Raw genomic sequence first — 121678 nt, 5'->3', positions numbered from 1 at the left:
CAATTGTATATGGGGGAGTGAATAGTGGGTACTCTTTACCCAGGGTCTTGCAACCCCACCTCCCCTGCTACACTAGCCTCTCTATCCCCAGCACACACTGTACCAGCCTCTCTCTATGGGCGCGATCACACCCTGCCTCCCGCCGGATTATACACCAGGGAACCCTGCGCCGTGCTTGACCGCATGAGAGACATTTTTTTAAAAGGACAAAGTCTGGTCACGCCTCCCCCATTGGCCACACCTGAATTTTACCGATCCCCAGCAGAACTGTCATCACCCTTGACTGCGTACCAATGGTGCCACCCCCTCTGCGTCAGCACTGGTCACACACCTCTAGTTATTGTAACGTGTAGTGAATTTGTGAGATATTACATGCATGCCGGGGGTTATTTAGACCTAACTGCTCTGATAAATTGTAGAGCCATGTGATCAGGTAGCCGCTGCTAGCTGGATGGACGAATAGCTGCACATCCATTGGTCAGCTGTACACTAATCACATGATTGCTCCAGTGTGTGCAGTCTGTGTGTAGCCCAGGACTTACTCTGTGGCTGCGGCTGATCGGGACTGGTCTGACATCACACGCCTTCCCCTAAAATGCCTGGGTACGCCTGCATGACACTCCCAGTAAATGGCTGGTTACCACTCTCAAACGCTGGCTTCATGTCAATCAATTTGCATACGGTCAGCCCAAAAAAAGTCGATCAATTATCGCCCGGTCTGTGAATTTGCAGCAATGCGATCAGATTTGAATTAGGCCCAGTGTTATTCTTGCATGTATGCACATATTAGATGCATGCGCCTCTGTATTTCTCTATGTGCAGATTTTGTTTCATCGTAAGCTGGGTACACATTAGATGATATGCCCTATGAACGATATCATTAACAATTTCCCCTGAACTCCCCAGACCTCCAGCAGTGAAAACTGATAAGCCCCATAAACACTACACAGCAGGGTATCGGCCAGTGGCATCAAGGGGGGGGGGGGGGGTACTTATTACTTGGGCCCGGGTCTGATAGAGGGTTTTGTGCCTCCCTCCCCTGCTGCAGAGAACCGGACAGTGCGGCCTCTCTCCCCAGCTCAGCACACACTGCTCAGTGCCGCGCCCCCTCCCTGAGACCTGTCGGTAACCCTGGTATCGGAATACACACTTGCCAATGTGTTGGCAAGTTGGGGGGAGCAGGGTATGCTCATGGATAGAATGAAAAAATGACATGGATGTGACACTACCCCTAGCACTGGGACACAGCAACCATTCTTTTTGTGTTATCTCATCCACTAGGTAGCAAGATGGTTGACTCACCCGGTAAATTTTATGGTTGGAATATATAACCCATAGAAGTTATTACCCAAAATGTCTGCACCAACCATACTTGCCTACTCTCTCAGATTGGCCAGCAGGCTCACAAAAATCAGGTGGTGCTCTTAGTGTGAGCAGGTCTTTCGTCCAGTTGCCACCTGTCGCAGACCCCCGCATCTGCGCACAACCCTGTTGTGATTTCTCCTGCCCCACAATGCAGAGATTATTGTGAATCCACGATGATGCAAATTTGTTGACACCCCCTGCTCTGGCCCCCTACCCAGCATCACCACCCTCCGCCACACCCCAAATATTGTGCTTTCGAGGTTTAGTAAATTGTTTCTGTGCTTTATCAATTCAATATAATTCTAATGCCTTTGTGCCGAGTTTTTGATGTATGCAAAGTGACTTGGAGTCCTATGGGTGAAAACGCTATATAAATAAAATTATAATTATGATTATTATTATTATTATTATTATTATTATTATTATTCATATTAAACTTCCATTGTATGTAAAAATGTCACTTTTAAAGTCAAATTCCAATAATAATTGATTTTAATAAGGGCATGTTTAATTATCTGTATGAGTCACAGTAGGTTCTCCTGTGAGTTATCACTGTGGACAGCTAAGCCTCCCTTACACTATGTGACTTTTCTGAGGGGAGAAGTCGCATACAGAATTACATATGATATATTGTATACAGGCCATTTGCATATGATATATAGCATATGTGTTCCCATTCCCTGCTGCCGGGAGGCTGTCCTAGTCGGAGGTCAGACACGCAGTAGGTCCGATCTTCAACACCTACTGCAGGTGCACAGGTGCATTCATTACTCAGTGACACATTTTAAAAGATCCACAGGTGGAGCTAATAATTTCACTTGTGATTCTGTGAGGAGACCTGCAAAACATGCACTGTGTGGGGTCCTGAGGACCGAGTTTGAGAGCCTGTGCACTTGTTTATGCCCAGCATTAGACCTTGAGGGGATACGGACACTAGGTCTACAAGCATTAGGTAGAGAAGCATTAGATCGACACCACTAGGGTGACATGACTGAAGGTCGACATGGGGTTAAGTCGACAGAGTCATTAGGTTACACACACATTAGGTTGACATGGGGAAGGTCGGCAGTTAAAAGGTCGACATGGGGTTTTTCACTTTCTTTTTGAGCCGACATGTGATAGGCGATATTTCATGCCCTACCACCTACTAGGGCGTGGCAGGAGAATAAAATAGTGTGCCGAGCTAGGCACCGGGCTCAAAGCATGGCGAGCGCAATGAGCCATGTGAGGGGAGGAGGTGCGCACTTTTAGTATCCATGTCGACTTTCAGGTAAAAAAAGTGAAAAACCCCATGTTGACCTTTTGACTGTCAACCTTCCCGATGTCAATCTAACGCTTGCGTCAACCTAATGACCCTGTCGATCTAACCCCATGTCGACCTTCAGTAATGTCGACCTAGTTGTTTATTATCCACTTTGACGGCCAGATGTACAGTACTAAGCTTTCAAAAGTGATACAATAAAGAGAGATAACTGCCCAACCAATCCGCTGCTAACTGACATTGTTCAAACCCAGCCTGAACCATGGCAGTTAGGGGCTGAATGGCTGGAACTTTATCACTCCCCATTTTATCCCCTTTGAAGGTTTAGCACATCTCAATGTTCCCCAAAGTAATGATTTAAATACTATTAACTCACTGCATTGTCTATCACTGCTCCTCCCATATAATTTACTTTACCCTCCCTAGAATGTTACTCCCCAGCAAACATCATATCGCTCACTCTGGAGAGTGGAAAGACCTGATGCTATAATACTAGCTGCTCCTGACACTGTGGCATCTGTCATGGGATTATGCACTAAGAACGAGCATGTTGGCTGGATATACCCCACAGCCCTCCTCTGCATATATGGATTTTTTACCTACATGAGACCGTCTGAACCATTCTTGACTCCTTATCTAACAGGACCTGTACACAATCTAACACTAGAACAGGTATGACTAGCTAAAGCTATCTAAGCACACACAGCTTGCTGGTAACAGGCTCTTTCAGTCTGGCCGACAGATGTTTGTGACTAACGGACTATCTGTATATAATAGGCTATTTATTCATCAAATGAATTAACACATACAAATCTATTATAGGCAATGGACAATTACACAAAGATTCACAGTTAAGACTATTACAAGGGACACATTTGGACTTCTTATTCTAAGCAGACAATATAACATTACCCACAATTCTTTGTTGTTATTATGTTTTCTTACCAACAGTTGTAGCTGGGTAGAAATAAGCACTTCCTGCTGTTGTTAGATAATTGTTAGTAAGCGTATGTGTGCTATGATCCGTATGCATGTGCACAGTGGCGTAACTTGAAATTTTGCGCCCCCCTGCCAAAAAAGTCTCTGGCGCCACCCCCCCCCCCCCCCCATACACACACATTCCTGACTGGCTGCTGGGCTCACTTGGCAGCGCGAGATTTGAAATAGCCGACTAATAGGAGCAGAAAGGTCCGCGGCTATGTCTCCAGTTCTTGTCTCCCGCTGGAGAATCTCCTCTTACCTAGCCAGCGCTGCGGGTTAGCAGGAGCCGACGAGCAGGAGCAGAAGAAAGGTCTGCGGCTATGTCCGCGGCTATTTCTCCAGTGTCCTGTCTCCCGCTGGACCATCTCCTCTTACCTAGCCAGCGCTGCGGGTAGGAGCAGGACTGTCAGCGCTGTGGATGGGAACAGGATGTCCACGCTGCAGATGGGAGCAGACTGTCAGCGCTGCTGCCAGTGGGAGCCTCCGCCTCCTCTTTAACTGCACTGGTCATTCCTGCATGGCAGCTCGGGTATATTCAGCTGCGCCCCGCAGACCCCTGGCTCCTCCAAGCAATGGCGGGGGCTGCCACACCGTAGTTACGCCACTGCATGTGCAGTCATTCAAAAATTGCCCACTTTGCGAAATTGCAGGAAGGCGATCAGGTCTGAATAACCCCCATCTCCAGGTATTTAGTAAAATGGCAGAGTGTAATCATTTAAAGTGTAAGAAAAGGCTGCAGCATCCTCAGAGTGCAGGGTAGTGGTGTGTCTGTGTGGGCGAGTCTGGGTGGTGCATCTGGGCCCCCGGGCCAACACCACACATCCTGCACCCATTTTTTGCATACTCACCTCTCGGGACTCCCACGTTGGCAGAGGTAACTGTCCTTAATATTAGTGGCAAAATGGTGCTGCCGCTATTTTTGCAGGAGATCTGGCATACACAATATGGTGTTTCCCCTCTAGTGCTCAGACCGGGGCCGCTGACAGGGGGGTGCTGTGGATAACGCTGCTCCGGGCCCCGGCCACTGGAAGGGCCCGGGCAGCTAATTTTGCCCACCACACCCCCGCTTCCCTGACTGCCTCCGCTGCGCTGCCTGCTTCTTCAATGCAGGATGCCGGCAGCCAATCAAAATGTAGCACCGGCTTTTGAGCCAATCAGAGCTTGCGTACCGTTAGCCAATCAGAGCAGCTGCCAGTACACAAGCTTTGATTAGCTCACCAGCCGGAGCTGCATTTTAATTGGCCGCCGGCGTTCTGCATTGAAGAAGCCTGTGCTTTGGGACCTGCAGCTGGAGTCAGACGGTAAGTGAAGGGATGATGGGGGGGGGGGAATGGGGAGGGGGGAGAGATGGGGGGCCCAGACTGGAAATCAGTCCCAGGCACCAAAATTCCTAGTGGCAGCCCTGGCTCAGACTATTGTGATGCCGGCAACAGAGGACGGTGCCCCAACGGTAGAAGCTGCACACAATCCTTCTCTTCTGTAAATACGCTCATGGTGCAGGGATATATATCCCCTGTATAATGTGTCACAGTCACCGTTATACCTGAGCTAAATATACATTTCAAGTTAATTTCCAATGTATAATCATCTAGTTTATTATAGTGATGCTATAGAATAGCTGTTGTCATACAGACCCTATTGGAAATTTGTAACTCTCATTCCTCCACTTGCACTGTAGTCAGTGTACAGTAGTTGTAGGAGGGATGAGGGGATTAAAGGGTTAAACCATCACGATTGCTAAATTCTCCCAACAATTTCCTTAATTACGTAACCCAAATCCGCTGCGCATGCAAATCACACCATTCAGGTCTATCTAGTTTTATATTCTTCACTTGGCCTAATTCACAGATGACACAAATGATTATTCCATTGGGTTTAAAACTTTTATGAATTGCTGCACCTACTCATATATGTATATGTGTGTGTATGTGGTGTGTGTGCATGAGAACAGCCTAGCAGCCCCGGCTTGTAGATTGCTAGGGCAGACCAAGATTATGGGCCTTATTTTGGTTCATTCTTTCTGACAAAATCCTTCTTAGATGGACAAAACCATGTGCACTGCAGGTGGGGCAGATGTAACATGTGCAGAGAGAATTAGATTTGGGTGGGGTTTTACTTCAAAGTGAGATCTATATTGCAGTGTAAAAATAAAGCAGTCAGTATTTTCCCTGCACAGAAACAAAATTACTCACCCAAATCTAATTCTCTCTGCGCATGTTATATCTGCCCCCCCTGCAGTGCACATGGTTTTGTCCATCTAAGAAGGATTTTGTCAGAAAGAATGAACCAAAATAAGGCCCTATATCTGGAATGGCCCGCCTCAGGTGTAGTGTGAAAAGTGGTCTTCAGCAATAACATGGGATTTTTTTGGAGGTGAATCCTCTGGGTGTCAGCAGGGAATTTCTTGGGTTGTATGTCTGTAGTGGTATAACCCACATTATTGTTGCAGGTACCTTCTCTGAACTGTACAGGAGAATTTGCAATAAAAGTGAGGTTTTGCGCATGCAAAGTGGAGCTGGCCTGGAGGAGAAACACAACGCATCCGCACTAGGCTGAGGTGCTATGTGATCTGTCGGGGAAAGCTAGAAGGGAGAGTATTCGCTCCGGCTGACAAGATGAGAACAGTTAACCCATCTCGTAGGTGTACTGTACATTCCTGCTCCACTTCTATAATGATCTGCGCCACAGTCAGTGATTGCAAAATATGCACTATAGGCCATTTACAACTGAGCAGGTCAGCCCCCCCCCCCCAACCAATCACTGTCAGCTGCCTCTCTTCATCCAATTGCAATCTCAGACCTCCCTGGACTGTTGTATCATTATGCCCGACCCAAAGAATGGGAAGTTCTCGCAATTTGTGGGCCAGCCAGTAGGAGGCTTGGTTAAATTATGTGGTTTATGTATATATATATATATACACATCGGGACTGCTACACGCTGTGGCTGCCACATGCGTGCAGCGCTCATGCGGTGACAGGCTGGCCACACACTGGCATACCTTAATCTGCACCATCAGTCACTCTCCCAAAAACCCACACCGCGGCAACGTAAAGGGGTACCCAAATTCCTTATATTGGTCTGAGCTGCGGGACGCCGCACTCAGATAGAGACTTCCTGCATTTGCTATTTCATCTACCAAACTTTTGGGACATTGACTTTGAGGAAGGGGACCACCCTGCACACCCCCATTCAAATACCATCTAGACAGGTTACTGTTGCAGACTAACCTTTTTGTGTAACCACCTTCAATTTTTATATTTTTTATTTCTCAGTAAAGCATTGTTACATTGTACCACTGTGTCACACATAATTTATGCCTTAATCATTTATACACCAGGACCGAGCTCAGCACAAACCCTCTTTTTTCTCTATAAGTATCAATACCAGTATAGTTTGAGTCAGACTGTACTAAGTGCTTTGCAGCTAGCCCGTCCAACAGTCACTCAGTGCGCAGGTACATCCCCAGTATCTATGTGGTTTATGTATTTTTATTGCCTCATTCAGACCTGATCGCACGGCTGTGAATTTGCAGCGATTATCGAGATACTGCTCATGGCCGTTTTGCGATGAAAGCCTGCTACTTTTTTTTTTTTAATTCCTGGCCATTTGCAAGGGGATTGACAGACAGGGCTGGATTAAGGTGGTGGTGGGGGCACAGGGAGCCAGTACCCCTGGGCCCCCTCTATCTAGGAGCCCCCTGTAGTTGGCATGTATATATATATATATATATATATATTTAAAGGTTTTGTGCATGGGAGTGGGGTATTGCTGCAGCTTCACCTATGTGACAATGATTAATAGTGCTGAGCATCGGGAGTCAAGGAACACTGACTGTACAAGTGTGCAGTGCACTACTGGGAATTGACTAAGTCCCATGAGACTTTGCACAAGAGGTTAGAAGCTTAGAGGGTTGTGCTGAGCTCTGCTTAGTGGAGCTCATCACCTGCTTTTCAGGCCCATAGAGGACAGCAGCAGAGGCCTCATAATGGGAGGGTTTTTAATCAGACACAGCACTGACCCTGTAAGGTCTCCTACAGAGTAAGGTACAGAGGGTCAAACACAGACTTTTCATGTGGTTTTATATATATATATATATATATATATATATATTTTTTTTTTTTTTTTTTTATTATTAATCCCTCCCTCTGCAGTTACCCATTGACCAAGTTTATACTGCATTTACTCTGTGTTTTGACAGTGTAATATTCTACCATGCAGTTTGCAGGCAGTAATGACAAGTGGGAGGGGGCCCACCGGAGGCTTAATCCGGCCCTGTTGACAGGAAGCCTCTCTGTTGATGCCTTTTCAATGTTTTTATACTCATTCTACCCGCTTAAGCGGGCAGGATGTGGGAAAGCCACATGGTTCTCCAGGGCTGTGGGAGATAACACTATACATCATGAGTTTCCTGCAGCTTCTGGGACAGTAGGCAAGTTTGCTGTTGATATACTGAATAGATTGGATCCGGTTAATAGACTTACTGGGGTAAATTTACTAAGATGTTGAAGATATGCCCATAGCAACCAGTCAGCTTCTGTAAGATAATTGATAGAATTTGTTTGGTTGCTATGGGCAGGGCAGCCGCGAGGAATGCCGGGCCTCTGTAAAATTTTGGGGGCGTGGCCTAAGTGTGGGGGTGTGGGCACCTGCGGGGCCCCTCCAGCAAGCCTGGGCCTGAGTAATTAGTACCCCCCCCCCCCCCTCTCGGCTGAACTGGCTATGGGCAACATCCCATCTTCAATAGAACATACATTTTAGTAAATGTAACCCCCCAGTGTCTAGATCAGGCATGTCCAAACTATGGCCCTCAAGCTGTTGTGAAAATACAAGTCCCATCATGCCTTGCCACAGTTTTGCTATTAGGGAATGCTAAAACTATGGCAAGGCATGCTGGGATGTGTAGTTTCACCACAACTGGAGGGCCACAGTTTGGAAATGCCTGGTCTAGATAGACAATCAATAAGTCAACATGCAATGTGTCAACAGGGTCAAAAGGTCCACGTGAAAAACACTTGACAAGGTGAAAACATGAGTTTTGATGAGTTTAAAACTAGTTATAATATTGCCTATCTACTAATGAGAATTAATCAGAATTATTAGGAGTGAAAAAGTGTGTGTGAAAGTTCTTGATGTACCATATTTCACTCACACCTTATATTATAGCAAAGATGATTTATCTAGTTTGAGGTGTAACTTTTAATATTTATGTCCCCAACCAGGGTCCCATATCTGGCCACAACTTATTATATTTATTTACAGTTTCTTATATAGCGCAGCATATTCCGTTGCGCTTTACAATTGGAAACAACAGTGATTAAACAAACTGGGTAGATACATGGAGGTAGGAGGGCCCTGCTCGCAAGCTTACAATCTATAGGGATAATAGGAGGGATACATAAGGATAGAATTCACATCTTTAGTAAATTTACCCCATTGTGTGCGTGGAAGGACATTCCATAAGGTGGGTGCTGTCCGACACAAATCCTGCAAGTGTAAGTGGGAGCGAGTAATGAGTGTGGATAAGAGACACAGGTCTTGTGCAGAGCGGAGAGGTCGGGTGGGGATATATTTTGGGATAAGCGAAGAGATAGAGAAGAGAAGTCGATGTAGTCAGAGTGATGGCTTTGTATGTAAGTAGAAGTATTTTATATTGAATGCGGTAACATACAGGCAACCAATGGAGGGACTGACAGAGCGGATCAGCAGATGATGAACGTCTAGCCAGGAAGATCAGCCTCGCAGCTGCATTCAAAATGGGGGGGAAAAGAGGGTTTTTGAGCAACACTGAGAGAATCACAAATACAAAGTTAATTGAACAATTTATTGTGTACACAAATGACATGCCGGTCCAGAACCAAGGTGATGAGATGGCTCACTCATACCAACATCAAAAAGCTGGGTAATATTCCAGAACTATTTTTCTCTTCCCACTTCAAGTTTTGTGATGAACCATAATGTACCAATAAGTGATTGGAGATCTTAAAGGCCTCATTGGAGACCAGACTCCTTGCGGAGTAAATCTCCCCCCCTCCACAAATATGCAGGATTAATATGTTGCAACATTGACGTATTTTATTGATTATATTCAATTTTTTTTATCTTGTTTGTCATTTGTGTACACAATAAATTGTTCAATTAACTTTGTATTTGTGATTCTCTCAGTGAAACCCAGCGCTGCTCAAAACCCCTCTTTTTTCCCCCCACTTTTGTTGATTCCAGAGGGCTCCCACAATCCCCTCTAGAGCAGCAACATAAAGACAGCGCCTATAGATACATATTGTACCCCTTTTTTTTTTAGAATGCATTCAAAATGGATTGTAGTGGTGAGAGTCTTTTCTTAGGAAGACCGGTAAGGAGGCTATTGCAATAGTCAATGTGTGATATAATGAGAGCATGGATTAGAGTTTTTGCATCGTCTCATGTAAGGTACGGACAAATTTTGGATGTGTTTTTAGATGTATGTAACATGATTTAGAGACAGATTGAATGTAAAGAATGAAGGACAGTTCAGAGTCGAGGATGACCCCTAGGCAGTGAGCTTGTGGAGTAGGATTAATTGTTGTGTTCTCAACAGTGATAGAGATATCAGGTTGGTAACCAGTGTTCCCTCTAAGCTGTGCGCGCGCACACACCTTGACGAGCATGCGCACAGACATTACAACTGAGCGCACAAAGCAGCAGTGGTCCCTTTTTGCAATTGTGGACTCAATTAATGTGTGTTTCACCCATTAACTACATTGTGTACTGTATTTTGAATGTTTAAATGTTTAATATCATTTTGAAGTAAAGTTAACACAAATGCTGAACGTCATTTTCCAGTTATATATAAGTGACGCATTAAAATGTAAATTTCATTCCAAAGTTGCACAGCCAAAATCTTTAGCCGCACACAGCCTTCGTAAAATTAGAGGGAACATTGTTGGTAACTACTCCTGGCTGGTGGGAATATAATTAATTCTGTTTTGGAAATGTGGAGTTTAAGGTGGCGAGATGACATCCAAGATGAAATGGCAGAAAGACATTCAGAGACATGGAGCAATACTGATGGTGACAATTCCGTGGAGGATAGATAGATTTGAGTATCATCAGCGTACAGATGATACTGAAATCCAAAAGAGTTGATCAGATTCCCAAGTGAGGAGGTATAGATTGAGAAAAGCAGAGGACCTAAGACTGAGCCTTGTGGTGCTCCAACGGACAGAGGTAGTGAGGAGGAGGTAGACAAAAAAACAATATGGTATTTTTTGCGCTAATGATCAGATGCAGCAGGTTTATGACATATAGGAAGGTCCACCAACCCTCCAAAACATATGACAACAGTAGATGGGGGGGATATGTCAATAGTCCAGCGCTTCTGGAATTCTGGACTTACACTCAAATGTAAAGGAAGTCCTCAAATAGTGTCTTTCTTATTGAAGGGAAAATTCAGACCAGCCGATGGAACTTCAACAAAATTAGAGACCTCGATATTCACACACACTTCCTGACTCAGTTTCTCAAGTAGTCTAGGAAGAGATAAACAATCGTGCGACACCTTTTTTCAAAGGGGGGAACAATTTATTGGTACACTCACATTTTCCAGATAAAAACAAGCATAAAGTCACCAGCCGGTGACAATTGATGGGGAGGTTACACCCAGAACTGTTCCTCTACCAATGGAAAAAAGGGTTCCGGAAACCTTTCATCGAAGTAGAAAAGCAGCAAAGGTATAGGGATTTACCAGACCTCCAGTTCGCATATACAGGGGTGATTCATCCAGCCACGGGAACACCAGCTTAATGCATTTCAGACCTTAGGGTCCTTCATCAGAAGCATGGTCTTTCCCGTGGCTGGCATGGTTTAAATAGCAAAGAACGGCGCGAAACGGAGCAGTTACGCTCCGCTACGCCTATCCCGGAAGCGGAAGTGACCGGGATTCGTTTAGTAATGGAACGCACGCCTTTTGCGTTCCATTCTATCTCTATGTGACGGATGTCCGGAGCGTCACTTCCGGCATCCGTCTGCGTGACGTCAGGACTGGACACGCAGCTCATGCGTTCCACCTGATCATTGTTTGCGCTTCATTCACCGGAATGACACTTCCTGTTCTGGGATAAATATATTGCACATTGCCCATTCCTACAGACATGTAAAAACAGAAAACTGTGGTACAAAATTCTTCTGTTCTTGACGGATTCCTGGTATCTTTTTGTCAATATCAGCGTCCTTCATTTTGATAGAGTTTTTTTCAAAATGTAAATAGTCCCGTGTTTAACGTCCATATATGAAAAAACACAGAACAAAAAACAGACTGTCAGCAGGGTACATATGTGCAATCATCATAATAAAAAATATAAAAAAGTTATAAAGAGAGTGTAAAATGACATTTAAAAGCAAGTACTAGTTAAAATGACAATTATAAAAACCATTTAAGTTCAAAGTCACTATTCATTTGGCACCAAAGTATTGAGTTTAAAAATCCATTTCATCTCGGACTGTGCAAGGCGGGTTTCAATATTCTTATTTCGCCAAGTGGGAACAATTACTACAAAGGATGTATTACAAAAAATCAACAACATGAGTTGGGAATCTGGTTATTTTTTAGTGAGTGGTGACGTGTCAACCTTGTACACCATCATTAACCCAACAAAAGGAGTAATAGCCGTACGGTTCTTTCTAGATAAAACATCAATGTCTGAAAAATTGAAAAATTTCATCATAGAAAGCATAACTTTTATTTTAGAAAACAATTTCTTCTATTTTAATGGCAGCTTTTATCTTCAGGTGGTTGGTACTGCAATGGGGACCAGATTTACACGGGACTATTTACATTTTGAAAAAAACTCTATCAAAATGAAGGACGCTGATATTGACAAAAAGATACCAGGAATCCGTCAAGAACAGAAGAATTTTGTACCACAGTTTTCTGTTTTTACATGTCTGTAGGAATGGGCAATGTGCAATATATTTATCCCAGAACAGGAAGTGTCATTCCGGTGAATGAAGCGCAAACAATGATCAGGTGGAACGCATGAGCTGCGTGTCCAGTCCTGACGTCGCGCAGACGGATGCCGGAAGTGACGCTCCGGACATCCGTCACATAGAGATAGAATGGAACGCAAAAGGCGTGCGTTCCATTACTAAACGAATCCCGGTCACTTCCGCTTCCGGGATAGGCGTAGCGGAGCGTAACTGCTCCGTTTCGCGCCGTTCTTTGCTATTTAAACCATGCCAGCCACGGGAAAGACCATGCTTCTGATGAAGGACCCTAAGGTCTGAAATGCATTAAGCTGGTGTTCCCGTGGCTGGATGAATCACCCCTGTATATGCGAACTGGAGGTCTGGTAAATCCCTATACCTTTGCTGCTTTTCTACTTCGATGAAAGGTTTCCGGAACCCTTTTTTCCATTGGTAGAGGAACAGTTCTGGGTGTAACCTCCCCATCAATTGTCACCGGCTGGTGACTTTATGCTTGTTTTTATCTGGAAAATGTGAGTGTACCAATAAATTGTTCCCCCCTTTGAAAAAAGGTGTCGCACGATTGTTTATCTCTTCCTAGACTACTTGAGAAACTGAGTCAGGAAGTGTGTGTGAATATCGAGGTCTCTAATTTTGTTGAAGTTCCATCGGCTGGTCTGAATTTTCCCTTCAATAAGAAAGACACTATTTGAGGACTTCCTTTACATTTGAGTGTAAGTCCAGAATTCCAGAAGCGCTGGACTATTGACATATCCCCCCCATCTACTGAGGAGGAGGTAGAGTCAGAACTTTATTAGGTGTGGTAGCAAGTTGGTCAGGGTAGTGGGTAGCATGAGGGTAAGTTGACCACACATCTTGATGAGAAAGGTCTTCTGAGGTTCCGCACTAAATACAAAGTTTTTTCAGTGCTGTATTTTCAGATGAGCTCCTCAGTTCCTCCCATTAATCACATTACATGAAAATATATTCAGACAACAATTGGTGCTACTGTCACATTTATTACTTCACAACACTGTAAGCACCGGCATAATCATGATGAATATATGCGTGATGGCATAAGAGTTACTTTTCCACTGGTTACGTATTTCTAGTTTTCGGAACAGGTCCTCAAAGATTATTACAGTGAATGCTGGCAGCAGATCACATTGCTTACATCTAAGCCGGACAGGTCCTATCGGTGAGTCTATGAATTTTCCTACTGCTGATATATGTCCCATCCATGTATCCTTTCTGCAGGTGACAAACTCTGTCTTCCCGGTATGGACATACAGTTATCTGGTGATTCTCTTCCCAGTATTCATGCTCACAGACTATTTAAGATACAAACCAGTCATAATCCTACAGGGTCTGAGCTATGTCATTGCATGGGTTCTGTTACTTTTTGCCCGTGGCGTGCCTGCCATGCAAGGTGTGGAGTTTGTCTACGGCTTGGTCACTGCCACTGAGATCGCCTATTTTTCCTACATCTATAGCGTGGTTGACACGGAACATTACCAGAAGGTCACAAGCTTCTGCCGGAGCATAACTTTGGTGGGTTTCACTGTTGCCTCTGTGCTTGGCCAACTCCTGGTCTCCTTGGCTGGGATATCTTACTTCTATCTCAATGTGATAACGTTGGCATCTGTCTCAGTTGCTTTTGTGTCATCGTGGTTGTTTCCCATGCCAAACAAGAGCATGTTTTTCCACAAAAAGGTGAAGGGAGACCCTGCTGAAATTTCATCTGAAGACCCCAAATCCCCCAGTAATGACCCAGATGTGCAATGTACAGAACAGCAAAGTGCAGCAACCAGAGACGGGACTGACAAGAAAACGAATTTCTGCCATGTGTTGTGGCTCTTGTGCAAAGACCTGCGGGTTTGTTACTCTTCATCACAGCTCATTTACTGGTCTCTGTGGTGGGCACTTGCTACAGCCGGGTACAACCAGGTTGTAAATTATGTCCAGGTTTTGTGGGAACACATAGAACCTTCACAGAACTACACAATATATAATGGAGGTGTGGAAGCCGTGTCTACGTTTCTGGGTGAGCGGTTTATATTCATTTTATAGTTTAGAGAAATTAACAATTTATTCCTTTACATTTTCCTGCATAAGGGGCTAATTCAGCATGGGTCAATAATGTGAGAATTCGCAGTGGAGCGTGAGGAGAAAGCGTTGCCCAAAACAGAAAGAGAAGATGCCCCTTGCGAAATTGTGAGAGAATTGCGAATAGATCGCTTATCACAATCCAGTCACAAATCTATATGCAATCCCTGAACCATTGATTCTTTTTGCAGTCTGTGAGTAAGTCTGAGGATTCCACGAACCTGTGACTGTGACAGGCTGGCAGTGGTCAGTGCGGACATCACAGACCCTCCTAAAAAAAAAAGGCATGGGCACACCTGTTTTTTCAGAAACACCCAGAAAATGGCAGGTTTCCACCCACAAACACTGACTTCCTATCAGCCAAGCTCCAGTCATATTGCGTTTACAATCTCACGCATGCACAATACAGACGGTACAGTTGTTCAATAAATGCTCGATTTAAGAATTCTGATTAGCAATCTATGCTGAATTACTCCCTTATTTCACAATTTCAGATTTGCAGAGAGCATTCCAGGTCTTGGTACTAGTGCCTGTTCCGATAGGGATACGCCCTTTGGGTCACCACCAAGTAGGTCGACATCACTAGGTCGACATGCAGCTTGGTCAACATGACTTTAGGTCGACATGGGTTAGGTCAACAGGGTCATTAGGTCGACATGGTTTTTTTTTATTGTTTTTTGAGCCGACAAGGTGACAGGCCTTATTTCTTGCCTTGCCATCCACTTGGGCATGGTGGGAGAATAAAATAGAGTGCACCATCTTACCTCTATGCCCATGTTATAAAGGTACCATCTTACGTATTTCACCATGATACAGGTTGAGTATCCCTTATCCAAATAATTATGAAAACCATAGTCTCCAAAATGTACTTTTATTTTTTTGCTAAAAACCTACTGGGGACATCTGTAAGTGACACTACTGGGAAAATAACATGTAACTGGCACTAAATATGTGCAAGGACATGATTGCTTGGCATTCACATTCAGTACATGAGATAGGACACAATTTTTTTTAAAACCTTGTTTCATGCACAAATAAAAGATATGTGTGTGTATTTCATGTGTCTGATGTACTTATAAATCATAAATGCAAGATACCTCAAGATAGCTCTTTCAAACATAAAAATATTCCAAAATACGGAATAATCAGTTATCCAAAATTCTTCTGGTCCCAAACATTTTGGATAAGGGATACGCAACCTGTATAAGGTACACACTTACCTATATCTCCATGTTCTAACATACCAGCTTACTTACTCTATTTCCCCATGATATAAGGTACAACATACCAGCTTACCTATATCCCCATGTTATAATATACCAGTTTACCTATATCCCCATATCATAACATACCAGCGTACCTATTTCCCATGTTATAACATACCAGTTTACCTATTCCCTCATGTTAGAAGATACCAGCTTATCTATAGCTCAATATCATAACATACCATACCAGCTTATCTATTTTCCCATAGAAACAGAATATGGCAGAAATTTGGCCCATCTAGTCTGCTACTTTTTAACTATATAGTTACCTCAAACCCCATTCAACCCTTATTTATTTGTAAGGATATCCTTATGTCTATCCAATGCATGGTTAAACTTTTCTACTGTCTTAGCCTCAACCACCTCTAATGGGAGGCTATTCCACTTGTCCACTACCCTCTGTGAAGCCATTTCTCCTCAGATTTCCCCTGAACCTCCCCCCAGTGTCAGTGCATGTCCTTGTGTTCTAATACTTCCCATAACATCAAAAATGTCTCCCTCCTGGACCACGTTATAATCTTTGATATAATTAAAAGTTTCTATACGGTCTAAACTTTCCCTTCTCTGCTCTAAACTATACAATATACTATACAGCTTTTTAGTCTTTCCTGGTACGTTTTGTGATGTAGGCCATGCACCATTTTAGTTGCCCTTCTTTGTACAGTCTCTAATGTATTTATATCCTTCTGGAGATATGGCCTCCAGAACTGAACACAGTACTCTAGATGAAGTCGTAACAATGACCTATACATTGGCATAAATACTTCTGTCTTTCTGCTGCCAATTCCTCTCCCTATGCAAATAAGAATTTGACTTGCCTTCTTCATTGCTTTGTTACATTGCCTACCTGCCTTTAAATCCCCTGAAATAGTGACACCTAGGTTCTTTTTCTCCTCAGTAGTTTCCCATGTTATAACATATCAGCTTACCTATATCCCTATGTTATAAAGGTACCAGCTTTCCTATATCCCCCATGTTTTAACACACCAGCTCCTGATTTCCACAAGTAAGGTACCAGCTTTTCCCATTTGATAACTTATTTCATTATCTATTAAGTTTTATCAAAATAATTTCGATCATCAGTGTTCTTAGTGCTAGAGTGCACTTACATTTGTGATGTGGGGGAAATTTCCTGTACCGATTAGTGGAGAGGACCATGGAGGGCAGCAAAAGTGGAGAGCTGGGCGCTGCCTGAGCATGGATGGCACTTCTGCAGTTCGGCAACATCCTGCAGTGGTTATCCCTGCTTACCTCATCGCCCTTGATCAAAACCATGGATCCAAGGAATATGTGTCACTTCAGGGGTCCTGAGTGACCATCTCGGTGCATGAGGCACGTTTCCCCCCATCTCGCCCGAGATGCAGCCTTGATGCTAGGGATGTTAGAGACCCATCTGATGGGATCCTCCTTGATGTGTAGGATGGCCATACATTTTTGGGCAAACATGAAATAACCTCACTTACACCCCATGTTCATTGTCGAGTTTATCATCAGTATTGTTATGGGTAAATTTAATAAAGCTTCTATAAATAAAAAGTTGTGATGTCACCCAACCAATCAGATTTGGTAGTTCATTGTAGATAGATAGGGCAATATCTTCACTTTTAGAAGATTAAGTAAATTTACCCCATAAAGTGTGCACCTGCATATTCTTTTCCCTGTATGGTCCTACAAGTTCCCTGAAGGGTAGCACCTCTTATTATATTTAACATTCCCCCACTTCCTATTTCTCCATGTTATAACTCAGTGGTTCCCAAGCCTGGTCCTCAAGTACCCCCAACAGTGCACGTTTTCCAGTTCACCCAGCAGGTGCACTCATTATTCAGACACATTCTAAAAGATCCACAGGTGTAGCTAATTATGTCCCTTGTGATTCTGTTAGGAGACCTGCAAAACATGCACTGTTGGGGGGTACTTGAGGACCAGGGTTGGGAACCACTGTTATAAGGGTAGCAGCTTTACTCTGTCCTCCCCTTATAAGATACCAACTTACTTATATCCTCATGTTATAAGGTGCCAGTTTACCTATATGCTTGTGTAATAAGGTTCCAGCTCACCCATGTTATAGGATACCAGCTTACCTGTCCGCTTGATATTATAACTGTTGGTGGGCTGCTTAGTAACACAGAGCACATTATTATGTTGCTGCAGGCGCTCTCTCCTCTCTATCAGTTGGCTATGTGAAAGTGAATTGGGAGGTATCTGGAGAACTAGCACTCGCCATCTTCTCAGCCGTCAATGCTGGTGCTCTGTTTCTAATGGATTATAGCTTCAACATCTGGATGTGCTATGCTGGGTACCTTATATTTAAAGCCTCCTATATGCTTCTCATCACTATCGCCACGTGAGTATGGCCCTTGTAGACTTGTATGGACCTTGTTAGTGGTGTTTTGCGTAACTGCCTCCGGGCAGTGCAGGCCACACGCTGTTGCTGTGATATAGTGCAGGCCTGGTCAACCTGTGGATCTCCAACTGTTGTAAAACTACACATCCCAGCATTCCCTGCCACAGGTTGGCCATGCATGATGTAGTGAGAGAAGTTGTGCGCAAGTGTATCCTGTCCAGGTAAAGGAAGATAGCGGCCACCCCATGGAATCACATCTACATGTCGCCATACATTGCCAGGTGCTTGTGCAGCTGGGAGACCGCACACTGCGTGTTTAGATGTATGAGGTGGGCACTGCCTTACCCTGTGCAAGAGGTTCTATACACACACCAACGCTATAGTTATTATGCTCACTTCCATTTCATGTGCTGCCCAATCAAACCACCTGCCCCACTTCTAGGGCACGAGGGACCTATCTTATAGTGCATGGTGTTGTCATGTCCTAGATTCTGAAGGTGACATTTGTAGCAGACAAATTAGTTATACCTTAGTATAATCATGCAGAATTACAAGAATCCGGATGACGGTATATCAATACAGTGGCTATCAATGCCAATAATACATAGTAGATCAGGCTGAAAAAAGACTTGCGTCCATCGAGTTCAACCTACGTTTTAATAGCTTATCCCTTGTAAAAGACAGAATATGATTCTTATTGGTACCCTTGGATGTTTTTATCCAATAAATGCTTGTCCAACCTTATTTTGAACATATTTATTGTATCTGCCGACACCACCTCTCCAGGAAGAGAGTTCCAAAGTTCGACTGCTCTGACCGTAAAGAAATTTTGGTACTTATGTACTAACTGGGCTGCCGATTTTGAAATCAGGTCCATCGCATGTGATGCGATTGAATCCTATGGAAAAATCGGGTCCATGTTAAAATGGACTGAGTCTATTTTAACATGGAATTCAATGGGAAAAGGGGTCCTTTTCATACCCCTACTATCCAAGTGGGCATGGAGTTGGATATAAACCTGTGGCTAGCGTAGCGAGCCACCGAGCCCGAAGCATGGCGAGCCCCGCGAGGGGACACAGAATACCGTTCGCTCGCCACGCTTTGGGCTCGGTGGCTCGCTACGCTCGCCACAGGTTTATATCCAACTCCATGCCCACTTGGATAGTAGGGGTATGAAAAGGACCCCTTTTCCCATTGAATTCCATGTTAAAATAGACTCAGTCCATTTTAACATTGAATCCTATGAAAAAAATCGGGTCATCGCATTGCATCGCATATGATTGTATGCCTTAAGTTAAGGCATACAATCAAATAATCAGCAGCCCAGAAAATACATAAGTACGGAATTTTTTTCTTTTGAGGGAACAAAATTTTCTTTCCTCTAATCTAAATTCGTGCCCTCGCGTCCTAGATTCCTTTCTTGCAGTAAAAAGGGTGCTTGAGATTTCCTTATATTGGCCCCTGATATATTTGTACATGTTGAGCATGTCCCCCCTTAAACGTCTCTTCTCTAGTGTAAATAGTCCCAGCTTTCTTAATCTCTCCTCGTAGCTTAAATTCTCCATTCCCCTAATAAGCTTTGTTGCTCTTCTTTGGGTTTTTTCCAATTCTATGATGTCCTTTTTATAGTGTGGGGCCCAGAACTGTACTCCATATTCAAGGTGAGGTCTAACCAATGCCTTGTACAGTGGCATAATCACTTTTGTGTCCCTAGTTTCCATACCCCTTTTAATACATGCTAGAATTCTGTTGGCCTTTTTTGTTGCAATGTGACATTGAACACTGCACCCCATCTTGTTATCTATATGCACTCCTAGATCCTTTTCAAGTGCTGAAGTACCTACTGCCTCCCCACTTAGGTTGTAACTAGCACACTGGTTACGTCTCCCGAGATGCATAACCTTACATTTATCCACATTGAACCTCATCTTCCACTTTTTAGCCCTCTCATCTAGCTTGTTACGATAATATTGAAGTAAGTTCACATCCTCTGTTGATTTAATATCTCTACTCAGTTTTTTTTGTCATCAGCAAAGATGGATACATTGCTGAGAATCCCCATCCCGATATCATTAATATATATGTTAAACAAGATGGGCCCCAGTACCGAACCCTGTGGCACTCCACTTAGTACTGGTATCATAGTTGATACGGCACTGTTCACAACCACTCTTTGTTCTCTATTACACAGCCAGTTCCCTACCCATCTACAGATATTTGCCCCTAATCCCAGGTCCTCCATTTTATTTATCAACCTCATGTGTGGTACTGTATCAAAAGCTTTTGCAAAATCAAGGAAGGCTACATCTACTGCATTTCCATTATCAAGGTTTTTGCTGACATCCTCATAGAAGCCTAGTAAATTTGTCTGGCAGGAACGATTTTTCACAAATCCATGTTGGTTAATACTAAGTAAACTATGAAGGTCTAAATATTCCAGGATACCATCCCTTAAAATATTTTACCCACTTTTGATGTTAAGCTCACAGGCCTGTCATTTGCAGCGTCATCCCTTTTACCTTTTTTGAATATTGGCACTACCTCTGCTATTCTCCAAATTCAATATAGAGGGGTCGCTAGTTCCTCCCTTAATTCCATTAGTACCCTAGGATGTATCCCATCTGGCCCTGGTGTTTTGTTAGTTTTTATTTTGCTGAGCCTCAAGATTATATAATCGGTCGAGAGATCCATATTGAGATCCAGCTTGTTTGTCCCAGTTGTGGTATCTGTGCTTTCCACTATCTGCTCTCCCCTAGTAAACACTGATGAGAAGAACCCATTTAACAGTTCCACTTTTCCTTTATCCTCTGCAAAACTTTTTTTTTAAATTCAATAATTTTTATTGATTTTGCATATAGAATTTAAACAAGACAACACACAAAAAAGAAAAAACAACACATCAGTATACAGGTGGTACACGTCCAAATACAAGCGTAGTACAGTGCAGGCATATACAGAAACGAGAAGCCGTTGTAAGATATAGATAGCAAATCCTGTATAGGTTTTACCAGTAGAAATACCCGAAGGCGCCATTCGGGTATGTGTTTGATATAAAGGAGTATGAATCTTACAATAAATGAAATGTACTACCCCACCTAGTACATATTAAAAACAGGATATCCATTCATCCATTCAGGCTGTGATCAGAATATATTGTTGATACTGATGTGACAACCAAAAACTAAAATAAAAATAAACCCCTTTCAAAAGCAAACCTCCCAATAACCCCCCACCCTGTATGACCTAACCCCAACCCAGGTATACTTGGATCCCTTAACACTACTACCCCCCTTCTACTGAACTAACTATATCCCCCCACCCACCCTTAGTTCTGTAATAGGGAATAAATTAGCGGCTGTTAGCTATCAGCTAACCTATGCCTAACAAAAAACTAATTTACCCCTACCTCCCACCCATCCCACAAAAGGATAGCAATAGGATGGACTATCTTGGGTAGCGGACAAATGATATCAAAGTGTTTTGGACACATTATTTAAGGATAATATCCATCGTATCAGACTGGAGCAGTAGAACAATTACATGAACAACCCCCCCCCTCCCCCCCCCTTACGGGATAATACAAGTAGACAGGAGGAATAGAAATAAAGAGACTGGTCTGGACAAAATGTTGCTCAGGCCGGGCCCTCCGTCTCCGAAATGACATATGGACATCAGTAGCCGGGAAGTCAGTCTAATAATAGAAACATTAAAGAGCATTATTTTTAATCCGGCCAAGTGTCATAGCTTCTCATACGTAGCAGCATAGCAATAGTATGGCCCTTTCTCATATAGTAGAAAACATGAAAACATACATCACATATAATGACCAGCCCATGTGCAATTGGTGGAGTCATCAGAAATAATACAGCAGCATTCAAGGGGAGTGCAACCGTAACAGAGCATTCAGAAGAGTACCAGCATTCAGGAGTAAGTCCAGGATATGCATATAACAATTTTAGAAACCATGGGGCTTCCTTTAGGAGCAAATGAGGAATATTCATGCAGACCAAATCCATGAGTGAGCATATAGCTGAAGGATTTGAAGTATCTCCAGAATCCAGGTCCGTTTGAGAGCACTCGTCCAGGGTATAAGCGGGTATGACATCTGTAGGGGTCAAAGCATTGTGGCCCTGGGGCAAATCTTCCTCATCTCCCACATCACATTTAGCAGGAGAGCAGAAGGCGGAGAGAATATCCCCTTGTACAGCAGTGAGCTTACTAAGAAGCCTATCAGCAGAAGTATGCACAGCTTGTAGGAGTAAGTGAATAGAGGCTTCCATATCCATAAACAATGTAGACAGAGCAGGAACTCTGGATAATACAGGATAGAGAAGGCTGCCGTGAGGGATCTCTAGCTATGGACGGGGGTGGCTAGCACACCCCACTTTTTGCAGAGGTGACTGGCAGCTATAGGATTTGTTGTCCACAATGCCTCTAAGCCTGTATTATATGGTCTCACTCACCCCAGCGAGAAATTGAACGATGATATGGCATAGGAGGAGACACAGGATGGAAGCCACTGACAATAGTGGCAATAGTGTGCAGATCGCAGTGGCCAACACAGTAGATCGCTGCAGAGGCAAACGCAGGTTTAATAGCAGAGTGAATACACAAAACATCAGATATCAGCCGTAGATGCAGTATGACAGCCCTCCATGTAGTCAGAGATCCAGGAACAGAGTCCGCACCTGGATCCTCCCCAGCCGCGAACACGCCGGCAACTCCTGGGCAAGATGGCGGCTGAGCGGGAGACCTGGGGATCCGCAGGGTAGCTGTGATGTGAACGAAGGAGGGGGGTCGCCGTCGATCACCGGCAGCGTCCTTCGGAAGCTTCTGCTGGACGAGTGTCTGGGTGGCCGTCGCACACACTGATGCGGCAGATAGATGCAGGGCGGCCAGTCACGCGGCGCGGTTCTGTCCCGGCCTCAAGCTCCACTCCACCAAGGCTCTAAGTCAGGATCCTGCGGACTTCTCAAAAGTGCTTCAGAATATGCACCCCACCATCCTACAACAGCAGGCAGGTTGTACACGTCCCGGGGGGTAGGTTAGCAGGATATTAAGCAGGATTTCTTGGAGGAGCTCAGCACAGTATGTGCTACTCCATTGCCGTCGTAGCTCCGCCAACCCTCTGCAAAACTTTTACCATTGATATCGGTTAATGGGCCTATGTTCTCTTTAATTATTCACTTACTGTTTATGTACTTGAAAAACTTATGGGGGTTAGTTTTGCTTTCATTGGCTATGCGTTCTTCATTTTCCCTTTTAGCTACTTTGATTACTTCTTTACAAGTTTTGTCTGTTTCTTTATACTTAATGAATGCCTCCTCATTTACGTTATTTTTATAGAATTTAAACGCTTTTGTTTTATTGTTGATCGCTGTCCTTACTTTTTTGTCCAACCATGGTGGCTTTTTTTTTGTTGAATTTACCCTTATTGACTAATGGAGGTACAATGACGCTTAGTGGTGAACCATATAATTAGGAAGACATCACATGATGCAGCAAATCATGCCACCTTGTGGTGAGGAATGAGTCCACAATGATGTGAGTTGCATAATCACACCTTGCCGCTCATCATTTCCCTATTCACCATGTCCCACCAGGATCACCAAACGAGACTCAAAAAGTAAAAGACATGTTTTTGTTGTTGTTGCCAATATCAGTTTAACTTTTTTTTCTTTTTAAAAGATACATCTCACAATATCCCTCCAACTCTAACACTTCTAATGATCTCCAAAATGCAGAGGACTGATTTATTTAAGGAGGTGAAATGCTTAAAGACTACCAAATGCAGGAGGGTCAAATTTCTTCCCAAACCCCCTATAGCAGCGGTTCCCAACCTTTTTTCTCTCCCGTAGCGATCGATTAGGAGTACCCCCTCCTCTCGATTTGAAATATCCACAGCACTTCCAAGTGGATGAGTAGTGTGCGGTCAGGAATTGGTTCCCTCTGTCTGGCCGCTGGCAGTGTACGGTCATCTGGGTTCCCAGTAACACCTGTAGGATTAATGCCCGTGCTTTCTCCACCCATGTCAGTGCAGGGCAGATGAATGCTGATGTCTGAGGACAGAGTGGGTAGCTCCCAGTTGATTGATTGTTGGGCAAAAGCACAAGGAGACGCTGATGATGCTGCAGAACCAGAAGTGAAGCAGCGCGATTCATCTCCATGGTAAAAGGAGACTTCTTCCACCATTACCAATATTACTTTAATAGTACCCCCAACCGGTCTGCAGTGTTGTATCCCAGGTTGGGAACCACTGCTCTAGAGCCATAAGAATCTTGCTTAGAAAAATAAATCATTGGATCCTTCTTTGCAAAAGCTACAGTGGACCTCTTTACATCCCCAACCCTGGAACTAAAAAAGCGTAATATAAAGCAAGGTTCTTGACTTCACTTTTTCTGCAAGGTTAGTGTTTGCCCCTTTATCCCCAAGGCTGGCCAAAGGTTCATCTCAAGGATCAAAGTCTTCAGCTCTACCACAATGAGAGAACCTTGCTATGATTGGACAAAGAATAGCCCATAGAGCAGGGGTGGGGAACCTTTTTTGTGCCAAGGGCCGTTTGTATGGGGAAAAAATCCTTTGTGGGCCATACGTAAAATTTCTTACAAATTGTCCTACTGCACCCATCCCACTCCCCCGGTGGCTGCTGCTGAATAGGACTGACAGTCTCCGGCTGCTGTTGATTAAGAGGAATCTCTCGAACTTCCAACCTCCTGGAATGCCCCTGTACTTGACTCCTGGCAAAGCCGCCAGGCGGGTGGGCAGGGCCTGAGATTTCCCACCCCTGCCATAGAGGGTCACACCCAAAAATCTTAGCAAAGCATGTCCACAACTAAAATAGTGTGGAAAAATGATACAAAGTAATTAGAATGCTTTCAAAAATAGAAGAATTAATAACTATTTTTTTATCAATTCACAAATGCAAATACCAATGCAATTATCAATACCCCATTATTACACCCCTAGGTATCACCCACTCATATCACTTTAACAGATGTCACAATGGCTATAGATAGGAGTCCGCTTTAGATGAGTATTTGCAGCTTTGTGCACTCTCTATGAACCAGCAAAGGTTGCTTGAGTGAAGGACAGGGCAACTACTCTGAGAAAATTATCTGGCTGACAGGCTCATAGGTGCGCAGCCTCACCGGGAATCTTCCCAGTAAGACTTATGGCCTGCCCAAAACCACGATTATGGTAAAACAGCTTGCCACAATCATTAACAAACACAACTTAAGAGAAGAAAGGCAATGGGGAGGGGCAGTAAAACAGATGGCTGTTGGTAGTGAACATTCTTAAAAACCTACTAAACAGGCTTTGACAGTGATAGCCAAAAACAATGCGAGGAAATGGATCTGTAGCCCTCATTCTGGTTCATTCGCAAAGGCAAATCCCTTCTCAAATGGACAAAACCATGTGTACTGCAGGGGGGGGGGGGGGCAGATGTAACTTATGCAGAGAGAATTAGATCTAGGCGAGTTATTTTGCTTCTGTGCAGGGAAAATACTGACTGCTTTATTTTTACACTGCAATATAGATCTCACTTTGAAGTATTATCCCACCCAAATCTAATTATCTCTGAACATTACATCTGCCCCACCTGCAGTGCACATGGTTTTGTCCATTTTGAGAAAGAATATGCCTTTGCGAGTGAACCAGAATAAGGGCCTGTGTACACACTTTCATCCTATTGCTTTGCAATAATCTTAATGTTGCCTTCAGTATTTAGAAGCGTTACAGTATGCAAAAAATACAGTATAGTTCTATAGCAGGGGTCTTCAACCTTTAAGACAGCGTGGGCCACCTAAAAAAATCCAGTGAAGCCCGAGGGCCACTAAACTCTACTGCGGTATTTTGGACAGCCCCATAGAATCACAGCTCTCCTATAACGTCAGCACAGTCCTTCATAGATAGTTGGCACAGCCGCCCATACTCAGCACATAAGCCCCCCACACACACATACCCCAATAGTCATCAGCAGCCAATTAGGGTTCCAGTGCAAACAGTAAAATATGTGCCCCATCCCCATATATAATTTGATATTGAATAAATTGCACGCGCCGTTGGCGCGCTCCCAAAAGGGGTGTGGCCTAATTATAAGGGGCGTGGTCTAATTATAAACAGTGTAATCTTGCAGGAAAACAATTACCTGACACCTCTTTTGCAACCTGCATGACCAGACATTGGTTACCGCAGGAATGGTCATTGTCCTCACACGCTTAAGTTGACTGAAGGCTGCACAGTGACATATAAACATGAAGGCCCACACAGTGAACTAGTATGCCTCACAGATCAAACCCAAACAATGAAAGGCTACTTAAATCAATATACACTGTTACACTGTTTATCCGTAATGCCCATTACACATTGTGCATCACACCATAGTGTCCATTAGACATTTTGCCACACACCGTAATACCTGTTGTACATTGTCATACACCGTAATGCCCATTACACATTATGCCACACACCATGATGTCCATTACACATTAATCCACACAAAATTATGCCCATTGCACATTATGCCCCACACTGATGCCCATTATGCAACAGACCATAATGCCAGCAGTACTCCTGCTTATACATATGATGCTCCAGCAGTGCCCCTCACCCAATGCCCCAGCAGTGCCCCCACACAATACCCCAGAAGTGCCCCTCACACACAATGCCCCAGCAGTGCCCCTCACACACAATATCCTCAGTAATGCCCCACACACAATGCCCCCAGTAATGGCTGCAGCTTTGCCAGGTCCCCTGATCCTGCCAGCTGTACCTCCTCATCCTGCAGCTTTGCCGGGTCACCTGCTTCCACCATCCATGCCTCCTCCTGCAGTTTTGCCGGGTCCCCTCCGCCAGCTGTGCCTCCTCCTCCTGCAGTTCCGGCGCCGGGTCTCCTCCTCCCGCAGCTTCGCCGGGTCCCAACTCCCCAGCTCCCACCAGACGCGCTGCCTCCTCCTCCCTCAGCCGCGCTGGATCCACTCCTCTGCCCTGCCTGCAGCCAATGAAAATCGGGTAGGCGGCACCCGGGGGGACTCCATTACGCTGCCTCCCTCGGCAGCGTTTTCTTTTACTTCAAAAAAAAAATTCCTGTGCATGGCGGGCAGGGGGCCACTGAGATCAGCTCCGCGGGCCACTCGTGGCCCGCGGGCCATGGGTTGAAGACTCCTGTTCTATAGGATCGCATGATCAATATGTTGTACTGTATCCAGTATGGAAGCTTAGGAATAGGTTACTACGTATGTTATAGGTTGTTAAAGCTTTGGGAAATAAAATTATCAAAATTATCATTTTACTGGCTTTTTATTTTCTGTTAATGACAGACTGCTTGGGTTGTGCTCGCTCGCTCTCAACAAGGTTTGATACTGATTTCTATTTAACAAATTTACCATATAGGTTCCAGATTGCTGTGAACCTGAGCATGGAACGCTACGCTCTAATATTTGGCATGAACACCTTTGTTGCACTGGTTCTTCAGACGATCCTAACCATCATCGTAGTGGACAACCGCGGCCTAGGCTTGGACATCGTCACTCAGGTAAGAACTGTACATCTGTATATGTAGGGGCCACTATCAGGTTTCTGGCAGATGGCGACGTGGACATTCTGGCGGACGGCGTAGGGTGGCAGATGGCGATAGTTGCGATGGGAGTCGCTCAGATGAGAGCGGCCCCATCTGTATGTATAGGAGATTTATGTATTGATTTTAAACTTATCAAATGCACAGTAATTGTGTGTTAGAATGTACAGCAATGCCCCAAGTATCTGTACCCTGCTGATGTCGTGCTACTGTGTGCTCTCATAAACGGTCTCGTCTAATCCGTGAAACATTGGCCTATTTATAACAACAACCTACTGCAGACCCGCTCGCAGATTCTACATCCAATCCTCACCACACACTTGTCTAGTCTTCCGTAGACCTCCAACCTACGTCTGCTGAAACATTACCATCGCCTGCAGATGGAGGGGAATTTATTAATGAGATATGTAATTGTGGTGACTAAGAATTAACATAATCTGCAATGGGGACAGGGTTCTAATCTAGTTATTGAACCCCGAATCCCAATTTAATTACATATACTTTTTACATTTTATAGCTAATGTAAAAGTATATGTAGAGTAGAATAATAACTCCTCATGTGATATATCCATTTTTTTCCTCAGTTCTTGGTCTACGGAAGTTACTATGCAGTCATTTCAGGGATTTTCTTTGTGAGGAGCCTGTATATCCTGATATCACTGCGCTGCAGGCGGCATGAGAACCACCCGGACAGAGACATAAAGGAGGAGACTCATCTATAGTGACTATTGACATATACACACACACACACACACACACACACACACACTGCACTGGATGTAGGCAGATTTTTTTTTTACTTTGAGCTATTTATAGATTTATACTAAAATAGCATCCCTGTTGGGCGCACCAGGGGTTCCCAAAACAGTTAACACCATGTGTTAATCACACATTAATTAAAATGGTCTCCATACAAGGTAGTCCTACGAACATTACAGGTCTCCAGAGAATCCATGCATTTTAACAATTCAATTGCAGAACCCGTCCTGCACATGCGGAGAATGGGTCCTGAACATCAGGAAACCGCGCAAAGGATTGCATAGTTCATTCCTGCTGAATTAGGCCCAAAGCCTCCAAGATGGGGACTGCGACATACAGCACTAATCAGCCTTTTACAGGAGATTTCTGTGAAATGATTACTAATATTGTAAAGCATCTCACTGGATCAACAATATATCTTCTCTTGCCCGTTTTATATATAAAACGTTGTTTATATATAGAAAAATGAACTGTATTATTCCCACATGCAGATACGTTTTTTTTGTTTGGGTCCCGCACTGGATTCTCCACTATGATGATTTTAAATACATCAATTTTAGAGTGGAGTTAACAATTAGGATAATTAAGATCGAATCCAGATCCAGTATCAATTCTTTATCCTCCCAAAAAAATCACAATTCAATAGTTTATAGCAGGGGTGGGGAACCTCCGGCCCGCGGGCCGGATAGGGCCCCCGCACCCAGTATGTCCGGCCCGCCCGCCTATATTACAGAGGTATCATCCGCCCGCCTATATTTCATACCAGCCGCCGGGGATGGCTGCTGCTGCCGCCGGGGAGACGTGCATAAGATGCGCACGCCAATCACTGCCGGCGCATCCCCTCCACAGCCACTGTGATTGGCGGGCGCGTCTTCTACACATCTCCCCGGCGGCAGCAGCAGCCTTCCCCGGCGCCTGGTATGTAATATAGGAGGGCGGGCGGCTGATAATACATCAGTAATATAGGCGGGCGGCTGATACATCAGTAATATAGGCGGGCGGACGGGCGGGCAGCTGAATAATCAGTAATATAGCCGGGCGGGTGGCGGGGGAGATATGCAGAAGATGCGCCCGCCAATGCTGCTTCTCTCACCCTCCCTTCCCCAGTGACTGACCCATCCAGGGGTTGTCATTTACCCCTGGATTCACCCCCAAACAGGTTAATGTGATTATGTCTGATTCTCATAATCAGACATAATCACATTAACCTGTTTGGGGGTGACACCCCCCCTTCCTCCACACTGTCACTTTTTATGGTGTCTCTGCCCACATGTATATGCCGCTGCCCGTGTGTATAATGCCCACATGTATATGCTGCTGCCCGTGTGTATAATGCCCACATGTATATGCCGCTGCCCGCGTGTATAATGCCCACATGTATATGCCGCTGCCCGTGTGTATAATGCCCACATGTATATGCCGCTGCCCTGTGTATAATGCCCACATGTATATGCCGCTGCCCTGTGTATAATGCCCACATGTATATGCCGCTGCCCGTGTGTATAATGCCCACATGTATATGCCGCTGCCCGTGTGTATAATGCCCACATGTATATGCCGCTGCCCGTGTGTATAATGCCCACATGTATATGCCGCTGCCCTGTGTATAATGCCCACATGTATATGCCGCTGCCCGTGTGTATAATGCCCACATGTATATGCCGCTGCCCGTGTGTATAATGCCCACATGTATATGCCGCTGCCCGTGTGTATAATGCCCACATGTATATGCCGCTGCCCGTGTGTATAATGCTCACATGTATATGCCGATAATTGATAATTTTTATATGGCCCCCGAAGGGTTTTCCAAATGGCCCTCAGTAGAAAAAAGGTTCCCCACCCCTAGTTTATAGGCTGGAGGTGCTCCCCGGAGTCAGAAATAAATGTATTCAAACATGAAGAAAAAGAAGACTGATTGTGGGTGCACTCCCACATGCAATAAACCCAATGCACGGAGGGAAATCACACGACAAATGAAGCTGCACATCTGCCGTTTTTCTAATATTTTAATATTTTTCACCTGCAAACGGTAGCAAAACATTATTAGATTTATTATGCAGACATAAGTCTTCAGGATGGAGATTGTAGGCCTATGGAAATGGCTAGCTTTATCGGGCAAAATAAGTCTGTGGGTTTCCTCATTTTAATGAATAAAACTTGTACATACTTTCTTATTTAACATTTAAATTTCCAAGCCAGATTGCTAAAATTCTGAAAGTGTTTTTTTTTTTTTGAGCAGGGCGGACACTTTGAGCCCCTTGATTTCTGCTCCCCCACATAGCATAAAGTGTTACGAGTTAGAAATACTGATATGAATAATTACCTAGTCCCTAAGAAAAATATATATATACAGTACTGCAGCGTAAATGAATATGGAATCTGCAATAACTTACCAAATTTTATATACCTTCAGTTACCCTTCGGTTGCCCAAAAAGTTTGCCAACACACTGCACTGCAATATTTTGCTAACAAGCCTCTAGGCAACCAAGGGGGTCGAATGAAAAAAAAAAAAAAAAAAAAAAAAAAAGGCTTCCCAATTGCACATATTACCTTGTTTTTGTTCCTTTTTTTGTTTAAATACAAAAAAAATAGAATTGCAGGCTCCAAAAGAACTCCCTGTGTTTAAAGCTTACGCTGGTTAAACAAACAAGACAAACAGTGCAAGAGGCAGTACATGTACGGTGATGCCTGGTAAGCTCCTGTGTTAGTCTAAGGCTATAAGAAAGGATTCGTTGACGAACTTCCTGCAGGAAACTGCCCAGAAGGTGCCCCGGCCTGCAAGAAGAGAGAAGCAGTGTAACTGTGGTAGCCTTGGAAACGAAAAAGAGGTTTCACATTGCAAAAAAAGAATTTAGAAAATCTAGAATATTTATTAACTGCAGTTTATGGGGCAAATCTACGAATATGGGAGCTATAATGAAGATGGGATGTTGCCCATAGCAACCAGATTCTACTACTTATCTATTTAACATTGGCTAGAACAGGACTGGCCGCAAGGTCAATCACGGAACTCCCATGGGCAAATTGCGATTAAGTGCCATACACATAGCTGCTGAAGCTACTGATAAAACAGAGACTTCAGTGTTCCCAGGGATGCAGTGCATGAGTGACGTCACCCTTGCACCGCAAGCGATGAGCGCCTGTTAGGACCTGTTTGAGCTAGCCGGAAGGCTCAGTCAGCGGCACCCGGAGCGCTCAGTGGCAGCAGGGAGGATCAGCAGCAGTGGGAAGTTAGACCCAAGCGTCGGGGATACAGAAAGATATTTTACAGTAAGCTTGCCAAGTGCAATGCATGTGGGGGGAGGGGTTTCTTTCTCCACAGTTTTTTTTTTTTTTTTTATATATGGTGCTATGCAACTTACATTTGCAAAGAGACCCTCTTTCCTCTCCCACAGCATAAAATAATTTTGTAGTCATTCCATGTGGCATAATGTATAAGGGGCGTATTGCACTGGGAGGGGAATATATTGCACGGGTTGAGATGCCGGTAGATCACTGGTAATGGTATAAAAGTAGATTGCAGATTACAAAAGTCCAGCCACCCATGGTCTAGAAGATAATAGAATCTGATTGGTCGGTACAGACATTCCCATCTTCAATAGAACTCTCACCTTAGTAAATTTACCTCTATATTGTCCATCCTATACCTTTGTTAACATTTACCATGTATAGTAATGTACTTTGGGGCATGTTTTATGTCCTTTCACACTGTAATTAGTGGGCAGAGTATAAGCTGTGCACAGAACCCAGAGCTTAATGGGTCTGAGTGACCGCCATCCCTGCTGTGCCTTTGCCCCCTCCCCAAGGCCGGTGGCTTAATGAGCAGAAGCAGCATGGAGATTCATCTATACACAAAAGGGATCCAAGCAGTGACCATTTTATCGAAGAAAGTATAAGAATAAACATCTGACAAGAGCAGGAATAATCGAAGTAGCAGTGGCTGGCCGGTGAGAGAAAATACTACCGGGATGGCCCACAGTAAATGCACCTAATGTGGCGTCAACAAGTCTCTTTTTGAAAAGGTAATTTATAAAAATGTTGTATTACTGTTCCGCCGAGATAGGAAGGCAATATAGGTTTTACAGCATTTGCTCTCATGCAAACCTGGTGCGGGTCGCTGGTTCTCTATACAAAGCTTATTTCTGAATAGGTGTTCCAAGCTTTGAGCCTTATTCACAGATCAATGTGTTAGGCGTAGGGTGATATATAGACACTAATTATGAGCACATTGACTTGTGATTGCTCTTATTAGTCGCATTAATCTTTGAGCCTTTGTAACTTAAAAGAGCCAACTGGAAAGTTGACATGACGGTCATGCCCGGTGTAAGCGCAGACCACCTCCTACTCGTAGAAGCCTTACACGTTCATTGTATGTGTGGTCATCATACAGTTACTTACCATGAATGGATTGCTAGAGACGGCAGGAGCTGCAACCTGCCCAAATGGAGTAACCACTGACTTCCCTGGTCCAAACACACCAAAACCAGCTCCTTCAAGAGAAAAAGAAATCCATAAATGAGATTACAGTTACTGAATTCCCATTGAAACTATTGTAAAAAAAAAAAAACACACCTATATAAAGTAAATATAAACTAAAATAGACTTTAACTTGTTGAATATACAGTACCTTGTATATTACCATTGGGCTGCTGTGAGTACGCCGTCTGTTGGGGGAAGGCCATCTGAGGGGGGAATGCAGGCTGATGGAAATTGCCACTAAAGCTGGTAGGAAGACTGTACTGTGCCGATGTCCCAAACCCTGCGGGCATGCTTAAGGAGGCTGTGCCAAAAGATGCTGTGCCAGAGGAAACAGAAAAGATACACTAAGAAATAAGGTGGTATGAGAGCAGCAGTGATCCAGACCATATCCGTGTGTCACTACAAGAGGCTATAATGTACTGGTCGCAGGAAAACTTTACACGTTAAAATAATACAAAATGCGGCATATTTAATCAGCAATGAAGAGAATCCACTGCAACTCTCCATGAATGTCATTGGTGTGCATAAAACCCCTTGGGATCATCTGAGGTAAAGGTGGCCTAATTACAACAGTGAGGACACAAGCTGTCAGCTGTTTCAATGATCTAGATGGAAATGTAAGATCACCAGATGCGTTGGCTTAATGAGAACACATTTGATGTGTGATGTATGTAGCAGTGATAAGGAAGAAGTGAGCCAGAGGAGAAGTGGCCCAGGCAACCAATCAGCACTGAAGTAACTCTTATAATTTGCATAATATAACATTATGCAGAGCAGCTGATTGGTTGCCATGGGCCACTTCTCCTCTGGCTCACTTCTCCTCCCTTATCACTGCTTCATACATCTACCCCCTAAATGTGTTATCATGAAGCCAACGCATATGGTAATCTTACAATTCCATCTAGATCATTCAAACTGGGCAGACAGATTGTGTATGGCTCATCTGTAAGAAGTACTGTATCATCTAACTATTGCGATTGCAACCGGTAAGCAATGGGGAAGAAATCTGTATTCAATTAATGATCTCATTTTTACTAGTTTGGACAGATAAAGTGAGGACCCTGATCGCTGGGTACAGACATTTTCTGTTGGGTGACCAGGCTGAATCATATTGTATATCCCAGCCTGTGTATTGTATGAGTCTCACCATGTCTGACAAGCTGCCCAATGCCTGTTTCCCAGGAATACAACTGATCAAAAGATTGTAGACTAAAAAAACATGTGTGTTTGGAGATTCTTGTGGCATCAGCAATTGTATAGAGATGTACATAAGGGATGAATTCAGTTAGCTGCAGCACTCCTGCGGCTTGTAGCCTCAGACTTTAACATTGCAGCTATTCAATTACAGAACAAATAAAGATGGGGGTGACTGCACTAAAAAAAAAAAAAAAAGCTTTGTGACAACATAATTAACCCACAATTTTATGTAAGCTAATATAAATGTAATATTAAATATAAAACAATTATACAGCAAATTATTTGCCGTATTTGACCATATCTTCAGTTTGGCTGGGGTCCGGGTGCTGAAAGATATCTTTAAATGATTTTGTTCAGCGTTTCACCCACGGATCGTTCATTTTGCGGTACATATATGCGTATAGTGTGTACGGGGCATATCTGAACCGCCATCGGACATTGTTACAAGCCTGCAGTAAGTACAGCGGCTAACTGTGTAAAACATGCACAAATGTGGAAGGGATAGAAGCATCCTTAGGAAAACTGTAGATAAAGTCGTTCAACACTACAAAAACAAATCTTTTACAGAAGAGCAGAATGTATTTAGCTATAGTTTTCCTATTGCAGTAACTCACACAGTACAAACAAATAAAACCACTTTGAAAAAAACAGGTCTCTTAATAAGCATCCTTCGGTGGGGATGCAGTTACAATCCCGGCGTTCAGAATCCCGACCGCTGAAATGCCGACATCCCTCCGTGGGTGTCCACGACACCCCTGGAGGGAGAATAAATTAGTGTGCCGAGCGTAGCGAGGCACCGGGCCCGCTGCGTGGCGAGCGCAGCGAGTCCGCAAGGGGGGGCGATCCACGTCCCCCCCTTGTCGGCATTTTGGCTGTCGGGATTCTGAACGCCGGGATCCCGACCACCGGGATTCAATACTGAATCCCTTCGGAGAACTAAGAATATTCTACAAAAGAAGGCAGACACATGCTCAGATGTACAGCAGAGACGGAATACCCACACAGAACCACAAGATAAAAGATGAAACATGAATTCTTTATAAAGCCATGCAGCTATCACCTGCGTTTGCTATCTGGCTTGTGTATGGAAATGTTGGAAGTGTCCTCCGAAAAAATACTGAAACAATGTAGAACAAATTAATATCCCTCCACTAAACACTAGCCTATCCCACAGCACAGAAGCAGCCACACTAGCCTATCCCACAGCACAGAAGCGGCCATACTAGCCTATCCCACAGCACAGCCTCATGTGTCGCGTGCCCAGGGTGCGACTAGCTGCAGCCCCATGTATTTCTATGGCAAGTGCACATTAGAATTTTGGGCACACTAATCGCTCCTGCTTTGCTGCATATCGGGCGCATCGTGTGGCCACAGATGTATAACGTGGTCAAATGCACTCAGGCAACTCAAACCCATATCACCTGCTAATGGTTCTTATGCACAATCATTCACCAGAGAACGGTGTACACAGAGTCAGCAAGTGTGACTGGGCTGTTGGTGATGAAATATTGTCACTACGGGCCTTCTGCAGCAGTGTATGAGTATCTTTGAGTGTATGTAATGTAATGTGAGTGTGTGTGTGTACACATGAGTTTCTAAATGTGTGTGACACCAGGTGTGATTGTAAGCATGCCCTTCCCCAGAACCGGCTGCTGGGAGAACTACATCTACATCCCGTGTCCAGTCAGAAGATAGCGGTTAGACCCAAAGAGAGTTTGTATAATTTGTTTGTTTTTAATGCATTGGATACTGTGGGTATCAGGAGAATGCATACCCGCCAAATTCAGAGTTGGATGCAAGGTAAGCAATATATTTTCAGTTTGCTAATCCTCGCGCTCAATTTAATTCCTTTGTAGAGGCTATAACTGTACAGAACAGTTGGAAAGAGGAAAAGTGCCAGGACCAGCTATTGATCATATTGTGCGATTCCCCACAGCGATATTTTCCCCAGACCAGGTTGGTTAGCGCAATTTTGGTATTAACTGCAGGCTCTGCACTGAAGGAGATGGAGAGCTCTCCAGATGTGTTAATACAGATGACATTGTGTATAGTGCATATAGTTAGTTACTTTTTTAACATGGTTACTTTGTGTGATATGCAAAATAACAGCTATCATTGCACCTTCCCTATTGGGTCTTTCCTGTGATATCTGGGGGCTCACAAGTGGCCGGGATACTATATCATTCTAACAATAAAATCAAACGGGAAGGAAAACCATTGCACTTTAGTAAATAAGTACAGAAACATGTCCTATAACAAGAATATTTTTACACATCAATTAACAGGTTCATACTTCAATCAAATTCAAATAGACAGCAAGTGTCCCTTTAAATACTAGTAGTTGTAGCGGTCTTAATGCCCTCCATTAAGCATGGAGGCCTAATTTAAAATGACTGAAGTACTAATTATGTCATCTGTGCTCAAATGTGGATAACCTCGAAACCTGGATGGATGGGGGTGGGGTGAGCGAGGACAGTGTTTGGGAAACACTGTACTAAGTGATAAAACAAGAACAAACAGGTCAAACATTCTTTAACAGTTACATATTAAAAAAAAAAAAAAATACTGGGGATACTATTAGCAGTCTAGTCAGACAAAGTTAGGGACAAATTACTCACAGACATCCATTGCTCCCGCGGCTGTTGGTAGTCTACCCTGGTGGAATGGGTGAAATGGTGCGCTCTGGTACTCCACATCTGTGGGGTGTCCATCACGGATTCCTGATTGAGAATACAGTCACTAATACATTATAAAGCAGGCATCTCTGAAGCAGAATAACAAAGCCCGAATCTAATTGTGATTATGAAGGTAAGCAAATGTTCACGACTAATTACAAGAGCTGGGAACTCAACTTTTATGTAAGATACCCCCAAAAAACTGGTATAATATGAAGTTGGAAACTGCATTTAATTGACAGTACTGGATGAGCCTCAGAGAACACAGTGGCTTAGCACCGTGGAAGATCCTTAACAATAATAAGGACCTCCACTAGTATAAAGTGATACTTGTTTGAGAACTCTAGAAGCTTCCTATATAAGCGACTTACTACTGTATATTCTATACTCACAATTTAAAATAAATTACAATTTTAACTATTACTTAACTGGCATCTTCTGAGGCCTGCCTATAATTAAGGTGGTGTTGATTCCAACATGAACTTGTAGTAGTATCACAAATGGGAAGGTCAGAGAACACTCCCTTACATGATGCTAAGTAGGGGGATCTTTTGAACTCCACCTGTAATGTAACATTCAGTTTTTGGACAGTGGCAGAAGTCAAAAGTATGCACCCATACCTGGAGGAGCTCGTCCATTTGTCTGGAAAGGGTTAACAGGAGCAGAGACAAACGGGTTTGTGGAAGTAGGACCTGAAAGGTAAATAGGATTGAACATGACAACGTGCCAGCAAGTGAGCAGCCTGGCACATCTCTTACACAATGTGACATTATTCTACACCATAGAGGCATAATATGCACAATAGACATTATGGGTTACGGGCTGAAGATGCCGTAGTGATGGAACAACAGATGTTGGGGACACACAAGATATTGGGTATAGTCACAGTCAATTCCACACAACACGTCAACCAAGACACAGCACCTTACTTACCTCCAAAAGTTCCTGTGACTGAGGCATGTGTCTGATGTGCGTGCGCTGATGGGACAGCAGGCGGCCTTCCAAACACATTGCTGTAAGAGAAGTGTCGCCAGTCAGGTGTGATATACAGTGTAAGAACATGAGGAGACTGTTATATAACTGGGAAAAGCTTGATAGGACATATTCTGTAACTCAGAAGAGGGAATGAATCCATTAACCTTCCATGACCAGTAACACACGAGCAATCTAAACGCAACACAAGGGTTGTATAGAATGAGCTTTCTTGGATTTTAATTTAGTGACAAATGTCACTGCTTCATTAAAGACTAAAATATTTCTTGTTCTAGAACCTTATAAGGACAGAATTACAAACAGTATCTAGAAACATTTTCAATCTTTAACTCCTCATCATGTATATATGAGGGAATTATAATTCTAAGGAGAGGAGACGAGGTATAGCGCAGCACGGACGGTGTAATGGTTAGCATTACTGCCTCCCAGCACTGAGGTCGTGGGTTCGATTCCCACCATGGCTCTAACTGTGCGGAGTTTGTATATTCTTCCCGTGCTTGCGTGGGTTTACTCTGGGTACTCTGGTTTCCTCCCACAAAAATATACTGGTAGGCCAATTGGCTCCCAACAAAATGAACCCTAGAATGCCTGTGTTTACAGAGAGTATTTGAACATTCACATCAGTCCCTGCAAAGCGCTGCGGAATATGTGTACGCTAGGCTTCTGGTGGCACACTTGAAAACGGCTCACGGCACATTAGTGGGCCATGGCACTGTGATAGAAAAACGCTGCGTTACTGTGATGAAAGAATAACTATGTCGCAGAGTAGCTACTCCCTGTACTAATCCTCAACCAGTGGGTGAAGCTACACATTTATCTAAATCACTTACTTATCTGTTGAGGCTGGAACTGGTCCTGACGTACCAGACACTGACGCACTGTTATAGCTGCTGGCCTGACCACTGCCACCTAGGAAAGAAACTGTGTAAGAGAACACTGTATGCACAGGCTTAATACAGTAACACAAAAAGCAATTCATTTCTTACATGGAGCACATTGTGTTAACGCATGTAACAGAAATTCTATATGAAAGTAGTAGTTGTATTATGCAGAAGATGTGGTCTGTCTTCCTAACTAGACAAACAATGCGACAGAGGAAAAAACAAATAACACATATAAAGAACAATACTGCAGGGGTAGTAACATAAATCCAAAGTGCAGCAGGGGTCATATCAAAGTAAATCCAGAGAAATCCGAAATAATCATAACTCTGCAATCTGGTTACATAATAAGGGGATAAACGTACTATGGACATCTTCCTACTCCCTTATCTATCACTAAAGAGCATTTCTAGATTATCTCAAACTTGTACAGAATCTACAACAATGTTTAACAAAAAAGAAAGACTAGGTAACCTGACAGCTAGGGATGCCAATCCTGGGGCATTTTTTCAATCCCGGGATTGAAAAATGCTCAATCCCGGGATTGGCATCCCTACCTGTGCTGTGCTGCATATTTGTGGATACCCACCCCCACACCGGCCGACCCGCTCATTTACTTACATTAGCGGGCGGCCGGCCGGGAGTGGGTTCGGAGGTGCACGGTGCCTCCAGGCTTGTGCACCTCCTTCTTAGCAGGCAGAGCAGGCTGGAACGAAGAGGCAGGGCAGGCCGGAAAGGAGGCGGGCGGGCGCGCGTGCGGAGGAGACGAGAGGGGGCGGGCACAGGAGAAGGCTGCGCAGCGTGACCTCTACTGTCACGCTACGCTGGCCGCACGCAGGTCAGGATTCGGGAGCCGGGCAGCGTCTGAGCGAGTGCTCAGACGCTGCCCGGCATTAGACTGCGCATGCGCAGTCTAATCCCGAAATCCCGGGATTGGATATTCCAATCCCGGGATTGAAATCCCGCACTTTTTGAGGCCAAATCCCGGGATCCCGCCGATCCCGGGATTGGCCACCCTACTGACAGCTGAAACCAAATTCAAGTCATCAATGTTGTTCTTTCTGAGCCCAGAAGAGGGAGCCAGTGCTCCGTAATCTGATCACTATGCCTGGATGATACTTTTAGCCTGATCCCTTCCTTGGTACGGGATCATTGGATAGACAGCAACTAGGTCTACAAGCATTAGATCGACACCACTAGGTCGACACTCAGGGAGGTCGACAGGGTCATTAGGTCACCATTCAAAAAGGTCGACGTGGGGTTTTTCAAGGTTTTTTGTCCCGAACGTCAACACAGACAACATGTACACTGAAACATAGCGCCATGCTTCGGGCATGGTGCCTCGCGACGCTCAGCAACCTATTTTATTCTCCCACCACGACCTAGTGAATGTTAGGGCATGAAATTCCGCCTGTTGGCACATGTTTGTTCCAAAAAAACACATGTCGACCTTTTGACTGTCGACATTTCCCATGTCGACCTAATGCCTGTGTCGACTTAATAACCCTGTCGACTCATGTGGATAGTCCTGCATGTCCACCTAGTGATTGTATCCCCCTCCCTTAATGGTCTGCTGTGCTGCGAAGGTCCATACAGATTGGGCAATGTTGCCCAGCGTGTATGGACAGCAATAATGTACAATTTTCCCCCTTGGCCAGCGATTTTACAGGGGATGGAGGACTTTCCATAGCAGGGCGCTATTATTATTGTTTAATTTTATGGAAAGCAATCCAGCCCGCTGCTCATCTGCTGGTAATACCAGCAGATGAGCAGCAGTGGCCGGTGATGATGCGGGAGTGTGCATCAGTGCTCCATTAACACTGGGCAGATTTGGGGATGAGAGCAACTCAAATGGAAAAACGGAGCTTCTTTTAGCTCAAAATCGCCTAGTGTGTATGGGCCTGAACACTCCCAAAATGAGAGCTGCCCACCATTATCGGATGTTTTTTTCAAGGCCATCGAAGTTGAGATAGTGGTAGCCTATTGTGTGGGCAGCAAGAAAATAACAAGGGGCCACATGCACTAAGCTTCACAACTCAGCTCCTGCATCACATTTTTCAAACACAGTCTGTGACATGTCAGGTAGGAGCTGATTGGCTGTTTGTTTATCACTCGCCATTGTATCACTTCTGACGCTTAGTACATCTGGCCCAAGGTATCTGTGGTGCTGATTTTAGTATAGATAAAATAAACTATGCATAAGCACCTTAAATATGGATAAACACCCAGTTCGCAGGACTTTGCCTATTCAATGAGCAACCTCCTTAGTCAACTCGATTTCACCATCTGTACAGACAGATAATGCTTGCACCTTTTCATATAAAAGGTGCAAGCATATCTTGGACAAAATCTGATAGACAATTACCAATTTAATAGAGAAGACAAATGAAACAAATGTAAGTTGTTAGCGCTGAAAACGTTAGGTTATTAAAAAAAGAAAAAATATTGCCAAATAAAAAAACCTTAAAAAAAAAATATTTGGATTCTTGCAACATTTTTCACAGCTCAACAGCTTCCTTTTAGCCAGCTGAGTTATTAAACCTGTTGCAAGAATGTATTTAATTAGTCTTATCTATTAAATACACTCAAGTCAGAGATCACCTCTTGCTTCTCTCTAGCAGGCGTGGGGAACCTTTGGCCCTCTAGCGGTTAAACTACACATCCCTGCTTGCCCTGCTACAGTTTTGCTGTTTGGTCATGCTATAACTGTAGCAGGGCATGCTGGGATGTGTAGTTCAACAATAGCTGGAGGGCCGAAGGTTCCCTATCCCTGCCCTAGAGGAATCTCAAATAAAGGAAAGCCCTCCTGCACCCTCATGTTCATTTGTTTTTAAATATATATATATTTTTTTTTATAGTTTCATTTATTCTAAGCCACTATTTACAAGAGAACCCATGTCTGTGAAGTCGTTACAGAGCGTATCCTCTTTCTAGCACCTTTTCGGAACACGGGCCAAATACCATGATATGCAATAGGTGATCTGCTAAGAAATCATATGAGGTGTGAGCAAGGATGAAGGTGCAAACAGAGAGAACACACCATGTGCTAAAAGCCAGGGTGGCGGTGTAAAGAACATGCACTCGCATATATAGATATATATATTTGTATTTCTCTCTCTTCTTACATTGTGCACTACTGAAGATATTGTCTAGGTCAGCAAGAGCTGCATATTTATCTGCTGAAGTCTGGCTGGGATTACTAACAGCAGCAGTTTTACTGGCTCCAGTTGAATTGAAGGCTCCAAAGTCGGCGCTGGAGGACTTGGGAAAGTTGTCAAATTGAGCAAAGTTTGCATTAGCGTTTGTACCTAAAAAATAAAAAGGAACTCTTGAAAAAGTCAGGAAAAAAAAAATCAAATACTCCCTCAAATAACATGACGGGTGGTGACGCTTTGCGTTCAATCAATTCAACACTGAAGCATTAAAATGTGATGTGTAATATTCAGACAGGTCTAGAATGTAGTCTACTGTATTAAAGCGCTTTACAGTCAGCATTGTTACAGTCACAGTTTCCCTTATGGGACTAGGTGCTATTAAACCACAAGAATTGACTCATAGTACATGATTAATCAACACTCAAATGCTCTATATAGAAAAGCTTAAAAGGTAAGTGTACTGGTGCAAATCCTGCCCATTAGTGATAGTGTAAAACCTTTTCACTGACAAAGGCCACTAAGAAATTTGAGAGGTCAGCGGAACATTTATGAAAACTGATGCACAAGATGAACATGTGCTGTAACCGACAGCAACCAGATCCTAACGGTCTTTTCTAGACGTTTATTAAAAAAGGCAAAAAACGGTTTGGTAGAAATGGTTATATAGAGCTAAAAATAGGTTTCATAAATGCTCCTGTAGGTGCTGGGGACAACCTGTAAACCATCCACAAACATGGGGTACATCTAGTCTACAGACTACAGTCGAAAGCTACACACACCAAGTACAAATGAAACATCAGCAGATGTCCCCCTCTCAGGAACAGGAGAACTTACGGTAGGTTGCCTGCGGACAGAAAGCAGACGTAAAGTCGCCAACACTACAGCTGGTTGAGAGCGTTCTGAACGCTGAGTGGCCGTGAAAAGGGTGAGAGGGTGAGGTGGAAAAGAAAAACAAAAGGTTGCAGAGAAAAAATAATCAAGACACAAGGTTTAAAGAAATGGAAAAAAAACAGCAAAACTTAGACAAAACTGGAAAGAAAAGTGCATGCAGTAGACCAGTAGAAAGTTGCAGACCACTAACTTGCTGCGTGCTCCAATGGAGTATGATACATAAAGGGACTTCCTAAGGCTGAATAGTAGCAAATATGTAATATTGAAGACCGTTTCCTAGCAGGGGTAAAAGGACCACAACAATAATACTTCTTTCAGGACCAATCACGACCAAGATCTCCTAAAGAAGAACATGTTGGTAGTGGTCTAGTCTTGCAGTGCTTTGTGCACTTCTCCATTAGAGTCTGCTATTGTACAAAGGCTGTAGGAAGAAGTGAGATCCCTGCTGGATGACGGGTCATAAGAATGTTTAAAATCTACCATTACCCAAGAGGCAAACAGGTATTGGAACCGTAATATAGCTTAACCCTTTGAGTGCCAAGTGACGTTGTCTAACTTGGTGTGAAAATTGGCAAGCCAACATTTTTATTCATCATAATGATCTGACATAGGAAACAATCTTTTTTTTTACATGTTTTACTTGAATTGATATAACAAATGTGAGCGATGCTGGCATCTTTAGTGTGCATCTTGCTCATCTCTCACAGAGATGTTGGCATTTTTAGCAGATATTTTGCGCATCTTACAGACGTTGGCACTGAAAGGGTTAAAGAAAAAAAATTGCTATCCCACTAAATATAGAAAGATGTCCTATCTTACTGAGACAGGCTAAGATAATATTCTATTGGCAGCACATACATCATTCTGAGCTCAGCTACAGCACAAACACCAATATTCACAGGCAACATACATATACAAATATACATAGATTACTAACATTTCATCCCTTTACCTAGATGCTTGTCATTTTCACAGGGCATTTGTTGTCTGATCAGAATACTGCAATTTCATGCTGAAAATGGCAACGTCTGCAGCAAATACAGATGTGTCCCACTACAGTTTTGCTGCGTATATCAGCGTTCTGTAGCGGTACCAATGGATAGTTTGCACTTCCATAAGAATCAGTGGGTTGGCGGAAGCCTGCGCATGCTGGCCCTATTGAAGTGAATAAAAAGCATATGCCCCGCTAGGCAACAACCAAAAATTACATCTCTGGCAACAACCTAAAAGGGCACATCTGTATCAATGTGTGTGTAAGCATAATACTACCTACAATAAGCTCTAGAAGCAGAGATTATTGTGCTTCTGCCTCCAAAGTATATCATATTTAGGAAGGTACATTGTGTAAAAGGTGAAATCAGTTATTATAATGTATGGAGCGAATGACGGCCATTCTGGCCTAAATGATCAAACATGCTCATACTAAGTTAGCCAATGTCAAGCGTTGGTGCTCCCCGAGGTTAAAAACCAACTGACCAAACCAAGAGCTGGATTATGGTTAAAGAAAAAGTAGCAGACATCGTTTTGGCAAAGACAGGGCCTTGAAAACAGTACATCTCACTCCTCTCTATAATATATTAATATAAGGAATAATCTGGGTCAGTCTGTGATCTAGATACAGTATTTCAGACTACATTTTCCTTCAAGCTTTAAATATTGTATTTCCCCATGACACACAATACTACACTGCTAGAAAATAACATTAAAGAACAGTGCAATGTAATGAAGCAAACCGTGCAATATGCGATTTTCATTTTCGTACGCTACAGCCTTTTAATTGTGTGTTCTAGGGGCAAGGTAGGTTCCCTGTAGGCCTGGCCCAGTATATTAAAAATACATCATAATGTTTAGTAAATACTCAGATTTACATGGGACTTATCATGGTATCACTGAAAAAACAACGGTTTAACTTAATGATGTTTTCTTATATTTTAATGACATTCGGAGATAAATTGGATGCATAAACATACAGATCCCTACTCTGAAGGCCAGACAATAATATTTACACAAAAAATAAATCATAAAATATAAAAAGTTTATGTAATGCATGCTTGTAACGCCAACTTTTGTTTACTAACTTATGCTTAAATTAAAAACAAATATGTGCACAAAGGGGTGTGGATCGTATTGTCGACCCGACTTAGGTCGACAGTCATTAGGTCAACAGGCAACTAGGTCGACAGGTCGCCATGGGGTTTTCACTGTTTTTTTTGGCCTGAATGTCGACACAGACGACATGGACACAGTTGGAAGTGAACCTTGCCCTAGTGGATGGTAGGGCATTAAATGCTGCTTGTCGGCTCAAAAAAACAGTGAAAAAAACCCATGTCGACCTCGCAACCTGTCGACCTAACGCATTTGTCAACCTAAAAAAATGTCAACCTTGTCCCATGTCAACCTTGTTGCCTGTCGAACCAATGGTGTCGACCTAAGTCGGGTCGACAATACGACCGTATCTCGCACAAAGGTATAAAAAGTTTGGGCTATAAGAGATTATATGCACATAATAATATAACCTAAAACATTAAAAATAGTGTAATATATCGCATTATTCATGTACATAGCAAAACAGACGAAAAGTCATCTAAAACAGGAAGTATACAAAAGCGAAGAGGCACAGAAATGGATATGAGCAGCGTGCTTTCAGCGGTGCTTCTCCTATGTAAGCTGCAGTACAGAGGCAAAACTACCTGTATTTAAGGGCTGGGTGGGTGCCTGGCTTGATTGGGGGAACGCTCCGAAACTACCCGAGCTATTAGACTGTCCGAATGCGTCAAAGTTTGCAAAATCTGCATGGGTAGAATTGTGAGCTGTAAAATGTATCAGAAAAGGAGAAAACAAAAAGAAAAAAAAGTAACATAATGATGTTAATGAAGATGGGCAACGTAATACTAAAAGTCACACACACACATACACAAATGTCAAATAAAACAATGAATGAATGGCTTGATTAGGTTGCTAAATCCTTTTGGGTAAAAGGTCCATGATGATGCGGGAGCGCGCAGCAGCGCTCACCACCGGGGCATACACACTGGGCGGCTTTCAGCTGAATGCCGCTCAAACAGGCCGTTTTGAGCGGCTTTCGGGTCAAAGTCGCTCAGTGTGTATGGGCCTTAACTGTACTTTTCTATAAATAATTATGGTTTTAAAAAGTATAAGAGATGTCAACCCAAGTTATTTACTAGCAAACATGGGACCAGTGACACTTGGCAGATAGTCTTATAATAGCCAATTAACCTCAGAGAATTATGCAATTCTGATCTTTGAACACATACATATAAAGAGGAGTTTAACGACCAGCTTCCAATTTTACCCACCATTAAAGACAGGAGAATCACACAGAATGCAGTCACTTATCAAGTGTTCCAAATAGTGAAATCTGACCAATGCAAACACCCACAAGAGAAGTCATTTCGCCACAATAAAAAAAGAAAGATCCCTAAAAGTAGATAATCATGTAACAGGGTAACCCTGCCTCTACGTAATATTCAGGATTTGAGAAACCAACTGCTGCGGTCAGTGGTACAGAACTGAATAAATGAATGTGTGTATGGAATCAAAAGTGCCTTAAAGAGAAATAAGGATAGGTTAAACATACACAAAATAAAAAAAGAGATGGAAAATTTGAAGATGAAGCCAAGTGTTCTATCCTATTTAGTCTCCTAGATATAGATATTGCTATATAGTCAAAATCGAATAGAAATCAAATAGAAAATCGCACATTGTAAGCCGCATTTTACCCCAATTCGTGCTTCCGTTTAGTCTAAATCGAATAAAAACATAACCTGTGCAGGCAAGACTATATAGTTCAAAGGTAGAATGTTACAAGTCTAAAGTATACAGTGAAAATTGAATGTGCACACTGCCACCAGAGTTGCAAGTTATCCAAAAACAATTATAAAATGGGCAGCTGGACATAGGGTTATGCTCCAAAATATACAATTTTCTATAACTTCAGGACTGAGTGCCAATCTGAAGCAATGCAGCTAAATTTGGGTTCAGGAATGCCAATCAAACCATTACAGAACCTTCCACCTCGGCTAAGCTTTCCTGAGGGTGTGCGAGGACCCTGGTATATGCAGTGACGCATCATTTAAAGTAACTCTTACACCCATCCTCACACATCCCTCTAGCCCCAGAGTGCCCACAGCCATTACAGTGGTATCACTTATCCACTAGTCTCAATTAAGCATCACCTAAACATGTATAAGTCAGGACAGATAGTGGAGAGGAAAAAAAACATCTGTAAGTGCATCTTACTGGGACACATTACATTATTACATCATTACATCATGAGGAACTAGCAGGCCAAGAAAGGAGAAAGTGCAAATGATTATAGATAATGGAATATGCGTAAGGGTGAGTCAGAAATATTATACGTCTATAAGGATCCAAATAGAAGTGTAGAGAAATAAGAGGTGATTAAAGATAACCCACATATAGAATGGCTCTCACATAGCAACTGCTAGGCAACCCGGACAAACTGACACCACCTCCCAATCACGATGAATTATGCAACACTTTCTTACATTATTAAAGCTGTATCTTGACCTAAAAGGAGAATGCAACAATGCATCTATAATATCTATAGAACTTCAAATGTTTGTGATACATTGGGCAGTATTTAACTCTTTTTGCAAACTGTGACTGACTGCTCGCTGTCACAGCTCGCATAGTCCGTATTCAACTGACCGCCTTGCACACGCTGGGTTTTTACAGCGACGGCCCCCAAAACGGTGAGGCTCGCAGCTAAATGCAGCAGGCTCCCTGCATTAGCAACGAACCCCGCCGTTTGAGGGAATCCTCGCTGTCGGATTCACCCGGAACGTTGAATATGGTGAGCAGCCGGCGCGGGGGTTAAACGGCCAGAGTCGCTTGTTTTTGTCGACCCCCCCCCTTTCACGCCCTCGCGACGGCCGCATTGAACACGACCCATTAAGTTTATCTTAGGGTAAACATTAGCAGCTTACATGTGTCCTCATTATTGTGCATCAATATGAAGGCTGCAGCTGACAGTGGTGTTAGTTTCTGTCTATCCTCACTCTATTACAACACAAAGGCACGTATATGGTTTACTTTTGTGCCTTGTTCCTGTTTTCTGACTGGATTGCAAGTAGAAAACTGCAAACATTGTTCTTGCATGGAAAAAGTCAAACAAAACGGCTTGGTCTGCTGTAAGTGCAGCACCTGAAGGTGCCTTAGCTGTACTGTAATAGTATTTCAGGCAGTTCATACCATTCTGATAATCAGCAATATAAAGCAGGCTCCTACCTGTGTGACTGTTAAAATTTGCGAAATTGGCGAAGTTAGCCGTGGTAGCTGGCTGGGGCGCAGGAGTAGCAAAGATGTCTGCTCCAAGGTCACTCAGCAAGTCAAACTGTTTCTTCTCCTGAAGATGATGATGATGATGCTGCTGCTGGGGCACCTGGTTGCGAGCTACGACAGGAGACTGGAAACGAGTACTTTGTTAGCTAGACAAGAAACTCTCTCACGCATTGTACGTGTGGTCGTTGCTTCAGGTACTTTGCAAGGCCTCGCCACTTGCACCACAGTTATATTTTATACAGGAAGCTTCAAGACCCACAAGCATTATGCAGGTGAATTGCTATTTATAAAGATGAAAGCTGGCCAGAAAGAAAGGCTGCAGTCCCCTGATGTTATGAAGCTGCTATGCTATATGCTTTAGTGGTCAGCCACACTGCGCACAAGCATATACAACAATGTTTGTATGGCGTGGTTACAGAGTTCAAGACAAATTTAGGGGACAATCCTATTAGATCGGGCACACTTTACAGCAGATGGAATTCACCTACAGGTGCTCGCACCTCCATAGGGATGCAAGCAATTTTAAGCAAATTCTGCCCAGCAGATAGGGTTAATTCAGGTGCCGTTGCCGGCGTTTAAACAGCACCCAAATGGCACCTTGCACCCTTTTGCAGCCAATAGGATCGACTCCTTACCCTTAATAGACAACTTGACATTGGTGAGACTTAAGCTGGGCACACACACTATACAATGTGCAAACAATATGATATCATCAATTACTTCCCTTGAACTCCCAGTTAATCAATATAGTGTGTACACACTCTGCAATCTTGCAAAAGACCTAAATATGTATGATCAGGAGTATGCGGTCAATGGTTATATTCTCAGATTGAGCCGATTGTATGGAGGAAAGAGGATGTTATTTCCAACCCGCAGGATCGCGCATACAGGGTGTACACACTATACAATGTGAATGATTTATCCATAAAATCACATAGTGTGAACCCAGCTTAACTGCACCACTCTTCACACATCATTATGACAATTCCAGAATAATACATTGTGAGTACTTGTACAGATGTTATATTAAATAGCACATAATAGGTCAAATCGAATCTCTTATTCTTTTCTAAACCATTAGTCAAATATATGGGCACATCTTCTAAAAACATACTTACCTACTTTTCAAGTGTACTCTCCAGGAGAAGTCTGGAGAGGACAAGCTGATGGGGAAAGGCCGGAGCAATTGTGGGCAGGGCCTAAATGACAATTAACATAGAATGGAGTCACTAGGTACATTCCCTCTGAAGATTCTGGTCACTAGTGAAGTGGGGGAGAACACTAAGTGAGCAGAATGCGGGAGAAGTGCCGACTCTTCCTGGGGACTACCCAAATATCCCTGCACAATTTGGGACAGTAGTCAAGTATGGCTTAAAACAACTTAGTTTCCCAAATGCAAGGGTGAAATGGAGTATAAACCATAGACTACAAGGAAACAAAGTACATTAACATGGAGCGGTCATTAATGTTTAGATAAACACCTTCACAAAATTCTATTTTAAAAATTGTGTAAGTATAACATTTGCTTAATCTCAACTAATAAAGGGGTCAACAGAGATTGGGGTGAGTGGGATGACAAGGTCCAGCCTCTTTAAAAACCTAAATCCTGGTACATACTTTGCAGATTGAATAAAGGCTCTGAATGCCAGGGCTATTTGATTTGACCACAATGTGCGTATTCTTCAATAGTTCGGGAGGTCAGTAATCAGCATTCTAAATGTATTTGTACCATCAATAACTAGCTCACTTCTCCTGTCATTTGGGGCACTGCACATTGTAGGTTGTGTCACATCATACTTAATCATTGGTTTATATTGGTTTTTTGTTCTTTTCTTTTTGGTACAATCTAAAATATAAATAAAAAATGTACTCAAATAATAATAAAAAAAAAAAAAACAGCAACATCCAGTAAGTCTTTTCTCCATCATGCATATGTTAAATACACTATCCATACACCGAAGATCGAGCACCAACGTACTGTAAAGCTGGGTACACACTGAGCAATTCCCGTGGAGAATGCTGCGAGAGAATGATATCGGTCAGAGAGGTCACCAGCCCCCGCTCCGTACATGCAGTCTCTGGACGATATTGTCAGATTAGGCTGCATGTACAGACGATAGGGGAGGTTTGTGAACAACTGGACGATATGCACACATTAGAGTCTTTATTGTTGACGAAATATCGACCAGTGTGGGCACAGCTTATGGTCCGCAGAAGACATTTTTACCTTAGATATCAATTACTTCTATTACAATGTACTTCATGTATGTGCAATGTATTGTGAACCAAACTTACAGCGAGGTGGTAAACTATCATTGCTTTAGATGCTGTATGTGCAAACATGTGCAATACAGTGGATGCTAGCGTTGCACAATTGTAGGATTAACCACCCCTGTCATGCTTCCTTATGTGATGCTATAAAACAGTGCGAGCACATATCACTGTTCCGTATCTCTCCGCTTCTTTGTAGGAGGGGAACCATGTAAAAAGGGACACCCGGAACATTATAATGATATATGCCTCCCAACTCTCTAGGAGAGTCAGGGAATTTGCATCTACAGTAGCACCCTGACTACAAAAACATAGTGCATAACACTATGGTTATTGTTAAGCTCTTCTGTCTTGAGGATCCACGTAATGCAGAGCTCATTGCCGCGCATAAATCACCACCTCTAATGTACCAGTTCCCTTGAGGGGACCTGACTTCCAGCAGGCATGTAGAAACAGCAGTAATTAGATGGTTCGCTCATTATGGCTGTACTTGTGGAAGAAATTACGGTCAGCATACATCATCTGGAGACGTGCGACCATGAAAACGGTCACCACTTTTTGAACAAGCCTTTTCCGGTTCTGTGTGGCAACTATGGGGATATGGAGGAAGAGTACTGAGGAGAAAGAAGAGTCGGAGCAAAAGGTCACAAAGTGAAGAATGAGCTGGCAGGAAAAACAAGAGGAAGTATTCATTCACCACCCCCAATTATGTATCAGCAGCGAGTACAGGAAAATAATCTACAGAACAGGGAAATGCATTTGGAAAACAGTAACTGACTCAGCATGTCACAACTGGGAATCAATGCAAATTAAAAAGCTGGAAAAGAATAGGACAGAGACCATCAGCATGTTTTGCTGGAGCCCGATAGCAATTTTTACTATGAATTATACTAGTGCTGGATCTCTATTTCAAAATGGAATACATTATTTTCCCTCAATTCTGCACACAATACCCCAAAATGCTAAAACATGAAAAAAGTTTTTGGGAAATTTTTGCCAATTTATTAAAATATAAAAATCACATGTACATAAAGTATTCACAGCCTTTGCCAGGAAGCTCAAAATTGAGCTCAGGTGCATCAAGTTTCCACTGATCATCCTTGAGAAGACCGACAGCTTAATCGGAATGGTAAATTCAGTTGAATGGACACGATTTGGAAAGACACACACCTGTCTATATAAAGGTCCCACACGAGCACAAACCAAGCATGAAATCAAAGGAATTGTCTGTAGACCTCCGAGGATTGTTTTGAGGCACAAATTTGAGGAAGGGTACAGAAAAATATCTGCTGCTTTGAAGGTCCCAATGTGCACGGTGGCCTCCATCATCCGTAAATAGAAGAATTTCAGAACCACCAGGACTCTTCCTAGAGTTGGCCGGGCCGTCTAACCTGAGCGATCGGGGGAGAAGGGCCCTAGTCAGAGAGGTGAGCAAGAACCCAATGGTCACTCTGTCAGAGCTACAGCATTCCTCTGTGGAGGGAGGAGAACCTTCCAGAAGGACAACTATTTCTGCAGCAATCCACCCATCAGGCCTATATGGTAGAGTGGCCAGACGGAGGCCACTCTTTAGTTAAAAAAAAAAAAAAAAGCACTTGGCAGCCCGCCTGGAGTTTGCCAACATGCACCTGAAGGACTCTCAGATCATGAGAAACTAAATTATCTGGTCTGATGAGACAAAGTTTGAACTCTTTGGTGTGAATACCAGGTGTCACGTTTGGAGGAAACCAGGCACCGCTCATCACCAGGCCAATACCATCCCTACAGTGAAGCATGGTGGTGGCAGCATCAAGCTGCTCCAGATCACTCTTGACCTCATGGTTCATCTTTCAGCAGGACAATAACCCTTAGCACACAGCCAAGATGTCAAAGGAGTGGCTTCAGGACAACACTGTGAATGTCCTTGAGTGGCATCCTATTGAACATCTCTGGAGAGATCTGAAAATGACTGTGCATTGATGCTCTTATCTCACCTGATGGAGCTTGAGAGGTGCTGCAAAGAGGAATGGGCAAAACTGCCTAAAGATAGGTATGACAAGTTTGTGGCCATCATATTCAAGACTTGAGGCTGTGATTGCTGCCAAAGGTGCATCAACAAAGTATTGAGCAAAAAAATTTCTAAGGGAAAATTTATTTTATTCCACTCTGAAATAATGCTGTAACAATGTGGAAAAAGTGAAGCGCTGTTATTTATGTATGCACTGTATGCAGTGATGCTTCCCAATAGAGGACATTGGTAAAGAGGATGTAATTGCAAGGGTGTTCCTCCCATGCTTAGCCCACAACCTATTAGTGCTACCAACAGTGATTAGCCAGAATCTGGTTATCACCAGCAGACAACTCACATGCTTGTGGGTTTCCTGCTATATTGGAATCCAGCACATACGGTCTAGAGCAGCGGTTGGTTTAGGACTTGGAGGGACGGGGATTCCCCTTTTTTGAATTACTTATGCACAATATAAACCACAGTGGAATATAAAATCAAGCATTATTTTCCCAAGGAAACAGAAAGGCTTAATTAGTTGAAAGCGGCTGGTTCTGTAGCTGGACTCTTGCTTGTGCTGCACAGTGCAGCGCAACATTTCCCCCCCTCCCTTTGCTCTGTGAGATACATTTGATTTGCACAGTTCCTGGCCGGGCAGCTATGCTATCCAAGGAAATTTTCTTTGGGAAAATAGGAAGTACACGACCAGCAGTGGAAGTAGATATCCAAGGCAATTCAGATACTTAACGGCATCTTTTTGGCACAGTGCTGGCAGACAGCAAAGCTTTGATTTTTAATTTCTTTAATCCTGATTTAAAGAACGCTAACAGAAAGCCAGACAGCGGTGTGCAAGAGACTGACCCTGCACACTCCTATGCCAAAACATTTTAAGTCACTGGAAGAGCTGCCAGTATGTAAACAGAAAGGAGACCTCTTCCAAAGTACTAATTCACTGGCATTATAACCCCTGACAGGGAACCACGTGGAACGCCACCATAATAGCAAGTTCTGCACCATTCGGAGCACAGGTGTAGAACCAAACCAATATCAAATTGACCAATTTCGCTGAATACCATCACTTTGTTGTTTCTTTGGTTTCACAACACTAGCCATAAACACACAGGGGTAAATCGAAGAGATGGGATTTCTATTGAAGACGGGATGTTGATATAGGCAACCAATCAGTTTCTTTTATCTTCTAGAAGGTGATAAAAATTTTTTGAATCTGATAGGTTGCTAGGGACAACATACCATCTTCAGTATAACTCCCATTTTAGAAAATGTATCCCACAAACTATCTATGGGGGGACAAAAAGAACAAGCATTCTTCCACAGTGCTGCTAAACTAAATCAAATGGAGAAGACTGTATATATTGAAAGCAATGCATGCCTGTTGCATTTACGTGGCAGTGGAGAACCTACATTAGGATCTATTGGGAACCCAAAATATCCACTAGCCAACGTCTACGTTGCAAATACCAAATTGCTCATCATGTGGCAGTGCCTAGAATTATACAGGTTTTATTTATTTTTTGTGTGCAATGTAATAGTTATTTGCATATGAAAAACCAAAGCAAATCATGATTTTAACTGCTTTACAGTGATGAATGTAATTAAAATATTAAGGGAATAGTGTTCACAAAAGAAAAGTGGGTACTTAAGTAATATCTGGACTCCCGTTTTTCTTATGAGACCACATCCCCTCGCCACGCTTCGGGCACGGTGGCTCGCTGCGCTCGCCACACTATATAAAATCAACATGCGTAGTTGGATAGTAGGGGTATGAAAAAATGGGGTGCATTTAACATGGGAGCCCAGATAAAAAGTACTGAAAAGTGTAATAGTGTGCAACCTTAGAGCCACCAATCCAGGGGCACTGCACCCCAAACCCATGTTAACCCCAATCTGGGTCCTATAATTAACTAGTATAGCGCCACATGTAATTAATATTTTAAATTACATTCATTACCTTTGTGTAACTTTTTGTACATAGCTCTGGCTTCTCAACACTTACTAACCCTTTCGTTTTTTTCACTGGTGTGCTGCTCTGAGCTTATTATCTTATGCTGATTTATTGGGGTGCCACACCCCGCACCTACCTACATATAGCAATTGGGACCCCCAATACTCAGATAATCGTTCCACCTATGGCTTGAGGGCTTACCCATGTATTTACACATATATGTAACCAAAATCTCTGAATCCTACTACCATGTGGTTTTTAAATATGTTTACGGATATCAGTCAGTATGCTGGGGAAACCATTTGGTTTTTCTTACCCCTCCCTTTTATGCACCCGAGTGAGATCACTAAACGAATTGAGCGTCTTCCAGTATATATTACCATACAGATCAGTATTCCGAATATCGTTTGTGGTTTCACTTTCAATATGCATGGAGTGCACAAACTACCAATGTCGCAATATGCTAACTATATATGGACAAGAGCATGCAGCTCCTCTTACAAATACAATTTTGGTTTGCCGTCACATGCTCACCTGGCTAGGGGTCCCCTTGTTTAGCTGTAGAGAGGGTGCAGACTCCCCCAGAAGAGTTTTCAATGGTTTGACTTCTGGTGTACTACTAGCGCTACTTGCGGAAGATCCAGATATAGAGGCATGTACAGAGGCCACCACCCTGGCTTGTTCTGGTGGAACATACCTAGTGAAAGGCAGCACAAAGGAGCAGGAAAAAAAACAAGTGTGATTTTAGAGTAAGAGCTGCTGTCCCAAACACACCCATATTTAGCCGCACCGCCTGATTTAGCTTCCAATCTCCTCACATAGGAGACTGACCTATAGACACCTGTAGCCATGCTCGGAACCAGATGTGGGCCTATCAGACAACCACCACTGCACATGCCGATGATGGTGGTCATCTCTCAGACAGATGAACAGGATAAGGTTCCTTTTGATTTTAATACGATTCAACATGCCAATCACTTTGGGAGCGTATAAAATTAAATCTAAAAGTAGCCAACGGTTGCCAAATTATATACATCGATAAACATTTTACATGAATAACGTTACAGATGCACTTTAATAAAAACAAACACTTAGTAGTATTTTCCTTAACTTTGAAATATGCTTTTAAATGGGAAAACCATAACTTTATGCTTTGACATGATGGTGAAATATAATACATAAATGAATTACCATCGCTTCTTCTCATATTTTTCTTGAAGGAATTCTTTCACTTTCTGTGGATCTCTAAAATCTGGGATTGCAGATGACCTATCATCAAATAAACCTAGCCAAATCTGTTTGCAAACCTAAAACAATAAAATAAGAAGTTACTTACATAAATAGTAGCCACATACATTATTCATATTACTAAAGTGATACAAGGTAAAACGTCCTCTGTCCAAGCAGTAGTCTTTCACTACGAAAAAGCTGCACAATTATAATTGCTTTCACATTGCAAACCTGAGTCCAACCCGGATCAGACCCTTTCATTCTTAACTTTTGACCTAGGTTATTCTGGGGTTTGCCCTTTTCACACTGAACTCAGGGTCAGTCATGTAAACAAAATGGATGTTATTAAAAATTGACTTTTTATGGCTCACAAAGATGAACTGTCAAGAGGAAAAATGGAGAGGGTTGGATACCGCAGGATTGAAGGATCTTGGTGATGATTTTGTACATCATAGCATCTTTGATAGTGCTTACAATTTGCCTGCATATCTCAGCTTCCATGCTGATTCTCCACAGCTCCTTCACCTCCTCATCACTCCAACTGGCAAGGTTCACGCTAGGCTGTTTTAGCAGGGCGCCGTGCCCTACCTGGTTTTTAAAGGGCGAAATGCATCCTTGCCATTTTGCGGCGCCCTGCTAAAACAACCCAGCCCACCCGTCCTTGATGCGGGCTTCCGGAGCTCTAGGGAGAAGCCCAGCACCCACGCAGGTGCCAGGCAAGCCCCCAACATAGACTTCAGCGGGCCGGCCTGTCCACATTTGTGACATCATCAGGCCCACCCCATTCAAAGTACCCCTTGTCCTCCAGCACCCTGCCCGCCCTCCTGTGATGCTGGAGGGAACACTAAACTGGTCATGGCAATTAACACTGCTGAACTTCTAAAATGCTACTCTTTTAATGTCTCCAGTGCGCTGCCTGTGTGGCCAGGGCTCTGGCTGCTGACATCATCAAGGGAGACACAGGAACAACCAATCAATATCTTTTGCCCGGGTTAAATAATCTGGATCAGAACCTCATGCTGCCCATCGACCCAAGTCCGACTCATATTTAACCCTGCTTTAATCCCAGATCAAAATGCCGTGCTGCTAGACCCAAGTTATTTCACTTTGGTCATTTTGGCGATGCGAAAGGGGTATTACAGTTACTAGGACTGTAAACAAGCAGATTTACTACAGTCCTATGACTTAACTCTGAGCACACACACACCAACAACTCCAGGATCATGTACAACTATATTTCATGTTTACATAGGTTACACTTGCCTCTGTTCATCTTTAAACTCATAACTGTTTTAGGTCTTCAGGTGCATGCACTGTATTGTGTAGCTGTATTGTGTAGAAGAAATGGCTGTCACACATGCTGGGGTTCAGCCGCACAGTGGTATTGTATATCACTTAACAATAGCCTTCCATATCAAAGCACAGGTTGGCCTATTTAATTAATGAGCCTTGTAGAGCACCTGTGTTCAGCAGTAATCAGACGTCTAGGATATCAGATTCAAGGAGAAAGTCTCCGGTGTGTATACTGACAAACAGAAAACCCGCTAGATCTTATTCTCCTGCTCCTGCTACAGCTGTATATGAGAGCTTCTGCGACCTATCCATCAGCAGGAGGACCCTTCATCTCTGCTGGGGAATACTTTGTACCAAAGAACCGGGAGTCAATAAACTCATCATGGATGGTGTAAATATTGCAAACTAGTGTCAACCATGAATATATGTATGTGTGTGTGTGCGTATGTGTGTGTGCGTATGTATGTGTGCGTATGTATGTGTGTGGGAAAAATTAAGTAAATGTATAGAAATAAACGGATTGACAGTGGAAATCTGTCACTTTACCCATTACAAATTCCTTTGTAGTCGCAAGGGCCTCTCCCAGACAAGAATAATGTAAAAAAAATAAAGTGAAATTAAATAGTTAATTGGGTGCATATTTTTAAAAGCACTGAAAAAGGCATTAAGTGCGAAGGCAGAAAACGTTAAGGTCTATAGGCGGATCACTGACAAAGGACCTGCTGGTCCAATCAGCAAATCCCAGTATTTATTTTCCTGTTATTAGCCTTGAAAAAAATCCTACTGCACTCTCAGCAAAAGCTAAATCGAAGCAACTAACAGAACAGAGGTGCATGTGAACCAATCATTTCCAGCGGCACAGCAGTCACGCTCACTGATACTACTGGGGGTTGTGACACTTCCTTGCACATTTCTATATGGGGAGGGTTTAAAAAAAGTGCTAATGTATAGAAATGGGAAAGCTGGATTGCACGTAGCTACAGAGCAGTGTAACTGGTAGTAGCAGGGTGGATACAGCAGCGTGATTTCCTGTCCTGCTGTCAGCCCTTCCTGCACAAATAACCTAGCCAAAGCAAGGTCAGCTGATCTGAAGCTTTGAAGGTGTCTCATATAAAGGGAAGAGACATTTACTTATAGGCTTCTAGAAACCTACTGGAGATGGACCACTGTATAAATACAATTATTATTATATAGCGCCAACATACTATATAGTTGCGCGTTACAATTGAAACTACATATGGGAACAGGGACACATCACACAAAGATTGTATACAAAAAGATAAAAAAAAAATGCAGATAACGTCACAAAGATTCACTAATACCACTTTCACATCGCAGACCCGTTTTAAAAACCGGTATTTTAAACCGGTAATTAAAACGGGTCAGAGCCTTAATAGTGGCCAGATTACCGTTTTAAATGCAGGTTTCAGTGTCATTCACATTGCAGTTGAAACGTTTCATTCTGAACACGTTTCAAGGCAGAGTGTGACCATTGCCTGTCATTATGTGACCTACGGATACCTGTGCTGGGCAGGGCCGGTGCTAAGCACCGGAGCGCCCTAGGCGGGGGGGGGCTCCCCGGCGCTCACCTGCTCCATGGGCAGTATCTCCACGGGTGGCGGGGGGATGTGCGATGTGGCGGCGGCGGCAGCAGGGGGGGGAGGAGAGTGTACACTCACCTCCTTTTGCTGCCGGTGGCCGTGCTGCTGCTGCCGCTGAGTATCTTCACGGGGGGGCGGGGGGAGGATGTGCGATTCGGCAGCAGCGCGGAGGGGAGGAAGAGTGTCACAGTCTGAGTGCTGTTGCTGCTGCTGTCAGACTATCACTCGTCCCTTCTTATTTACATCAACTTGCTGCCGCCGCCCCCACCGTGCACTGTAATAGCATCACTGCCGCCGCTGCCTGTCAGGCTGGGCGGCTGGGGAAGAGCGACCTAGAGCCGGGCTGCTGCCTGTAATCCCCACCCTGCATGGATGCGCCGCCGCACGGTTAGCCCCTGTACCAATGCACAGCGTCCGTGCGGCCATGTAAGCGGCTCCTGTGCGGTACTCGCCGTGTGACAGTGCCTGACAGTCACGCAGCGGCCGCTGCCATCGTCCCCGCAGCGCTGCCCTTGTGTTCATCCCTGGTACAAAGCCGCATTCCCCGCCGCACGCTTCCCGATGCCGAGGAGATGCAGAGCCGGAAGATGGTAGAGATGAAGCCGGGGGGCACCGTGCTGGGGAGCGGGGAGAGCGCACTGGCCCTGTCCGCCCGGCAGCACTGCGAGCTCATCCAGAACATGATCGACATCTCCATGTCCAACCTGCGGGGGCTCCGCACGCAGTGTGCCGCCTCTAACGACCTCACGCAGCAGGAGATCCGGACCCTGGAGGTGGGTAATAATGGGCAGCAGCTGCCTCCCTGCCGCTCCCTGTCCTGTGACTATAGAGAGAGGGTGCAGCAGTAATGCCCCGCAGCGGGGCTAGTAGTGGGAACTGTACTGGGATGTGCTTGTGTTGTTTGCCTGAAATACCGTTTCAGACAAACTGTACACATTCACATTGCAGAAAAAACGGCAAGGAACCGTGTAGGACTCTGCTTTTTACACGGTTCGAAATGCCAGTTAACTTAAAACGGTAAATTGCCTGTGGTGCATTCACAGTGCACCCTTAAACGTTTTAAAAAGGGAAAAAAACGGCAATATACCGTTTTAAAAGTGCGATGTGAAAGGGGTATAAACTTGGAACACAAAGCAAACAGATGCCAGCTTTTAGCTATATCTAATAACTAATAAGACAATGTATTCACTTCCACCAAAGTGACATCAATTCTTCAATAGACCGTCCCTAGTAAGCATCGTTGAATGGCAGGATTCTTACATAGTTACATAGTGTTAAGGCTGAATAAAGACTTGTGTCCATCAAATTCAACGTAGGTTATTAACCCCTTCCTGACAGAGCCCTTTTTTTCAACTCTGACATGTATCACTTAAGTGGGGATAACTTTTTTTTGCTTTTACTTATCCCAGTGATTTTGAGATTGTTTTCTCGTGACACATTGTACTTCAAGTTAGTGGTAAATTTGGGTCGATACAGTCTGTGTTTTTTTGTGAAAAATACCAAAATGTCGTAAAAAAATGGAAAATTTAGCAATTTTCAAAATGTTAAATTCTGCTTGTGAGACAAATAATCATACCACTCAAAATAGTTAATAACTAACATAGACCATATGTCTACTTTATGTTTCCATCATTATTTCAGCCTCCTTTTAATTTTTTTGGACACTAGGAGGCTTAAAATATGAATAGCAAATTCTCAAATTTTCAAGAAAATTTCAAACACTGATTTTTTTAGGGACCAGTTCAGTTCTGATGTGACTTTGAGGGACTTGTATGTGAGACACCCCCATAAATGATGCCATTTCAAAAACTGCACCCCTCACAGTATTCAAAACCGCATTTTGAAAGTTTGTTAACCCTTTAGGTGTTTCACAGGAATTAAAACAAAGTGTAGGTGAAATTTCAAAATTTCATTTTTTTTGCAGATTTGCAATTTTAATACATTTTTCTAAGGAACACAGTAGATTTTACTAGAGAAATGTGACTAAAAATTGATTCCCCCAATTCTTTTGTTTTCATAAATATCCTATATGTGGCCCTAGTGTGCACGTTGACCAAGCCACAGGCTTCATAATAGAAGGAGCACCTACTTGATTTTGGAGCCTCCTTTTTATGAGATTATTTTTTAGGCACCATGTAGGTTTCTAGGCACCATAAGATGCTAAAAGTTAGGAACCCCCCCACAAGTGACCCCATTTTGCAAACTACACCCCTCAGGGAATTCATCTAGGGGTATAGTGTACATTTCAAACCCCCAGGGGTTTCACCAATTGTGGTACAACTGGGCAGTGAAAATGAAAAATTACATTTTTTTACACAAAAATGCAGTTCTGGCTCCAAATTTTTCATTTTCACAAGGAATGAAGGAGACAAAGCACCCCAAAATCTGTGCCCCAATTTCTCCTGAGTACGACAATGCCTCATGTGTGACCAAAAAATGGCAGGACTCAGAAGGGAAGGAGTGATATTTGGATTTTGCAGCACAGATTCTGGTGGAATGTTGGTGGGTGCTATGTCGCATTAGCAAGACCCCCGAAGCACCAATACAGTGGAACCCCCCCCCACAAGTGACCCCATTTTGCAAACTACACCCCTCAGGGAATTCATCTAGGGGTATAGTGTACATTTCAAACCCCCAGGGGTTTCACCAATTTTGATACAACTGGGCTGTGCAAATGAAAAATTACATTTTTTACACAAAAATGCAGTTCTGGCTCAAAATTTTTCATTTTCACAAGGAATGAAGGAGACAAAGCACCCCAAAATCTGTGCCCCAATTTCTCCCGAGTATGGCAATGCCTCATATGTGACCAAAAAATACCAGTTGGGTGCATGGCAGGACTCAGAAGGGAAGGAGTGATTTTTGGATTTTGCAGCTCAGATTCTGGTGGAATGAATGGTGGGTGCTATGTGGCATTAGCAAGACCCCCGAAGCACGGTGAAATGATGAACCTAATAATCCATAGATGTGTGGTATATTTTAAAACACTCCTTTATACATAGGCCGGGTTTGTCGGGGCAAGTTTCACAGTGGAAAATAGTATCCTTTCTTATTCCCTTTTTATAGCAAACTTTGCACCTTTTTTGTGTCCTGCCCTTTCTTGCAGTGGAGGGGATTTCGTTAGGAAAATGCTGCCCTGGTACAATACGGGGGCCAGTTCCCAAATATTAGGCCCTTTATGACTTCCTCTTGAAAGTGCATAAATGTCCCCCTCTGGCTGGTAGAACGGAATAGCACGTAAGCGTTATACAGTGCCATCTGGATGATATACACGGCCAGCTTCTTGTTCCAGATTTTTGTTTTCCGCAGGGGACTGTACGGCTTCAGTACCTGATCTGAAAGATCCACTCTGCCCATGTACTTATTGTAATCTAGGATACAATTAGGTTTTGAGGTGTGGGTACTGGTACCTCGTACAGGGATGGAGGTGGTACTGTATCCATGAATTGTTGTCAGTATAAGGACATCCCTCTTGTCCTTATATTTGACCAACAACATATTTTCGGTGGATTGTGCCCTGCTTTCACCCCTTCTCAGTACTTGGGCAATGTGCGTTTTTGGGAGGCCTCTTTGGTTCTTGCGCACAGTACCGCAAGCTGCTGTACCTCTTGAACCAAGGGCCTTAAACAGGGGGATGCTAGTGTAAAAGTTATCCACATAGAGGTGATAACCTTTATCCAGGAAGGGGTGCACTAAATCCCAGACAATTTTTCCACTAACACCTACGAGGGAGGGGGGGCATTCTGGCGGTTCAATTCTTGAATCCTTCCCTTCATATACCCTAAACCTGTGGGTGTACCCTGAGGTGCTTTCACAGAGTTTATACATTTTTATGCCATACCTTGCCCTCTTACTGGGAAGATACTGGCGGAATTTAACCCTTCCTTTAAAATGTATAAGGGACTCGTCGATACAAATAAATATTTCAGGGATGTACATCTCTGCAAATTTGGCACTGAAATGATCAATGACCGGCCTGACTTTGAATAGCCGGTCAAAGGTGGGATCATCTCTGGGTGGGCACTGTGCATTATCGGTGTAATGTAAAAATTTATGGATTGTCTCAAAACGAGTCCGAGTCATGGCCATACGGTAAAATGGGGTGCTGTACAGAACATCTGTACTCCAATATTGCCTAATTTCTGGCTTTTTTACTATGCCCATATGTAACACCAGACCCCAAAACGTCATCATCTCTACTGCATCTACAGGGGTCCACCTAGCAAATGATGACGTGGGGTTTTGAGCAATAAACTGCTGGGCATATAAATTACTTTGGTCCACCATTAAATTTATAAAATCATCAGAGAAAAATAATTTGAAAAAGTCAATTTCTCCGAGACCTGTTGAATCAAATTGGATTCCTGGGATGGCCCAAAACTCAGGAACCTTGGGCTCAAAATTGTCTGGTGGTGGGGTCCATACGGGATCAATCATTTGGGGGGGGGGGGGGGGTCTCAGCTGCTCTACGGGGGCGTCTTTGAGGGGGTCCCTCATCACTAGAGGAGGAAGAGGAGCTTAAGACGAATCCTTCAAATTCCCCGCTTGCATCACTGGCTGTGTCAGAGGCAAGCATGGCATATGCCTCCTCCGCTGAATACATTCTTCTGGATGATTGGGATGACATTTGGGATGACATTTGGGATGACATTTTTATTTTTGTGTTTCTGTAAGTGTAATGTTTCAACACGTGTATAGTGTAGTGTACAAACTTTATTTCAACACGGGGGGTATGTAGTGTGTATGTAGTGCAGAAAAAAAAATACTTAATACAGGAATTTGATCCCAATAAAAAAAAAAAAAAATTGAAGGGGTTAAAAAAAAAAAAAAGTCCTGCGCCAAAAATTGAGCACAGATGTTGGTCAGTAACGTCCGTCACTGAACAGCGCTCAAAGGCAACAGGACACCCACAAAAGCAACGTAGGTGTAAAAACAATAAAAAAAAAAAAAAAAACCACAGCACTCTCCAAAAAAAAAAAAAAAATTAAAAAAAACTGCAGAAAAAAAATTATATCAACCCTGTGCCAAAAATGCTGTTCAGTGATGTACTTCACTGATCAGCGGCCACAGGACACCCACAAAAGCAACGTGGGTGTAATAAACCACAGCACTCTCCAAAAAAAAAAAACAATTTAAAAAAACTGCAGAAAAAAAATGATATCAACCCTGTGCCAAAAATGCTGTTCAGTGATGTACTTCACTGATCAGCGGCCACAGGACACCCACAAAAGCAACGTGGGTGTAAAAACAAAACCCCACTGCACTCTCCAAAAAAAAAAAAAAAAAACTGCAGATCAGTGATGCAGTGATGCAACACTGATTAGCAGTGAGGGGCAGCAGGCACACAACTGTGGGTGCAACCTGACAGGGTATATATACAAAAAAAAAAACCTGGACCCCCAAAAAGTTGCTGATCGGTTAATTAATTTAAACTGATCAGCACAAAAGGGGGGGCAGCAGTCAGTTGCACAGGCAGCACAACCTTTGGTGCAACTGACAGGTATATATATATATATATATATAAAAAAAAGTTGCTGATCAGCACAGATATACTGATCAGAACAAAAGGGGTGCAGCAGACACAAAATATAGCACTCTCTGTCACTCTGTCACTCTCTGTCACTCTATGACACTGCAGCAGCAGCACACAGGAAGTCACAAGATCCAGGAAGCATCCAGCTGCTGGCAGCACGCTACCAGCGGTGATCAGGTAAGTATCAGGCAAGGATCAGATATGTATATCACGACAGATTGGTCGGTGACCGCTCTGCACGCAATTCCAGACCGGAATGGCGTCTGCAGCGCAGTCACCGTTAGTTTAAATGACGCGCCTTGGCTGTGATTGGTCCGTCGGTCCGACGGACCAATCACAGCCTTGGGGGCAGGTGGGGTGAGGTGTGGTCATCAACGGTGACCCCCTCATGCCCCCTCACACCCGACGGTGTTTGACACCTGTGTTACCGAGCGTCTGATTCGCCGGTAACACAGGAAAACGCTGCGACTGGCTGTTCACATTGAACAGCCAATCACAGCGATCGCCGACGGGGGGGGGGGGGGGGCATCGCCGCCCCCCCTGGGCATGCAGGGACATGTCTGCTGTCAGGGACAGAAGACATGTTTAAACTGTCCCCGCGTCTATAGACGCGGGGACAGTTTAAAGTCATGACGTATATATACACGTCATGTGTCGGGAAGTACATCCCGGCCATGACGTATATATACGTCAAATGTCGGGAAGGGGTTAAAGTGCATGATCTATTTGCTTCATCCCTTATATAAACTGAAATCGAATTTCATTATATACAGATTTTGATTGTTATTTGGGGTGTGGTATAACACCCCGACAGTCGGGATTCCGACAGTCATTAGCCCAACGCCGGAATCCTGACTGGCCGGACTCAGACAGCGGGGGGAGCGCAACTAAGCCCCTTGTAGGCAGAGTGACGCACTGCGTTCGCCACCTATTTTATTCTCCCTCTATGGAGGTTGTGGACCCCCAGGAGGGAGAATACCCACTGCCCGTGTGTCAGGCTTTTAGCAGTCGGGATTCCGACGTCGGGTAATGACGGTCGGTGAGTTTTTTCCTTATTGACTTTGGGTATATATTTAGCCCTTAGTGTTTCAAGCGAATGTTTTAAGGCTTCTGCATTTTTCCCCTCAATTATCCCTTTCCCACTCGATTTATTTTATAGATTCCCTGAATAAATCAGAGTTCGCTTTCCTAAACTTCAGTATTTTAGAAGGTTCCATATGTTGATGTTTATGAAAAAAGATTTCCAGTGAGACCATGTTGTAGTCACTGCTTCCCAGGTGTTCTATTACTTTGGTATTTGATATTAGATCTATATTATTTGTTCATACTAAATCCAATAATGCCCCTTTACGAGTCGGGGTTTCAACAGATTGTGTTATAAAATGATCCTTAAGTAGGTTTAGGAATCCCCCACTTTTTGCTGATGTCTGGAAAGTTAAAATCCCCCATAATTAATACCTGCCCCTGATCTGCCGACTTCATGATTTGGTCTAAAAACTTTTTGCTACACTTGACTTGGAGTAGCGGGGATGCCCCATGTAAAATTATTAAATTACCTTTGAATAAAGAGGTGACAGGTCTACCCTAACTAGGAATATACTCTACAGCTTGCTGGGAATACAACCACATGCAGACCTACTGTAAATGTTGCATCAGCTGAATGACAGGGACATATATAGCACAAAAGATCTCTAGGCATTTGATTAAAGTAATAAAGGCCCACATGATACAAGCCAGGGCCAATCGTAGCTCATGATGCAAACAGAAAAGCCGCATGCAGCATTTTTTAAGGCGTTGCAACACACCTCCTCTGCACAGTGCGTTAGCACAGCATATCATGTGTAACACAATCAGGATAGTAATTACAAATTATAAAAGCCCCCTCAGCAAATTATTAAACCACATGTCTCTCTCCCTCCCCCCCCCCCCTGCATGCATATTTTTCTTAGACCTATACAGCTCTAGAACACTCCATAGTGCTTTACATTAGGGAACTACATCTGTAGTAAGTCTTAAAGGAAATAGCGCCTTACAAAAAGTAGAAATATTTACGGGCATTAGGCAATATCCTTATTATCAGAGTTCCACTGGAAAAAGAAGGGGGTGTAAGTGTGGCTGACAGGGTGTGGATGATAGTGTGCAACAGTGTGGATGATAGTGTGTAACAGTGTGGATGACAGGGTGTGGATGATAGGCACACATCTTAATAAGCTATGTCCCGCACTTCAATGCCAAGTGTCATAGAGATCATCCAATCACACCAATTATTGCAGCCCCATTGCAATACAGTGTAGGCTGATGCTATACAGCAGGAGTACTGTGGGGATAGTGGATACACTTACATCATTGCCATGCTTCTGAAGGAATTCTATTTCTTGCTGTGTAAATGTGGTCATGGAAATAGACTTCACTCTATGGGGTGGGTTCAAACCGCGCCTGAAAGAGGTAAAAAGATAAACAGATTATATTTGACATAGTAACACAACAAAGGAGGTTAAAAAAAGAAACATAGCATACTTGTCCTGCAGTCTGGCCTTTTACAGAGGAGAGCGGATAAACCCAACACAGAAATGTGCAGTAGTATATGCCATTAGTACCGTGTGCCTGGTATCTAATATCCATGGCACATGCCGTGACGTACATCGTTTTCTCCGGGAAACGTAATACAAGACCTACAGAACTCCTGGCTTACATGCACACTGGCAGATAGGATTTCCCTGTAGAATTACTGGTACATAGTGTTGGAAGCATGTGGTAAGCTAACTGCTTATGTAGCAGATGTTGTGGAGAGCTGAACGATACCCATGGCAGCTGGCACAGTCTTCACATAGGATGCGTGGTGACACTGTAGGGCTGGCATTACAATTCTGCATTTAACACGTTTAATGGATTTAAAGCACATGTAAATGGATGCCAAAATGACAGTCAGCGTATGAAATGTGACCACACATACTGTCATTTACCCATTCCAGTGGCCCGCATCACCCCAGCTGGGAATCTATAGTCCAACAGCTGAACATGGTATATACAGTGAGTGGCAGACAAGAAGCGGTCACAAATGCATTACCACAACAGTTTGTCTTGGGATCAATTCAAATCGATGCGCAGTGAATAGCGCCGGGAGGGAGCTCCTGCAGCTATTCTAACCAGCACGCCTCTAAAAATAGTGGATTTCTTCTCACGCCCCTCATGAGGTGCGAGCAGAAATTCGACAAAACTAGGGTGGCGACATGGTTTTAAGCCCTAGGGCAGCACAAACAGCATCGCAGCGGGGCACTTAGGAGTAGATTTATTAAGCTCGGTGAAGTGATAAAGTGTCTGGTCCTGATCATCGGCCAATCAGTTCCTACCTGTCATTTTTCAAAACAAGCCTGAAACTTCACAGTTAGGAGCTGATTGGACGATGATAAGGTAGCCACATTATCACTTCACCAAGCTTAATAAATCTGCCCCCCAATTCGGAAAAAACTTGTGACTAAACACAGAGAGTACCACAAGTGCATTGTATCTCACTAGCAAAGAACAATTTACACAGAAAGAGAGAGCGCACTATATGATCTATGCATAATTTTAATAAATTTATGGACACACATTAAAAAATTACATTAATAAAACACAATTCATGAATAATATCAATTAAATAAAAAAATATATACCAATTTTATATCACACCTTTTTATGTTTTTTAGATCCCCAAAGTCATATAATAATGTACCGGTATATAGTATAAGTCTCCAAAGCTCTTGCCCACTTGAGTCCTGTGTATTATTGGAGTTAGTGGGGAGCTGCCGATAATGTTATATCACACTAGATGCTGCCACTATGTAACAGTACCACTATGTTCCATGCAGAAAACATTACCAGCAGCCTTTGGTCTCATCCTATCATGTGTCTATAAACCCACGGTACCCATTCTAACAAAATCAAGTGCACAACAATTACATTCTAAAACAATGGGTAACAATTAGGTTGAAGTCACAGTCACACACACAAGTCCGTAAAATGTGAGAGCAGAGCTGCCAATACCAACAGACTTCCCACCGTCACACCTCAGATGTGCCAGGTACCCCTCCTAGAGTTTTGTGAGGACTGGGTTTGAGAAACACTGACTTACAGGAATTTTCTGTTCTGAAAAATACACTACATTTCATCTGCCATACTAGCAAGTTGATAACTGCACCAGGTACCTATCACTGGATGTGACGGAGGTCAATGAGAGTTTCCCATCTGCTCAGTGCAAGGTACATTACTCGCTTACTATATAAAGCCAGAGGAGTGATAAGAAAGGCATGGTGGCAGACAGCGTAATACAGAGTAACTGAAAGACAAGTCTTTGCAGGGACTTCAAAACTATCCTCTTCTACATTGTGATAAAGAGGCCTATTTAATTATTAACAAATTCATCTATAGTGCAACAAATGATGTATCACTATACAGTAGGATAAAACAAAACTGGGTAATAAACAGAGGCAGGAAGGCCGTGCTCACAAGCTTTCAATCTATAGGCATTGATACACAAGAATAGGTGTATTGCATATTGATTGGTCTACTGCATTATGGTCCATCAGATTACAGGAGCACTGCGTGATATGGACACAGCAATGTTGGTCAGGGGTCAGGAGGATGTGAAAGGAAAAATATGTGAGCTACCTATATTAATATAGCAGAATGGGTATGGTATTTAAGGACATGGCTTACACCAGTCCTCCTTCATTACTGTATTAATGACATTAGACCTACGCAACCTGCCTGGCTAACAGGATTAGAGGTGTAGTCAATCTACCGCTGCTATTCCTGATGGGGAAATAGAGGCAGGGTCCTGTTCAATGCTGTCATTCCCAACAGCATTGGACAGGGATCTCAGCAGAAGGGACCCGACTTTAGAAGTAGTCGAGCACGTTCTTGTGAGAACGGCCGTGGATTGTCGAGCTCCCAACTGCAGCTCGACAATCCACTGCCGTATCTTGCGTCCACGCCCCCTTTTCGGCGTAGGGCAGGCAAGACGTTGAATCCGGCCTGCCGATTCTTCGTCAAGCCAGCCGAGAACGGGACAGGGTCGCGGCTGTCGGGCCAGCCCAACAGTCTTGACCCGGGATTGAATATCCCCCTCTGTCTAACCTACTAGGTACTTAGGCAATGATTTTTTAATTTTTTGCAGTCCTCTAGGGACTGAAGAGTATACATCATTTCGAGCCAGTGGAATTTGTGGAGACCCTCACACCAGTTATAATGAGACTAAAAAAGGAATGTTTTCTTTGTGGGTGAACCATGATGAATTGAGGCAGAAAAGCAATGGGGTCGATCCTATTAATTGTAAAGGGTGCGAGGTGCCGTTGACATGGCATTTAAGAACTGGCAATGGCACCAGATCTTGCACCCTTCACCCCTATAGGGCAGCAAGCACTTTTCTGCAAATTCGATCTGCTGTAAATTGTGGCTGGTGCCGCAATGCTATGCACCCACAAATTCATTGCGGCTCATAGGATCGACTCCAATGACTACATCTGCTGTTACAAATACATTTTGTACACAGATCACAATCAAATGGGATTTTCAATCTGGTATACCTACACTAATAGTAGATCTCATGCATGAAAATGTCCAAAACCAGTGCGTAACAAAAAACTAGGCACCTCCCTGCTGGGAAAGTTCGGTATCCCCCCCACGAAAGGAAAGTCTCACCTCTCCATCTGATGCTACCTGGTCTATAGCCAGGACCTGAAGATCTACCTCTCTCTGATTTTGGCACTATTCCAGCTACCATGAAAAAATTACCGGTAAATCCTTTTCTCGGAGTCCATATGGGATATTGGGGATTCATCTTAACGTATGGGAGAAGAGAGGTATCCGCAGGAGACAGGCACATAGAAGCTCTTTCACTGGGTGTACTGGCTCCTCCCCTCTACTTCCTCCCACAAGACCAGTTTAAGAAAATGTGCCCTCAGAAAATGGTGCTCACTGTGAAGCTCCACAGTTTTCATTCAGTTTCATTTCTTTATTATTTTGGGTTTGCTGTTTGGGCTTATACAGCATTCCTGCATCATGGGAAACCAGGGGAAGGGTTCAATTGCCGACCTCTTTAGGTACCGAATTGACCCTGCTGCAGGACCACTGTCCTTAGAGGGTGTTTGCCACCGCGGTCGCTTAGATGTCAGCGTAGCTCACCGCCAGCATGCCGCACACACCCCTGGTTCAGCCCAAAGACATCAGTGGTGAGTAGAACACGGGGTTCCCTCAGTGGGTACCCCGGTATGCGGTACGGCAAGATGGCGGCGGTGGCGATCGCGGTGTCCCTGCACAGGGACTGCGCAGCCCTGCCACAGACTGGAATTAGGTGCTGCCACTGTACCCCAAATTCAGTTCACCGCATTAGGGCTATTTATGCCTATTTTCCAGTGTAAATATATGTGTACCCCCTTACTCAGAGCGGGACCTGACCTCTGAGGGCGCCAAACTAACAGCTTCATGCTTCTCCCGGAGCTCTGTAATTGCCATTATTCACCTCCTACGGATACCTCTCTTCTCCCATACGTTAAGATAAATCCCCAATATCCCATATGGATGATAGAGAAACATTCCATGCAAAATGGTCATCGCCTCACAGCAGAGAGTCATTAAGGTTGCTAGAGGAGGCCACCACTTCCTCTAGAATCCTCAATAACTGTGTGCTGTGACTGGGCGGTCATTTTGTGAGGGATTTTTTTTTTTAATGTCTGCAGAAGCAGCGCTGGAACCGCAGCCAAGTAGATTTGCAGGACCCCCAGCAGCGGAGCAGCAGTAGCCCCTGCAGATCTAAGGTGCGCACACATACCCAGTGTCTCCAAGCCACCATAGGGTCTGCAGGAAGCTACTGTTATGCCACTGTCAAAAACAGAAAAATACTCAAGGTTTTCAGGTTGGGCAAACTATCAGCAATGTGGTAATCTATAGTATAAAGCGCTACCATGTACACAAAATCGTATGTAGCAGAATATTTATTATTAAAGCAGGAATATTATTCTTTATACTTGTTTTATGCATTATATCATTGGAACATTTCACAATGAAATGAATAAGGTTTGAATGGTGCCAGCAGCTGTATGACAACAACAAGGCGTTAGAGTGTGCTGACAGAGCCAGGTTGTGTCCCAATGGGATAAAATGGTAGGTGTCTCACACAATTATCTGCTGACTGCACAGCAAGCACTGGCAGATACGGACACAGAATTACACAGCAGATAACAGACACTTGGCCAACCCAGCCTGTCCATTTTCACCATCTGTTGTACACGTCAAGCTCCATCTGAATGTGCACTACTCAGAATTATTTTATTTGTTTTTATCAATTCCGCCCACTGCTTTTCTGGTTCTTGCCAGCTGGACATAAGGCCATTTCTCTTTTCAAAGTAGATGAAACTGCTCTACAACAGATTACACATACAACTGAACCTAAATGACCAGATATATTCCGGTTTGTGCTGTTTATTGAAAACTGACAATATCAGCTGAAGGAGAGGGCCATGAATACTCCAAGGTGCCAGTATAAAGGTGACAAAGCAATGTACAGACGGGCAGTCGTTACAGCTTTTATGATGAAATGTAAAGTATATTCACCCCAAAAAGCAACAACATCACAGTCAAGTTTGACTATACATAGTGCGTTTTTTATCTCAATCAAAAAGTGAAATGTTATTTTGAGTGGAACTAGCCAAGAGATGTATATATCTGTGTTCTCTTCATACCCTGCCCATGACTAAGCCACAAAGCCTCTCTTAACACTGGGCAGAAACACTGTAAATACCCCTTGCACCTTCACATGCAAGCTTCCCATTCAGCTCCGGATCGCAATAGTAGTAATAGTCTATTGTTTAGGACAGTGGTTCCCAAACTGTGTGCCGTGGCTCCCTGGGGTGCCTTGGAACACTTGCAGGGGTGCCCTGGGCTGGTGGTCCAGGACCAATTCAAATTAATTATGGTTAATTATTTATGTGAAAAACCAGTGTTGATGGCTGCCAATAATAAAATATGTACACACAGAAGCAAATCCTGTCTTTAACACATAACTAACCCTGGGAATCGCATATAAACCCAATCTAATACATTTTTGTGCGGTCTAGGGGTGCCGTGAAAAAATGTTGATACCCTTAGGGTGCCGTGATTCAAAAAAGATTGGGAACCACTGGTTTAGGATGTCCCTTAATTCCACCCAAAACAAATGTTTCTAGCTTTGGTAGGACCAGTCATTTGATAAATAGGCCTCTTCTGCTCTAGGTATGTAACTAGCATCATACTTAAAAGGTAGTAGATATGTAGAGGTGTATTCCTACAGTCTATGGAACACTTTAGAATATTGGCAATGTTGTGACAAAACATCAGTGTGACAACCGCCCAGGCAGCACAAAGTGTACACGTCGCATTCTGACAGCTTCAGTCACCTTATTCATGTGTAGGTGAGTGCTGTCAGATTAGGAATTTACCCTCAAATTCAAAGGCGCAGTTTGTTTGTAGTCAAGTTATCTTTGTTTTCAAATCAGAGAGCACTTTACATGTGGCTCAGGTGAGACGCTGTTTCCTAAATACTCCTATGAAATCCAAAGCCTATAAACAGAACAAAAAGGACCTTGGATTTTACAGCAGGTGCGGAGAAGAAGCACTAGACTGGTCGTGAGGAATACATCTATCCATCACATATAAAAGTTAAAAGAAAAGCAGCTCATATTTATGTCACAAGATTAAATGACTGTCAATGTTTGGTCCAAAGTTGATGTGTTAAGATCTAGCGAGAACAGGAGATCCCCTCGTACATATTATGCTCCGGTTTCCATATTTCAATTGTAAACTCATAAAAAAATTTTGAATGTTGTACAAAAATTCAGTGAGTTTTCCATAAAACTAAACCCGCAATAGTAATCAAGTGTGGGAAATTTTTCATCATTTAAAATAAAACTTAAGTGGTGTATGGAAATGTTTTCCCAGCATGCTGCCAAAATACATTACCCCTAATAGGTAAGTAAAAAGAGAGGAGTCCGAGAGAGGAGCTGAGCATGGCATACACATTGCACCACAATCGCCTACATTACACAATCATGTTCACACACATGTAGAACTGCTACATGTGGGAATTTGCAAGGTGATTTAAAGGTGTGTCATTACACTAATGGAAACCATCAGCAGGAACTGGAGAGCTCAGTGGTCTGCAACTAGAACAGCAAACAACCAACTTCCCGGTTCCTCTGAGATATGATAGGATCTGCTCTTTTGAGAGTTTACATAACAAATGTGATATTAGTGGTTTGTCTCCTGGAACCTGTGCTGCCTGCAATAATTGCAAGAGTGTGTTTTGTTTTCTTCTCTCAACAAGTTTTATCGCCTGCAATGCTTATTTTCGGCTATAAACTTCAGACAAGTCTCGTGAGACAAACCGCACCCCTGTAAAATTCCTAAGTATGATCTGTCGGAAATGAAGTGAAATCTGACGAAGAACGCTGTGGTGATACACTTGTACACAGAGAAACTAATTTTGGTTAGTGAATATAAGGCTGGTCAATGCAGAGTGATCCCATATAACAATACGGCATCTTCTACACTCAGACCCTAGCAAGAACCATAATTTAAGCCACTTACACGCTAAACAACATTTTTAACTAATTTGCTGACCATCTGTTATGACAAATTCCTAAAAATCATTTAGTGTGTATGCACTGTATCACCGCAACTTTCTGGAGACATCCTGTACATCGGTACATGAAACGCCACAATAAAAAATGATGCTAACAATCCCATGCAGTGTCTCTGTGCTACCAATGAAGAATGAATCCACTATTTAAAATTAGGTATAAATCCAACAATTTCATTGTGTTGAATGACTCCGGTATATTGTTTGGTCATTTGCAAAATTGCTCAGTGTGCGCAGAATTGATAGATCGGGAGTTCCAGGGAAATGTTGAACAACATTGTGTTTGCAGGTCATCTAGCGGAGTCTGAGATCTGGTTGTACTTTGAGGGATGTGCAGTTGGGATAATTACGAGCAGCCTCATTGGCACCAGCCTCAACATTTGAGTTGAGTGGCATGTACCAGTTTATGCTTTGATTTTTTTACTTTAACATTTAGACTATTTTAAACTATAACATTATATGGTATCACCATTGTTTAACCCTTTGAGTGCCAAGATCTCTGTGAGGTTAAAAATATACGTTAAAAGTGCCAGCGTCGCTCCCATTTGTTACATAAATTGAAATAAAAAAATCCCATATATGCCTTGGTTCTGCGTACACTTTTCTCACACAGTGCACATGGCTGCCTCGGCTGCTATGTTTGTGGATTAGATACAAAAAAATGACATGGTTCTGATGGTTATAGTATGGCCCTACATAATTAAGGCTATTGCATGTCTATTGCATAACAACATGAAAAAGCAGTTAATTTGACAAGTTAGATTATTGCTTTTTTTGTAAAAAAAAATAAAAAAAAAAAATTATGCAAGCTCTTAGTTTGGAGTTGAGGGGAATTTCCTTTACAAGATAGAGGACTTGGCTTGTCCCATAACTGGTTATATTGTTTTGGTTATAATACGGCAAAAAAAAAAAAAAACCTGTTCCACCTTAAAAAAAAAAAATAAGCCTAGTTAGGTACTTTGATAGAACATCAATCTTTTAAAAAGAAATAAACTTCCTCTGTTAAAGTTTTAAAAACCTCATGTTAAAGCTTGCATAAATGTCTTGTAAGTGACAGTGGAATGGCCCAGTAGACAGTAGAATGCTGCAACCACTCCATTTTGTTTCATTTCATTCCGCCCAGGGTCATCATACGTAGTGCGCCCTTCACGACTGACGCGCTTAGTACCTTTTGAGGAAGGAATATATAACCAGTAGAATGTACTACCTAAAATGACTGCACCAACCCTGCATTAGGTTTCCTGTGCTCCCTAGGTCTTTGGTTTTATTCCTGTGTGGTTTTCTACAATGTACTATGCTTTTGACATCTGTGAAATGCTGTAAAAAAAAGCGCCATAAAAAAAAATATTATTATGTTTTCAGTAACAACGGCCATTTTTGGTTTAGTCCTTGTTGTATACAAATCAGTCATGCAAGATGAAGCACACAGTGATCAGGCCAATCACGGTCGCTTTACCACTGTGCACCAATCAGCATAGTGTACCCATTTTCAACACTATGATCAGACCTGATCACAGGGCAAATTTGTTCTCAAAATGGGCAAAACCATGTGCATTGCAGATGGAGCAGATGTAACATGTGTAGAGACAGTTAGATTTGGGTAGGGTGTGTTCAAACTGAAATCTAAACTGCAGTGTAAGAATAAAGCAGCCAGTATTTACCCTGTACAGAAACAAAATTACTCATCCAAATCTAAATCTCTCTGCACATCTTACATCTGCCCCACCTGCATGGTTTTGCCCATTTTGAGAACAAATTTGTCCTGCGATCAGGTCTGAATTAGGCACTATTGCAAAGGCCATTTTTCACTTCGTAAAACTGAAATTTGCCTTTTTAGCCAACATAAAACCTTGTCACAAACCAGAAGGAACACAGGCACAAAATAATAATAATGAAACATGTCAGTAGCAGGTATTGGCCGTCCTAGGTGACTTGGGCTGGAATCTGCGTGGCAGTACAGCCCCTTGTCTCCCTGCTTTACCAGGGATGATCAGCACAAGCAGGAAAATATGTGCTGGGGAGGCCTGCCAGCAGCTCCACACAGAGAAATCTGCCAGGAAATCACGCACACTCCTAAACCACATCAAGCACACTGAGAGCTGCAGAAACACTGCAGCGTAATACCAGCAAAAAACAGAAGGGTTAAAAACACAGGTACATAAACGTTCCTACTACACCAAGTTCTGCATGATGCCATCTTGCTAGCCGTCACATCTGTATTTATGGCATATAAAGTCCCGATATATTTAGAAACTAAAATGTGTGATTTTATCAGATTACCCCAAAAACGTGACAGTAATAAAATGCAAAATACCATGATGGCTAATTGTTGGCAGCATCTAAATCCAGGTAAATGTGGCATGCACCTCTTTCCACCGAGCCCCTTAAGCGGCAAAGTGGTGGTCTCCCAAGTGGACTGGCGTGGACTGCCAAGTGTGGCATTTTGCATGTGGAAGCTGTTACTCGTTCAAAAGAGTTCTCATTGTAAGTGAGACAGGCGTATGTATCCTTAGGCTGCAACAACCAATCAGGGAGATAGAGGGAAGTGGCCAAATGAACAGTTCGGTACATTCACTCATATGAAGAAAAAAAAATGGAGCAAAGGAAACGAAGATCAACCAGTCAGGAATGATGGTATTAAAAAGTATGATCTGAAGCATGTGGCATCATCTGTAAATCACTGAGGGCACTGTGATGGCATGGGCTTGTCGCATGGCAGCCAGTGGCACTAGGTCACTAGTGTATTGATGACGTGACAGAGCAGTCAGATGAATTCTAAGATATATATATATATATATATATATATATATATATATATATATATATATATATATATATATATATATATATATATATATATATATATATATATATATATATATATATATATATATATATAGTTTAATGTAATAGCCTCTGAGATCCGGAACTTGGGAGAGTATTTTATTTAGCCCCTGACCTCAACCCAAATCGAACATACATTTCACTTGTTGCGGGCAAAAATAAAGGCGGAAAGACATACATACGCAAATAATAACTGAAGACAGGCAAAGGATAACAGCAGAGGAAATAGCATACATTGGGTACTTATTGGGGTTATTCAATGTAAGGCCACGACTGTCAGGCTGGCCTGACAGCCGTGACCCTGTCCCGTTGTTGGCCGGCTTGGGTGTGATCTTGCAGGCGGGATTCAATGTCCCGCCTGCCGAGCGGAGAGAAGAGGGCGTGGCCGCGAGAAGCAGAACGTGCCTGACTGCTTGTGTCGGGCACGTTCTGCAGAGATCGCTGTTCAATGCGGTCAGGGAAGACAGCATTCAATAGGGCCCCGCCACCATTTCCTCCGTCGGGAATGGCGGTGGGAGATTGAATAACCCCCATTGTCTGCAAATTATTCCCCAAAAAATGATTAAACCTTAACATTATGAATATGTTAATTTTTCCAATAACATTTGAAGCCCTGAAAACAGGGAGAGTGTATAAAAATGGCTGCAATTCCTAAACATTCAAAGTGTGCCCAATTTTAAATCCATTGCAACGGCGTACAGAGCCGAAATGAGGAAAAGTGTGTCGGTGTCCAAATATACTGGGACCTAACCGATGACTGATGAGAATTTGGGACACCCACACTTTCTTCTACAAATAAATAGGAATACTAAAAACAAAACCACCAATATGTCCTTGGGTGTAACCTATGTCATGCCTGTGGATTTTGGTCCTAATATTTATACTAGACTTTCCATGAACGACTGCCAATGAATAGGAGAGACTGAAGTGTACAGATGCCAGGCACAATTATTTAAAACATCTGCAGGACGATACATGCTGTCTATCTCCTTGACAAGTGGGACAGAGTATGTGGCCTCTAGGCACAGAAACAGGTATATACAAAATGCAGGTGTCCCCGAGGTATGTTAGAAACACATCATTCTCAAAGAACATCTAATAGGGAAAAAAAAACTACTGAAATTATTAGAATTCCTGTAAGTCTCGTACAGTACTGGGAGGATTTCTAAAAAACTATGTAAAGCTAACTATGAAAGGTGCCAATCACAGCAAGTTATTTCTATAGCGCACACATATTCCACAGTACTTTGCAAGGAATATTAGCTATGCACATCGTTTATGGTAGAGATATTCGACAGTGAAGATTTTGACACCTAAGGATGGTCGACATACACTAGTGTCAACATTGTCAGAAGGTTGACACAAGCAAAAGGTTGACATGAACATGGGCATCAGAGGTAAAGATCGACACACGTTTTTTCCCTTATTTGTGTGTCTATGCCGCCCTTGGCACATTATAGTCTAACTCTATGCCCACTTGGATCGTGAAGTAAGTACAAGTCATTACAAAAAAAAAAAATCATGAAAAACTTATGGCAGTTTTCTTGCGTCGACCATGTTCATGTCAACATTTTGTCAATGATGGCCTAGGGTATGTCGAACATTCTTAGGTGTCAACCTTCTCACTGTGTAGACCATTAGTGGTCAACATAGGGAATGTGGACCTGTTGACCAGATACGACTCAAATCAGTCGCTGCCCCAGAGGAGATTACAATCTACATACCATATGTACACACACACACACACACACACACACACACACACCCACACACAATAGAGATAGAAATTGTTGTAACCAATTAAACTAGAAGTATATATTCGCAGTGAGGGAGGAAACCAGAGTACCCAGAGGAAACAGATGCAAGCGAGGGAAGAAAGCACAAACTTTACACAGCTGGGTCGTGTTGGGAATCAAAAGACCAAGACCTCAATTGTAATGCATTAATGGTAACCATACACCATACGTTCTCTGTAGGGACACAGATTACAAGCAGACATTTACAAACACATGCACTCAGTCGTTACTATTTTTAGGTGTGCCTGTTCATTATAGCAGGATATCAAGTATAAGTCAATAATGTGCAACAGATCAATGTTTAGTGATGTGGGTAGCAGAAAGGGCTGATCACCTGGGATTTTTACAGTGTACAGAGAAGTGTGCGCAAAACATAAAGGCATCCGATGCAGTGTGGTTCCATAGTCAAAAACACTTAAGAAACAGAAAAAATGTGAGTGGGAAATGGCAATACTGGTTCAAGCTGAAAGGAAGGTATCATAACCTAAATAACCATGCAGTACAACAGCAGTATGACGAGAGCATCTCCAAAGCACAGCATGTCGCACCTTGAAGTGGATAGCATGCACCAGCAAAAGGCCACATTAGGGTCCACTACTCCTAGCACAGAACAGGAACAGACTACAGGCTCATGAATCCTGGGAATATCTGTGAAACCTGACCTGGTTGGACAAGTCTCTATTTGAGCTGGGACAAGGACATGGTAAAGTCACAGTTTGCCATTAACAGACTAGTTTTCTGCATTTAAAAAGGCCTCCAATAACCACACCTACAGTAGCACTCGGTGGAGGTGAAGATCTGAAGCAACTGTGTGATGCTATCATGTCACCATGGGACCAGAGTCTAATGCTGTGTACACACGGGGGAGATATATTGCTCAGCCATATATTGCTGAGCAATATATGGCTGAGCAATATATTGCTCAGTTTCTACTTTACATCAGCGACCAGAGATGGTCGCTGATGAAAAAGAAACTGCCCGGGGGAGCCCGGCAGTGGTAATCAGCTGGTCGCAGGAGCATGTTCCTGCGACCAGCGATCACCACAGGGGCAAAAACGGGAGCGCGCATCCGGCGATATATCGCCGGTGCTCACTCCCATTGCGGGCAATATGGTCGCTCAGCGACCATATTTCCTGCGATTTTGCACAAAATCGCCCCTGTGTGTACGCACCTTAAGGAATGTTTCCAGCTCCATGTTGAATCCATTTTTAGAACAATTAAGGCTGCTCTGACTGAGAAGATTAAACAGATATTATAGTGTTCTGCAAGTGGATAAAACGTCATGGCATCTAACGGATAAGAAAGAGCAAAAGTTACCAACTCAGAGCAACAATGTGACTTACCATTAGGTAAACATTAACAGATCATTGACATGCAGAAATAAATGGAATGTGTTTGCAACTTGTTATACAGCAAAAGGGAAAACTGGTTCTTCAAGTGAATGCAAGAAGCATGCCGTGTTCTACAGATCAATCTAGATCTGTACAGATCAATCTAGATCTGTACAGATCATCCCTCTATACCCTGATACAGCTCTCGTACAATCTAATCTGTGAAAACTATGTGGAATATATTAAATAATGAGAAATTCTTTGTAACAGGTGAGTGGCTGAAGCATAAAGTAGGTGTTCTTGGCATTCAACATCGCACTTTATGGAGCTCTCTGCATCCTGCCACCAGTCTGCTCACTGGCGGGTCTCATGGGCAACTGGTACGTGCCTCCTCTTCAAGAGCCACCCTGGACTACAGAGGAACTCCTGACAGGGGTACAGCAGTCCCATAAAAAGTAGTAGACAGCCTTGAAGTGGCCACCACTTGGGAATTGTCCAGATCGATCTGTAGCTCCTCCCACTATACCTGGCTAAACCCTGTGCTAGATCCTGCCAGGTTTCCATTTTTATAGCCCCTAGATTTTCCTTCTAGCCATTCATCATAAAATACTGGTTAGTCTTAAGTTAATGGCCTGCTGAAGTGATGCTGCTACACCCTCTACTCCCTGCGAAAACCTCCTCTGTAGTCTGTTCCCTTTGACATTTTTTTCCTCTCCCCATATTGTGCCTTCAAGCCACCATGCCCTCAATAGCTTCTAAGAAACCCAAAGCTTTATAAAAAGAGTGGTACTTATGTAGTATCTGGGCGTCCGATTTAGAAATCGGATCGGATCGCATCGCATGCGACCAAATCGTATGCGATGCGATGGTCAAGATTTTTCCATAGGATTCAATGTTAAAATAACATTTTGGTACTTATGTAGTATCTGGGCTGCCGATTTCTAAATCGGGTACATCGCATCGCATCGCATGCGACCATCGGATGCGATGCGATGACCCGATTTTTCCATAGGAATCAATGTTAAAATGGACTGAGTCCATTTTAACATGGAATTCAATGGGAAAAAGGGGTCCTTTTCATACCCCTACTATCCAAGTGGGCATGGAGTTGGATATAAACCTGTGGCGAGCGTAGCGAGCCACCGAGCCCGAAGCGTGGCGAGCGTAGCGAGCCCCGCGAGGGGACACAGAATACCGTCCCCTCGCGGGGCTCGCTTCGCTCGCCACGCTTCGGGCTCGGTGGCTCGCTGCGCTCGCCACAGGTTTATATCCAACTCCATGCCCACTTGGATAGTAGGGGTATGAAAAGGACCCCTTTTTCCCATTGAATTCCATGTTAAAATGGACTCAGTCCATTTTAACATTGATTCCTATGGAAAAATCGGGTCATCGCATCCGATGGTCGCATGCGATGCGATGCGATGCGATATCGCATCGCATCGCATCTGATTGTATGCCTTAACTTAAGGCATACAATCAAAAAATCGGCAGCCCAGATACTACATAAGTACCAACATTTTAACATAGAATTCAATGGGAAAAAGGGGTCCTTTTCCTTTCCCCACTATCCAAGTGGGCATGGAGTTGGATATAAACCTGTGGCGAGCGTAGCGAGCCACCGAGCCCGAAGCGTGGCGAGCGTAGCGAGCCCCGCGAGGGGACACAGAATACTTTTTAAGAAATATGCGTTCGCTCGCCTCGCTGCGCTCGCCACGCTATATAAAATCAACTCTATGCCCACTTGGATAGTGGGGAAATGAACAGGACCTTCTTAACATTGAATCCTATGCAAAATCGCATCGAATCGCATCGCATCTGATTGTATGCCTTAAGGTAAGGCATACAATCACAAAATCGGCAGCCCAGATACTACATAAGTACCAAAAGAGTAATATCCTTAATAGACATTTAGTTCATCCAGGTGGTCAACCCCTGCCTTCATTAGGGATTTCCTAAGGGACTTCTATTTGCCTCTTTTTAAGCCCTCAGTAGTTGATGCCCTTAATTCTCCCTGATATGGAACAAAGATACAACAAGCAATTGTATCACTTAACAAATGTAAAGGCCCTGAGACCGAAGGCTACTCTTGCAATGCTTATATTTGAGTTCATCCCAATACTGATGGACATGTCTGAAGCAGGGTCTTTGATCTGCTCCTTTCCTGAAACTCAGATATTTAAAATCTATACAATCACATCCCCTTATATTTAGCATATTACTATAATTAAAAACACCTCTAAATAGTTCTCCCCACTTAATGTACCTTTGGCTTTGCACCCCGGGCTGAAAACCTCTAACAAATATGGTTAGCAGTTTCCAGTATCTTGGCAATCTCATTCCAGGAGAGAGAAGACCTTACTGACTGTAATTATTAACTTTTAGGTAAATTACTCACTTTTACTAAAGACTGGATGAACTGCGAGGTCTTAAGGCTGGTTTCCATTGCATTAAGATGGAGATTCCCTTAAGCTCTATCTGCTAGAGGATTTAACAGATTTTACTCGGTCATGAATGCATTTGTTTGGAGGGACAAGAAGGTTTGCCAAGCCAGGAAATATCTATCTTGAAGTCTGCTGGGTGATTAGCCATTCCAAATTTGGAACCCTATCAAACAGCTTGTCTGTTAGCTCAGCTGAACAAAGGCTTTATACCTGGAATCTTGAAGCCTTGGGGTCATCTTGCATTTACCATGCCCATCCCATTCCCAGCACAAGGCCTGTGGTTACCGGGTCCTGACAGATACCACAATCCCCATACGCCTCAAAGCTTGGGACTAACTCCTCTTTATAGTGTCCCCTTTCCCCACTACTTAACCTAACGGTACTTGTTTCCTAGCACGGCCACACCGATTTACATCGGGGTGGTCGTGTCGGAAAAATCGGGTCGATCGCATCGCAAGCGATTTGGTCGCATGCGATGGACGCGACCGACCGATTTTCGACCCGATTTTTTCATTGAATGAAATGTAAATCGGGTCCCTGGGACCCGATTTTACATTGTATTCAATGTAAAATATTCCCAACCCCCCCAAATTTAACGTCGTACACCCCACCCCACGATAGATGCGAACCCGAAGCGTGGCGAGCGCAGCGAACCCGAAGCGTGGCGAGCGCAGCGAGCCCGCGAGGGGCGGCGGTGCGCGTCCTCCGACCTTTTCATTCCCCTACTATCCACGTCGGCGTGGAGTTGAGAATAGAATAGTGTGGCGAGCGCAGCGAGCCACCGAGCCCGAAGCTTGGCGAGCGCAGCGAGCCCCGCGAGGGGACGCGTATACCTGTGAAGTTATACGCGTCCGCTCGCCACGCTTCGGGCTCGGTGGCTTGCTGCGCTCGCCACACTATTCTATTCTCAACTCCACACCGACGTGGATAGTAGGGGAATGAAAAGGTCGGAGGACGCGCACCGCCGCCGCTCGCCACGCTTCGGGTTGGCGTCTATCGTGGGGTGACGACGGGGACATCTATAATGTGAAATGGGTCATATTGGCCCATTTCACCTTTTTTACATTTTTTCACGATTTCAATGTTAAAAAATATTTTAACATTGAAGCCTATGGAAAAAATCGGGGGCATCGCGTCGGGACCAATGTTAATGGTCCCGACCGACGCGATGCCCCCGATATTTTACCTTTCCCGACACGATTTCAATGTTAAAATATTTTTTAACATTGAAGCCTATGGGGAAATCGGGGGCATCGCGTCGGTCGCGTCGGGACCAATGTTAATGGTCCCGACCGACGCGATGCCCCCGATATTGTGTCCTAGCCGGCAAAATGGACCTGATTTCAAAGGAAATCGGGTCCATCTTATGGATCGTGTACCTTAACTTAAAGGTACACGATCCATAAGATTGTGGCCGTGCTAGGAAACAAGTACCAACCTAACTATTTCTGGACTAATTTTTTTGGGATTCCCTACTTTTCTTTAAATACAGGACGATGATGCAATTATGCCATTTATACAACCGCAAACCTACTTCAGCCTTCCCACCCTAAGCACCACTACACATTTCAGCAGATATGTCACTGGTTTCAGTCCTTTTCCCCTTTGGTTATTGGTCTTCATTATCCTCCCTTCCTCTGAATGGGCCTTTCTCAGTCTGCTCCTGAAGGTCTAAGTAGCACAATCTTCTAAATTCTAAACAAGTTCACTCGTGTCTCCCTATTAACATTAAATAGCATGAAGTTATCCAGGTTACACTTGACAACTGGCAGGGAAAAGATTATCCTTTGTTTGGTGCAAATGTTGGACACATTCTTCATATTTTTTAGACTTGCCCGGGGATTTGGCACTTTTGGAAAGAAATTAAATCTTGCTTTCCCAACTTATAATCCTCTCTCATGCCTCAACCCCTCTTCTCCCTCATCACCCACATCCTAATTGCTGCAAAAGCTACTACTGTATTGCTGAAATGTGGAAGCCACAGCCTTTTTCACTGGTTGCAGAAGTTCACAGAAACAAGGAAACAATTCTTACACAACTACTCCCTTTCCCCACTTATGAACTGGTTCAGGTAGCATGAGTTTCTTACGGATAGGCCAGGGAAAGGTCTCTTTAACGGTTAGGCAAGTGCTTAGATGGTCTTGCACTACACTTCTGGTTTGCTTTATCCTGACAAAAGCTAGTTCAACCTTAAGTCCTTTTTTAAACAGTTTAGTCTCTTATATGTAAACTATTGTACAGCTTTCATTGACTGTGTGTGGGATTTGCGCATCACAGCTGCTGGATTTGAGTTTCGCTTTCCTCACCATCTTTTGTTTTCTGTATCCCTCCTGTTATATAATTTCCTGGACACCATGTAACCAATGTACTTTAAAGTTACAGCTCATGGAGATTTCAGTGAGAGATAATGGCTAATGTTTGTACACCAGTTAATCATTCATGTCTCTCCGATCCATGCCTCATCAGTAGAGGCACAGAACAACCAATAGGACCACTACATGTGGCTGATGATGCTTCTGCTGTACAATATTTGCATGTACCTTCTTCACCACCAGCTACAATCGCCATAGCGCATATGAGCAGAGCCATTTTAATTTAGAAAAAAAGTCATTGTTACTCAATAGGATTATGATCTGCCCGAGTTATGGGTATACTTATGAAAGACCGGTAGTGGGGATGGTGGAGTTCAGAATACAGACACTGGCTTCCCAATGGGCGCAATCCAGATACAGGGTAAATCAGTATACTTCCCTTCCCCCTGCACCACAGCCCTCTTTTGCTGCAGCCTAACCCCTGTACCCCGTTGCCTAAACCCAACTCCCTTAGAGCCTATGCCCCTCAACACTAGTGCCTAAACACAACTCCTTCCCTAACCTGCCCCACAAAAATACATTTTCAGTGCGGATTCCAGAGCCAGTCTCCTGGCGGTAGTCGGGATGCTGGAGTCTATATTGTGAATGCTGGCATCACCGCAGAATAATCCCATATTATGGTAGTGCTTTATGAATAAAGGCTGATCATTTTGCCTAATCCACAAATTCATTTTCTTCATCTGAATTTGGTTGTGCACATCACGATATTTCATTAGCCTATACTGCACTCTTGTTTTTTTTAATCAATGTTTCTTGTTGTAAAGTGACTTCACTGATCATTTTGTATAACTCTTTGCAGCCATCATGCAGAAAGCTGTAACGTGGAACACATGAAAAGACTTCCAGGTCGCTATATAACTTTTGGGAATTATTATTACAAAAGGGAAAAATGAATGGACTGCATACAATGAGGTGATCCTTGCAATTTTCCCTTACGCCTTTCCTTGGCCAGAAGAAGAACCAGTCTGAGGTCTAGGGGGTGAAGAGTGGGCAGGGCTCTCCATTAACAGTGCACTCTGAAGCATGGAAGCGTTTGATCCCCGTCTCCTTACATAATACAATCGCTGTATTTAGGAGATCAGAATAAAATGTATTTTCTTTCTTTAAAGCATAGGGTAGTTATGCAGAAAAGAAATACAGCATTTCACAGCAATCATGTTTTAGTGCCGTATTCCTCTTAGTAATAAGAGTGTACCTTAGTCATTTTCAGATAAACCCCCCCCCCCCTAAAACTGGAAACTTCAACAGAACAAAACAATAAAATAGGATAACTGGCTAGAAATGGAGGTTACTTACATAATACAATTTCTTTGTGCGACTGATAAGTTCTAAGAGAGAACTAAACCTTTATCAGCAATCTTGTGAATGAACCACTGCTACCATTGTAGTTCACACAAAAATGTTTTACCAAAAAGAACCAATTTAGGCTTTCCAAGAACAATCAATTCTTTCATTATCCAAAGCAAGATTCTCATCTAGGCTTTCTTATTGCGTTCTCAGGAAATGCCGAATTTACAGCCAAACACATACTGCAAACCTTATTTGTGAGGGAAAACAAACACTGACTCAATGTGTATTGTTAAGAAATAATAGTCCTCAGAACACAAATTAGAAAAATCAACAATCATCCCAAAGTTTTGTGAGGAATTAGAGCCACTCAATGGCTAATTAGCACTTGGTCTTTTCAGGTTACATTACAAAATGTGGAATGGCAGAAAATGGGACTACTAGCAGACTCATGGGAAAATACAGGGACAGAAGACACTACGGCCAAAGCCAGTATAGTTTGGGGCAAGGCATTAAAGGGTCTTCTTCTATCCAGCACTCAATGATTGTGAGAAGCTTTAGTAGTGCCAACAACCCGAATACAATCTGTAAAATGTGTTTTAAAGCTTGGAGGGGGAGGTCAATATTTGGTGGCCATCTTGGTAGAGGCAGGACATAGTCACCACTGTCGCACAGGGTGGGTAGGATTTAGTGTTCATTCTAGCACCCGCTATATTTGAAAACCCATGCAGTTCCTCTTCCCTGCCTGGGGTGTCACTGTCTGCTGTGGTGTTTCTAGCACAGGTCTGGTTTGCATATCAGTGATGATATACAGACCACACTGTGCTAGAAGCACTACACCAGACAGCGACACCCCAGGCAGGGAAGAGGAACTACATGGCTTTTTAAATATGGCGGGTCCTAGAATGAACACTAGGATTGCTCACCCTTGAGGACCAAATTCAAATAGAATGTTTGCAATTGCTTTGTGGACCACTACAGCTACAGTGTTGTACATTTCAATAGGGGCTAACATAATAGAGATTCAGGAGCCAGAACAATCTGTTAACCACAACAGAAAGGATTCCTACAATTACAGGTGATGTGACATAAGCACATATTTGCAACATATAGTAGATGCAACACTACAGGATTTTCAGTGCAGGTCTATGAGAGGAAAAACTGGAAACAGAATATGCACATTGCATATCACTGAATTTGCCCCCTAAGGCCCATACACACTGGGCGATTTTGAACTGAAAGCAGCTCACTTTCAGCTCAAACGCCGCCAAGTGTGTATGGCCAGGCAATGAGCGGTGATCGCTGATGCACGCCCCTGCATCATCGCCGGCTGCCGCCACTCATCAGCCGTCTACCACCAGGAAAATTGCTTTGACGGGGGAAAATCACTCAGTGTGTATGTACTGAGATTTTCCACATTATTGCTGTGTATACACGCTGGGCAAAAACACCCAGTGTATGCACCTCTAGCAGCAATATCAGGCACAATGGCTCCTGGAATTTATCCAGCCTTGCACTACAGTACTGAAACACTGTTCATTAAGAACAGATTAAGTAGAGTTTCAGCAATTATTTCAGCTAGATTTCTATTAATAATGTCTCCATTATACTCATAATCCTGCTATTCATAAGGAAAAATTATCAACAAAACAGATGTATGTTTAGCCATACACATGCCTTGTACATGTATTTTCCCTCCTCTCTTCTGCCACACACAGCTACTACTAACCCTAATGTGTAATGAACTATACTGGAAATTATCTAGAGATATAGATATATAATGATTTGAAAAGATACTTTATATTCTAGCCCTGAAGTGTTTAAATTATGACAGACATTTATGAAAATGGGTTCAAAAGAAGACTGCCATCATTCACATCTGAGTAGTTGCCATGGCCACCACTGTCGCTAGTAGAACAAATCAGCACTGTTCTTATTAGCTGAGCTAAAAAAACCTGGCCTGTCTGCTGCATTATCTGGCAAAGACTAATAAGGGAATACTGAAGATGCCATAACATGGTGCAATCATTGCATTGCGTTGTGGATGCGATCGCATTGCATACGATTTGCAAGCAATGCGATCTGATTCAAAGCTAGTTCAAAAAGTATGTGCAGCACATACTTTTTGAACTGGGTGATGGGATGTGTGCGGGAGCGTGCATCGCACCCGCAAAAGGCACCGTGTATGGGCACCTTAAGTTGAAAAGTGTGGCTTTTAGATTAGGTCACAGGGCTAAATGTCCCCCTCCTCCCAAAAATAAAAGACCACTAAAATGAACTTTTCAGCCAGCTGAACTAGCATCAGTATTCACCACAGGAAAAAATCCACTAAACTGTGGATTAACCAATTTATTTATTTTTTAGCCCAATCACTTTAGATGGGGCGTGGTATGCAATTGTTTGGGGTGCATTGTTTTATCACACTGATCGCGCCCTGCAGTGCCAGGTTTAGCCACATAAATTGTACACCGAACAACGGAGACATCCCTGTGAAATGCTCTGCCTACCACTGTGTTTTAACACATGTTTCAACGCAGTTTTCATCCACTGTGCTTTTACCAAGACAGGCTTTTGTACTGTTACAGCACATTAACCATCAAGAAAGAAGAACTGCCGATTTCTAACTGGGCAGGAATGACCCCATAAGAACTCATGCAACCAAATTTCATGCAGTTACAGGGGCTGTAAGGCAGATTTATACAAGCAGTTAAATACAACAAATTGAGCAGAGTGTAAATAACGGTTTAAAAAGAAAAAACTAAAACTATTGCTAAAACAATAAAAGTCTTACACTAATAAAATGGACAGTAATTTGGACTTCACATTGGTTTCAGTGCAGGGCATGCAATACCCACAGTTCAAAATAAACCATGTAAGTGAATAAACCGGTTGCATTTCACATAGGTTTCAGAGTACCTATGATTGTCAGGTATGCAATATTTTGTAGTAAGAACCAGGTACTTCCTCATCTTTGTGGCCACTGCTTATGCTATGGAACTTATGTACTGGGACCACGCCACCAAGTATTACCTTTAGTAAAGTTGTGGCGAGCGAAGCGAACCACCGAGCCCGCGAGGGGACAATGGTGCTGCTAAGCATCATTGCCTAGCGGTTAAGTAGCGGCTAACTGGTGTAGCGGCGGCCGCAAAGATGAGAAAGTACGTAGAACCATATCTGTTTGGTACCCAGGAAAGTAACAAACTTAAAAAGAGAAAGTTGAATCACTTCAGAGAAATGTTTTAACAGTAAATTCTTATTAAGCCGTATACACACAGTGAGAATTTTGGCTAGATGCACAAGAGAGTTTGGCCAAATGCACAAGAGTTTGACTCAAGGCCCCCATACACTATGCGATTTGGTACCAATAAATCGGGTGAAACCGGCCCAGGAAGCATGTGTATGACATCCGATCCTTTTGTGCGGTCCCATGCACATGGGATCGGAGGTCAGACGGGCTGCATGTTCGATAAACTGCACATTTAGCCGTCAGCTGGCACACACCTATATGCAAAGCAGGGAGCGCCGATCAGGAGAGGCACTCTCCCCGCTCTGCATTCCCAGGAGTATTTAAAAAAAACTGTAATAACTACAAAACGAATGGGTGGCCGCTGAATGGGTGGCTCATCCAGCAGCCACGCATTCATTGGAGATGAGAGCATCTCCTAGTGGCAGCTTCTGTATCACAGTGACCCAGGTTACCAGGTTACAAAGCCCCTGGACTCGGGAGCATCTCACGTAGGAAAGCCGGGATTCGGGATTGAAAAATGCTCGATCTTGGGAATGGCTTCCCTAAATAAATAAAAAATGCCCCTCATGTTTACATACATGTGGCCAGGAGCCCAATGGGTGGCTGGGCATGGTGATGTTGCCGGTTGCTGGGTGGATAGACGGGGTTGTCGCGATCCGGGTGCGTTGCCGGGGTCGCAGAGAGCAGGGTGGGTAGGCGGGGTCTCCGGGAGCCGGGAAGATGGGGCTAGGACAGTGTAGGTCAAGGCGGCTTAGGCTGTCTGTGCGCCTGTGTGGCCTATGACCTCCTCACGCTGCGCAGGGCCGCACTGCCAGGTACAGGGGAAGCCTGGCAGCGTCTGAGCAGAAGCTCAGACGCTGCCCGGAATTAGACTGCACATACACAGTCTAATCCCGAAATCAGGATTGAAATCCCGGTGTTTTGGGGGCCAAAGCCCGGGATGATTGGCCACCCTAATCTCGGGTCCAACCCAGGTAGTTACCCGGGTTAGTTGACCCAGGATATTTTTGCTAGTGGAAAAGGGGTAGAAGTCTGACCCTTCAACAACTCTCTGAAAGTCCTGATTATTATTATTTACAGTTTGTTATATAGTGCAGCAGATTCCGTTGCACCTTACAATTGTAGACAGTGATAAAAAAAATTGGGTAACAAGCTTGCAATTTATAGGGACATAGGAGGGAAACACCCTTGGAGGTAAGAGGGCCCTGCTGCAAATTTACAATCTTCAGGATTATAATATTAGGGTGCGAAAACAGCATAAATAAATATCCTCCGGAAAACATTTTACTGCAGTGACCACCCCATTCTTCAGCAATATGCCAGTTCCCAGCATGCCATGCACATACAGTCCCCAACTATACTCCAATTCCCTGCATGCCAGGCACATCCATTCATTTAGCTATACCCCAATGCCCAGCATGCCAGCAACATTCATTCCCCAGATATACCCCAGTGGCCAGCAAGCCAGACACATTCATTCAGCAGCTATACTCCAATCCCCAGCATTCCAGGAACATTCATTCACCAGCTATACGCCAATCCCCAGCAAGCCAGACACATTCATTCCCCAGCTATACCCCATTGCACAGCAAGCCAGACACATTCATTCCCCAGCTATACCCCACTCCCCAGCAAGCCAGGCACATTCATTCCCCAGCTATACCCCACTGCCCAGCAAGCCAGACACATTCATTCCCCAGCTATACCCCATTGCACAGCAAGCCAGATACATTCATTCCCCAGCTATACCCCACTCCCCAGCAAGCCAGGCACATTCATTCCCCAGCTATACCCCACTGCCCAGCAAGCCAGGCACATTCATTCAGCAGCTATACCCCAATGCCCAGCATGCCAGGTGCATTCATTCCCTAGCTATACCCCAATTCCCAGCATGCCAGAAACATTCATTTCACAGATAGATCTCAGTGCCCAGCATGCCAGGCACATTCATTCCCCAGCTATACCCCAATGCCCAGCATGCCAGGCACATTCATTCCCTAGCTATACCTCAAAGCCCAGCATGTCAGGAACATACATTCCTCAGCTATACCTCAATGCCCAGGATGCCAGGCATATTCATTCCTCATATATCCCTTAATGTCCAGGATGACAGGCACACCCATTATTGATAATTACCCTAATACCCATCATGCCAGGCACATCCATTCCTTTAGCTATACCCCAATGACCACAACGCCAGGCACAACCATTCCCCAGCTCGACTCTTCTGCCCAGTGTGCTAGGCACATCTATTTCTCGGCATTAACAGCAATGCCCAGCATGCCAGGCATATCCATTCTCAGCATCATCAGTAATGCCCAGAAAGGCTGGCACATGGATTCCTCCGCATTAGCAGCAATGCCCAGCATGACAGGCACATCTATTCCTTCAGCTATACCCATATGTCCAGCATGTCATGCACCTCTACTCCTCAGCATTAGCAGCAATGCCCAGGGACACCCAGCACAAGCCTCTAGAATAAACACCTTGTGCCATTATCCACCTATGAAGCCCTATGCAGAGGTGACATCGCTCCTGCAGAGGCAATGTGGCCCCGGTACTCACAGGATGCCGGAGCAGGACGTGCAGACGAAGGCCCCCGCCGTCATGTTGGCGTAGGTCGGGCCGCGCTGGTCGCAGTCGAAGCACTTGCGGTTGTGGGGGAGGCTGGTCATCTCCCGCAGCAGCTTCAGGTGCTTCTCCTCCTGCTTCCGCTTGGCGCTGGCCGCCATGGTGAAGCACCGGGCGGGGGTGACACACCGGGAGACACCGGGCGGCACCTAGCGAGTACAGTCAGGGGCCAGTGACGTGTTCCAGGGGCGGGGACGGGAGTGACGTTCCCGGAGGCGGGGTTTGCTGACGTCAGGTGGTCGGTGTATGGTATGGGCGAGTCGGCCAGACACAGGGCTCCTATAGCCGGGGAGAGGGAGGTGGGGTCATTCGTGCAGCTACTGCGGTGTCACGGGGAGACAGGGGCGGAGCACAGGGAAGGAGCCGGAAGTAACGCAATACGTTTCCGGATTCTTTCACTAGTTACCTAGCAACGGAAGCGAGCTGATCTGAGGCGTCTGTGTGGAGTGCGGACATGTCAGCCTCTCCCCATTCCATGTGTGAGGCAACAACGCAGAGCCTCTCCCCATCCGTGTGAGGCCCAAAACCATGTGCGAGGAAGCAGCCACAGCGCAGAGATTCCCCTTTTCCTTATGTGAAGCACCTGCACAGAGCCTCTCCTCTTTCCATGTGTGAGGCACCAGCACAGAGCCTCTCCCCTTGCCATGCGTGAGGCATCAGCACAGAGCCTCTCCACATACCACATGTGTGAGGCATCAGCACAGAGCATCTCTGCTTTCCATGTGTGAGGCACCAGCACAGAGCATCTCCTCTTGCCATTTGTGAGACAGCAGCACAGAGCCTCTCCTCTTGCCATGTGTGAGGCACCAGCACAGAGCCTCTCCTCTTGCCATGTGTGAGGCACCAGCACAGAGCCTCTCCCCTTGCCATGTGTGAGGCACCAGCACAGAGCCTCTCCCCTTGCCATGTGTGAGGCACCAGCACAGAGCCTCTCCCCTTGCCATGTGTGAGGCACCAGCACAGAGCCTCTCCCCTTGCCATGTGTGAGGCACCAGCACAGAGCCTCTCCCCTTGCCATGTGTGAGCTCTCCCCTTGCCATGTGTGAGGCACCAGCACAGAGCCTCTCCTCTTGCCATTTGTGAGGCACCAGCACAGAGCCTCTCCTCTTGCCATTTGTGAGGCACCAGCACAGAGCCTCTCCTCTTGCCATGTGTGAGGCACCAGCACAGAGCCTCTCCCCTTGCCATGTGTGAGGCACCAGCACAGAGCCTCTCCCCTTGCCATGTGTGAGGCACCAGCACAGAGCCTCTCCTCTTGCCATGTGTGAGACAGCAGAGCCGAAAGTTTTCCCTTGCCATGTGTGAGGCACCAACGCAGATCTCTTCCCTTTTCCATCTGTGAGACTCCAACTTCGGGCCGTTGCCCGAGACAAGGTCGTTAGATTGACATATCTAAGGTTGACATACATTGGGTTGATCACTGAAGGTCGACAGGACTTAGGTCAACAGAGACAAAAGGTTGACATGGGCTTTTCACTTTTATTTTGAGCTGACGGGCAGTATTTCATGCCCTACCATCCACTAGGGCATGGAGGGAGAATAGAATAGTGTGCCGACTCCCGAGTGTAGTGATGGGATGCGGTGCAGTGATACATTGTCCATATCGACTATGTCAACATTTTTGTGAAAAACTCATGTTGACCTTCCCAATGTCGCCCTAGTGCATGTCAACCTTTAGTGGTTGACCCTATGTATTTCATGTTAAATAAGAGCGCTAAAGTAACAAAATAATAAAAATAAATAAAAATAGAATAATGAGTGAATACCTGTAAAAATGAATTGGGTTAGTAAATGTTTACACTCCTTTTTGACCCAATGTATGTTTACCTTCATTTGGTCTACCTAATGACCCATATCCCTTTGCCTTTTCTGTGTGTAAGGCACCAGTGTAAAGCTTATTCCTGCCATGTTTAGGGCACCAAGGCAAAGGTGCTCCCCTGTCCATGTGTGAGGTACCAGCGCAGTCTTTCCATGTGTGAGGCACCAGCACAGAACCTCTGCCCTTTCCACACATAAGGCACAAATATAGAGATGTTTCTTGTCCCATGAGTGAGGCTACAACAAGGTACTGGTGTATTAGGCATACTCCTAGGGGAGCCCTTACTGGGGATATTCAACTAATGGCCGTGTAGCTTTCTCACTCATTGGTAGAGTGATTTTTTTTTTTTGTTAATAATTATTTTCTCTTTCGTCCATCCTGGTGACAGCTTAACCATGGGATGTAGTCGAGTCCAGAGCCAAGGCACCTATGCTATGTCTTTAAGAGGCAGGCTCCTCCCCTGCTGCATCCATTTCACTTCAGTTTCGTTTAGGTGCCCACAGGAGTGCGCACATATGCTATGTGGTGTGTGATGCAGCCAGATTAGAGTTAGTTAGGATTTTTTATTTTAGTAATTTCACTTAGCTAGCAGCAGGCTTAGGGCAGTATTCAATGCGAAAAATTCTCCGTGTTTTATGGAGAATTTTTGCTTTTTTCGCCCTGGACGGAGCATTTTGCTCCCCAAAAGTGAACCACCCTATTCAATGTGAAATATTCGCCGTCTTTCTAAGTGATTTTCGCCGTCTCTCTCTGTGTAGAAATTCTCCATCTTCTGATGGAGAGCTGGAATGTGAACTTTTAATCTAAAAGGTTTTTTTTTTTATTTTGGTGTCAAAAAATCAGTTTTTTTTTTCTGTGAAGGGGCATGTTATTTTTATTCATGTGCTTATAGCACATGAATAAATATTTAATAAAAAAAAATATTTTTTAAAATTTTTTTTTTTTTTTTTTTTTTTTTTTTTACACAGTGCAGCCAGCAGGGGGCCGGAGCGCTCGAGCCGCTCATTAGATATTCATATATTCACTGCACCCGATAGTTAATATGCACGTTTGGGTGCAGTGAATACTGGGTCCCCCGCTGGCTATAGGGGGGGGGGGGGGCAGCCTGTGCTGCCTGGGTCCCGGGGGGGCCCCCTACACTCCACATATGTTCTGGGGCATCCAGGGAGACTTTAATCTCCCTGGATGCCACCGTCCCACGGCTACCTGTCAGCTCCCTGCCGCGGACGCTCGTCCGCTGCAGGGGTTAAGACTCGCCGCGAGTGGCGGCGAGTCTTAAATATGTTGAATAGTGGGAGCAGGAGGCTCCGGAACACGGCGAGTGCATGGCGAGAGAAAAAATCTCTCGCCATGCACAGAGAATTTTCTACATTGAATACTGCCCATAGTGTTAGGATTGTTAGGAAACCTCTATACACTGTTATTTAGCGGTACATGGGCTGACAGAAGCGCTGTCCTGTGAGCTGGTGAGAACACTACTTATTCCAAGCTCAGCGCTATGACCTCCCTGTTTTTTTTACAAGGAAAGGTCTCCTGCACCCTGGGGGGACACTTCACCTGCTCCCTATTAGAAGGAGGTCTCAGGTGGAAATACAATGACAGGAAGGTGTAAATCTGCTGTTGCTGAAGGATGGGCATCTGCCATGTTGGTTGACTGCAGGTTTTGTGGAGTTAAATTAACGTGAGCAGTTGGACCAGGGAATTGGTGATTTGCCTGCAAAGCTGTTCATAGTGGGGCTCAGGTACTGAGGGCAGAGCAGTCTGAACCTGCGTGGGCGGCAGCCCTGGGCAGATCCGTGGCACTTATGGCCTTATTCTGGTTCAAAGGCCATAAATTCCTTCTAAAATGGACAAAACCATGTGCACTGCAGGTGGGGCAGAAGTAGCATGTGCATAGAGAATTAGATTTGGGTGAGTTATTTTGTTTCTGTGCAGGGAAAATACTGACTGCTTTATTTCTACACTGCAATATATATCTCACTTTTAAGAAAAACCCCACCCAAATCTAATTCTATTTGCACATGTTACATCTGCCCCACCTGCAGTGCATATGGTTTCTGGAGTGAACCAAAATAAGGCCCTTAGTGCAGGCTCTGAACAGACAAAAAGATGAGCTTAGCAGTCCTAGACTACTTCCATCATCTCAGACTACTCTGAGCACCCCTCCACTCTCACAAGGGGATCCGGCCTTGATAAAGGGTATGCAGCACACATCACAGGGTGTGCATAAAATGATCTCAGTTGTTGAGGACCCCTGACACCCAGAGCACCAGGCGCCCCTTACTGTCTTAGACTCTTCTTCGACCAGATTTGGATGAGGAGGAAGAAGGGGAATTTTCTGAGGAAAATATTTGGGGGCAGAAGGAGGATATTGATACCTCTACACCTGGAGTGGAGGATTTAATTATGGCAGTTCGCCAGACATTAGATATTGCTGATGTGTACCCAGTTCAGCCGGAGAGATTTTTCAAATGGCAGCGCAAGACTGGCGTGACTTGCCAGACCAGACCAGAGTTTGTCTGGTTTAATAGGTGAGGCTTGGAAAATGCTGGATAAAAGAGTTACTCTGTATCCCGTGCGTGAGGATCACATAAAGTTGTGGGAAAAGTCCCCATAGTGGATGCACCAGTGGCCGGTCTGTTGAAGGCTACGGCCCTCGCTATACAGTGTGGGGGAGGGGGCGGCATTTAAGGACCCTGTTGATAAAAAGATAGAGGGCTGCCTTAAAGCCACCTGTAAAGGGATGGAGTTTGTGTTACGACCCCTGATTGCTTCCACTTGGGTCTCAAAGGCTATGATTGTATTGGCAGATGCATTGTGTGCTGAACTTCAGCGTGATACAGAAATGTTTGCTTTGGATAAGAATTTGGAGTGTGCAGCAGAATATATATGTAGGGTCGGACAGGAAGGCGCAATAATGGCGTCCAAGGTGTCAGCCACCACTGTCGCTGCTAGAAAAGCCGGTACTTGTGTAGTTTCACGGCGCTGTGTGTCTGAGTCCCCTTGCGGGGCTCACTTCGCTCGCCCACGCTGCGGGCTCGGTGGCTTGCCACGCCGTGAAACTACACAAGTACCAAAAAGCCTTATGGCTCAAGGCTTGGGAAGCAGATAGTGAATCAAAAAAGTTACTGGAGGCCTTAGCTTTAAATGTGAATTCCTTTTTGGTTCAGAGTTGGAGTCTGTGATTAGACAGGCTACGGGAGGAAAGATTACCTTCCTTCCTGTACCGGCAGCAAAGCAAGGTCTCTCAGTGTATAGGGCCTTTAGTTCCTCCTTTCGGCTTTCCTTTCAGGGGGGGGGGGGGGTGTATCAGAGTGGGGGGGTCGACTCCTGCAATTTCGGACCAGCTGGCTACAGTTGAGGCAGGACTCTTGGGTACAGAATGTAATTTTGGAAGATTACATTATAAATCTCAGGGGTGGCCCCCGAGGCATTTTCTTCAAACTACTTTGACACAGGAAGCCCGTATGAAGCAAGCCCTTTGGGGTGGTGGCATCTCTCACTCAGAACAGAGTGGTGATCCCAGTGCCACTGAGAGAACGAAAGAAGGGATTCTATTCCGTTCGGTTTTTGGTCCCCAAACCAGACGGCTCTTTCATGCCTATTCTGATCTGAACTCCCTAAACAAACATTTATGGGTGGATCACTTTAGGATGGAGTCCAGTGGCGGAACTGCCGGAGGCAATGGAGTCATCTGCCGCCGGGCGTCTGCTCCAGAGGGGGCACATATCTTCCATTGCCTCTGGCTCCGCTGTGCACACACCCCACACAGAGTGCCCTTTCCTCCCTCCCGGAGAAGAGGAGCAGGAGGGACCCATCTGCAGCGCCGGCTATTAACTCTGATGCGGGGAGGGGGGGTCGGGGCAGCACACAGTACTCTGCAGTGCACTACTGGGAAAAACATCCCAGGAGGCACTGCAGTGGGGTCAGAGGAGCATGTGCTGAGCTCTGATTGGAGGAGAGCACAGCACATGCTGCTCTGTGGACGATCAGCAGCAGGAGACTGCCCAGCCCACGGCACAGCACACATACAACTTCCAATGCAGCTTCCAGCAGCCAGGCTAGCACCCAGGCACAGGAGCCCCGCACACTACTGTTAGCAGATACCACCAGCCAGGAGATCCTCCCCTATCACTTCCCCTGCCTATGGCTCACAGGTCAGATTACACAATAACAGAGCTTATAAAATGCAGGGTAGGAGCAGGGAGTGGGTTACAGCCAGAAACAGATAACCTGCTACTCTTCTGCAGCCTTAGCCTAACCTATCCCCTAACCTTTCCCCTCCTGCAGTCTCACCCTAACCTCCCTCCCACAGCCTTACCCTATTCTCTCTTCCAACACCCCCATGCTGCAGGCTTACCCTATCCTCTCCCCTCCTGCAGCCTTAAGGGCATACACATGGGGAGATTTCAGACCCTTTTCTAAGGGATCTGACTAGATCCCTTAGAAAAGGAGCACAGATTGCTCCATGTGTTTGCCCTGCAGCGATGGCGATGCTTGGTCCTGCGTGTCGCTATCGCCCGAAAGGAAAGCGAGTGCTTGCACTATCTGACCTAGATCGTGTGGGGCTTTGCCTATAAAAACAATAAGCAAAATCCTCCACGGCCGCTCAGCACAGCTCTTATCATTTTTTATACTAAAGCCGCTGCCTCACTGCTCGCTCTATCTATCTACAGGACAGGGGGCATGAAAATGTATCTTGCCTCCGGGCGATTAGGACAAACTTACGCCACTGATGGAGTCTCTATGGTCTGTTCTATAAAACATGGAGCTGGGAGAATTTTTGGCTTCCATCGACATTCTGGACGTGTATTTACACATTCCTATTTGGCAGGAGCATCAGTCTCTACTACTATCACTTCATCATCAGTTCCAGGCCCTCCCCTTTGGTCTGGCAACTGCGGCCAGAGTGCTTACAAAAATTATGGCAGCAGCACTCAAATTATGGCAACAGACTGCAAGGAATAGTAATTATTCCATATTAGACGACCTTCTTTTCAAGGTGGAGTCAGAGGAGTTACTGCAGGAGCATCTAAGATTGGCAATACAGTTCTTGCAGGATCACGGATGGATCCTGAACTTCAAAAAGTCACAGTTGATGCCGACATGGAAGCTGCAATTTCTGGGAGTGATATTGGACACTCATTTACATTGGGTATTTCTGCTGGAGGACAAAGCAAAGGGTATACGTCAGCTAGTCGAGATCTACTGATCTAAAGTTAATTTCGTGGAAACTTGCTTCGGGTAGGAGAGTCTCGGAGTTGGGGGCTTTACCTTGAAAAACTCCTTTCCTTGTGTTTCATGATGACAGGGTCGTGCTGCGTACGGTCCCAAAGTTGCTGCCTATAGTAGTGTCAGAATTTCAATTAAATCAGGAGATTGTGCTCCCAGGGTTTTGTCCTCCTGAGGAGGCTAGAAATAGAAACAGGCTATCACGATGTGGTTTGCACTTTGCGCATATATCTGGACAGAGTCTTTTCGCAAGACAGATGCGTTACTGGTACTTTATGATGTGCATAAGAAAGGTTGGCTGGCTTCCAAACAAACCATTGCTAGATAGTTGAGGTCGGTGATTGCTTTTGCTTATACAGAAGTTGATTGACCAGTTCCGGCTAGGCTTAATGCCCATACCATGGGCTGTGCATCACAGGATTCGACGGAGCAGTTATGTAGCGCTGCCACCAGGTCCTCTGTTTACACATTAACAAAATATTACCATTTACATGAGTTCGCATAGGAGGATGCTTCATTTGGGCGAGCAGTCTTCCGGGCTGCGCACCTGAGCATACCCTCCCAAAGGACCGGCTCTTGAACGTCCCATGGTTAAGCTGTGTCACCAGGATGGACGAAAGAGAAAGGGATTTTTGTAAGAACCCACCGTTCAGATCCCTTTCTCTGAGTACATTCCGGTGACACAGCGATCCCTCCCTTTTACACTCAGTAAGTTTTTTATTTTTTTTATATACCTCTTCATGTTGCTATACGTTTCATGTGATATGGTTTTTCGTGCATAGTAATGTATTCAGGCGCTGTGCTGAGTAATGTATCCTAGTGGGCTTTTGAAGGTTAACTGAAGTCTTCTGGGATGCAGCAGGGGAGGAGCCTGCCTCTTAAAGACATAGCATAGGTGCCTTGGCTCCTCTGGACCTGATTACATCCCATGGTTAAGGTGTGTCACCAGGATGGACTCAGAGAAAGCGATCCGAATGGTAAGTTTTAACAAAAATCCATTTATTTTTTCACTTATACAGTATAGATCACACAACACTGTACAGCAGTGTTTTTCAACCACTGTGCCATGGCACACTAGTGTGCCTTGAGCTGTTCTCAAGTGTGCCCCCAGATCTAGAGATGCCCAAAGCCACCACCAGTTCAACTGTTATTTACTGGTCTCTTATTTTCAAGTAAAGGGCCAATGTATTATTATTTTTGTTACCTGTGGGGACCAGTGTGATTTTTTTTTTTTTATATGGGGGCCAATAGGTTTGTTTTTTCTCCTGTGGGGGACAATGTGTTTTGCCCTGCGGGGATCTCATGGTGTGCCTTGGCAATTTTAAAATCTTATTTAGTGTGCCGTGATAAAGCCAATTCTTGGCGAAACGCGTTGGTGAACTAAGAGGGTGCTCTTAACCAGTTTTTGGACCTTTGCCATTTACTATTGCTTTGATCCGGACCAGTCTCCTTGTTTATTATCCTGTAACATCACGGATATCTATTGGGAACTTACAAAGAACCCACCCAGGATTTAACCCGAACGGAGGACATCTATTCTAAGAGGAGATTAACACTCCACATCTATTCCTACCGCGGGTGACTCTGGACACTTGGTCACCACATGACCCAGCTACTTACAAGGAGACACCATAGGAACGGACCTACCTATCAGTGGCTACATAAATACGGTACCGTATCTACTGGACAATTTCTAATACCCCTCTATTAATTTTACCTGGCGGATTTATACATTTATATCTTTATGTCATACCCCATGTTCTTATACATGTTTTTTAAATAAATATATCACTTTTATATTCCATTGGCACACATTGTTTATTACTCCCCCATTTTATAGCGCAGTGTACCCCCCTGTTTTTCTCTGTATTCTATAGGAGGTTGACTACCCCCTACCCACACTGCAGCTTGGCGAAGCACCCCGTGTCTCTTGCGCCCCCTACACGAGGCGGTAACTCTACCCCCTCTCCCCCCAGCTAGGTATATCAGATGTCTGCTGACACAAAGTAATTATGTGTTTGAACATTTACATTAAGAGCCAACAAATTAGTCCTCTTCCATCTAGCATAGCATTCTGAGATGGTGATAGCCCATTGTAGCCTATGGACTACTGATCACACTGCAGTCAGGTGCAGACCACTGGGCTCAGCACATCGCAGGGAAGAGATCCTTTTGGATCGATCATGCGACTTATCGAATGCACCGTTCGATAAAAAAAATTGGCATGATCGAATGCGATCGCGTCAAATCGCGTTAAAAAACAACCAGATTATTGAACAGATCTGGAAAAATTTCAATAGAGGGTTGGCCTATCTGGGGAGATATACAAACAGGCAGCCATTTTAACTCCCTGCACTCCTGTTTGCTTTGTGACTAGAGAGGTTTGGTTTATACCTGCTGCTCGTTCCACATTGCTAACTACTGTGCACTGCTTTGTTCTGCCTGGCATTACAAAGTGCTTCTATCCTGTCATGTGCACAGGGTGGGTGGAAGAGGAGGGGCCAGGAAGTGACCAGAACTCTTCAAGAATCGCACGTCGCGGTTTAAAAAAATTGCATGCGCACAAAACAGCATTTGACCACACATACAATTCGAGAAATATTATCTGCTGCACATAAGACCGTGAGACGCGACATTCGAGCGGCGTGCCCGTGCATCTCGTCAAATGGAACACATTTTGTGCATACAAGCATTCGATTTCTCGGCCAGATGAGGTCGAAATAGAAGGATTGTATACAATATCTCACAAGTGTATGGGCAGCATAACACTCTCTGCATATGTTGCATCAGCCCCACCTGCCGTGCATATGGTTTCGTCCATTAGACGGTGATTGTGCTTTTCCGAGTGAATAGAATAACCCCCATTGTTTGGATGTTAATGGTTTGCTGTTTGTTAGAAAGAAAATTCCATGTTTTCAAAGTGGCATTAATACAAATCTGGAAAGAATTTCATGGACATACTTTTTTTCCCTTATGTCTAAAAGGTGTGTGCCTACTCAAGAGTCGGGTGTGGTGCAGAAACACATGCTGGTTATTGTGGTACCACGCCTGCTGGACCAGCAAAGCTGTTTGCTGTTCAGTCTGTTGGAAGCGGACTACGTTATTACGAAAGAATTTGATTATGTGAATTAAGTTCTAGCTCTGTGTGAGAGTTTTTTGGTATTTGGAAGAAAATCAAATGCTTTAAAAAATGTGTGTCTTAAAGAAGAAGTGGGCTAAAGAGGAAAAATGCAGGAGGAATTATAGAGGGCCTTATTCAGAGGTGCACATTCACGCTCAATTTAATGGATCTGTGAAAATATGCTAATACTGCTGTGTCTGGGGTCACAACAAGGGTGTTGGGCACACTCGGGTGTTACCCGGAGACTGGTGACACCAAAACGCCTACTACTACTCAGTGACAGGAGCCACTTGTCGCACTGTAACATTATGCTGCAGCTGCAAACAGGCAGCCTCCAGAGGCATTGGGAATGGGCTGTAAAGCCACACCCTCCCCACAAGGCCATGCCCCTTTCTATGTTCCGGGGATGGCGAGGTTTGACATTAATGCAGCAAGCCCGCTGCATATTTATTTATTTATTTATTTTATTAACAGTTTCTTATATACTGTAGCGCACACACATTCCGCAGCACTGTACAGAGAATATTTGAATACTCACATCAGTCCCTGCCCCAGTGGAGCTTACAATCTATATTCCCTACCACATTTCCACGCACACACAGACATTTTAGGGTTAATTTTGTTGGGAGCCAAATAATCTACCAGTATATTTTGGGGGGGGGGGGGGGATTGTGGGAGGATACCGGAGTACCCGGAGGAAACCCACCTAAGTACGGGGAGAATATACAAACTCCTCAGAGCCATGGTGGGAATGGAACTCATGACCTCAGTGCTGTAAGGCAGTAATGCTAACCATTACACCATCTGTACTGCCCCATATAGTGACAGTCGCCATTTTGAAAGCTGCACTCACCATTTCCACCGCACTGAAAAAAAAACAAAAAAAACAGCAAGGTGGAACAGCGAGTGAAGGTCAGTTGAATGTGTCAGCCCCGTAATCTGTGACGGCGAGCTATCAGCACTGCTCGCCATCACAGCTTGCCAAATGGCATTGAATATACCCCACAGACTGCACACAAGCTCTCTCCTCTCTTAATACACCCTGTCCACCGGCTACATCTCATATCTGGTGCTTACATATAAAAGATGCTGGCTGGGACATGCCCTGAAAACATTGAAGACACACCTACATTTGACAAGCCACCACCCATTACCTCCCAAAAATAGCCGCTAACTATCACTTCTACCTATCAGTTCGATGTGCTCCTCAGCCGTTTGCAGACCAAGTAGTGACACCTTCTGCCGCACAGCCAGAGGAGACTGCTGCTGCACAAAGTTTCTTTGAGAAATAGAAAACAAAATATTAAATTAAGCAAATTGTATTTATATGTCATCCTTAGGTCAGTTATGTGGTGAGGGACAAGGTTTGATCCTATTTGTCTACATAGTTTATGACTGTAAGTCACAAGTTGATCACATCATTTGAATTGGTCCTGGACCTCCAACCGAGGGCACCTCTGCAAGTGCCCTGAGACACACCAGTGGGTGCTACGGCACACAGTTTGGGAACCACTGCCCCAGCACATAGCTGACAGAGAGATGCTGCAGCACTGACAAGTAAGAGGAAGGAGGAGGAGCGGTGTGTATGCAGCCTCCTCTGTTTGAGCCCCCTCCTCTCTCCTGGCAGCAGACTTGCACTCTGCACATGCCCGGTAGAGTCTGAGCTCTAGAGGGATCAGGCTCTACTGCACATGTGTAGAGCTCCGAAAAAATGGCGCAGCAGGCAGAGTTGCTGCCTTCATCACGGGACCCCGGAGGGGTAAGTATTAAACAATGGGTGCAGTGTGCGCAGTGTGGGTCCCACTGGGACTCAGGGGCCCGTGTGCACTGCACACATTCTAAATATGCCACTGTACTAGGGACAATGGAAGCATTTTCTACCAGCTACCAGGGATGTGTGTGTATTGGGAAGTGGATGTTCCCAAGTTCACCAGGAGTGGCAGGAGGTCATACTAGAAGGCCAGGTCTGAACCATGCTTGACTCAGACGAAATCTGCACATGTGCTGGATCTGTACTGTGTATATGTAAAATATGTCTGCAGGGGCTGGGCTATTCATCACTAGGCATGTTGACATGGTAATTGGGTCCACGAGGAGGCTTAATTATTGTTTATTTGTTTCGTTTAACTCTGCCCCCTCCATGAGGACCCCAGTCTCCTTAAAATCTCCTCATCCGGGTCACTTCACTAAAGGTGCCCACACACTAGAACGATTTTCGTCCGATGTTTACCGATAATCGGTAAAAATCGGCCGATTTTGGTCCGGTGCGCGCTCCCGTGGATCTTTAGCTGAATCTTCTGATCTTACGTGCTGCACAAAAGATCAGAAGATTTAACAAAAGATCCATAGGAACGCACACGGGATCTTAAGAAAAATCTTTGGTAAAGATGTGCGCTTGCCTGAAATCTTTTGCCCAGAATGGAAAAAAGATTTTAAGGATAATTTATGCGCACATCTTACAATCGCAGATCTTTCTAGTGTGTGGGTACCTTAAGAAGTGAAGGTGCAGAGGGTGGCTAGTTCTATATAATACAATCATCATTGTATTTGAGACAAGGATCACAAACACAGGGTCTCAGACCACAACTTTGTTGTTTGTTCTCAACAGGAGGTCACAGCATAGCAGGTTAAATCCATATGCAGTTGGTATTACAGGCAGTAGCATACAGGCTTAGTTCTTAGCATAGCAGACTCTTGAAAGGCTCCCATGGTCCCTAGTCTAACCAGCACAGCCCTCTGCCTATCACTTGGGTAGATTTTCCACCATCAAGAGCAAGGTGACTCTGCCCTAGAAACCCTTATATCAGGAAATCCCAGGTGCTGCTGATTACACCTTGGATTGCTGCTTCCAAAACCTAGTCTAGATCCTCCACATTACTTTCATGTGGGGAATGCTGACTCTGCCACATATTGTTCTAATAATTTTTATAGTCAAAACTCACTAAATTTGCAGTGCCGTGCTTTCTATAATGCCCCCATGAAACATCGGATACATCTTGTATGTGTGTGTAAATGTGGCTCCGATGCTAGCCAGTGCCTTCCCAGCCATTGACCTCACCGCACTGGTACAAATAGTCACTAAAATTGGCTCCAGTGTATGTTTTTGTGTACTTGGTGAAATTTGATTATAAGCTCCACTGAAGCATGGAATTACATTACGAAATTCAGTTATTATTTTTTAACCTGATGGAAGGAAATCATGTTTGCAGTGTAATGCCTCCACACAGTGAAGTATGGAGTTTATGTCATGTTTACTTTAATATTATAGCTACTTTAATATTGTACAAAATTAGGGACATATACTTACCTTGACCAGATGACAAGCCTGTAGGGGATTCAGTTAGAGCGGTCGGAATGACACTTTCTCCCTCTATAGGTGTCCACGACACCCACAGAGGGAAAATAAATTAGAGTGCCGAGCGTAGCAAGGCACCGGGCCCGCTGCGTGGCGAGCGCAGCGACCCGCAAGGGGGGGGGGGGGGGGGCTCCACGTTCCCCCTTGTCGGGATTTCGGCGGTCGGGATTCCAGTGTCAGGATTTTGACCACTGGGATTCCGACCGCCGGGATTTCGTACCAATCCCGCCTGTAGGCAGCCCCAGCCCCTTCATTTATACATGGAATTGGTTGTGGGGCGCCTGTATTTTGGCTAGTGATACACATGCGCAATATTCATTTAGCGCATGCACATTACGTATGCAGGGACATAATTGAAACAAATGGACCGGGGCGACACTTGTCAATTAGCTGCTATTCAGAGGAGAGTGTTTGTAACAATGCAGGGATACGCATTCATTTAGATTTTTAAAGACAGGCGGAATCCTGACACGGAAGCCTTTTCCACGAAGGACCAAAGGGCCCATTTACCAGGACTGCCATCAGAAAGTGTGTGTGTGTGTTGATTGGTGGGTGGCGGGACTGGCAAAATAGGCAATTCCCCTTTCCCCTTCCGGGGGTTGCCTTGTGAGACCTCTATATATATATATATACTAGGTGATTCATCGCGCCCTACGGGCGCTCTTCACACCGGCGTAAGGGGCTACGCCCCTTAATTTGTGAACATTTGTATTGTGAGAAATATGGTTAGAATTGTATGAAAGATGCCCTATATTGCAGCTTCTGGCAGTGGGTGAGGGTCCAGCGTGGCAGCACAGGAGTACCGGACGGTGGCCCTGAGTCAGTGTCTCCTCCTACTGGGTGGGAGTTAGGGTGCATGAGAGCAGGAGGCTGGGATATGAGGCATGATAGGGGTATGTGGGCAACACAGCATCAGTGATTACCCAGTGGTGGAAGTTACGGTTCAGGAGAGCAGGAAGCTGGGTAATGATAGGGGTGTGTGGGCATACGGGGGACTAAAGAGGGTGGTGGACACTGTGCAGCTTCTGCCAGTGGGTGAGGGTCCAGCGTGGCAGCACAGAAATACAGGAGTCAGTGTCTCCTCCGACTGGGTGGGAGTTAGGGTGCATGAGAGCAGGAGGCTGGGCGGTAAAGCATGATAGGGGAATGTGGGCAACACAGGGTGAGCGGGTCTCCACTGGCGGAAGTTACGGGACAGGAGGCAGGGCAGTGTCCTCCCACATTGATGGCAAAAGTATTCAACATCGGCCATAAACCATCGATTATTTGAAAATCATTGATGGTCGATGGGCATCCCTAGAACTGGAGGAGGGTGGGGGACAGTATGCAGCTCCCGGCAGTGGGTGAGCGTCTCCTCCCACTGGGAGGGAGCTAGCGTGCATGAGAGCAGGAGGCTGTATAATAGTGGTATGTGGGCAAGACATTGATAAAAGTTGTGGCGCTGGTGCAGAGGGCAGTGGGGAAACCTGCAGTGCGGCAGCCAGGGCCGGATTTCCCACCTAGGGGCGGTACCTGCTTGTGGTGGTACAGGATCCCCCATTGTCACGGGGGTACGTGAAATGCGGGGGCCGCGGTGGTCCGCTGGGGGGTGGAATTGCCGGAAGGGGGTCTGGGGGGTCTGCAAATTGCGGGAGGGGGGGTGGTGTGTGGGGATCCGCGGTTAGCGGGAGGGAGCGGGGGTCCGCAAATTGTGGACAGGGGCGCTGGGGGGCTTGAATCGTGGGAAGGGGGGTCCGCAAATTGCGGGAGGGGGGTTGCGGAGGTCCGTGAATTGCGGGAGGGGCGCGTGGGGTGCCGTGAGTCAAGGGGGGGTGGTGCGGGGGTCCGTGAATCACGGGAGGGGTCATGAATCGCAGGAGGGGGTGGTCGTGGGGGGGCTGTGAATCGCAGGAAGGCGGGTGTGGGGGGTTGCCGTAAATTGCATGAGGGGAGGCGTGAGTCAAGGGAGGGTGGGCGCAGGGGGGTGGTGCGGGGGTCCGTGAATCGCGGGAGGGGGCATGAATCACGGGAGGGGGGGGTCGTGGGGGTTTCCGAATCGCAGGAAGGGGGGTATGGGGTGTGCCGTGAATTGCGTGAGGGGGGCATGATTCGCGGGAGGGGGGGTCCCCGAATGTGTGAATTACGGGGCGGTGGCAAATCGCGAAAGGTGCCGAGGGGGCCCGCAAATCGCGGGAGGGGGGCGCTACGGGGGGTTTCGTGAATCGCGGGAGGGGGGGTCGTGGGGGGTTGCGAATCGCAGGAAGGGGGTGTGGGGGGTGCCGTGAATTGCGTGAGGGGGGCATGAATCGCGGGAGGTGGGGTCCCCGAATGTGTGAATTAGGGGGCGGTCGCAAATCGCGAGAAGTGCCGAGGGGGCCCGCAAATCGCGGGAAGGGGGCGCTACGGGGGGTTCCGTGAATCGCGGGAGGGGGCGGCGCGAATTGCGGGAGGGGGGTCGCAAATCACAGTAGGGGGGGGTGCCGTGAATCGCGGGAGGGGGGGTCGCGGGGGGCCCTTTTAATGCCGGGAGGGGGGGTCGCAGGGGTCCGGCGAATCGCGGGAGGGGAGGATGCAGGGGTCCTGCGAATCGCGGGAGGGGGCTCGCGGGAGGGAGGGGTCGCTGGGGTCCCGCGATTTGCGGGAGGGTCGCGGGGGTCCCGCGTTTCGCGGGAGGGGGTGGTCGCGGAGGTCCAGCGAATCGCGGGAGGGGGTGGTCGGGTCTGGGACGGATATTAGACAGCACTTACATCGACAGCCATTACATCGACACCATTAGTTCGACAGCTCAATAGGTCGACATGGTTTTAGGTTGACATGTCATTAGGTCGACAGCTCATTAGGTCGACATGTTTTTAGGTCGACACTGCCATTAGGTCGACAGAGTCTATGTCGCCAGTCAAAAGGTCGACATGGGTTTTTTCACTGTTTTTTTGGCCGAAATGTCGACACAGTCGACATGGACACAGTTAGAAGTGTACCGCAGCCGCTCGCTATGCTTCGGGCACGGTGCCTCGCTACGCTCGGCACACTATTTTATTCTCCCACCACGCCCTAGTGGATAGTAGGGCATGAAATACCGCCTGTCGGCACATGTCGGCTCAATAAACAGTGAAAAAACCCATGTCGACCTTTTGACTGTCGACATAGACACTGTCGACCTAATGGCAGTGTCGACCTAAAAACATGTCGACCTAATGAGCTGTCGACCTAATGAGCTGTCGACATAATGACATGTCGACCTAATGGTATGTTGACCTAAAACCATGTCGACCTATTGAGCTGTCGAACTAATGGTGTCGATGTAATGGCTGTCGATGTAAGTGCTGTCTAACAATAGTCCGGATACCGGGGTGGTCGCGGGGGTCCCGCGTATAGCGGGAGGGGGGTCCGCGGGGGTCCCGCGAATCGCGGGAGGGGGGGTCGCCGGGGTCCCGCGACTCGCGGGAGGGTGGAAAGCGGGGGTCCCGCGAATCGCGGGAGGGGGGGTGCGGGGTCCTGCGAATGGCGGGAGGGGGGGTCACGGGGGTCCCGTGAATCGCGGGAGGGGGGGTCGCGTGGGTCCCGCGAATCGCGGGAGGGGGGGTCGCGGGGGTCCCGCGAATCGCGGGAGGGGGGGGGGCGCGGGGGTCCCGCGATTCGCGGGAGGGGGGGCGCGGGGGTCCCGCGATTCGCGGGAGGGGGGGTCGCGGGGGGGTCCCGCAAATTGCGGAGGGGGGGACGCGGGGGACCCGCGACTCGCGGGAGGGTGGAAAGCGGGGGTCCCGCGAATCGCGGGAGGGGGGGTGCGGGGTCCCGCGAATGGCGGGAGGGGGGGTCACGAGGGTCCCGTGAATCGCGGGAGGGGGGGTCGCGTGGGTCCCGCGAATCGCGGGAGGGGGGGTCGCGGGGGTCCCGCAAATCGCGGGAGGGGGGGGCGCGAGGGTCCCGCGATTCGCGGGAGGGGGGGTCGCGGGGGGTCCCGCGAATCGCGGGAGGGGGGGTCGTGGGGGGGTCCCGCAAATCGCGGAGGGGGGGACGCGGGGGGTCCCGCGAATCGCGGGAGGGGGGTCGCGGGGGTCCTGGCAGAGGGTAGGGATGTGCAGGAGTAATGGTGGATGGTGGCTGTGGAGTAATGGTGGATGGTGGGCGTGTACTGTAGCCCTGGCTGGTCGCGGGGGGCCCTTTTAATGCCGGGAGGGGGGGTCGCAGGGGTCCGGCGAATCGCGGGAGGGGAGGATGCAGGGGTCCTGCGAATCGCGGGAGGGGGCTCGCGGGAGGGAGGGGTCGCTGGGGTCCCGCGATTTGCGGGAGGGTCGCGGGGGTCCCGCGTTTCGCGGGAGGGGGTGGTCGCGGAGGTCCAGCGAATCGCGGGAGGGGGTGGTCGGGTCTGGGACGGATATTAGACAGCACTTACATCGACAGCCATTACATCGACACCATTAGTTCGACAGCTCAATAGGTCGACATGGTTTTAGGTCGACATTCCATTAGGTTGACATGTCATTAGGTCGACAGCTCATTAGGTCGACAGCTCATTAGGTCGACATGTTTTTAGATCGACACTGCCATTAGGTCGACAGAGTCTATGTCGCCAGTCAAAAGGTCGACATGGGTTTTTTCACTGTTTTTTTGGCCGAAATGTCGACACAGTCGACATGGACACAGTTAGAAGTGTACCGCAGCCGCTCGCTATGCTTCGGGCACGGTGCCTCGCTGCGCTCGGCACACTATTTTATTCTCCCACCACGCCCTAGTGGATAGTAGGGCATGAAATACCGCCTGTCGGCACATGTCGGCTCAATAAACAGTGAAAAAACCCATGTCGACCTTTTGACTGTCGACATAGACACTGTCGACCTAATGGCAGTGTCGACCTAAAAACATGTCGACCTAATGAGCTGTCGACATAATGACATGTCGACCTAATGGTATGTTGACCTAAAACCATGTCGACCTATTGAGCTGTCGAACTAATGGTGTCGATGTAATGGCTGTCGATGTAAGTGCTGTCTAACAATAGTCCGGATACCGGGGTGGTCGCGGGGGTCCCGCGAATAGCGGGAGGGGGGGTCCGCGGGGGTCCCGCGAATCGCGGGAGGGGGGGTCGCGGGGGTCCTGCGACTCGCGGGAGGGTGGAAAGCGGGGGTCCCGCGAATCGCGGGAGGGGGGGTGCGGGGTCCTGCGAATGGCGGGAGGGGGGGTCACGGGGGTCCCGTGAATCGCGGGAGGGGGGTCGCGTGGGTCCCGCAAATCGCGGGAGGGGGGGTCGCGGGGGTCCCGCGAATCGCGGGAGGGGGGGGGCGCGGGGGTCCCGCGATTCGCGGGAGGGGGGGGCGCGGGGGTCCCGCGATTCGCGGGAGGGGGGGTCGCGGGGGGTCCCGCGAATCGCGGGAGGGGGGGTCGCGGGGGGGTCCCGCAAATCGCGGAGGGGGGGACGCGGGGGACCCGCGACTCGCGGGAGGGTGGAAAGCGGGGGTCCCGCGAATCGCGGGAGGGGGGGTGCGGGGTCCCGCGAATGGCGGGAGGGGGGGTCACGGGGGTCCCGCGAATCGCGGGAGGGGGGGTCGCGTGGGTCCCGCGAATCGCGGGAGGGGGGGCCGCGGGGGTCCCGCAAATCGCGGGAGGGGGGGGGCGCGGGGGTCCCGCGATTCGCGGGAGGGGGGGTCGCGGGGGGTCCCGCGAATCGCGGGAGGGGGGGGTCGTGGGGGGGGGTCCCGCGAATCGCGGGAGGGGGGTCGCGGGGGTCCTGGCAGAGGGTAGGGATGTGCAGGAGTAATGGTGGATGGTGGCTGTGGAGTAATGGTGGATGGTGGGCGTGTACTGTAGCCCTGGCTGGGCGGGGGGAGGTGATGTCAAGGGGGTGGAACGTCATACACATGAAAGTGAAACTGTTCTACACAGGAACGTTCTCCACAGGGGTTGAGTGACAGATCTGGCTAAATATATAAGAGATATATATATATATATATATATATATATATTAACTTTGTTTACGACAAATTATACTTGATAGACTCCAGCATACCTCCCAACAGTCCCATTTTTTGCAGGACCGTCCCAGTTTTTTTGGGGACGGTTCCGCGACCTGCCCGGGGCCGGCAGTGTCCCACAGCGGGGGGGCATCTGGGAGTCCCCCCAGCTTGAAGTATTGAACCTGTGCGCATGCGCACAGCCTCTATTCAGCAGCGAAGAGGATGAAATATGGCTCATTTGCGTAGGCCACACCCTCATTTACATAGGTCACACACCTTTGTTCCGCCTCACAAGTGTCCCTCTTTAACTGCTGCACAAGTTGGGAGGTATGGACACCAGTTCTGGGCCACCTTTCTGTCTGAGCCCAGGACTGTAGTCTCTGCAGAACACCCGCTCCAAGTGGAGCTTGTCCCTACAACCTGCTGTGCCGATGGGGTCTGCGAATACGCGGTTAGAGGCGACACCCTGCTGCATACCTCCCAACTTTTGAAGTTGGGAGGTTGGGACGCTCGCGTGGCGTAGCTGCACGTGCTCCCGAAAAGGGGGCGTGGTCTCGAGAAAATGTGGAGTGGCCTCAAGGGGTGACGCGAACTCCGGCCACGCCCCGTTTTCGCCGCTCGTCGGCGCTGAATAGACGCTGTGTGCATGCGCACAGCGTCTATACTCGGCAAGCTGGGGGGGCTCCCAACTGTCCCCCCCACCACGGGACAATGGCGGCCCCGGGCGGGACGCGGCAGGGGCGGATTGGCCTGCCGGGAAACCGGGCATTTTCCCGGTGGGCCGGCCCAAAATAGACATAAAGAGGCTGCTCACTACCCTGGCTGGGCCGCGGACCGCACGGCCGTCATCTTTGCAGCTAGCGGCCGCGGCCGCAGCAGTTTTCCCAAAACAAATATGGCCGCAGCCAGCAACAGCTCTCTTACTGCAGATGGCCGCGGGAGCAGCTGCGTGCGACGCACATGCGCACCAGCCCTCCCGCGGTTCTGTCACTGTGCATGTGCACCACTGTGTACCTGCGTGAAGGGAGGCGCCTGCCATGAGATGCGCCCTCCCTGCTGTCCATCCCCGCTGCTGTACTCAGGCAGAGCTGAGCTCCCTCCTAGCTCCGTCCCAACCCCCTTTGATGTCAGCCGATCTAAAGGGGCGGAGCTACACGAGTTGAAGTGGGCGGAGCTACACGAGTTGAAGGGGGCGGAGCTACACGGGGAGCACAGGCAATGAAAGCATTTGAAAGAATTGATCCACTGCCAGCCAGTTTTTAAGGTAAATAAAATGTTGGTGCTGGCATTATGCAGCACTAGTCATGTCGGGCATTATGCAGTGTCACTACTGTCGGCAACTCGTGTGGGCGTTATGCAGTGTCACTACTGTCGGCAACTCGTGTGGGCATTATGCGGTGTCACTACTGTCGGCAACTCGTGTGGGCATTATGCAGTGTCACTACTGTCGGCAACTCGTGTGGGCATTATGCGGTGTCACTACTGTCGGCAACTCGTGTGGGCATTATGCGGCGTCACTACTGTCGGCAACTGGTGTGGGAATTATGCGGTGTCACTACTGTCGGCAACTGGTGTGGGCATTATGCGATGTCACTACTGTCGGCAACTGGTGTGGGCATTATGCGGTGTCACTACTGTCGGCAACTGGTGTGGGAATTATGCGGTGTCACTACTGTCGGCAACTCGTGTGGGCATTATGCAATGTCACTACTGTCGGCAACTGGTGTGGGCATTATGCGGTGTCACTACTGTCGGCAACTGCTGTGGGTATTATGCGGCGTCACTACTGTCGGCAACTGGTGTGGGCATTATGCGGCGTAGCTACTGTCGGCAACTGCTGTGGGAATTATGCGGCGTCACTACTGTCGGCAACTGGTGAGGGCATTATGCTGTGTCACAACTGTCAGCAACTGGTGAGGGCATTATGCTGTGTCACTACTGTCAGCAACTGGTGCGGGCATTACACAGCGCCACTACTGTCGGCAACTGGTGCGGGTGTTATCCAGGGCTAGTACTGTCAGCAACCGATGAGGGTATTAAGCAGCGCTACTACTGTCGGCAACTGGTGAGGGAATTATGCGGTGTCACTACTGTCAGCAACTGGTGTGGGCCTTATGCAGCGCTACTACTGTTGGCAAATGGTGCAGGCGTTACACAGTGCTATTACTGTCGGCAATTGGTGCGGGCATTACGCAGCGCCACTACTGTCGGCAACTGTTCTTGTCTTACACACACACACATATCTATCTATCTATCTATCTATCTAACTGGTGTGGGAATTATGTGGCGTCACTACTGTCGGCAACTGGTGTGGGAATTATGCAGCGTCACTACTGTCGGCAACTCGTGTAGGCATTATGCAGTGTCACTACTGTCGGCAACTCGTGTGGGCATTATGCGGTGTCACTACTGTCAGCAACTGGTGTGGGAATTATGCGGTGCCACTACTGTCGACAACTGGTGTGGGAATTATGCGGTGTCACTAATGTCGGCAACTGGTGTGGGAATTATGCGGTGTCACTACTGTCGGCAACTGCTGTGGGTATTATGCGGTGTCACTACTGTCGGCAACTGGTGTGGGCATTATGCGGCGTCACTACTGTCGGCAACTGCTGTGGGAATTATGCGGCGTCACTACTGTCAGCAACTGGTGAGGGCATTATGTGGCGTCACTACTGTCGGCAACTGGTGAGGGCATTATGCGGCGTCACTACTGTCGGCAACTGGTGTGGGCATTATGCGGCGTAGCTACTGTCGGCAACTGCTGTGGGAATTATGCGGCGTCACTACTGTCGGCAACTGGTGAGGGCATTATGCTGTGTCACAACTGTCAGCAACTGGTGAGGGCATTATGCTGTGTCACTACTGTCAGCAACTGGTGCGGGCATTACACAGCGCCACTACTGTCGGCAACTGGTGCGGGTGTTACCCAGGGCTAGTACTGTCAGCAACCGATGAGGGTATTAAGCAGCGCTACTACTGTCGGCAACTGGTGAGGGAATTATGCGGTGTCACTACTGTCAGCAACTGGTGTGGGCCTTATGCAGTGCTACTACTGTTGGCAAATGGTGCAGGCGTTACACAGTGCTATTACTGTCGGCAATCGGTGCGGGCATTACGCAGCGCCACTACTGTCGGCAACTGTTCTTGTCTTAAACACACACACATATCTATCTATCTATCTATCTAACTGGTGTGGGAATTATGTGGCGTCACTACTGTCGGCAACTGGTGTGGGAATTATGCAGCGTCACTACTGTCGGCAACTCGTGTAGGCATTATGCAGTGTCACTACTGTCGGCAACTCGTGTGGGCATTATGCGGTGTCACTACTGTCAGCAACTGGTGTGGGAATTATGCGGTGCCACTACTGTCGACAACTGGTGTGGGAATTATGCGGTGTCACTAATGTCGGCAACTGGTGTGGGAATTATGCGGTGTCACTACTGTCGGCAACTGCTGTGGGTATTATGCGGTGTCACTACTGTCGGCAACTGGTGTGGGCATTATGCGGCGTCACTACTGTCGGCAACTGCTGTGGGAATTATGCGGCGTCACTACTGTCGGCAACTGGTGAGGGCATTATGTGGCGTCACTACTGTCGGCAACTGGTGAGGGCATTATGCGGCGTCACTACTGTCGGCAACTGGTGTGGGCATTAGGCGGCGTAGCTACTGTCGGCAACTGGTGTGGGAATTATGCGGCGTCACTACTGTCGGCAACTGGTGAGGGCATTATGCTGTGTCACAACTGTCAGCAACTGGTGAGGGCATTATGCTGTGTCACTACTGTCAGCAACTGGTGCGGGCATTACACAGCGCCACTACTGTCGGCAACTGGTGCGGGTGTTACCCAGGGCTAGTACTGTCAGCAACCGATGAGGGTATTAAGCAGCGCTACTACTGTCGGCAACTGGTGAGGGAATTATGCGGTGTCACTACTGTCAGCAACTGGTGTGGGCCTTATGCAGCGCTACTACTGTTGGCAAATGGTGCAGGCGTTACACAGTGCTATTACTGTCGGCAATTGGTGCGGGCATTACGCAGCGCCACTACTGTCGGCAACTGTTCTTGTCTTACACACACACATATCTATCTATCTATCTATCTATCTATCTATCTATCTATCTATCTATCTATCTATCTATCTATCTATCTATACATACTATTTTTTTTAGAGCCAAACATATGACCAGGTTAAAGCTTTGCTCTAATATATATGTATGGGGAGGTTACGTAATGAGAATGCATATATATATATATATATATATCCAACGTGGTAACCAAACGATCCAGAGACCCCAGGATACAGACCGGCACTGCAGCAATTTTCAAATAATCATTTATTCAGCTCAACGTTTCGGGTGTTGAGCCCCGTTTTCAAGAGCAACACATACGCTCTGTGTTGCGTTTGTGTTGCTCTTGAAAACGGGGCTCAACCCCCGAAACGTTGAGCTGAATAAATGATTATTTGAAAATTGCTGCAGTGTCGGTCTGTATCCTGGGGTCTCTGGATCGTTTGGTTACCACGTTGGCTATTTGTCCCTTGGCAGGGCACGCAGTCTACCATTGACTTTCTGTGTACTGAATGCCGGACCGAACATATATATATATATATATATATATATATATATTCATGAACTAAAACCCCATTATTTATTTATTGATTATTTGATTGTTAAGGTGAGTTAGTTTGTTGTAGTGAGTGCTGGTCCCCCTGTGTTTGTATTTACTAGAGTGTGTGGTCACAGGCCACCGCACCCCACTCTGGGATGTGGGTGCTGTTTGCACCCCATTCCTAGGAATGGCGAGTGTGTTGGTACTTCTGTATATATATATATATATATATATATATATATATATATATTCCACGAACTGCGGCATTCCAGTCTGATTGAAGTCTCCAATTGGTCTTGTCTCCAGTCTGAATGAACCAAATCATGGTTTTGATGCACCATGATTTGAGTCTTCATTTGAACACTTCAATCAGACCGCAGTGCCGCAGTCCGTAGATTATATATATGTGTGAGCCGTTGTGACACCAACAAGTCTATTATAACTGTGTTATGCTTTCCTTGGGGTTATAGGGGGTCAGCTATTCACAGCATGGGCGTGTTATCGGAGTGATATGGGCAAGTTGCTGATAGTGGTTGCATACAGAGAAGCTGATTTGCTCGCATTGGAGGCTATACTGAGATGGCTCATCTGCACCAAGGATAGGGCTGGTGAAAGTTTCAATAATGCAGCCAATGGTGGCAGCGTAGCAGCATTAGCATAGTGGCCCTTATTCAGATCTGTGCGGCCGGATCCGCATACGGTGCTCCGGCCGCACAAACCAATCCCCGCCCACAATACGGATCGCCACGGCCGTCCGTACACGGACGGCTGGTGATCCGCATGAAAATGGTGGGGCGTACGCCTCCACCATGGTGGGAGCTGCCCCCTGCATTCGATGGTCTGCGACCATCGAAGGCAGGGCCGCACGCCCCACCAGCTCCCGCAAGCTGAGACCACACGGACAATCGTCCGTGTGAAAGCTTGTATGGGGGCGGAGAACTGACATCTGGCGATGTCAGCTTTCCGCCCCCATCACTGGCGTCATAGCCTCATTACCATGCATACGCCCCGCGTTTGCATGGGAACGCCCATGAAACGCGGGGCGTATGCATAGGGAAATGAGGGTATGAAGCCCCTCACGCCCCTATACGCCCCCTTTGCGGCGTAGAAACTTTATGTGCGGCGATTTCGCCTGCACATGCGCAGATTGACCTCTGCGCATGTGCAGAGTGAAAACATCGGCGGTACGGCCGCACGCGGGCCGTACCGCTCAGTTCAGAATAAGGGCCAAAGTCGCATACGCAACTGCATCAAAAAATACAAGGAAGACCACAATTGCATGCAACTCTGAATCAGATTCTATTAGTAGGGATCCGCCCCCTCTTGACAGACTCCACCCCCTCAGCAGACCACGCCCCCAGGGCTGCTTCCATAAATTTCCCGGGCTGGTTTTACATCCCAATCCGCCCCTGGGACGCGGGAACGTCCCCGAATATCGGGACGTTCCCGCGGTAAGCGTGACAGTTGGGAGGTATGCTGCTGACCGTACTGCTCCCTACCGCCATCTCAGAATGACGGTAGCTGTAGGAGTGGATGTGATGCTGCCAATTATTTATACAGAAACCTATAGAGGAGGCAGCTGCTGGCGAGGCAGGAGGGATCGCAGCAGGTAACGGAGATTCCTGCTGTTGTCCGTGGTACATACAGGCAGGTACTTAATATTTGTAGCAAACCCCCGAAAACGGGTATTTTTAGTGAATTCGCAACAAATATTCAAAGGTAAATGTGCCCCTAAGTATTCACTGGGACAGCAATTTTTTTTACAACAGCTGTCCCAACATACAGTATCTTACAAAGTGATTTATGGTGCTATTTTCCCCTGCAAATTGCTAAGAATTATAATAAATATGCCACTTAATGCTAAATTTTTCTTTTCTTTCCCAAAGTAAGGGACAGTAGGTGGCTATGATGAATGATGAGATGGTTAAATCATCAGCATTCTCTGTATGTGCACAGGTCATCTCCATCACATTACAGGAAGCTCCGAATGTGGTCTTACTCACTGGAAAATCAGACGTTTGCAAAGAGAATTGTTACCTTCCTGAGAGATAACAGAATTACACTTTGGCATTTGTTGCAGTGCTAGAATAATACAGATGGACCTATTCTATCAGACATTGCAAAACAACATGTACTTTGTGTGATGTGCTTCCTGCAGGACATAGAACTCCAGCAGATCATTTTAATTTCATAACTGATTAACCAGAACCTGCAGGGAAATGTAAAATGTAAGTCATTTCTCATGGAGTCATTCACGGTCAGCACTAAGATTTCCATAATGCAATTGTTATGCGGACTTAAAAAGTGGACTAAATGCATATAAGGAAACACAGACTATGTATATATTCAGACTCAATGAAAGTAATATATGCACATACCTCTGAATGTGCTAAACACTTTGAGGCTTATGCTGTTTTAGGTTAACAGCTATTTACATAGACAAACATTTTGTACGTACATTTGTATTGTACCTCTGTATGTAGCAGAGGCACAACTCTGGGAGGCAATGGAGTCACCTGCCGCTGGGCTCCTGCTCCCAAGGGGCACCTCTCCTCCCCTGCGAGTTTGAATCAGTTAATTGAAAGCCATCAATCTCACTTCTGTGACCGACTCCCCTTCCTAACATAATTTTTGCAAGTGTCACCCTGTACTAGAACCCATTACATGTCTTACTGGAGACAGACACCTTACTGACTGAGCTATTGGTGTATACCACTATAGGTCGACATGCATCAAGGTCCATTACCCCAAGCTCACTAATACTGAAATCCTGCAAGCCTACTCTATCCCGCATAAATACAGGTGCCAGTGTCATGTCTCCAGTCCAGCAGTCCCAGACCTGGTTCCTTACCCATGTCCAGGTCACTGTGTTCCAAGGTGGAAGGTGGGTGGCTGGTTGCTCTGTGTCTGCTGGCTCCCTGCATGCTGCTGGTGCTGACATCCGACTCTGGAAGTCAGCATGTAACCCCTGGCAGAGCATGTACTGTAACTCCATGACGAGTGTGTTAACCCCTGGCAAAGCATGTAACCCATGGCAAAACATGTAAATCCATGGCAACTAGCATGTTAATCCCTGGCAGAGCAGGTTTATACCATGGCAGAGCATGTTAACCCCTGGTAGAGCATGTTAACCTATGGCAGAGCATGCAACCCCTGGCAGAGCAGGTTAATCCCATGGCAAAGAGCATGTTAACCCCTGACAGAGAATGGTAACCCTTGGCAGAGCATGTAACTCCAGGCAGAGCATGTAACTCTTGGCAGAGCATGTACTGTAACTCCATGACAACGAGCGTGTTAACCCCTGGCAAAGCATGTAACCCCTGGCAGAGAATGTAAATCCATGGCAACGAGCATGTTAAACCCTGGCAGAGCATATAACCCCTGGCAGAGCAGGCTAATCCCATGGCAAATAGCATGTTAACCCCTGACAGAGCATGTTACTCCAGGCAGAGCATGTAAACCCATGGCAATGCGCATGTTAACCCCTGCAGATCATGTAACCCCTAGCAGAGCAGGTTAATGCCATGGCAAAGAGCATGTTAACCCCTGGCAGAGCATGTTAATCCCATGGCAAAGAGCATGTTAACCCCTGGCAGAGCATGTAAACCCATGGCAATGAGCATGTTAATCCCTGGTAGAGCATGTAACCCCTAGCAGAGCAGGTTAATCCCATGGCAAAGAGCATGTTAACCCCTGGCAGAGCATGTTAATCCCATGGTCAAGAGCATGTTAACCCCTGGCAGAGAATGTTAACCCTTGGCAGAGCATGTAACTCCAGGCAGAGCATGTAAACCCATGGCAATGAGCATGTTAATCCCTGGTAGACCATGTTAACCCCTGATATCAAGCATGAAACCCATAGCAACGAGCAATTAGGTAAGCAGAATATACACTATGTGGCATAATATGTGTGGTATTATATGTAATAGACATTACAGTGTGTGGCATAATATGCAATGAGCATTACGGTGTGTGGAATAATGTGTAATGGGCATTATGGCATGTGGTAAAATATGTAATAGGTATTACGGTGTATGGCATAATGTGTACTGGCCACTATGGTGTGTGGCATAACATGTAATGAGCATTATGGCATGTGGTATAATATGGAATGGGTGTGTGACATGTGTAATAGGCATTATGGTGTAAATTTTTGTCCCTGAATCCACCTTGGAAGCAGTGGCGTAACAAGGGTCCGCAGAGTGAGCTCCGTCCATGGGGGCCCCAGGAAGTTGTTGTACTGGGGCCCAGGATTTCTCTTGGCAGCCCTGGGTAAAACACTGGGGGGTAGGCAGGTACAGGGCTCTCTAGGCACTTACCAATCTGTGGGTTGATGAGTTGCAGGGTGTCTGCGGCAAGGCAGGCAGAAGGGAAATCCAGGATGGAATAACCTGCTGCAAAGCGCGATGGCTGCACAGCTGGAGGCACAGAGGAGTGTCATGGTGATCATACCTGCGCAGGAGGGTGAGGAAGGCCTAGCACTCCTTCTACTCATGGTGCGGCTGCTGGAGGAGGGAGGTACTGGTCTGCTGTGCGGCATATGGGGGGACAGAGCAGCACAAATCTCCACCATAGGGAGGGACAGGGCGGCTCAGATCTCCGCCATTGGGAGGGACAGGGCAGCTCAGATCTCCAGCGTCTGAGCGAGAGGGTGGCTCAGAGTGATTGACAGAAGGTCTGAACCAACCCCCCTTCTGTACACATTTCAGGAGCACATAGTTCTGCTTTATTCCAATACTGCATAAGGCCCAGTGGCAAACGCAGTATATTCCAAATGTAATCCAAAATCTCCAACTCTGTAGTGCATTGGAGTAAGTACAGGAGTCTGGGGGAATGGTAACAGCCCCAAAAATGTGTCTTTTCATACACAGGATAATGTATGGAATACAGTATTAATATTTAACAGTACAGACGGTCTATAGTATAGGCCAGGGGTTCCCAAACTTTTTGAATCATGGCACCCTGAAACATCATAAATTTTGTTTGCGGCTCCCCTAGGCTAAAGATTTCTCATTGAGAAAGTCAGAAACAAACATTAAGTTAAATAAATTGTGTTTATATCTCATCCTTGGGATCAGTTTCGTGGTAATGGACGGTATTCACTTCTGTTTGTCCACAATTTAACTATTATAATGGACATAAATAGCTTGAATTGGTCCTGGACCACCAAACCAGGGCACCCCTGCAAGTCCCTCAAGCAGGGGCGGATTGGCCCACCGGGAAACCGGGACATTTCCCGGTGGGCCGGACTATATAACATTCGTATTGGGCTGGCCAGGCCACTCTCCTACCCTGGCTGGGCCGCGGTTTTGCCCTAATCCAAAATGGCGGCGGCCGGGCTGCTGCGGAAGCCCGGCCGCGCGAAGCCCCTCCCATGGTGCTTTGCGGAGCTCGTGAGTGTCTGCTCACGGCTCCGCCTTCTAATCCCCGCACACCGCTCCTTTCTACCCGCAGCCGCTGCCTGCGTCTATCACACTGTGTGACAGAGCGGCGCTGGCAGCAGCAGCGTCGACCCCCGCCCGCCCTCCTTCCCAGTAGGAATGGAGAGAGGAGCCAGCCCTACAGCGAGACACAACAGGCAGCACACAGGTACGGTATGTCATGTGTGCTGGGAGGGGTGTTAAAATCTTCTTGGGGGGGGGGGGGGGGCACTCACTGTAGTTGCCGCAGGAACCCAGTGGCCACCCAGCACTGCAACCAATCACTCACATTTCAAAAGCCGCATGTCCTCCTGCTGCCCCATGCCACAATGAGTAAGTCCAGTGTCATGCTAATACTGTCACCCGCTCTCAACACTCCCCTGCCGTGCAGACGCTGCTCACCTACTATGCTGGGCATTGGAACAGCTTTTCCAGCCACCTGGGCAACCAGCACAAAATGCCCCCTTGGCAACCAGCATGCATACACAACCCCCTCTGTGGCAACCAGCATGT

The 121678-nt window shown here is 45.5% G+C and overlaps 2 protein-coding genes across 7 annotated transcripts; one reads left to right on the top strand and one right to left on the bottom strand.

Annotated features, from left to right (window-relative positions):
- Positions 1 to 3148: 3148 nt before the first annotated feature.
- Positions 3149 to 28558, top strand: SLC19A3 (solute carrier family 19 member 3). Its single transcript, XM_083175023.1, has 5 exons — positions 3149 to 3298; positions 13802 to 14588; positions 18067 to 18259; positions 27653 to 27794; positions 28421 to 28558. Exons 1-5 carry the CDS (start codon positions 3149 to 3151, stop codon positions 28556 to 28558), a joined length of 1410 nt encoding a protein of 469 aa, XP_083031149.1.
- Positions 28559 to 30583: 2025 nt separating this feature from the next.
- Positions 30584 to 92018, bottom strand: AGFG1 (ArfGAP with FG repeats 1). Of its 6 annotated transcripts, none has more exons than XM_083178354.1 (14): positions 91607 to 92018; positions 66410 to 66503; positions 55602 to 55717; positions 54945 to 55107; positions 48139 to 48316; positions 45558 to 45656; positions 41947 to 42129; positions 38771 to 38849; positions 37881 to 37960; positions 37568 to 37639; positions 36891 to 36992; positions 33224 to 33391; positions 32995 to 33086; positions 30584 to 31371 (listed from the first exon to the last, which is right to left on the bottom strand). In XM_083178354.1, the coding sequence occupies exons 1-14, from the start codon at positions 91771 to 91773 to the stop codon at positions 31312 to 31314; spliced, it is 1653 nt and encodes a 550-aa protein (XP_083034480.1). In that variant the 5' UTR covers positions 91774 to 92018; the 3' UTR covers positions 30584 to 31311. The 6 variants fall into 6 exon arrangements, with proteins under 6 accessions (XP_083034480.1, XP_083034479.1, XP_083034483.1 ...); XM_083178353.1 differs by having other exon boundaries at positions 45558 to 45677; positions 91607 to 92017; XM_083178357.1 differs by lacking the exon at positions 41947 to 42129.
- Between the last annotated feature and the right edge of the window lie 29660 nt (positions 92019 to 121678).

The sequence above is a fragment of the Crinia signifera genome, chromosome 3, assembly GCF_055691185.1.
Source record: "Crinia signifera chromosome 3, ASM5569118v1, whole genome shotgun sequence".
Classification (NCBI taxonomy): Eukaryota; Metazoa; Chordata; class Amphibia; order Anura; family Myobatrachidae; genus Crinia; species Crinia signifera.
The sequence above is the reverse complement of the archived record's forward strand: the minus strand, read 5'-3'. Positions and strand labels throughout refer to the sequence as shown.

Bases quoted from the DNA above. Each gene is read 5' to 3' on its own strand.
- SLC19A3 (XM_083175023.1), top strand. From the start codon at position 3,149: ATGGGATTATGCACTAAGAACGAGCATGTTGGCTGGATATACCCCACA. The intron at 14,589-18,066 runs GTGAGCGGTTTA...ATGTTGCTGCAG, and splicing joins AGCCGTGTCTACGTTTCTGG to GCGCTCTCTCCTCTCTATCA. The intron at 27,795-28,420 runs GTAAGAACTGTA...TTTTTTCCTCAG, and splicing joins GCTTGGACATCGTCACTCAG to TTCTTGGTCTACGGAAGTTA.
- AGFG1 (XM_083178353.1), bottom strand. From the start codon at position 91,773: ATGGCGGCCAGCGCCAAGCGGAAGCAGGAGGAGAAGCACCTGAAGCTG. The intron at 48,317-54,944 runs GTGAGCATGTGA...ACTCGTTTCCAG, and splicing joins ACAAGGGGACCCCTAGCCAG to TCTCCTGTCGTAGCTCGCAA. The intron at 37,640-37,880 runs GTAAGTAAGGTG...TTTACCTTTCAG, and splicing joins AGTCACAGGAACTTTTGGAG to GTCCTACTTCCACAAACCCG.